We start from the raw sequence: 144,179 nt of genomic DNA, 5'->3' as shown, positions 1-144,179 counted from the left end.
CGTAAATACATCAATTTAATTTTTGATCAGTAATATGCATTACTAAGAACTTTATTTGGACAACTTTAAAAGTGATTTTTTTTTCAATATTTTTTTTGCACCTTCAGATTCTAGATTTTCAAATAGCTGTATCTCAGCCAAATTAGGGCTGCATGATAAATAGAAATGAAATCGCGATCATGCATGCATGTCTTTCAGTGAAGCGCGGTTCTGTGATCAGTAGTAAATCTCCATCCGAAGGCCAGAGGGTGCTTTCGCCCATCACATGCATGTCTTTCAGTGAAGCGCGGTTCTGTGATCAGTAGTAAATCTCCATCCGAAGGCCAGAGGGTGCTTTCGCCCATCACATGCATGTCTTTCAGTGAAGCGCGGTTCTGTGATCAGTAGTAAATCTCCATCCGAAGGCCAGAGGGTGCTTTCGCGTGGAAACTATAAATACGCCCCCCAGAAAAAACCCATGAAATGCCTATAGCAGTTGCTAAATAAACAGAAGATTTAACTGTTTTCATTGATTCAACGTGACTAATAAACACACGACTACGACAATATATGGTTTATCTGAGTTCTTATTATTATAATTTTCATTTTAATAAAGTATATTTATAATGCAATGCCTTTATCACTGCTTAGAATACTATGAAAGATGTTGCATGCCTTAAGAAGCCACGTCATCTCACAGAAGGATTTATTTCAAACACTCGACTGACGTAATGAAGTGAGTTTGGAGTAAATGCATGCTCTTAAATATGGTATTTTCACATGCTTTCAGATAGAGCAGCATTTACTACACAGAGCCTCACAGAGTTCACTGAGAAGCTACGCAAACAGCTGTCATTATTGCAAATGATTTATTCGATTTGATAATCGTGCAATAATATCGTCTGCGATTATTTATTTATTTTGTGTAACCTGTTAGTGAACTACGACTCTGTGTAGTAAATGCTGCTCCAACTGAAAGCATGTGATGGAGATTTACTGCTGATTACAGAACTGGTTTTACTGACAAAATGCGCATGGATTTGATTTAATTGTGCAGCCCTAAGCCAAATATTGTCCTAACCCAGGGGTCTGCAACCGTCAACATCTAAAGAGCCATTTTGGCCCCTTTCCCACTGAATAAATTTCATGTGGAGCCACAAAACCTATTTGATCCCTAAAAGGAAGATAACACTGCATATAGCTTAAGTTTTATATTCAGTTATGTTTATGTTATGTTATGTTATGTTTTTATTCAGCTTAGCTACAGTGATAGCGGGATGCCTTTGTCCATATTAGGGGTTTCCATGTCAAAAGTTATTATTACTCCTCATATGAGTCTGCGCGAGAGCACCCTCCGGCTTCAAGTATGAATGAAACATACACCGCAAGAGTGTTCAGCGCTCCATGACGTTCACATCGATTTGGACACGAATAAAGCGTATCCAAAAAGATGTGACACTCTTGTCTCTTTCAATTTAAATCTAGATTTATTCACACTGGCCCTTAAAAAAACTCTGTGAACATACTTGCCCGAAAAAAGTGTAGGGGAAGTGTTAATGTTTTATTAAAGGTGCTGTATGTAGGATTGAACTTGGTATTGCAGTCCAAATTCAAAATATTGGAGATGTTTTTTTTCACTCTGCCCCTCCTCCTCAGACTTGAGGCACACGCAGGTTGCCAGATTAACGACACCAACAGGAACGAGTGCACATGACGATGAACGAAATTAAATGCACTTCGTTTCCCGCCAACTGGCAACTCGGGGTGCCGAAATACAATTGGGTAAACTGGCAGTGGGTGGGTTTCACAAACACAGACATTCCGGGCCGGAACACACATTTTCAAAGGAGAATAACTGAATGTAGCATTGTTTTTCAGATAAACAAGTATGTTAACTTAGCATGTTTCTTAAATATCTGCAAACATGTTATGGTATTTTTATGCTTTAGTAGAGAAATCCTACATACAGCACCTTTAAATGTCGAGAGGACACATCCTCCGCATTTTCTACGACCACGCTGCAGGGAGCCACCGCAAAGGGATGAAAGAGCCCCATGCGGCTCCTATCCTAACAAACATACATCAGTGGAGAGCTTATTTATTCAGCTTTTAGATGATGTATACATTTCAGTTTCAAAAAATTTACCCTTATGACTGGTTTTGTGGTCCAGGGTCACATATTTGTAGTTTCCATCACTGTATTCTTCAGACAGAGCTTTATCTGGCTCATTTCCTGGTGTTTTCCAGCTGTGGTGGACGTGGTGCAGGACGCTCTGAGCCGCTGTCGCAGACTGCTGCTGCTCTACACGGCGTCGTCGCTTTGCAGCCCGGAGGCGCAGGAGTGGGCCGAGCAGCAGACGGGTCTGTACCGTGCGCTGGTGGAGAACTCCATGAGCGTGGTACTGCTGGAGCTGGAGGAGATCCGCGAACCGCTACGCCTGCCTCACTCCGTGAGCCTCCTCAAGGACAAACAGGGAGCTTTGCAGGCCTGGAAGAGAAGGAAGAGGTGGGCGTTCTGGGACAGGAAGTCAGAGGAGCGTGTGACCTCTCTGAAGCCCTCGGCACGCTTCTGGAGGGAGGTGCGCTACCATATGCCCATCAGAGGCAAAGCTAAACAGAGAAACTGGTTTAGTTTCTAAATTAACACTAAATGTGAGTACTCAGGGTCAAGTTGTAAAGTTCCCGGATAAATCATAACAATGCAGTCTTTAAAATTAGACCAGACCATGCCAAAAAAGAAAGAAATTAATACTTTTATTCATCAAGGATGCATTAAATTGTTCAAAAGTGACAGTAAAGACATTTATAATGTGACAAATTATTTGTATTTCAAAAAATTATATTCCTTTGACCAACATTTCTATTATGTATTATGTTATGTTATAATGTTTTCAACATATTTCACAATTTTTACAGTTTTTAGAGTATTTTTTATCAAACAAATGCATCCTTGGTGAGCAGAAGAGTCAACTTTCAAAAAAAAAAAGAAAGAAACATTTAATATAATTAATTTTATATATTTGTTTGTTTTTTGTTTTTTTTGAGAAAATGAATTGGATTTTTATTTCTGGAACTCAACTGTTTCTCTGATTGCAACTTCAAAATATCAACCAGAAAAATCTTCACGAGGCCCCAGAGATGAATCCTAAGGCCTGTTTGTGGCTTGAACATTTTTAATTCGTTACATTTATATAGTGCTTTTCTAGGCACTCAAAGCGCTTCACATAGAAGGGGGGAATCTCCTCAACCACCACCAATGTGTAGCATCCACCTGGATGATGCGATGGCAGCCATAGTGCGCCAGAACGCCCAACACGCACCAGTTTACTGGTGGAGAGGAGACAGAGTGATGAAGCCAATCAGTGTATGGGAATGATTAGGAGGCCATGATGGTCAGGTAACACCCCTACTCTTTTTCGAAGGGCATCCTGGGATTTTTTTTTTAATGACCACAGAGAGTCAGGACCTCAGTTTAACGTCTCATCTGAAGGACGGTGCATTTTACAGGATAGTGTCCCTGTCACTATACTGGGGTGTTAGGACCCACACAGACTACAGGGTGAGCACCCCCTGCTGGCCTCACTAACACCTCTTCCAGCAGCAACCTAGTTTTCCCAGGAGGTCTCCCATCCAGGTACTGACCAGGCTCAACCCTGCTTAGCTTCAGTGGGCAACCGGTCTTGGGCTACAGGGTGATATGGCTGCTGGCTGAACATGAAACCAGAACTGATGTAGTTCATGATATTTTCTGGTTTACACGAGAGGTACGTCAGAGTGTGCTGAGAATGAGATAAAGCACATCAACCATTCTGTGGGCAGAAAAAAGCAACTGTAAATAAAATATGAAAAAATAGCATTAATTATGTATATAAAAAAAATTCTTATGATTTTGTTGTGGGATACATACTATGCATTTGTCATTTATATAATGCAAAACTGGATTGTCACACATTCTGTTGAGCAGTCCGGTGTTAATTTTTAAGATTTTAGCTCCTAACATTACCATATGGTTTTATGTCAGTATGGATTACATTTTTACTGTAAATAGGAAGAGAGAAAATTATTTGTTAAAATACTGTCTCACTCTAAAAGTAATCTGTTTGTAGTTTGACTTCCTGCAAGTGTAACTCTGACATTGTTTAACACATTGCTCTGTTTGTTTGAGCATGCCGTTTGTTAGCCGAAACTATCCGTTTATCCCAATCAATGCAGATGAAACCTGTCTGAGGACCGTCATTCTGCTGTACTGTTTGACCGCTAAAAGTACAGAAGTGACACGCTTCTTTTCATCTAAGAAAAAGCACCAACCTCAAACACCGACCCAGATTCTGCTCCACGGGTTTCCGTTCAATGCTGCCAGTTTCTGTGACCACAACTTCAGTCAGATCATACACGTGTATGAGTTAGGGGTTTGATCAGTTTAAACATGTAAAATAAACTGAAATGAAACATCAAACTTTGAGCAATCTGTCTTATTCCACACACACACACACTCACACGTTGGTTTATGTGGTTTATGGGGACTCTCCATAGGCGTAATGGTTTTTATACTGAACAAACTGTGTGTGCTATTGTCCTACACCAACCCTACACCTAAACTTAGCCCTCACAGGAGACTTTGTGCATTTTTAGATTTAAAAAAAAACACCATTTAGTATGTTTTTTAAGCCTTTTGAATTACGGGGACATAGGCAGTGTCCTCATAAACCACCTTCATATTGTAATACCTCTGTCATACCCATGTCATTATACAAATTTGTGTCCTCATAAACCACATAAACATGCACACACACACACACACATAAACATGCACACACACGCATTGTGTTTTAAGTGAGTGCATGACAGTAATGGGTCCAACTTAAATATGTACATAAATTTCAGAATGTGGTGCATTCAAAACTGCTTTCAAAATATGTCTCCTGGCTCAGGATCCATCTCCTTTGACCCTATAAAGACTACATGGTTTGGATAATGGAATGAATGGATGGACGACTTCTTAAAAGTTTAAGTCCGAAATGTTTAATTATTAAACATTTCGGAACAAAAATAAAATTCAAACTGAAGAAGAAAAAACCTTTGCAGGGAGTTTGATGACAGGCAATCTGACCAATCATAATGCCAGATCTGCCATTTCTGTAAAAATGGTGTGTATTGATGTCTTTCCGTGATTGAAACAAGATACCTTCTGATGTTCATTCATGTTTATTTCATGCTATAACTAGTAAGAGGAAGAGACAATCGGGTTACGTGCCGCTTGAAATGAGGTGAGGATTGAATTTCTTAAGAAATGACTCAATTTGAAAGCTGAGACTTTGTTTCATACCAAAAGTAACCTGCTCTGCCTTGTCTGTCATTTATTTTTCACTGCGTGAGAACACAATGTGTGGTGTGAGAACAGCATGGCTTGTTAGATTTAGCAACAGTAATTAAGGCAGGCGGGTCTTTGCGAAGGGTCATCCCACTTATAAATGTTGCAGGGTAATAAAAGGTCATAACTTCAATGGCCATTGTTGTCAACAAGGCCTATTTAAAATGAACTCTTCAAATATTTGTGGTCATATCACCAAATGTGTATATGGCTGCCTTGCCTAGAAAAAAAGGGGTGGCTCAACTTCCCCACAGGTTCAACCCTGCTCTCTCCGCTACTGCATTTACCCTTTTGATTAGAAATTATTTGATATTTAAAATTACACATACACCAAAAATTACACTTGTTGCCCAACAGATATTACAAAAATATGATTCATTTTAGTTGAAAGACTGAATTTACAAAAAAAATAAAAATAAATACAATTTCAGAAAGTTTTGAAATCTACAAACCTTAGTTTGTCCTTTTGTTTCCCAAAAATGTCATTAAGATGAATCTTTTACCAAAGTAAAATAGAAGTGAAATTGAGGACTCAGCCTATAAACTGATAGTCAATTACAAAACAAAGAACAAAATCAAAAATTCTGGTCTAAAATTAATAATGCAATGTAGAATTACAGTAAAATAATACTTTATAAGTAATCATAAGAAAATAATATTTAAGAAATAATTGAAGATGTTTTGAAACCAACATGCAAAACCTTTGTTTGTCCTTTTGTTTTTCACCAAAAATATCATGAAGATGAATATCATTGTTGAAGAGACAAACCAATCAGAATATATATATATATATATATATATATATATATATATATATATATATATTATTTTAAATGGTGATTTTAGTATCTCATCCAGTATATATGCTCAGAAAAAAAAGGTTCAGAAGCTGACTGGCGCAGTATCTTTTCAAAAGATTCTAAAATGCACCCTTAGCATTAACAAAGGTGCACTATATATCAGTGGTACTGTCCCAGTGACAGCTTCTGTACATTCTGATGGGGACATTCATGTATGCTACCTTGTGGATCCACTGATGACAACAGGCTCGTACGTGTTTCTCGTCAGTGGGTGGATGCTGTTCCCTTCAAGAGTGGCATTAAGACGAAACCGCAGTGTTTACAAAAAAGGTAGTGTGTTGTCTTTTAGTCTGTCTTTGCTGAAATTCCGAGAAGGCGCCACAGAAGTGTTGAAATCATACTGCATGACCATCTTCACGAGGTAAGACGACTGCTCTTCTGCTACTGTAGTCACCGCATTTGAGTTATTTTGTTTCATAGTTTATTCCTAGTAAGCAAATATATATAATATTGTTTCTTTAATATTATAACTTCAAACTTGTTCCACACAACCGATCTTCTTTGGGGAAAACCCGTCATTCTTTGCTTGAAGGACCATTAATTAACATCTGCCCACAACATTTTTGTATGGAATACCCGATAATACGTCATTTAAGCATCAATTTGAAGTTTACGATTATTTGCATAACTTCAAAAAGTTTAACTTGCACATAAATTGTTGCTTGCCAAATGATAAGCGACCTTGCTTCGACACGTTTCTCTATGAAAACGGGAAATATGGGTTGTTTTGTTTCGTATCCTAATCTGTCACGAGGAATGAAGTCTGGGTGTGTTTTTGTTTGACGCTCTTTTATAGCTTATGAAGAAAATGATGAGTTCTAGTGTTTCATGTCGTTTCCAGGAAAGCACTTTCAACCTGCCAGACCTGCTGTCACGATCACCCGAGATGATGTTTTATTTTCGATGGATTTTACTGTCAGCACTTTGGATTGCAGGTAAGAGTTCATTTCCACGTCGCTGATTGTTGTCTACACATGTTGTCTATTGTTATGCTGGCGACATGAGTTAATAACTTCATCTGTATACTGTTGTGGAACGTTTATTATGGTTCAAACAATGGGAATAATTAATAAAGATGATGCTTTTTCAAAAGTTTTTTTATCCACTGAGTTCATATCTGTATCACTGTACACTGAACTAACTCCTTGACTGCTGCAGTCTTCCTAAACGTGCAATGCTTTCAACAACACCATATGAAATGCATTGGCTCAAATTAAGTTTTAAAAATAGGCTATGTCAGCTATTATTAGCTAAGATTATGAAGATGTTGAAGTTTCATTTGCAGTTGTTACCTATGTGTTAAAAAAACTTCAAACTTCCCCCGCTTCGCGTGTTCACATGACATTGACCTCGAAAGTGCATTCTCAGCTGAGGTCACGGAACTTTTCAAAACCACCACTTCTGAAGAATATATTCCCAGAAGGCAAGCAGTGTCGGCCCACATCCGGCCCACATCTTGCCCCGCATGGATTTTACACAGGCCAGATGTGGGCCGGATCTGGGCCAACACTATGTTGCTGTGTGGTACTTACATGTGTTAAAAAATAAGGTCAGACGGTATAACATTGTAAATTTCAATCTAAAAACTAAAATAATGCTTTTAAAGCAGAAGTTAAATTTACTAAACTAAAAATTAAAGTAATAAAAAAGCACAGTAAAAAGGCTATTTTGATTACCCCATTACAGTCACTTTACAGTTAGAATATGTTACATTTCTTGTCCAACTACAGATATATCAGCAAAATGTATATTTTATTCAGAGAGATTTTGCGCTCCTATTTCATTGCGCTCTGTCTGTTTGGCGCGCATGATACGAGTGATACAAGTCCTTCAGAATATCAAAATCTCAAATATGCAATTGATAGAGGGTCAAGTGTGTGTGTGTGTATAGACAGATAGATAAAAATAGAATTAGAATAGAGAGTGTTAGAGTTAGAGCTAGGGTCAAATAAATATGGAAGAGATATGTTTTAAGCCATTTCTTGAAGATTGAGTTGGGCAGGTCATTCCACCAGGTGGGAACAGTTAATGAAAAAGTCTGTGAAAGTGATTTTTGAATTAAGTCCAGTTTGAGGACATATCCATAGCAACCGGAGATCGCTCACTCAATCATTCTCGCATGTTGTTAGACCTAATCTGTGCATGTGAATCGCGCATGTTAACGCACTTTATTTTACATTTACAAAACACAACAACGTTTAGTCTTTTATTTAAAATGCGTCCGAAATGACATAGGCCTACAGTACATTCATTATACTTTCATCTGAACTGTGTTTTTAAACAATTTAGAAGCTACAAATCAGAGTTTGCTTAGACACTTGCGAGCCGCGGTCACCCAGGATGTAACCATAGTAACTGGAGATCATTCGCTGCGTATTATTGGACATAATTGGTGCACATAAATTGCGCATATAAAAGCACTGTTTTATGTATTTACAAAACAGAAACATTTAGTAAAAAAAAAAAAAACTTGTTTAAAGATGCACTGTCTTTTCTGTATCAATAATTGCCGTGTCTGAAATTACATACTTTAAGAGTAGGCCTATTGTATTCAGTGTAGAACCTGAATGTTAAATGTTGAATGCATCATTTAGGTGCATTTGCTTTTACCCTGATTTTGTTTTTGTTTTTTTTTAAATGACAGTTGTCATTAAAAGGGTAAAATTTAATGACAAAGTGTAAAAAAGAAACTTGGTTCATGCATTGAAACAGTATTAGTTCCATACTAGCAAAATTTATTTACATTTTTCCTCTTCAAGGGAGTGAGATCACAAATCTCAGATCATATACCATCAGTGCTGGTCTTGCATTTAAGCTTGAGTGCAATGAAGACAGTGAAATGCAGAATGTGAGTGTGAGCTGGAGTCTTGTTCCTGGTCAGAGTCTGGAAAACATCAGCGGAGTAAACATTCATGGAAACGCGCTATGGTTTCTACCTGCTGACCTCTCCCACAGCGCAGCCTACTCCTGTCTCAGCAGGTATGATGCAGTTCACAAAGTTGTTTAGTTTTGACACATATGTTCAAGTTCATATATTCAAATCATGTTCAAGTATCTTTGTTTTGTCCCGCTATGGTCCACTTTGAATGTTGAAAATGTAATACTGTAATACTATTCGGTACACATGCGTACCGACCGAAAGACCCATACCAGATATTTTCGGTACAAATAAATGTACCGTTACATGCCTAGAGAACAAGCTGTTTATGCAGTTTAGTTTTCACCAGGATGGAAGTTCTGAAGCTTTAGTATGATTCATTGTACAATGATGTTTTATTTCTAAAGGAAATTTAATTTCTGAAATCTTACTGAAATATTGGATACTTATTGTGAAAAAATTTTGTGAAATGCAAGCTACTTCAGATCAAAATATGCAAAATGAGGTATAGAGTATACGGATACAAATATAAATTAAAATCACGGTAACACTGTTGTTCTTTATATGTAATGCACAATAAAATAAAATATTTTTAATGCATTAGTTTTGCATTGTAGTTGTAATACATTGCATGATCTCATTGCTAGTTGTAACCACAATTATAATACTTATCTATTCATTATTGCACTTTCAGAAAATATAATGCATTAAAACATGTAACAAGAACGCCTCAAATATTTGAATGAATTTCATATTTGGTTACAATTATTTATGGAAATATCTAATGCATTACAACATACATAAATACCTTTATAAAGATAAAGGCTTCAAGAAAAATGTTATGAAAAGTACCTTTGTATTGTATGTTTTGTGGTCAGTGTTCCCTCATTGCCGGTCTTTCATCCCAATTGTTGTTCTATATGGCAGAAAAGGTAATGCAACCTGGGAAACAGTATTTGACGTCTCCGTTGAGAATAAAACATGCCCCAGTGTGAACAGAAAAGACGAAGTAAAGCGCACAAAGGAAATCACTTGTTTGCTTCCTCACATCTTTGAGGTAGACCCTCAGGCTCAAGTGACCTGGAGAAATGTAAGACACAATCGTAAACAGAACTGAATTCAAGAACTAATGCACAAGACCAACATGCTAAAAATGACTAAAAATCGACTGACTTTAAAGGAATAGTTCATGCAAAACAATGAAAATTTGCTGGAAATGTGCTCACCCTCAGACCATCCAAGATGTAAATGAGTTTGTTTCTTCATCACGTTTGTTGAAATTCAGCATCACATCACTTGCTCACCGGATGGGTGCCGTCAGAATGAGAGTCCAAACAGCTGATAAAAACATCACAATGATCCACAAGTAATCCACACCACTCCAGTCCATCAATTAACATCTTGAGAAGACAAAAGCTGCATGTTTGTAAGAAACAAATCCACCATTAAGACGTCTTTAACTTCAAACCATTGCTTCTGGTTAAACTATGAGTCCATAATCCATAATAATGCGTCCTCCAGTGAAAAAATTAATCTTAATCAGGAGAGAAATGCACCGATCAAGCACTGTTTACAAGCCAAAACAGCTCTAAACTAATATATGGGTGGATTTTGATGTGAAAGACAACAGGAGCTGGAAGTGACAGTTTAAAGTTAAAAGCATCTTAATTGGGGCCCTAGCACCGGTGGTGCGAGGACCCTATTGGAATTGCTCAGTTTCTTCTTCTTCTCCAAAGTGAATTGCATTTTGAGGGCCTAGACATGCTCAAAAGCTCCTGAAACTTTGCACACGTGCCAGAAGTGGTGAAAATTTACATCTGATATGGGTTTCAGAAGTGGGTGTGGCAAAATGGCTCAATAGCGCCACCTATAAAATTTCAACGAAGTGCGCCTCAAGCTATGCTTTACATACATGTACAAAATTCGGTAGACACATGTAACACACCAATACCTACAAAAAGTCCCCCAGTACGAAGTCCAAAACCCAACAGGAAGTCTGTTAATTTGAATTTTCTCAGTAAGTTTTGTGCCATTTTCAGGCGTTGTATTTAAACAAACTCCTCCTAGAGATTTATTTAGATCTTTAGAGAGCGCTGTCTTGCAGTGTTGCCATGTTCTCATATTTACAAGCACTTTTAGGCATGTTGTTCGGTCTTAGTTCATAAAGATAGGCTTTTTATGGAGTTAATAAAGTGGTCTGCTGCGGATATGATAAAATATATTTAATTTTATTTTTTGGGGGGGTGTTATAAAATATAAAGCATTTTGGTGTTTTAGTGTTTTTTTGTGCTTGTTCTTGTTTAATTTTTTTTTTCTATGAAGATCTGGCAACACTGACACTACTGCAGGGCTCGAGAACGCAACTAGTCCCGTGTCAAAATGTGCTAAGGTTAAGATGTATTTCACTGTTATTTTCTTGCATCTCACATACAGACGAAAACTCTATGCTGATGCACATTCAAATACGTCATTAACAACTAGTTGTTCAGTTCAGTTCAGTACACACTGCATAGAATTTCTGTAAATGCGGTTGTCACTACCTGTATTTTTCGGGAGTTAATGCTGTTGTCACTCCTGTATTTTAGTGAATTATGTGTGTACAGAACGCGATTAAGGAGTAAAGTGAACTGACAAACGAATTTAGCTGCAGTGTCAAGTCACCTTTATTTATATAGCGCTTTTAACAATACAGATTGTGTCAAAGCACTTAACAGTATCAAATTGGAGGATAGAGTGTCAGTAATGTATAATAATAAGATTAAACACTCAATTTTCAGTTAAAGGCATTTCATTATTGAATTCAGAGATGTCATTGTCTAGCTCAGTTTAGTTTAAATAGTATCTGTGAAATCAAATTGACGATAATCGCTAAACAATTAAGTGTCCCCAACTGAGAATGCCAGAGGTGACAGCGGCAAGGAACCAAAACTCCCTCTGTGACAGAATGGAGAAAAAAACCTTGGGAGAAACCAGGCTCAGTCGGGGGGCCAGTTCTCCTCTGGCCAGGATATTATTGTTTATTTATTGTTTAATTATTGATTTAATTAAAATTTCAAATGTATAAATGTATTATATTTCTATTTTTATATTGTTTATTATTACAATTTCTAACAATAATAGTAGTATATAGTTAGGTATTTTATTATATTTTTAGTTATTTTGTTTTATTTTTAGTTTTATTGTATTGTAAGTCGAGGTTTTCACTGGGGATATGTCCCCGGGGCTAATCCAGGTGTCCGGCCTCCGCCGACGATCAGGGCCGCAGACATCATCTCCCGGCGCCAGAAACAGACAAATATTAGCGTAGATTCCATTCTTCTTACGATGTAACGAGTACATCATGTGTTATGGGGAGTGTTCCCGGTTCCGGTTGATCTAATTAATGCAGCCTAACAATCCTTTAATGGATTTGAATAATAGAAGTGTATTAGTGTGTTATGTGTAAACCAGAAATGTGTCTTTAATCTAGATTTAAACTGACAGAGTGTGTCTGCCTCCCGAACAGTGTTAGGTAGATTGTTCTGAGATATCATCGCTTTGCTGCTGAATTTCAACACCACTAACATCAATTCCATGTGACAGTATTAAACCTAGAGTATGATTTCGACAATGAGTAGGTCCGAAAACATGTTGTCTAACCCCAATAGAGTTCAGAATGTCTATGAATGCAGATCCTAATGCATCTTTTTCATTATCGACATGGATATTGACAAACTTCGATGTTTCGCCATGAAACAGGAAGTTGTTATAATTCAGGCAGACAATGTCTGATCTTCCCCAAACTTAACATGATTTATAAGAGTCATGTCCTGAACACATGCCCATGCCCATATTCAGTTATAGTCATAGCACCACCAGCTGGCAACAGGAAGTGGCATGTTTTACACTCCTCCTAGAGATTTAATGACATAAATATCAGGCTATATTTGGTCAGTCTACTCTAAAGGCCTTTGCAATGTTAAATTGCGAAGATCTTGAGTTTTCGTTAAAGGGTGTGTCCGTGGCAGCGTGACACAGTTCCATGTTTCGCCATGGAAAAGGAAGTTGTTGGATCTGCCCCAAACTTCACACGTTTGATAAGAGTCCTGGCCTGAAGACATCTACATATCAATATTCAGTTATAGTCATAGTGCCACCAGCTGGCAGCAGGAAGTTTGGCACATATAAATGACTTTGACATATTCCTCCTATATTTACCACTTTAAATGCATATTGCTGACCGTTCGCTGTTTTCCTAAATCCATCACGTGGCAGTGAGCCCGGGTGCGAGGGCCCTTTGAACGCTACTTGCAACACACACAGCTTTTGGCTTCAGTAGATGTTAACTGATGGACTGGAGTGGTGTGGATTGTTGTTAGGTTTTTATCAGCTGTTTGGACTCTCATTCTGACGGCACCCATTCACTGCAGAGGATTCACTGGTGAGCAAGTGATGCTACATTTCTCCAAAAATAACGAACAAACAAAATCACATCTTGGATGACCTGAGAACGAGTATTAGCATAAGTTTTAATTTATGGGTAAACTCTTCCTTTAATGCTTATCCTGTGGTTAACATTACTTTCATAAAAATGGCAAACATCAGACAAGTTTTTTTCTTCTGCAAGACACCTAAACATTGCTAAAGTCATCAATATGTCAAGCATTATGGGTTTTGGAGTTCCTTACATACATGCAATTATAACTTAAAGCATTCACTTTCACATTTAAACATTGTTACTCCTAAATCTGTGCATGTCTGTACGTGTACTCTGTAATTGTTTTGTCTGCTAAACGGTTTGTTTCTCTCTCTTTAGAACTGCCACCCACTCAATGTGACAAACAGTAAGGTTTTCCCGATAAACAGATCCCGAGACATGGTTGGAAAGTATACGTGCTTCGTGAGCTTTACTTTTAGAGGGCAAAATTACTCTGCTGCCCAGACTACAGAAATCTACAGTCACTCTGAGGATTACGGTAAATGACTATTCAAAATCTGGAAGGACTCCAGAGGCTGTTTCAAAACCTATAGAGCTGCATAACTACTATTACTGTCCATTATTATTATTATACTCTAGGGGAACAAAAAGTACAAGGCCATCATTCGGGCAGTACCCTATGGCACAAAAGCTAAAAGATACATCTTTGTACGTTACTTACATTATTTACCCCTAAATGTTGTGTATAAAGTAGTCAACATTTGAAGTAGATCAAAAAGTTAATCAAAGTTGTCCTAAGACAAGAATGCATTTTGGTTTTAGGTTTTAGGACCACTTTGATTAAAGGTTTTGATCCACTTCAAATGTTGAATAGTGTATATAAACAAACTTATTTTATTTCCGCTTTTCCTATTTTCATTTAGTTTAACTTGGTGTTCTAAATAAAACTGGAAAAATAAATAAATGACAGACATGTTCAAAAAAAAAAACTAATAAAAAATAACAAAACCACACCACATTATTATTTTAACTTTCACTGAAATGAAAAAAACTATTTCTAAATATTAATAAAACTATAATAGTGTCTCACTTATACTAAAATAACACTGGAATCCATTGAGGATCCAACATCTAGTGAACTACATTTTAGCACTATAAAGACAATTCAGTTTTGCAAGTCTGTCCTATAAAGAAATTAACTAATATAATTTTGCAATAAAGATATGGTTTTTAAAAAGAAATAAATGCTTTAGAAAATAAACAAATCCACTTTGGACCAAGAGATGGCAGTATAGAGCTAAAGTGAAAATGTTCAGAGTTTCTGTGGTTTGATCAATATTGTGATAAATGTGTTTCGTTAACAGTGGTGACAAAGCCTGAAATCATCTATCCAAAAGACAAAATACAAGAAGTAATACTTGGTGAGTGATAATGAGGATATTTGAACTCCTGTCATCCAAGCTCTTCTGCTGCTTTATAGTGTTAGTTAGTGTTTTATAGGAATAGTTCACCCAAAAATGAAAATTTGCCAACATTCTCCTTATCCTCAGAATATCAAAGATGTAGATGAGTTTGTTTGTGTACGTGTGTGTGTGTGTGTGTGTGTGTGGTTTGAGGACACAAATGTGTATAATGACATGGGTATGACAGAGGTATTACAATATGAAGGTGGTTTATGAGGACACTGCCTATGTCCCCGTAATTCAAAAGGCTTAAAAAACATACTAAATGGTGTTTTTTTGAAAATCTAAAAATGCACAAAGTCTCCTGTGAGGGCTAAGTTTAGGTGTAGGGTTGGTGTAGGGCAATAACACACACAGTTTGTTCAGTATAAAAACCATTACGCCTATGGAGAGTCCCCATAAACCACAAAAACCAACATGTGTGTGTGTGTGTGTGTGTGTGTGTGTGTGTGTGTGTGTGTGTGTGTGTACATATACAGCTATGCGTACCCACACTGTATTCTTACACTTTGAGCAAATTGACGACCTTTGCGGATTGATTTGGTTAAGAATATATGGGGTGCAATGCAAGGGAAGGACAATTTTTATACTGTTTCTCTTGCTTTGCCTCATTTCTTGAAATCTTTTGACTGAACTGTCCGTTAAGCTCAAGAAATGAATTGGAATTTCAATTCTGATCTAGCCTGGTGTAGGCCTACATAAGTATGTGTTTGATAAGTGTAATAACGTTCATGTCACCGCAGGGGAAAGTTACACACTGAACTGCAAAGCTCTTCTTGGGAAGAACAACAAAGACGAAACTTTTATGTACTGGATTAGAGACTCGGAATATCTTGATCTGAAAGGCGACTCGCGCTTGTAAGGACAAAATAAATACATGAATATTTTATTTATATTATATATATATATATATGCTATAATAGAAAGAGAGAGAGTGTTTAATAAATGATGTGACTAACCACTTTGCTTTTGCGTGTTTCCTTTTATCAGTGTGAATGAGGGTGACCAGAAGTACTTGCTGTCTGCTTTATACATCCCAGAAGTCACAAAAGAATATTTATACAGTAATTTCACCTGTTGGGTTATACACGCAGCAGGTTCAGATTTTGGGAAAGTCTTTCTTATTCCAGGTGGGCTGTAGTTCATCTTTTACTCTTGTACATGATTAGTTAAAGTCTCCTCTTTTCTAACCTGCTTTCTCATCTTTCTCTCTCCAGCGAGTCAGAATGAGCGTTATTACTGGATCGGTCTTGGTCTGGTGGCTCTGCTCCTATTACTGTGTGCTGTTGCGTTTCTCTTTAGAGTCGATCTGGTTCTGGCTTACAGGGCTGTTTGCTCGTCTGCTGCCATAAGCAGTGGTACGTTATTTTATTGACTGTTCTCTGTAGAATGCTTTCAAGTAGATTGACTTCAATGACCATGTCAGTGGTTTACTTTTAAGTGAACAGATTTCATTATAAGTGCCTACTTATCCTTTCTCAAAACAATTTAAATTTCACAAAACATCCCATTTAAAATGCAATAATATTAAATATCTTTATAATATTTACATATATATATATATATATATATATATATATATATATGTATAATTTATGTATTTATTTATATTAAATTAAATCAAATTAAATTAAATTTATCAATTTCCGTGATAGTAAGGTATCTGAATGTTTTTTTTATTTGTAATTTGAACTTTAATTCAGTAGTTTTGTTTTAAGTCTGCCAAAATTAAACATAGTACGAAAAAATACTACCATAATGTATGTTACAATTTCAATTAATTATGAGGTTTTATATATATTATGAGAATAAAATGAACTGAAAATAATGTTGCAATGCAAAAAATTTATTTTTTATAGAATATGACTCGACATGTTTGGGTAATGTTTCCCAGCTTTAATAGATATTTGTAATTCTTTACAAAATCAACACATTAAAGGAGATTATTTTAGAGTATAATATTGACTGCAAACCTGCCTCATTTTATGAGACAAACATGTATCGGCTATTCCAGTAATGTGATGTTTTTCAAGAAACCAATTACAAATATGTATCAATGCTGGGAAACACTACCTAAACACGTCCGAGTCTAATTTTACCTTAAAATACAATAAATAAATAAATAAACCAGTGCACCAAACAGCATAGCTTGATTATCAGTATTTGGGCAGTTGACAAATCAAAATTGGACTGTGTCCTATGGTGTGACATAGCAAACATTAACATACAAATAACATGAGAAAAATGTATCTTCTTTCTTAGAGTTACAAATAGCATGAGAGAGTTTTATCTTCTTTGTTAGAGGTTTTTTTTTTTACATTTTTCCGTCACACCATAGGACACATTGATACATCAACTACCCATTTATTTTCATGATTACATAAAATATTTTTTTATTTACTTGTATTTATTATTTAATTAAAAATATTTAAATTGTGATCATTCTTGTTATATTTTTATTGTTATTTTATTTTTGTAAGTGTCGATTATTCTCATGCTTTATTTAAGATGGCAAGTCGTACGATGCGTATGTGAGTTACCTGCATGGTGATCAGCACAGCTCAACTTCTGCGATGACATTTGCATTGGATTTCCTTCCTGAGGTGCTGGAGGATCTTTATGGTTATAAACTCTTCATCAGTGGTCGTGATGAACTTCCTGGGGAAGGTAAACATCCTGTCACATGATCACACCAACACAGCTGTAATGACACAGACTAAAAACCTGTTAAAATAATGTTTGAATTAAATCACTGAAAAATCTTAATTTTAAAAATTGATATTGCCTATGCAACATAACTCTCCAAAAATATTTACATTTGAGATTAATATGTATTTGAATTTCAGTTGGATTACACATTTTTAACATAAACTAATAAACTTAATGTGATGCATATTTGTGATTAGATGTAACAGGTCAGGTTTCTGTAGTAGTACTAATAAACTCAATGTTTTTTAAATACACAATAACCAGCTTTATATATTTATATCAATAAACCCATTTGTTTCAATGTCAAACATTTTAACTAATTAAATAGTTTGTTTCACAACTAGCAATATTTTCATACTTTTTAACTGAATAAATGTTTGTTTTTTTCCACCGTGAACAAATGTATGATGAGTTTAAGCAATTTAAATGAATGCATTTTGAAAATGATTATTTAAATAAAATCAAATAGATGCTAATAATAAGAAACTATGCCATGATTTCAAATGAAAGAAATATTACATCTGTTTTCGATAAATATGCATCGTATTAGTTTGTTAAAACTCTGTAATCCAGTGTTATTTTAGTATCTGTGAGGTACTCTAATAGTTTTTATTAATATTTAGAATCAGTTTTTATATTTTATATTTTCAGTGTAATTTTAAAGTTTTTTTGTTTTTCATTTTTAGTATTTTTTGTTTTATATATATATATATCAAAGATTTTGTCATTGAATTTCATTGTAAAATAATAAATTACATTTCAGTTTTAGTTAACTATAATTACCCTGGTCTAATCCAAATGGATGGACATTTTAAATGCAAATAAAATACCTAAATCTTCAGGCCTAAATATTTCCTTGGCTGTTTATTGTAGCACAATCATACTTAAAAACAAGCGTTTTACATTAATCGACTCTCTTTTTCAGCGGTGCATGAAGTCATTGCTGACAGAATGAGCCGAAGCAGAAGGCTGATCATTGTTCTTACATCACAGAGCTGTGTGTCGCCTCATACTGACGCCACCAAGAGCCTTTTACCTGATAAACTCCCCATATCAGAACGTGATGTGCAACTGAAAGCAACAAATACTTCCTCTGACCAAATATGGGCCGCTTACGAGCAGCGGGTGGGTCTGTATAATGCTTTAGTGAAGCAGGGTCTGAAAGTCATCCTGGTGCAGGTGGAGGACGGGGTTGAAGAGGCTTTGCTGCCCGAATCATTGCGTTACATCAGCCGCACCAAAGGCATCCTCAAATGGAGGCAGAGCGCCAGTAATCGGGGGAACAGAAGCTTCTGGAAACACATGCGCTATCAAATGCCTCCAGCGAAGCGGCGTAAGAGCCAAGAGCTGACGGTGCTTTGAGATCTCTTTGACCCCAGAAACACTCTACACAAGTACATCAAATCGTTATGAAGTGTGTATAGATTACAGTGGCCTTAGCCCAAGCTGTGATATAAGTGAATGCTATTGGCTATTTAAAAAAAGGGGCGGGTCTACTTTATATATCCTGCCCTGTCTTCCTGTGTCAGTTAAAATGATTTAGAATAACACTCCGCGTTTCAAAGCACTTCAGTGGACCTTTAAACCCATTCCTGAGCACTGAGTCTTGCGTTTTTAGATGCAAAGACGCATTCTGTGTGAACGACCCACTGTGTATTATTTGTGTAGAGAAGGATTGTTGCTTTGTGTGAAGAAACTTTGCCAAGTATCTTGTAACTGTGATGAAAAACTACAGAAGAAAGACAGGTGATGCAAGTTAGCAATACAAATTAAATAAATGTATACAGAAGGGTTTTTTTCAATAGAATTCTATTTTTTTTATAAATTTCCTCAATTATTTTTATATTATTTTGTTAATGCAGCATGTTGAACTAGTGCATATACAGTTATGTATTTTGTGTTTACAGTTGAGCCAGGAGTTTCTACTTTTTTATTTGTTATGAATTATTATTATTACTATTTTTTCCAGAATTATTTAATATATAAAAAATACTTAAAGCTTTTAGAAGTGGCATTGTGACAACAGTTCATGTCTACGGAAGCGTATTGCATTCACTTGAGGAAAAAAAATCTACTCTGTTTTTCTGAATTAACGACTTAATTATCTCAGAATTACGAGATAATTAAGTCATTCAGAAAAACAGAGCAAAAACGTTTTTTTCTTTAAAAATTATCTCGTAATTCTGAGATAATTAAGTCGTTAATTCAGAAAAACAGAGCAAAAACTTTTTTCATGAAAAATTATCTCGTAATTCTGAGATAATTAAGTCGTTAATTCAGAAAAACAGAGCAAAAACTTTTTTTTCTTTAAAAATTATCTCGTAATTCTGAGATAATGAAGTCATTAATTCAGAAAAACAGAGCAAAAACTTTTTTTTCTTTAAAAATTATCTCGTAATTCTAAGATAATTAAGTCGTTAATTCAGAAAAACAGAGCAAAAACTTTTTTCATGAAAAATTATCTCGTAATTCTGAGATAATTAACTCGTTAATTCAGAAAAACAGAGCAAAAACTTTTTTCATGAAAAATTATCTCGTAATTCTGAGATAATTAAGTCATTAATTCAGAAAAACAGAGCAAAAACTTTTTTCATGAAAAATTATCTCGTAATTCTGAGATAATTAACTCGTTAATTCAGAAAAACGGAGTAGATTTTTTTTCCTCAAGTGAATGCAATACGCTTCCGTACATGTCAGATCAAATATTGTTAATGCTTTTTTTTAGAAGAAACAAATAAAAAATAAATAATCTTGTGCAGTGATTTGTATTTTTTGTTTGTTTGTTTGCTTGTGAGGTGACCTTGGGTGTTTTGAAAGGCAACATAAAATAAAATGCATCATTATTATAAAAACATTCACTGATGTTTCACTGATTCATGTCGTAGCCTATAAAATAATGATTTATTACAGTGCATCTAATAAATATTTGTCAAATATGTCATTCTCATAAATAATCAATATTTACACTGAAAAAAGATCATTTTCACTCAGAAATTGCGAGTAAAGTACAAAGAAACTGGCAAAACAACACATTTGCGTATTTAAGCTGTCTATGGCCAGCAAAGCTTAATGACTATAGTGTGCTTAATCATGTAAGCAATGTATTAAATCATGCTAGTGATGTGCTAAATCATACTAGCAACATGTTAATATGTACTAAATCAAGCTAGCAACATGCTAATTCATGTTAGCAACATGTTAAATCATGTTAGCAATGTGCTAATTACGATAACATGTAAAAACATGCTAGCAAAGTCTTAATTCATGTTAGCAACTTGTTAAAACACTAACAATGTGACGAATCATGTTAGAGCAATGTTAATTAATGTTAATGTCAACAACATATTAAAACATGAGCTACAAGTTAAATAATGCAAGCAACATGTTATACTCGCAATGTATTAAAATATGCTAGCAAAGTGTTAAAATATGGTAGCAATACACCAATTCATGTTAACAATGTGTTAGCAACATGCTAAATCAAGTTAGCACATGTGTTAGAACATTTTATTGACTTCAAGTAAAATCTTCAACCTTAAAGCTTTAAGTTATTTTTCCAGCCAACATCAACGTTTGTTTACAAAGTTTTTTCATCTATATCAGTCAACATCAAAACCTTTCATCAAAACCAAAATGCATTATTGTTAAAAGTCATTAACTTTTTTTTATCCACTTCAGATGTTGACTAGGCTACTGTGGCCTATGTTATCTATATATGGTTGCTTTCAACTTAAATGGTAAAAGAATAAGGTGAACAGGTTATTATTTTTGATAAATGTTACTATTTCATGTTTTGAGAGCAGTATAGGCTAAGGCAGATTTTAGTGATTTTCATCATTTAGGGGATTTCCTCTGCCCATCAAAGATCATGAACTCGCTGTAGATGACTTTACTCAGCACTGAAGAGAAAACAGGATGTTCTTGCTCTGCTTGTGGTTTATAGGCTACTGTATGTTGGTGGATTTTTCATCTTGCTTCATTTCCACATAAGTTCATACATCCGTGAGCTCCTCTGACCATGTCATCATGGCTGCGGTCGGCCACCTGAACTCAAACTATGAATGCTAATGACACATACATCTAATAGAAAGTGTTTTCTAGAATGTGTCTAATCGGTCTGATTTCAGTGAAAATAACTAAATTTTATGGTGCTAGGACATGACCCGTTTTCATTCAGCACATGTAAATTTTGCTCTAAATGCGTCACTTAGCCTGCGTCCCAGTCCATCCTAAATTCTATGTAATAGTAGTAATTTTCAATACTATTAAGGGCAGATAGGGTGGATAGTATGCACATTGGGACGCAGGGTCAGTCTAATAACAACACACTCTCCTCGTGTGATTTGAGTCATTCTTGTCAGTGGAGCTAATATTTTGTGATAAATTATGCTGAAGTTAAGGTTATGGGTTTGTTTTGACCACTAACCTTGTAATTATGAGCGATAACATTACAGTGATGCTCTCATTATTTATTCAATACATTTATGTATTTATTTATTTTGATTTAAAAAAAGGTTCTGCTTATTTTTGTTTATCAATATTTTTTTTATTTATACATTATTTACTTATTTCATATATTTATATGTTTGCATTAATTAAAAAATATATTTTTATTTAAACATTTATGTTTTTTCATTAAATACATTTTTATTTGTATTTATTTATTCTATTGAGGGATTATTGAATTTGAAGCCTGTATGCAATGCTATCTTGGATAAAAGCATCTGCCACAGATATTAATGTAATGAAAAGTGTTTATTGATCTTGCTCCAAAAGGCTTTTTAACATTTTATGAACTTTAAACCAGTTAAAACTGGTTTGGTCCCTTTAATCTCTTCTCATGATATCCTGTTTTCTAAGGTAAAAGGTCAAGAATGAGAGATAAAGTGGAGAATATCTGATTAAAGAGTTGGTTAAATTGCAATACATCCTCTTTCATTTGCTCAACACTAGTTGAAAATAAGTTAAATATTTTCAGTCGTCAGCTTCACTTTAACACATCCGGAGCCCGTTACACATGCTGGCATATCGGTACCTCTCTTTCTTTTCTTTTACAGTCACTAACGTGGTGCTGAATTATGGTAAAATAGTTATAAACTGAAGTTTTACTGAAGATGAATTGCTTTACAGGGATGAAGATGATGAAGATGATGATGTTACAAATAATTTTGCTCCTGACTAAATCTGTTCTGGTCTCTTCATATGGATTAAACTCCACAGGTATCTTCATACGAGCATATTTGTTATAAAAATGTTAAGACTGATTGATCAGTTTCATTTGTTTAAAAAATAGATATTTGTGTTGTTGACAAATTGACAGATTTTAAGTTAAAACGACATGCTTGCATGTTGTTGGTCGGCAAAGAAAATTTATTTTCTCAAAAAATAAACTGGTTGACCTCTTTATTTATTTATTTACACTTTTTTTAATAGATATTAGGGTTGTTGACAAGTGGACAGATTTTTCAGTAAAATTCTGAAATGCTTTTCAACAATGTAAAATACTTTTGTCCAAAAACATTTTTTTTTTTTACAGATTTTTGGTTAAGAGTAGATTCTGAGATACTTTTTAGTTTTTCAAAATATTTATTTATTTGATGGGATTACTGAACTGAATATTCATAAGCATTCAGATCATCTTGCTCCTGACTGAATCTGTTGGTCTTTTCATATGCATTAAACTTTACTGGAAATTTTATTTTTGGCATGTTTGGTTATAATTTGGTCCATAACCACTTGCAAGTCATTCAGACATCAACACAACAGCTGGATTGAAACCCATGTGTCTCTTTTTTTCTCAGTTCGGTGTAAAAGAGTTGATGCGAGGAAGACACAGGCAGTGAGAGCTGGAGAATCTTTATATCTGCCCTGTCCGAATCTCCAATGCTTTGAAGAGACTGTAAACAGCTCGTATGTTTGGTTCAGAAACCTCAACACAACAAAGCAGGTCGAGCGGATCGGGACAGAGGAGAGCGAGCGCGTCCATTACCATCAGTCTGTCCTATACATCCTCTGGTTAAACCGGAACGACACGGGACGATACATCACACACTGGTGATCACACACATCCATTCGCTCTCAATGCACTTCCAAACCTGTCTGACATGCATTTGTTAAATATGGTATTATTTTGAAAACACAACTTTCTATGCATCAAAAATGCAAATAACCAGCATGAAGTAATGCATATGACTTAAGCACTATATTTCAAGTCTTTTGAAGTCACATAATAGCCTATAAGAACAACCCCAAATTTAAAGTTTATTATTTTGTGTTTTGCTGAAGAAAGAAAGTCATACATTTGAGGATTTAAATTATTTGGTGTACTGTCCCTTTAAATTACTATAAACAATTAGAAAACTAGTCACACCTTTTAGAATAGAATGAATTTAGACATTAAAATTAGTTTTTACTTCATTCATGTGGAATAGCATTCAAAAATTTGGGGTTGGTTAATTTTATGTTTTTGAAAAAAGTCTCTTCTGCTTACCAATGGTGTGTTTATTTGATGAAACATAAATTTTCTATGTGAATATATTGTAAAATGTAAATTATTCCTGTGATGCAAAGCTGTATTTTCAGCATCATTACTCCAGTCTTCAGTGTCACATGATCTTCAGAAATCATAATAATATACTGATTTACTGCTCAACAAACATTTCTGATTATTATCAATGTTGAAAACAGCTATTCTGCCCAATATTTTTTGTGGAAACTGTGATATATTTTATTTTTTAGAGTTGTTGATGAATAGAAAGTTCAAAAGAACAGTATTTATTTGAAATATAAATCTTCTGTAACATTAGTTACTGTCACTTTTGAATAATTTAATGCATCCTTACTGAATTTAAAAAAAAAATAATCTTGACCCCAAACTTTTGAAGAGCAGGCTAGTGATTTTGTGTGGTAATATCAGTGGAGCCTGATATGAATGTGTGTGTTGTCCTGTAGGTGGTATGAAGAAGGTCAATGTGCTGAATATGAAACAGACGTTGTGGTTTATGAGGAGTTCAGCTCGGATCTCCTGTACTATATATTGCCAGAGCAGATGGCGTCAAGAATCCAATGTCCTGTGTGTGAAGATGTGCAGGGCTCGGTCGTCTGGTATAAGGTCTGTTTGGGTGGATGTTTGCAGTGTGTGAGTCAGAAAAGAGAGTGAGAGACACTCTTCATTTGATCTGATCAGTGATGTTACACAAGAAGAATATTCTGTTTACTTGGAAACATGAAGTAGAATTTTACATTGACTAAAGCAAATGGACAATGTATCAAATATAGATATGTGTGTGTGTGTATATATATATATATATACATACACACATATATATATATATATATATATATATATATACAGTCCCCTCCAAAAGTACTGGACCAGTAAAGACAAAATTGCTCTGTTGGCTGTGGAGTCAAGACATTTGCAAATATGATTAAAAGATGAATATGAGACAAAACTACAGAATGTCACATTTTATTATTAGCCGTTTCAACACATACATGTTTTACCAAATAAAAAGAACAGCACTTTTAGAGTTCATCCCACTCATTGATGTGAGCATAAGTATTGGGACAGTTGATCATAAGGCAGATATAAAAGATTAAAAGCTATTATTTAGTTGCAGATCCCTTGCACACAATCACAGCAGTGAGTCTGTGACCCATAGACATCACCAGACTCTTTGAAATGCTTTTCTCAGCCTCTAATGCAGCCAATTCCAATTGTTGTTTGTTTTGGGGAGTTTCTGCCTTTACTCTCCTCTTCAGCTGCTGAAATTCATGTTCAATCAGATTTAAATCTGGAGATTGACTTGGGCAATCTAACACTTTCCATTTCTTTGCTCTTATAAACTCCTTGACTGAACTGGCAGGTGTTTTGGGTCATTGTCCTGATGCAATATGAAGCACTTCCCAATGAATCTGGTGGCATTTTCTTGAATATTGGTAGGCAAGATGGTTTTGTACCCTTCCAAATTCATTCTGCTACTGTCATCATACATTAAGTCATCAGTAAAGTTGAGAGAGCCTGTTCCAGAGACAGCCATGCATGCCCATGCCATGACACCACCTCACCATGCTTTACAGATGAGGCTGTATGCTTGGGATCATTGCAGTTCCCTTTTCTTCTCCACATTTTTGCTTTCCCATCACTTAGATAAAGGTTCATCTTTGTCTCATCGGTCCATAAACACAGTTCCAAAACTCTTCTGGCTCACCTTTGTGCTTTTTTGCAAACTCTACTCTTGCCTTTCTATTTTTGGTGCTGGTCAGAGGTTTGCATCTTGCTGTGTAGCATCTGTAATTCTGTGTCAAAGTCTCCTGAGGACAGTAGATTGTCAGAGCATCACCCCAGCTTTCTGGAAGTTGTTGGTGATTTTAGAGACACGTCTTTTAGGGTTTATTTTCACAGCTTTTATGATTTGTCTGTCATCAACTACTGTTGTTTTCTCAGCCGATCAGGTCGTTGTTGGTTGCTGGTGGTTTCCAAACTCTTGATTTCTCCATGCCCTTTGTTTTTGCTAGAGCTCTAACTGACTTCCTCTTTTCTTTTAGCATCCAAATCACTTGCTTTTCTCTCAAAGTCAGCTCCCTCATCTTCATCCTGGTTTGTGTGTGTCATCATCGAATGCAAGATTCAGAATACAGAAGTAATGGATATAACTGATACGACACATTCCCTGCTTTTAATATCTGAAGAATTAATGCAACAGGACACAGCTGATCACTTAGAAAGACCTGTGAGGCAACTGCTCCAATACTTATGCTCACATCAGATAGAGGGATGAACTCTAAAACTTCTTAGCTGCTAAAACATCTATGTGTTGAATCAGAAATAAATAAAGCAATTTATGACCCTTTTAAATACATTAGGGAAAAATGTGGTGTAGGATTTAATTTAAAACTTTTTCACAACTTTTTTTTGGCTAGTAGAAGTTATGAATGGCCGGTAACTTAAACATTTAGTAGCCAAATTGGCTGGTGAGTGAAAAAGTTAATTTCAATCCCTGTATGTATGTATATGTATTTCCTCATTTGTATGGAAGCTATGCCATGGGATAAACAATACAAAAGGTAATTGGAATTTTAACTCATAATTCATTTTTTTTTCTTCACACGATTTTGAGTTTATGCCTCATAATTCTGAGTAAAGAAATTAATAATTGCTAGAGAAACACAAACTAAAAATAACAAACAAAAAACCTGAATTGCATATAAACACAATTATAATAAAAAAGTTGCATATAGCCTATATTTATTTTTTATTCAGGTGGGGGGGGGGCAGAATTGTGAGATATACACTTGCAAATTGCAAGAAAAAACTCAGAATTAAAAAGTCAAAAATACCTATTTTGTTTTTTATTCAATGAAAAAAAAAACAAAAAAAAAAACGAATTGATATATTGTGAAAAAAAAAAAAAACTCTTTTATCAGGTATTTTATTCCATGGTGAAAAAAACAGAACAAGGACAATAAAAACTCTAAAAAGTTGTAGCTAATTTCAGTTGTAGCCTTGTGCAGAAACGACCTTCCATATTTGCTATAGTCTACAAATAATGCTGATAAGATTTTATACATGAAAATCAGCCATAATTTAGCTATTTTTATTATTTAGCCAATTTAGCCATTTTCTACCCTGTTTTTGATCTGTTTAAAGGGGTTTGTCTCCTTTAAGACATGAATGTAAACACCCACTGCTGTGATTGTCTAACATCTTTGCTTATGAAATAAGCATTATTCATGTGGAAGTACTGAAACGCAATTGTTTACATACACTGTTTAAGTGTGGATTGCACTGTGATGTTTACATCTGCTCATCAAAGGTTGCTTTCTTTTGTGGCAGAATTTCTCTCTTATTCCAAACCAAGAGCCAGGTTATGTTTTACGAATTCGTAACTCTTCAAAAGAAAGCGAAGGCATTTACACCTGCGTGTGCACCTGGGAGCATCACGGGATAAAGCACAACTCCTCTGGATCCCACCGCCTGAGCATCAAACCACAGACCATCAGCAGTCCTCCAAAGTTTCTGCTGCCCATCAATAACTCCATTGTGATCGCTGATGTGGGTGAGGAAACTCATTCAGATCAATTACCATCATAACGCTGCTTTATCTTTCTCTCTTAACCCTGCTATGTTAAAATTATGTGTACCACCTGTATTGGATTTGTACAGTTTACCAAACAATAACTATAAAAATCAGTCAAACAAAAAAAAAAACTAATTAATACTTAAAATTAATACTTCTCACGTTTAAAAAATATAACTTGAACATGATTTTATGTTTTATGTTCTACACAAAATGTGAATATTATAAACAGTAAATGTAGATTTTTTTTTTTTTTTTTTTATGCTTTTATTATTTATTTATTTTTTTGCTATTAATACAGTTCACAAAAATAACACCATTAAAAACGGAATAAATCATTTAAAAACAGTAAACCTTTAACATTAATGCTTCTCACACATTTCTAAAAAATGAGTATGATTTTGAAAACTATTTTACTGTTTTTAAAACAATTGTTTGTTTTTTCACAAAATGGGAAAATTATAAGTAGAATTTCAAATACTATTGAATTATTTAAAAAAAATACATATAAAAAAATGTGTGTACTTTCCTGAAGCCTGCACGGTAATACAACCAAGATCATGGGTTCAATTCCCAGCCAAATCCACATTTTATAAAAATGTACAGTTAAAAACAGTAAACATGTAACATTAATATTTATGACACATTACAAATAAAAGCAGAAATGAGAATGTAATTAAAAATAATAATAATTGACACTTTTATTTTTTCATTTTTTTAAATTATATATATTTATTTATTTATTTTTACATTTTTTATTTTTGTGTACTTTCCTGAAGCTCAAACAACAGAGTATGGCGCTCGCAACACCAAGACTATTAGTAAAATTAGCATGCATTATTTGCAGCATACATTTCTTCAAATAAAAGCATCTACCAATTGCATAAATCAAAATTGTAAATACCCTCGTGCCCACAACACTTCAGAGTGTCAAAACTTTGCAAGCATGGAAATAGACATCCTAGGTTAATCAGTTTTGTTGTTGTTGCAGGTCAATGTTGGTGCTGTTTTTTATGCATCAAAATTACAGCATGTGTACAGTGAAAGATTTAATGTCTGAAAGCCTTGATTGCTCTTGTTTCTCAGGTTCAGAAGTGATCCTCAGTTGTTCGGTCTTCTTTGGACTGACTGTGTGTGATCAGTGCTCTATTCACTGGGAGAGGAATGGGATCAAGCTGGATGGGTTGTTTGGATACAGGTGGAAATCTCCTTCTACAAACTACAACTATATATAATTATAGGGCACAAAATCATTTTTTACACTAAACACAGCTGACCTTCTGCATTAGCACTTGTAGTATCACTAATATAAATAGAAACGCTGTGATGAAGATCTAGGTACTCAGTCCTGTTTTCCACCAGAGACACAGATGGCACCATTAAGTCGGTTTTGACCATCAATGAAGTTTCTGAGTCGGACCTCCATTCAGAGTTTCGCTGCAAGGCTAAAGACTCAATTAAAGTGATTTTTGTGTCAGTCACTTTGAACAGTCGAGGTGAGATCTTTTGATCTTTTCTATGAATATAGTTCAGTTGGATTACAAATGCATTACTTTACTCAAAATATGTGCTATGTATTTTTAAGCATATTGAATGCTCTATAATGTGAGTAATGTATCTTGCATAGTATGCAAAGTTAATAGTTGAATAAAATACTGCTAAGTGCTTCAATTTCCATTATATTATTAATATTCTATTAACATTGTATGTTTTATTACATCTTATCATTGTAATATTTTAATAATACATTTTGTAATGCATAAACATTAATATTCTTTAGTCTTTATATATATATATATATATATATATATATATATATATATATATATATATATATATTAGTTGTGCTCAAAATTATTCATACCCATGGTAAATATGATCAAAGGCGGCTGTGAAATTAATCTGTATCATTAATCCTTTTGATCTTTTATTAAAGAAAATTACAAAAATCTAACCTTTCATTGGAGAACAAGAATTTAAAATGGGAGAGAAATCTCATTATGAAATAAATATTTTTCTCTAATACACATTGGCCACAATCATACCTTTTTATTCAATACCTTTTGAAACCTCCATTTGCCAGTTTAACAGCTCTAAATCTTCTCCTATAATGCCTGATGAGGTTAGAGAACACCTGACAAGAGATCAGAGACCATTCCTTCATCCAGAATCACTCCAGATCCTTCAGATTCCCAGCTCCATGACGGTGCTTCTTCTCTTCTGTTCACCTCACTCATTTTCTACAGGGTTCAGGTCAGAGGGCTGGAATGGCCGCAGAAGCTTGGTTTTGTGCTCAGTGACCCATTTTTGTTTTGGTTTTGATGTTTGTTTGTGGATCATTGTCCTGTTGGAAGATCCAACCACGGCCCATTATAAGATTTCTAACAGAGTCAATCACTTATTGATTTTTTATCTGTTGGTATTTGATAGAATCCATGATGCCATGTGTCTAAACAAGATGTCCAGGACCTCCAGCAGAAATATAGACCCACAACATCACAAATACAGCAGTATATTTCATTGTACACATGGGGTACTTTTTATCCCTGTGTTCACCAAACCCATCTTGAGTGTTTGCTGCTAAAAAGCTCATTTTTTTTTATTTCATCTCACCACCAAATATGAATGGGAATATATTTCATATTAGATATTTTAATCATAATAATTTCTAGAGGTACCAATGATTGTGTAAAAATATTTCTTTCCTTAATGTGATCAATTAAAGGTTAAATTTAAAAAAAAAAAAATTAAATGAAAGATCAAATGTATAAACAATGCAGACTTATTTTCACATATTTAACAAGGGTATGAATAATTTTGAGCACAACTGTATATATATATAAACATTTATTCAGAATAAGTCATAAGATGCAAGAAGTCAAAGCTTTATTTTGTTGTGCTGTTTTACTCTCTGATCGTATTTCTTTGTTTTATTTTAGCGTCAGTGCTCCCTGTGATTCTGGCATGCATTTGCACAGTTCTTGTTTTCCTGCTGATCGGTGGACTACTGAAGTGGTTTTCATTGGATCTAGTGCTGTTCTTCAGGGAAATTTTCGTCAAGCTCTACAGTAAAGAGGGTAAAGAATAATAATTTATAAATATTTTAATACATTTTAATAAATAATATATACAATTTAAAAAAATATATATATACATCAGTTTTTCCTTAAAACAATAACAAATATTTACCAGTGAGACAAGAAAAATAAAATTGTTTTTTAAGTTTTTTTTTTTTTTACCTTATTGGCAGATATTTTTATTCATGTTTTAAGCATAAACTCATACATTTTTATATATTTCCCCCCCAAAATAAGTCATTTTGCTTTTCAAGTAAACGTACGTTGATTTTAAGAAATGATAGATATTTGTACTGGAAAAAAAGTCGGAGTAAGAAAATCTTTTTTTTTGTATTTTGTATTGCATTTTTTTGTGTGCATATTTTTTCCTTTATATATACTGTTTACTGCGTTTCTCATTTGGACAGATGGGAAAATGTATGACGCTTATGTGAGTTACCAAAGAAACAACTTTGATGAGATGACAAGCAAAACTGTAAGCGACTTTGTCAATGGATCTCTGCTGACAGTGCTGGAGAGCTACTACGGCTTTAAACTGTTTATTCACGGCAGAGATGATCTGCCTGGGGAAGGTACGCTTCTATACATTTAAACATTGATTTTTAATATGTAGCGTGATTTTTCTCACTCTGTTCCTCACCATCGTCTCCATGGAAGCAGAATAATGACAATATTTTTTTAAACAAAGCATGCTGAATTCCACAAATCGAAAAAAAAAATTAATTGCAATTAACTTTGCTTGCATTTTAATGCCTTGTATTAGTAATGTGAGTATTACAGCTCAGCGTCACACAAGCCATGATACAAAGTTACAGAAACTAAGCAACCGAAAGCAATATGTCTTCCTCAGATGTAATGTTATTCCTGTACTTCAGCGTTGGGTAAAAGAGCATTATAATCTCCTTTGTGGTAGAGAAAGCTGCTTACATGTAGGCTACGGGAAACAGCAAAGATGTTGAATTAAACATACACACAATCAGCTTTTTTTAAACATACATCCGATAATAAAAACTTGTACTTAGCGCTTGCTCCATTTCTACAAATCAGTTTTTGTAAATGAATGACTTGATCCACATATGGCCTTCATCAACAGCCGTGTTAATTGCAATGCATCTTCTTCTTTTTTTTTGTGGAATTCAGCATGCTTTGTTTCAAAAACTATTGTCATTATTCTGCTTCCATACGTCTCTTCCTGTATCTTCACCAGACTGCATGAACCTGATCCAGACTAAGATCCAGCTCAGCCGCAGACTTATCATCATTTTAACCCCAGGAGCAAGTGCAGAGAAAAGCAGCGATTCTCCTGAAACGTATGATCTGCAGGTAGGGCTCCATCAGGCTCTGGTCCAGGGAGAAATCGGTGTGATTCTCATCCAGCTGGGACACATGCAGGACTACACACACCTGCCTCTCGGACTGCAGCATCTGCTCTGTAAGAATTCACCCCTGCTGTGGAGAGATGATGAATCCTCACCAAACTCCAGGTTCTGGAAACAAGTGCGATATCGAATGCCGGCTATGTCATCCTATCAGAGGAGTCGTGTGAAGAGTAGATCGCTGACAGCATCGTGTCAGGGTTTACTCGTTTGATGCAAGAGATGCATCTCAGGTCCAGGGTCCAGATTCACAAGAAGCATCTGAAAGAAGTTAAGAAATTTCTGCGATTCTTGACCGGGTCATGAACTGAGAAATCAAAATTCCCTTGATCTTTTGACATATAAGAGGTTATTGTTCTATAAAAACATCCTGTAAGTTTGAGAATTCAAAACTTTGTCATTAGTCTAAAAACAGCTAAAAGCAGTGCCAAAACAACAGCTTGTGGAATGATCTTCTCTGTGATGTAATAGTGTGTATAAGGACCGCCTCCACAGAAGAAGATCAACGCCTGCTTCAACATCACTGCTTGGTTAGCCCCGCCCACTGATTCTACATTAGACTCGTTTGAGATGAGTAAAATTTGCACAGAACCGATCACCGGTGATCACTGCACGATGCATGCTGCTTAGAAATGTTTCTGAGGGCAGTCTGCCTTGCTCTGATGTCATGCTGGCGTATGGCAAAAATCTCTCGCGACAGCGAGTTAGCCGTGCATTCGAGCGTAGTTGCTCTCCCTCAGCTGCGCTGACCAAAAGCATGATGGGAAACGACTTGCTGACGACACAGCTTAATTCTCATGTTAGTTCAAACAAACATGATGCTGCATTCTCTTCTAAAATGTTTAATTTTTATATCTGATGCCATGTGATTGTGTTAAGATTATGCATGAATATTCCTAAACACTATGACAGTGCAATCTCAAAGTGAGATATGCGATTGTCATATTTAAAAAAAAAAAAAAAAATTGTATTACAGTAAAAATTTATGATTTTTTTGATTGGAATTAAGTAGCAAATATTTTAAAGGGTTACTCCACACCAAAATGAAAATTTTGTCATTAATCACTTACCCCCATGTCGTTCTAGACCCGTAAAAGCTTTGTTCGTCTTCGGAACACACTTTAAGATATTTTAGATGAAACCCCGGAGGCTTGTGGCTGTCCCATTGACTGCATAGTAAATAAATACCACTGTCAAGGTCCAGAAAAGTATGAAAAGCATCGTCAGAATAGTCCATCTGCCATCAGTGGTTCAATCTGAATTTAATGAAGCGACGAGAACACTTTTTCTGTGCAAAGAAAACAAAACAACGACTTTATTCAACAATTCGTCTCCTCTGATTCAGCGTAGCGCACAAGAGTGTACGCTGCTTGCGTCCAGCGGATATTCTGCAGTTAATAGAAATGTCCATACAATAAATGGATATTGTCCTGTGTAATAATCTGCCTGTACCTTTTCTGTTATGTTACAGATTTATTTTTTACAGTTTGGTTAATTTTAATATTTTTTAAATAAGTCTTTTGAAACTGTTTATTTTTTTGAGAAAGGTGAATGCATCAGTTTTGTGTTAGTTGTATGTAGATCTAAATGTATGTGATTTTGGCATGCATGTTGTTTTTAATGCTACTATAATTGAATAAAAAAAATTTTTCTGAATTTATTAAGCTACACTACTTTTCACAACAACAATAATAATAAATTCACACATTTGCTCAAGTTGTTCCACACCTGTATAATTTAAAATGACATGAGGGTGAATATAAATAATACAATTTAATAGTGAGGTGAACTATCGTTTCCATGACGACTAAATCAGTCACACCCAACTGCATCTCAGCTAGCGGTTATTGTGAACTCAATGGCAAAATAAAACACTTCTTTCATGTTTTCACTCTTACAAGGAGCAATGTAAGTTGTCGTGTGATTTATAAACATGTTTTTACTTAACTAGTACTGTACTTCAGATTCATTATTCATTTTCATGTGCGTTTCTAAACTACCAACAGCATGCGACAGTTTACGACAATGAAGCAGGACGTTAGTTCAACCACAAATTGTGATCATTTACTTACCCTCATGTTTTATTCTATATTATGTTATTAAAAAATATTATGATTTTATCATTTTAGTTTGGAGGACAGAATTAACAAAAATCATATTTTAAGATACTATATGATACTATATTAAAATAATATTTTAATACTATATGATACTATATTAAAATAATATATATTTTTTTACTATGGTTAATTGAATTAGTTTTTATATTTTATTTATTTTTTGTGTTTTCATTTTAAATGTATTTAAAGTTTTAGTATTTTTTTTTATATATATGTGCATTTAACACTTTTTATATCTTACACATACATGCATAAATAAGTAAATATATAGGCTATGTAAGATTTTAGTTTGACAGACAGAATTGACAAAAATTCTACTTTAAGATACTGTAATCAGTATTTATACACAAACACAGGTTATTTGAATTAGTTTTTAGATTTTAATCATAATTAAAGTTTTAATAATTTAGTTTTTATATTTGTTAATTTTTTATATCTTGTAACCATTAATAGAAATAGACATATTGTCTAATAAACTAATACAACTAATAAAAAATAAAAATTATAAAAACAAACAAAATTGCTAAAATAAAATGTTTAGCTTTATTTATGTATAAATATATATTATTTTTTTTAAATAAAAATTATGCTTTAAAAAAAGATTTTTGTATTTCATGTTACTACAGTGGATCAGTAAGTAATTAGCAAAAAGGCTTCAGAGGTGAGGAAAAAATAAACAGCTATGAGATCAAATATGGGATGTTATTTGTCCCGCAGTGCGTCATGTACACTAAAAAAAGTAATGAAAATGAAAATTTTCTGTAAATGTACTCACCCTCAGTCCATCCAAGATGTAGATAAGTGTGTTTCTTCATCAGATTTGGAGAAATTAATCTTTGAAGGAATTTTTCTATATTTATTTTTTTACAGGTGTTTTACCAGAATTTTTACGCTTCATTGCATTGCGTTTTAGAGTTAACACAAATGTCCATAAAATTAATGGATGATGTCATATGTAATGAGCTGCCAGCACTTTTTCTGTTGTTTTATGGATTTTTTTTTTTTTACAGTGTATGTTGAATATAATTAGAGTTTTTGAGAGTATAAAGTCCCCCCCATGCAAATGCATTTAAAGTTTTGAAGCTTTGAAAAGGACAAAAGTACCATAAAAATACAACCTATATGGTATAATTCAACTGTAAAGAATACCACACAGAGAGAGTGTGTGTCAGCCCATTAAAGCAGAATGCTTTTCTCAATGATAATGTAATCTGATCATCCATGTAAAGAATTGCATTTCTGCCACTTAAGAGTTGCACTTGGTGACCATTACTGTGGCAACCTGTTTTGGTGGCTATACATCTGTGTGGGGAAAAAAGCAAACAGCAAAACCATCAAGCTTTCAGAGTTTTGCTTTCTTCTGTTTCTGTTTGTAAAACCCCAGTCAGATCATAATGTTGATTATGAAGCTGAGAAATAAGAGAACTTTACCAATCACAGTCCAAGGAGAGAAGTGAAAAAGTCCTTTAAGGTAAAAGTATCTGAAAAAGCAAGCAGCTAAAGTCGTTCTGTAATATTGTTTTATATATTATTTAAAAAATATCTTCAAAAAGTGTCTTTCTTAGTATGTGTAACAGTTTTTCTATGAATTTTTGTGTATTTTATACAGGAAGAGGCTACTTATTTTTCTTTTTTCATTTGTTAGTCTGTGTGAAGATGTCTTTGACCCATTGCATTCAGTTTCAGTGTGCTTAAATGGAAGAACACATCCTTAAATTAATGAGTTTTATTAGCAAATGTGCGTTTTATGCAAAAAAGTAATGTTTGTTTGCAGAAATGCTGTGTGCACAAGAAGAAAAAAGTCCACCCAAAGGATATCAGCAACATCCAGTTAGGAAATCTGAAAACTGTATTCTTAAACATCGAAAAGGTGAGACATAGTGACAAAAAAAAAAAAGTGTTACAAAAATATCAAGCCATTTTGGCCAACAGTAATAATTAATCGCATGTATAAAATTACAACATAGAAAATGTGTGAAAACCTGCCCCAGCCTGACATTTAGGTTTTGTGTTGTTTATCAAGCAAGCAGAAATATTATGATTTTATTTAGTTTGGATGACAGAATTCACTAAATTGATTCTATTTTATACTGTATTTAATTTTTTTTAAACCATGGTTACCTGAAATCAGTGTTATTTTAGTATCATTGACATAATATCCTAGTTTTTAAATTGGGTTTTATTTTTATATTTACCTTTTCATTTCAAATGTACTTTTTAAAAATAATTGTGTTTGTCATTACTACATTTTTATTGTACTTATTAATTTTTATATAATTTTAAAATGATAAATGATAACTTTGCAACTAGCTGGAATGAAATAAGCTTTTTATATTTTATTTCAGTTAATATTTATTTAGTACAATTTTTTAATGGGTTTAATTTTAATTAACGCTACTTGAAATATTAATAAACCTAAACTATAATAAACTTTGAAAATAAACTTTAACTGAAATTAAATCTTATTTTATGCTCTTATGTTTTGCCGATCACATAAAAAAACTAATAAAAATGACAAAAACACAGCAAAACTACTAAAACTTTCAAATGAAAATGAAAACAGAAAATATAAACATAAGAATAAGAATATAAATGAAATAAATAAATGTAAAATATGAATAAAAACTATAGTAGTATCAGTTATAGTAAAAAAACACAGGTGTTCAGTGAAGTTGCAGTATGTTTTTATAGCACAACTCATGATTTGAGCTCTTTAAATGAGGCTCAGTCTCTGCTCCATATTCCCGTAATGCTTCCGTCTCTGTGTCTGACATCAGCACTGCAGCAGTGCAGTTTTTCAGCGCAGCAGCAAATGCATTGTAGCCCCCCCCCCCCCCCCCCCCCCCCGTCCCAGGCATCTGCCCTTCTCATTCTCGCTCACTGTCTCTGACACGAGCATGGATGAGGCAGCGCTGGAGCCAACCCTGGTGCAAACGCTCGCTGTGAGCACCGTTAAAGGCCGATATCTGACTCTGTCCCCCTCCTTCCAGCGCTGCTCGCTCGCCTCCTGGATTAAAGAAAACATCAAGAAGAAAGAGTGCTGCTTCTATGTGGAGGATGGCAGGTATGAGGAGCATTTTTTGAATGAGCTTGTCTTATAATGTTTACTCTATCATACTGGGGAATTACCCCTTTAAAGCCTACTGTATCATATTTGATATGATCAGCATGATCAAACTTTGCTGAAAACGTCACAATCTACTACATGCCTTCTGTGGTCTGATAGATAGTTTAGCAGCCTTTTAGTGTAACTGTACAAACATCAACCTTCAGCTCGTGCTTCATGTCTTTTTGCTGTCAAATCTTTACTGAGTTTTTGATGTTCTTCATATTCTGTGATGGTCAGTTCACACTGATAGAAATTATAATCTTTTCCAATAAGTTACCTTTATAAAGCCATTTTTCTAAAAGTGGCCATTATCTTTTGAGTCAAATTCCTAGATTTAATCAGTGAATTAGAAAAAGACATGTGGGTTATTAAAGTCCCCCCCATGCAATTGCATTTAAAGTTTTGAAGCTTTGAAAAGGACAAAAGTACCATAAAAATACAAGCTATATGGTATAATTCAACTGTAAAGAATACCACACAGAGAGAGTGTGGGTTGATTAACTATATGATATTATATAAATGTATACATTTTCTGTCCCCATATCTAGAATCTCATTCTAAATGTGTTTTATTAGATTGAATCATGCAGTCTCACTAGACTTCACATAATGTTAATGTTAATATTATTCTCCATCAACCATTTTCTAGATAAATCAGTGCGTCTCAAATCTGATCATCAGGATCTTTTGAGGAGCGTTTGTTTCCAGAAGCTTCACTTTCAGTGTTCCTCAGCAGAGGAATGATCTTCACAAGCCTCCAAAACATCTCACATCTTCTGAGGAGCGTTTAGCTACTTGTTCATCTCTCAATCATCATTGGATTGCATTGCATTATTTAAATAACATCTTACTAAAACATTTACATTACAAGCCTCAGAATTTCATCCCTTTTTGGCCATAGAAATATCAGCATCTGCACCAAATTGCATATTTTAGCTCAGTTTGGAATAATAAAAAAATGTCATCCTTGAGTTTGAGCTCCATATTCACAGTATATCTCATTATATGAGCCATAAAAACCTGGTGTATCAAATATAATACCACATTGAAAAAAAAAAATAGTCTCATCTCTGCTTGATGTTACAACACACTCTCTTCACCCCTGTGTACCCTCTTATTAACCTCTGTGGTTGATTACAAAACATCAAACTCATGAACCTCACTTTCACAACTGTTGCTTATTCATCCTAACTAAGCAAGTAGCAAGCATTTTTATATCAGTGTATATAGTGTTAGCATGAAAACAAGCAAATAACATAACACAGAAACAGGTACATAGCAATATCTATACCCATATCCAAAAACAAAGGGTTTAATTTAGTGTTGAATTAACAGAAACTTTTTTAAATCATAATTTACTTATCTAAACCTATATGACTTTAACACAAAAGATGTTTTGCAGAATATCTGAGCTGCTGTTTTCCATCCAATGAAAGCGAAAGGTGATTTTTATAGCTGCAAATTTAAAAACAATGTGACTTGCGCATTGTATATTTAGCTGAACTATTCTTTTAAAAGTTATTCTGTGTATTTCAAATATGAAGTATAATTAATGATGTCTGATACTGTAAAGAAATTGATTGAAGTACAGCTAACAAGAAAATGCTGTTTCAGTCTTTCTGCTTAAAAATGTAATGTTTAATTCAGTGTGTTGCTTCTCATCCCATTGTAATTATTTGTGAAATTTACTAGCAATTTCTCAGTCATCAAATAACATCAAATAACATAAAATTTTAATGCAACTTCACTTTACATCAATATAACTTGTCCTGTTGACAAGCGGTCAACCAAAGATCATGGCTATACACTCCTGTTGGATTCTGTGTGTAGTTCAGCAACATTCGGACAATATGTGCGCTGCACGTGTTGGGCTGTAACTCATGTGTGGATAACATGGATTACTGTTGACAGGGAGGGGATTTGTAAGTGTGGTTACCCAAAGATCCAGCACTGCGATGAGGCCATCAAACCGGAGGACTATATGGGGGAGCAGTGGGACAAACACAGACACGTCAGAGAGGTGCCCACCGATGCCTTTGGAGATATCAGCTTTGGAGGACTTGGACAGAAAACTGGGAAGGTAAAATTAAGAAGAAATTATTAAAAGAAAGGTTGTTTTTTTGTTTGTTTTTTAAGAAAATGAGTAGATGAACTATAGAAAAAAGAAACCTAGTGTTGTTGTTTTTTTGTTATTTTATAAGAAACAAGTAGATAGAATAGAAAAAAGAAAGCGAGTGTTAGTTTTACAAGAAAAGCTAGCAGTTAGAGAATAAATATGCAGTTGATAGAGGGTCAAATGTGTGTGTGTGTTTTTTTTTAATAAAAAGAAGACAGAGAGATCAAATAAAATTAGAATAGAGCGTGCTAGAGTTAGAGGGTCAAATAAAGATGTGTTTTTAGCCGTTTCTTGAAGATGGATTACTTGTGGATTACTGTGATGTTTTTATCAGCTGTTTGGACTCTCATTCTGACGGCACCCATTCACTGCAGAGGATCCAGAGTTATGTATGTGAACTCACAGAGGGGCTTCTGTGGTGTGTTTAGTATGTTCGAGTGTCGTCGGACACGTCCTGTGAGAGTCTGTACCAGCTGATGACCGAGCACTGGAAACTGCGTTCGCCGAATCTGCTGATATCAGTGACCGGCGGAGCCAAAAACTTTTACATAAAGACTCACCTGAAGGACAAGTTCCGCCGAGGCCTCATCAAAGTCGCCCAGACCACAGGTACAGCAGCCTGCGTAAGGGCCGGGAATGTCATGTTATCACAAAGCTCTCTGTATAAAGTTATAGAAGCATGTTCAAATTTAGTCTCATATATTCAGCATACTCACACAGGGCAATATGTACTATATAGCACATCTCAACTGCCTGATTGTTTGTATCAGGAACGTATCAAGGTTTCCTCAAAACTATGAAGCAGCTAATCAGTATATTAGAATGATTTCTGAAGGATTGTGTGACACTGAAGACTGGAGTAATGATGCTGAAAATACAGCTTTGATCACTGAAATAAATTACATTTTAAAATATATTCACATAGAAAACTATTTTAAATTGTAATAATCACAATATTACTGTTTTTACTGTAGTTTTGATCAAATAAATGCAGTCTTGGTGAACAGAAGAGAAAAAATCTGAATTATTTAAAAATGTATTCTTTTTATATATTTATATTCTTTTTATTTTAATTCAAGTTTTAGTAGTTTTTCTTGTTTGTATAACTTTATTAGTTTTTGTGTTTATACAGTTTTTTTTTTTTTTTTTTTTTTTAGTCTTTAGTTTTAGCTTATTTAGTTTTGGTCATTTTAGTACTTCAACAAACTAAATGAAAGTGATAAATGTTGCTTTGGCGACTCACTGAAATCATTTATTTCATATATTATATTTAGTTCAATTTATTTTTCCAGAGGAAAGTGATGCATTTATTTTTACTAATAAAACACATAAATTAAACACAAAAAAACCCATAAAAAACACATGCAGTAATTAGACAACATCCCCAAAAATGATAGAAAATGCTTGTCTATGATGCCTTAAATACTAAATGTAGGTAACTTGCCAGGTTTTCTCTATGGCTGAAAATTAGAGAATTAGGGCATGTGTGTGCAAGCGTCACAAACCGGTCTAGCACAAGCTGCAGAATCAAGTTTTTGATGGTTTGTGTTGACATGCTTTTTAAGGTGCATTAAACGAGTTAGACTAATCTACAGTGCTTTCCGTGTGGCAGGTGCGTGGATCCTGACAGGAGGGACACACGCCGGTGTGATGAAGCACGTGGGCATGGCCGTGCGAGATTACACACTCAGCAGCGGTTTGATGGAGGGACAGATCGTCGTCATTGGTGTGGCACCCTGGGGAGTCATTCACAACCGACACACACTCGTCCATCCTGAGGTCAGAAGATTTCCTAATGATTTGGTCAGCCAAAACCTACTTGAAGTTCATATTTCAATAATTTAACAACATATTTGTTTTCTTTTTCTTTATATAATATAAATTATAGTATAATTTTTTTTAGAAGCTGTTTTATTTTGAAATAACTCTGTATTTATTTTAATTTAACTTTTTATCATTTAATTATTAGCTTTTCATCAACTCACAAACCCCTTGTAGTTTCTGTTATGCTGACTTTATAACAACAGAGTTTTCTGGGATCTCATCTTCTGTCTTTTCTAGGGTTGTTTCCCTGCGTACTATGCTCTGGACGAGCAGGGTCAGGACTGTCTCTCCTGCCTCGATATCAATCACACTCACTTCATGCTGGTGGATGATGGTACTCACGGACATTATGGAGTTGAGATTGAGCTGCGGGCCCGTCTGGAGAAACTCATCTCTCAGCAATCGCTGGGAAACAGAGGTGCGGAGTTGAGGAAGCTTTACAAGATTTACTCATCATTTAAATGAGCTTGTTTTCATATTTTAATATTGTACAATAGCCGTCAATATCAGTTTACAAGTTAGGGGTCGGTAAGATTTTGTGATGTTTATGAATGAAGCCTCCCCTGCTTACCAAGTCTATATTTATTTGACTAAAAATACAGTAAAAAACGAAATATTGTGAAATATTTCAATTTAAAAAAAAAATTCTGTTGTAATATTTTTTTAAATGTAGTTTATTCCTGTGATCAAAGCTGAATTTTCTGAATTTATATTACTCCAGTCTTCAGTGTCACATGATCCTTCAGAAATAATTCTAATATAATGATTTACTGCTCAAGAAACATGTTGAAAACAGTTGTGCTTCACAATATTTTTGTGGAAACTGAGATACATTTTAATTTTCAGGACTCACAGATGAATAGAAAATTTAAAAGAACAGCATTTATTTAAAACAGAAATCCTTTTTAACATTATAAATGTCTCTACTGTCATTTTTTCATTAATTAACACATCCTTTCTGATTAAAAGTATAAAGGTTTTTCAGAAAGAAACATCTTACTGACCCCAAATAGTCGTGAATTTTGTAGAAATGTATGCAACCGTATGCATATGATCATAGAAAAGTCTTGATAATTAACAAAGCTTTTATACATTTTATGTTTATGCACAACAGTAAGAAATAGTTTGAACCGAATACAATTAATGCATGAGGTAATTCTGTCACTTTTAATTGTCATGTTTATTTATAGGCCTCTCTTGCCTCCTCTGATGGATCAACACTGAATATTTCAATACAAAAAAGAGATGCAAATGAATCTTTTTTTTCTCCATTGGAATGAACGATTCATTAAATGAATCAGACTTTCTAGCTGTACTATAATGCTGTCACACAACTTTAGTTAGTTACTCCGAAGCACTGTAGAGATGAATAGTAAACAGACAGACAAAGGTCAGAGGTCAGCAGACGACCTTTGCCTGACCTTTCAGACCGGCAGTGGCTTTCATACACACAAAGGAACGTGTGATTGCGTGATGTATTTCCTGTTGAAACAGGAAGTTTAGGCAGGACATATCAAACACATCATACTTTAAAAAAATTGCCTTTGATTTGGACAAAAATCTGCATAGTGCCACAAAAGTAGTATTTACAGTACACAAGCATACACATGACCTCAAAATGATGAATAAAAGCCACAGAATGTTTTGTCTTTCCATCAGAGAGTGGAGTGACAATACCAGTGGTCTGTGTGGTGTTGGACGGCGGTCCAGGAACACTAAACGTGAGATTTTAAAGTCATCAGCTTCATAGATCGCAGTAAAATGTTCTTCCATTAGGCTTAATTGACGTGTTTATTCACAGACCATCTACAATGCGATGCTGAAACACACGCCGTGTGTGGTGCTGGAGGGTTCTGGACGCCTGGCGGACGTCATCGCTCAGGTGGCGGCTCTGCCCGTGTCAAAGGTCACCCTGGTGCTTATCAACCAGCTCATGAAGAAGTCTTTTGGACAAGAGTACAAAAGCTTCACCGAGGTGCAGGTCATTGAGTGGACCAAGAAGGTAACGGACAAAAACATACATTTCATAACAGTTTCAGACTCAATATGACAAAATATGAGAAATGTGTCTAATTCCATAACAAAGTTTGAGTGTTTTGAGTCTTGCTCACCAAGGCTGAATTTATTTTATTAAAAATACAGTAAAAACAGTAATATTGTGAAATTTTATTACAATTTAAAATAACCGTTTTCTGTGTGAATATACATTAAAATGTAATTTATTCCTGTGATCAAATCTGTATTTTCAGCATCATTACTCCAGTCTTCAGTGTCACATGATCTTCAGAAATCATAATAATATACTGATTTACTGCTCAACAAATATTTCTGATTATTATCAATGTTGAAAACAGTTGTGCTGCTCAAAAGTTTTTTGTGGAAACTGTGATACATTTTATTTTTCAGGATTCACAGATGACTAGAAAGTTCAAATGAACAACTTGATTTTGTAACATTATAAATGTTTTTACTGTCACTTTTGATCAATTTAATGTGTCCTTGTTGAATAGAAGTATTAATTTAATTACCGACCCCAAACTTTTGAATGATATTGTATTCTGGTTCATAAACCAATGAGGCAATTATTTTAATGGATATTATTCATGAATCAATCTGAAAGTATTTGTATTTTTTTTTGTAAATATTGTGTAAAATAAGTGGTGTTCAAGTAAACTTAAGATTTATTTACTTAAGATTTTTATTTATTAGTGCTGTCAATCGATTACAAAAATTAACTAATTAATAATCACGGATAATCCCACCTAACAACAGTTTTTAAATATTCTTTTATATTGCAATAATTTCACATTCAATCTTCAAATTCATGTGGAAGCAACATAAAGATAGCATATTTTTAATATTTGTTTAATGGCATCTTTTTTATTACTGAAGGCAAGTATCACTGATATCTCTGGGAAATTGTTATTTTTTCCCCCAATATTTAAGCATTGATTATATAGTCATTCAACATTGTAGTATAATTGAGAGCTATCAATTTGAACATTTATTAGACTTTAAAAAATAACTTAAAACAATCTTCACATAAACCCATTATATTTACCTGTGCCCTTCAGCAAGTAGGAAATATACAAATATACAGATATTGAATAAAGTCATCAAACATTAAATTCTAAATTAAATAAAAATGAATCCTTAAAGCTACAAAAGTAATTTTCTCTTTTTGTCTTTGGTTCTTTGATGAACAGACATCACAGCAGCTGGGTTATTAGGTTATTAGGTCTGACATGCATGCTCGTAGTTTCATTCGCCCTTTAATATCAAATGATACAGGCTACCGTACAATAACTATATTATATGAAATATGAGTGCTCTCAGAAGTGTCATATTAAACATGTATCTTAAGTAATGAATATTTGTATTTATTTTTGTCTTTCTTTAGATTCAGGACATCATCCGAATGCCTCATTTGCTCACTGTGTTTCGTATTGACGAGGATAAAAACTACGATGTTGACGTTGCCATTCTACAGGCTCTGCTGAAAGGTACGAGTCCATATCACGTTTCAAAGGCTCCAGTCTGCATTTCTTAATCTGGAAATTGATGTCTTAAACTCATTTTTCCGGGCAGCACGTAACTGGATTATGCTGGTAATGGATGGGTAACTGATGGCAGCAGTGAAGGGGTTGAATCTTCAGCTTTTATCTTCACAGTGATCCAAAACCCCTTCAACATTATTCTTCATGTTATTTAAAAAGACTTAAGCTAAATGCTGTGTGGTAAACATGCCTGATGGTTTCTAGAAAGAGTATATCACGTTCTTGCAGGAAAAAACACAAGGGGTTTGTATTGTGCAGCTCAGTCTGGCTTGAGCACATTAATCCTCTCTGGAGAGTCTGGAAGCATCTCTGATAGAGGAAGCTATTAGTGCTCGAGCTATAGTGATGGATGGCACAGCTCTGAAATGCTTCTAGGGAATTGTGTGCTTCTAATTTTATAGCAAGAGTTTGGACAGGACCCTTTTCTATTCTAACATGACAGTGCCTCTGTGTATAAGGCACGGTTCAAAAAGACATGATTGATTGAGTCAGTGTGGAAGAACTTGACTGGTCTGCAGAAAGCCAAGTCCTGATCCCAGCTGAACTCCTCTGGTGTGACTTTATATACAGACCTTGAGCCAAAAACTCATCACCAAACACCAATGACTTGTAATCTGAGGAAGGGTATCATATCTGAATTTTACGATTTGCTGACAACTCACTCATCTGAGAATTCACAGTATAAGTTGAATGCATGGAAGGAAGATTTGCAATTTGAAGTTTCAGATGAGGATTGGAAAGAAGCTTATACTAGTGTTCACACCATGTCAATAAATACACGCCTTAAACTCATACAGTATAAATGGATAATGCGGACGTAACACCGGTGGAATTAAATAGATATAATAAAAACATACCAGACACATGCACAAAATGTATGGAAGCTAGAGGAACTTTGTTTCACTGTATTTGGCAATGCAGAAAGATTATTTTGGGAAGATGTAATAATCATAATTGAAAAGATAATTTCAAAACAAATTTTACTGGACCCAAGTTTTTTCTGTTGGGCTTATACCCAGAGAAACAAAATTATATTAGAAGTGAACAAGCAGGTTTTTGACAGGCTTTGTCGTCAATAAATATATTTAATTTAGTTGTCAAGAGACCATTGCTAATTTCTTTAAGCTTACATTTTCATCTAATATTTATATTTTATTTCAGCACTATTTCAATTATCAAAAACTTTTAACAATAGCAACACTATCCTGTAGCAGTTTATAAAGCTCTAAACCTTCATATAGAAAACCTTTACCAAAAATGATTGGTGTCTTGACTTCAGACCTAAACTTGACCTTGAAACACTTGAGGCATTTTTCCATTACAAACTGGTAAGAACTGTTAAACCTCAACTAAAGACGTGTCGTTGCTCTTCAGCATCCAGAAGCGATGAGCATGCGGGCCGACGGTCATGGGAGAGACAGCTGGAGCTCGCCGTGGCCTGGAACCGAGTGGACATCGCCGAGAGCGAGATCTTCACTGAGGAGAGCCAGTGGACGGTGGGTTAAAATAACGCTCATTAACATTTGCTGAAAGACACACGTTTGTGCACTGCAAATGTTGGTTTAACTTCTTTTCAAACTGTAATCCAAGCTTAGAAGCATTTTTGTATCATTGTAATTATATTTAACAAATGAGAAAGGTTGCCTTGGCAATAATATAATATTCTATTTTATTTCATTTAATGTTCATTTTATTTCAAGTAATTATTCTTTTGGTATTTAAGTTTTAGTTAATGTTTTTGTCATTTTGTTATGATCCAGATGGGGATTGAACTTGGGTCTGCGGTGTGTATATCCTTGGTACTTACAGTACTGCTGCTGCTCCACTACAGGTCAAACAGAGGAAATAACCAAGAGGCTCAGAGTCTGACTTTCAGAGTTCTTTACTCAATGCGAAAAAAGTTTCAAAGAACCAGAATACAGTCTTAGAGGCATTTAACAGGTATTTGCCACAGAGGTACTCAAATAAGCACTCCTTGGTAGAAAGTACAAAAATAGGTTATCCAAACAGAAAAGCTGTCCTTAAAAACACAGCAGAAGAGAGGAAAATCTCTAACCACAAATCCTTGGCAGCATCATACTCAAGCAGACGTCAGGACTGAACCAGAACACTAGGCAGTGAGGCGTTTAAATAAGGCTGGCCATTAGGAGTGATTCAAAACAGGTGTGCTGAAGGTCTCTAACAAGAAGGTGATCTGGGGCTGAATTTGTGTCATCTAGTGGTGAACCCAGGGAATCTCAGGCAGAACATTACAGTTGTGTGTTTTTGTTATTTTATTTGTTTTTTTACAATATGTCTATATAGCTTTTATAATTTTTATTTATTTATTTAGTTTTAGTTATTACTTCAACTTAAATTAAATGAAAATGAGAAATGTTGTCTTGGCAACCAGATATAAAACTGTTTATTGTATTTTATTTTATATCAGGTAATGTTTATTTTATTTAATTGAAGGAAGTTGTTTTTTATGGTTTTAGTTTTAGTTACCAATTTAATTATTTTGTTGTGTGTTTTCATTGTTATTATTAACATGTTTTTATTAATTTTTCATTTTTAGTTTTAGTTTATTTAATTATAGTGTTTTAGAATTTAAATGAGAAATGTTGCTTTGGCAAATAGATATAAAATATACTTTTTTTTAAATATTCAACTCAGTTCAGTTAGTGTTTATTTTGAATATTACACTTTTTTTTTAAGTTTTATTAACAATAATGACCCTGCTTAGAATCATTATTACACTATCTAGTTGAGTTGTGGTGATGTTTTTTTCCATATGTTTCCCGTCTCAGTCGTGTGATCTGCATCCAGCCATGTTTTCTGCGCTGGTGGGGGACAAACCTGAGTTTGTGCGGCTCCTGCTGGAGAATGGAGTGTGTGTGAGGAAGTTTCTGGAACATGAAGACACGCTCTGTGAGCTTTACGCCCACCTTCCCGCCTGCTTCTTCCTGCGTAAACTCGCCAAACGAGTCCAGGGTGGAAACATCCGCAGGGGTCAAGAACCGCGGCCTGGAATCACAAAGATCTCCTTGAGTTACGTGGCTGAAGAAGTCCGTCACCTGCTGGGGAGTTTCACACAACCATTATACGTCCCGTCGCACTACAGGATGACCAAAGATGATGTCTGTTTAGTGGCAAGTTTAAGAACACACATCAGAAACCCCTCATATTAATATATTTAAACAATAAAGTATTTATTATTAATTCCTATTAATATTATTAATATAATGTTAATTATTTTATTTTAAAATTTCCATTTTCATTATAGTTTTAGTTAAGTTTTATTAATCTAAGTGTTAGTAAGTTAGTATTAGGTTTTTTTTATATTTCTATTTAGCTTTATTTTTTATAGTTTTCGTAATTTTAGTACTTCAACTTAACCTTAAGTTCATTTAGTTGCCAAGGCAACATTTCAGGTTTGTCAGCTAATATTTATATTTTCTTTTATTTCAACTTCATCTCAATTAACAAAAACAATTTGTAATAGTTTTAGTTGACATTAACATTAAAACACTGATGAGGGTGAAAATATCTTAACATTTCTTCCTGAATTTCCTGCTTTTTAAGGATGTTATTTTTACTGTAAAACAAGACAAAAATAATTAAATTGAACTGATAATAAGAAAGTGGGTTATTAATTTACATTTATGCATTATAATGTTATTATACTATTTATTTTCTGTTTTTCTATTTTAGTTCAGATAAAAAAAAAAAAACATTTTTTAGTTTAAGTTTTTATGCACATTTTTTAAAAATAAATAATTTAATATTTAGATTTTATTTTATTTCAGCTTTAGCTTAAATATTTCTATTTTATTTTTAATAGTTTTAGTTTTCATTAACAATAACAATGCCGGGAATTTTTTTTGCATCAGTGCAAAAAAAAAAAATAATAATAATAATTTTCCCCCTGGTTTCTCACATAAATTGAGGGTTTTTTTTTTTCTTTTTTTTTTTTTTTTTAGAATGGAAAACAAGACTGAAAAAAGATTGAATTGATAATGATAAGAAATTAGGTTATTAATTGCCATGAAAATAATGACAAAATGCCAAAAATCTCAAAGATCCTAAAGGAGGCAGCTTTTCTTTTTACAAAATATAATTTAATTTTGACATTATTATTTTTGACAGGCTTTGTGAGAATCATTCACCTCTCATTCTACTTTGGCTGTCGGTGTGTTTTCTTCGTCTCTCAGGTGCCACCCAAAGGTCTGGTGGATCTGCCGTGTTCGGGTGAAGAGTGGACCCCAGACACGGTTTGGGACCCAGGACGGGATCTGTTCCTCTGGGCCGTCGTACAGAATAACAGAGAACTGGCAGAGATTGGCTGGGAGCAGGTACAGCATCAGTCATGAACGCTTCGGTTTATCATCAATAACAATCGAAACGGTTCCAGCGTAAATGACTCACTCAAATGTTTGTCTTTTCCTCCTTTTGTGTCTTCAGCCATGTTTACACGACTCTGTCAGTACTACACTCCATTAATATGACGAGCTGCAGCTCAAAATACATGTTAGATGGAAACACTGTGCATTCTGATCGAGTTTGTAGCTTAATTCACTATATTTGAAATAGTTTGAGCTGCAGTTCAGTTGCTGAGAGTTTAATAGGAGATCAGTTGAAAGCATTCAGTCATCATGAATTATATTAGTCTTTATTTTTATATTATTATATAAATATAATTATTAGAATTGTATAAGTCTATTCAGTAAGTCTGTACAGAAACAAAACCAAGTTGAACGTCCTTCAAGAACAGCGCATCCCTGCTTTAGAGGCAGACCTCTAAAGTGTAACAATGCCATCAGGTTTTCTGTAAGGGGTAGGTTTAGGGGATAGAAATGTTTGGACAGTATAAAAGTAATAGAAGTCTATGGAAAGTCCCCACAATTCACAGAAACAAGCCTGTGTGTGTGTGTGTTGTGTTTGCAGTGCAGAGACTGTATCGCAGCCGCTCTGGCAGCCAGTAAGATCTTGAGGAAACTGGCGCAGGAAAGCGGAGAGGACGACAGCGAAGAGGCAAAGGAAATGAGAGAAGTGGCCAGCCACTACGAGAAACAAGCCATCGGTGCGAGCCGACACACATCACCTCGTGTCCTCTGAGCAGAGCTGTGACCTTTAACCCTGTGCTGGTGTCTTCCTGTCCCAGGTGTGTTCAGCGAGTGTCATAGCTGGGATGCGCAGCGGGCGCAGAGGCTGCTGATCCGTGTCTCTCCATCGTGGGGCAGAAGCACCTGTCTGTGGCTCGCGCTCGAGGCCGACGCTATGAGCTTCATCGCTCACTCAGGAGTCCAGGTGAACAAACCAGTCCTTTGTTTGCTTACTGATAAATATTTATTTAAAAAAATAGTGCCAAATATATATATATATATATATATATATATATATATATATACACTGAACAAAATGATAAACGCAACACTTTTGTTTTTGCCCCCATTTTTCATGAGCTGAACTCAAAGATCTAAGACTTTTTCTATGTACACAAAAGGCCTATTTCTCTCAAATATTGTTCACAAATCTATCTAAATCTTAGACAGTGAGCACTTCTCTTTTGCCGAGATAATCCATCCACCTCACAGGTGTGGCATATCAAGATGCTGATTAGACAGCATGATTATTGCACAGGTGTGCCTTAGGCTGGCCACAATAAAAGGCCACTATAAAATGTGCAGTTTTACTGTATTGGGGGGGTCCGGGGGGTCCGAAAACCAGTCAGTATCTGGTGTGACCACCATTTTCCTCACACAGTGCAGCACCTCTCCTTCGCATAGAGCTGATTAGGTTGTCCACTTCTCTTCAATGGCTGTGCGAAGTTGCTGGATATTGGCAGGAACTGGAACACGCTGTCGTATACGCCGATCCAGAGCATCCCAAATATGCTCAATGGGTGACATTTCCGGTGAGTATGCTGGCCATGCAAGAACTGGGATGTTTTCAGCTTCCAGGAATTGTGTACAGATGCTTGCAACAGGGGGCCGTGCATTATCATGCTGCAACATGAGGTGAAGGTCGCGGATGAATGGCACAACAATGGACCTCAGGATCTCGTCACGGTATCTCTGTGCATTCAAAATGCCATCAATAAAATGCACCTGTGTTCGTTGTCCATAACATATGCCTGGCCATACCATAAGTGAAAACCGGGATTCATCTGTGAAGAGAACACCTCTCCAAAGTGCCAGACGCCATCGAATGTGAGCATTTGCCCACTCAAGTCGGTTACGATGACAAACTGCAGTCAGGTCGAGACCCCGATGAGGACGACGAGCATGCAGATGAGCTTCCCTGAGACCGTTTCTGACAGTTTGTGCAGAAATTCTTTGGTTATGCAAACCGTTTGTTGCGGCAACTGTCCGGGTGACTGATATCAGACAATCTTGGAGGTGAAGATGCTGGATGTGGATATTACTAATTTTTGATTAGCAATATGCATTGCTAAGAACTTAATTTGGACAACTTTAAAGGCGATTTTCTCAATATTTAGATTTTTTTTGCACCTTCAGATTCCAGATTTTTAAATAGTTGTATCTCAGCCAAATATTGTCCGATCATAACAAATGTACATCAATGGAAAGATTATTTATTCAGCTTTCAGATGATCTATAAACCCTTATGACTGGTTTTGTGCTCCAGGGTCACAAATTATTTAACATATCCAGTATTTCACTGAATTATTAACACTGAAAATATATCACCTTAAAGATAATGCAATGCATCTTTACACAAATCTTAAAGAGCAAATATTCATTTTTAATGTAATATAAAGATATTATTAGTAGCAGTATTAATTCTTATTATTTATTCATAAGGATTATTATATGATGATGATTATAACCAGTATGAACTAATTGTATTTTTTATGTCTGTTTTTGTCACAATAATAAATATAAAAGAATATTTGAGAACAAATATTTATTATAAATATTACATAAAGATGTTATCATGTAATCATATTATTATTATTATTATTATATTGAATAGATAAAACAAAAATAGCTAGCTATTATTATTATACACATTATTTTTTGTTAAATTTGTTTGCATATTTATTTATTTATTGTTTTAATGGTACTATTATTCATTTTATTATGATGATTTACTTTTTTATACAAATGATTGCTTTTGTTATTGAAGGAATTTTATTTATGTATTATTAAAAGTTGTTTTGTGGGCTAAAAGATTGCATATATATCCTTTTTTTGGAGTTTGTAAAAGGGTAGGTAAGCAATCATTGCAAACCATACACTCAAAATATTACCTGTGAATGCTGTTATTACGGCTCAGGCTCTGCTGACTCAGATCTGGTGTGGAGAGCTGTCCGTGGATAATCCACACTGGAAAGTGCTGCTCTGCATGATCTTCTTTCCTCTCATATACACCGGCTTCCTGACATTCAGGTAAAAACACTTGTTTTCATGAAATACTTTATTAAAGGGGAAAACAAAGCTGAAATCATGTCTTTAAGTCATTACATGCACACACCATCAGCACTACACTGAATAATTTAGCTGCAAATGGCAATTTTCCCACAAAACCATGACTTTTGATGGTTCACAGTGGTTCTTATAAGTGGTGTTTTGACCCTTGATGTTACATTGAACTCTCGCAGACGAGATGAAGACATCCAGAGACAGGTGGAGAGGACGGAGCAGCAGAAACTGGCCATGAACTCAGTCTTTTCTGGAAGCTCAGATGCCAAAATCAAACGGCATTACCGGTTAGTTGAGTTACAGCCGCAAACTCTAAACATCTCCAGCACATTCACACCAGTGCATTTAAATGCATGAGTCAATCTCTTATGTTATTGAATCAAACTAATGTTAACATCATACCCTTTATTTTTTATGTTTGAAGTGATCAGTAACCGCTTACATTTCACTGCTGGTTATACTCTGTATAATTGTGTGTGTGACGAATAAGAAAAATCTTGAATCTTAACCAATGATGAACATGCCGAATCATTTAAAAAAAAAAAATTAGTTTTTTTTAAACACAATAATGCATAATCTTTAGACTAATAAAGAACAATTATTTATTATGAATATTACACAAAGAATTATTATTATTATTATTATTACATAACCAATATGCACAACCAATTTTAATTATTCATTAAAAGATTATTATTGTTGTTGTTGTCTTTATGCACTATTCATAATGAGTTATTATTAGTAATATTATTATTACATAACCAATATGCACAACCATAGTCTTTGGGCTATTAAAGAACAATTATTCATTATGAATATTACATAAAGATATTATTATTATTGTTGTTGTTATTATAAATGAATGTATCTACAGTAATGTATGAAACTTATGTTACCGTCTAGAAACATACTAAAATATTTCTGTATATGTATATTATGTGTCTGAATAATGAGTGATTGTTGTTGTGTCTCAGCGGCTCGTTGCAGAAGTCTGAGCTGAAGCCTCTGAACTGTTCGTCTCGTCTGATGAGTCTGTTCACGTCGCCTCAAGTCAAGTTTTACTGGAACATCGCCTCGTATTTTGGCTTCCTGTGGCTGTTTGCCGTGGTGCTCATGATTGATTTCCAGGCCTATCCGTCATGGAGGGAACTTCTGCTGTACGTGTGGCTCACCTCGCTGGTGTGTGAGGAGGTTAGACAGGTGAGACACACACACACACACACACACACACACACGCACACACAATATAGTCTGTATTAATTGTATTGCTTGATAAAGCTGGTATACTGCTATTATATCTGTCTGTCTGTTTTTTCCCTCCAAACTTTCAGGAAAGCTTTATATACAGTGCCCTCCAAAAGTATTGGAACAGTAAAGACAAAATCGCTCTGTTAATTATTTTGTATAATAATTATAATCTTATTCATTCTAATTATTTATACTATTTATTTACATATTTGTATTACTATTTTATTTTAATAAAAAATAAAATAAAATAAATATTATATTTTTAAATGTCACTCCTAGTCCTTAATAATATTCCTAATCCTCTATATTTATCAAGCTAACCTCAATTTAACACAGTTTCTCTTAATAATGAACTTTCGTTTTCTAGTTCATTTTGTGGAAATATATGCCTTTGGTGTGAAATGTTGTAATTATTTGTTATTTTGTTCGTTGAAATACTCCACAGTTGTATCATGACTTCGACGGCTCTGGTTTCCGGAGGAAAGCGAAGATGTACATCAGTGATCTGTGGAACATTCTGGATGTGCTGTCAATCATGCTGTTCAGTGTTGGTCTGGTCTGCAGGTAAATGCAATTTCTGTTTCACGCAATACAGTTCAGACATGATTAATATTAATTCAGTACAGTTCATATTTGCTTTCAGTAAATTGAGATTAGACCGAGATTATCCTCATACTTAGAGCTGCATAAGAAAGTTTATGTAGAAAATTGACATATTTATGTATTTCCTCTGAAATCACTTAGGCTTTTTACAGTAAAAATCTAGTTAAAATAATCATTTTCATTTAAGGTACCGTAAACTGAAACTTTATTATTCTGATAAGAAATTATTCGTTTATTGAAAATTTATTTTCTCTAGAACAGATTAATGAATTACAAAAGTTAATCAGAACTTGTATAATTCAAACATTTGTTTTTAGAGGAAATAGTTGCAAACAGTTGTTACAGATTTGCATAATGTTTGGGTAATAAATAGCAATATATACAGATGTTTACTAAAACATTCTAATGCATTAAAAATTTCATGTGGAAATCCAAGTTATGAATCTGTTCGTTGAAACTATTAAAATGTTTTCACTGAAAAATGTAATGCAATATGCAAATTAAATATGCTGTTAAATTGTTAATGATATTATATTGAATATGCAAACAATTAATGTGTTATTATAAAATTGCATATGGAATTATTATATATGGATATGTGCAAAAATATGTTGTTTTGTATACTTATCAGTGACTGTTAGTCAGTAGTTGAAGTCAGTTGTAGACTTAAATATGGAATAAAGTTTAACACAAAATGCAATTTAAATATGCACTTTCATTTCACTGAAATAAATCAAACTTTTCTCATTCATAGACTATCTTGTAGGCCATTTAAAGGAATCGTATTTAAAGTTTTTGTTCCTTGTGTGTTCATTTCAATTCAGTTGAGTTGCACAATGACTCCGAAAATGAGTTTTTGTGTTTGTCTCACAGACTTCAGGCCTCCGGTACTGTGTTCTACGTGGGTAAAGTTGTTCTCTGCATCGACTTCATCATATTCTGTCTCCGATTAATGGCCATCTTCACCATCAGCCGAACCCTGGGCCCGAAGATAATCATCGTCAGGAGAATGGTGGGTTTGTGTGTTCATAATGCTCATTTATTCAGTGCAAATGTGTTATGTAATAATTCTACACAGCCTTAGTAGTGAGAGACTCACAAGGAATCAAATATTTCCTGAGCTTATGAAATAGAAGAGTTCATTGTAATTTGAAACATTCTGGACCTCAGGGGCAGAAAAGATTCGTATGAGCCTCTCATAATGCAACATATTTTTGCATAACAGCAAATGCAGACAGACCGAGCTATGAATGCTGTCTCTTCTCTTTGCAGATGATGGATTTGTTCTTCTTCATGTTTCTGCTCAGTATCTGGGTGGTTGCGTACGGCGTGGCCAAGCAGGGCATTTTGATTCACAATGAAGACAGACTGAACTGGATCATCCGCGGAGCCGTCTATGAGCCCTACCTCATCATATTCGGCAACGTCCCCACTAATATAGACAGTGAGCAGCTTACTAACTTTACACATAAAATCACTCGAAGGGCACTTAAGGAAGAGATCACAGCAGTAGGGTCCTGATATATAAATCTCATTCATTTTCTCTCTAAAGAAATAGATTTTTAGCAATAATGTGTGAACATGTTAAGACACACCTGCTATGAGCTCCAAATTTGGTTTGATTTATACTTTAACAAGAATATTTAAATGTGCTATAAATTTACTGCAAAAGTTTGTTTTACTATAAAATATTGCATTTGCAAATATTAAATATGTAATTTTGTATTTAAATATGCAATCAAATTTAATGCAGCTATGTAGATATGCAATAAAATTATATTTGTTATAATATTATATTCTATTAAACTGTTTATATTATTTGTAATACAATAATAATTGGCATATGTAAATTTTATATGCAAAACAAATGTTTTTTATTCTTGAAGTCAATGATTAAAATATTGCATATGCAAATTATTATTGTTTGCTATTTTAGTAAAAATATTGCATATGAAAATATATAATATAAATATGCAAAAATGTTGTCAGTAGATGAAGTCAGTTTAAATCAGTTGTAAAACATTTTTTTTATATGCAATAAACTTTAACACAAAATGCAATTTAAATATAGTATAAAATATGATTGTTTTAATGTTGTATTATCAAATATTACATATGCATATTAATGTTTAAGTGATTGCATATGCAAATATTAACTATTATATGCAAATATCATATGTAAATATTTATTGTAACAAAAGTTTTGTATGCTACTACTCAATAACTGAGACTAAATCAGCAGCTGAAGTTATCATTCAGTGGCAGAACATTTTTTATTTAAATATGCAGTAACATTGAATGAAAAATGCAATTGAAATATGCAATAAAACTGTTATATTACTATGAAATATTGCATATATTAAATATTATATGTTAATATGCAAAAAAAAATTGTATACTTAAAATCAAAGACTAAAGTCAGTCACAAGTCAGTTTAGGAACATTCAGAAATACTAAGATTTAGTCCAAATAAAGACCTGTCTGAATGCTAATGTTTCTGTATTCTGTGATCCAGACACTCAGTTTGATATGGGCAGCTGTAGTGTGAACGGCTCCGATCCTCTGAAGCCCAAATGTCCCGTGCTGAACGATGAGAACATGCCGGCCTTCCCAGAATGGCTGACCATCATCATGCTGTGTGTCTATCTGCTGTTCGCCAACATCCTTCTGCTCAACCTCCTCATCGCCATCTTCAAGTGAGTAAACCGACAGAGACGGGTGACCACGAACACTTACCTGCTCGATTTGCACAGCGGCTCTGTTTCCAAAACCTAGTGAGCTGTCTTGATGTCTCCTGTATCTGCACAATGTCTGCAGCAGCTCTGTGCATCAAACAAATAGTGCTTTATTGAAAGACAAGACTTGACATTGACATCTGATTTCAATAGATTTTGCCATTTATATGTTGTAAAACTAACAATGTGGTACAATAACTAACACACAACACAAATAAATACTTTAGGGCTGTTAAAAAAAAATCCTTTCCGCCGTTTGATCCGTTTTATGTAGTTCTATTTAAACATGTGTATAAATATATAATATAAAAGTGTGTTTTCTCTCTTTTTTTATTAGACAGTTAAATAGTCAGTTTGAACAAGTATTTATTTATTCATATTTGTTTATTTATGCATGCAAATATCTGGTTCTTTGATACAAGCATGTCTGGATATATGTGTACAATATATCTGGATATATTTTTATTTTCTAAAACAAATGCAATTACACAATTATTTATTTATTTATCCCATACATATGCTGATTTTTACTGTATGTATGCATATAAAATTATTAGAACGCTAGCAGCTAAAAATGGTTTTAAGTCAGTTATTTCTATCTTTAGCTGTAGTGTGTCAGTAGGAAATATCAGTTTACATTTCCAAACATTAATTTAGCCATTAATTCTAATAATCCAGTGAGATTATTGTCTGACAACAGCCAGAGATCTGATCTGATCATCATCAGTCTGTCTGGAAGGACATGAAGAAACAGAACAAACTGAAACAGACTAAATCCAGAAGAACTGTGGCACCGTCTCCAAGATGCTTCAAGAAACCTACCTGCAAAGCTTGTGTAAAAATGCTGTAAAATGAGGATACTGTCAAAAATAATGTCATAAATCGATTTTCTTTATCAATTAACTTCTATTAACTAAATTAAATCAACATTTGGTGTGAGCATGCTTTGTGATTAAAGCAGCTTTTGCCCTTGGTGCACTTAGTTTTTCAGGGAGCTTATATATATATATATAAAACCTTGCTTACGTGTACTTAGACTTGTCATAGCACTAAACAATATTATTATTTGCATATTATTGCTCTTTTGTTGATTTTGATTGCTTCTATTGTCATCATTTGTAAGTCGCATTAGATAAAAGCGGCTGTTAAATGATTAAATGCAAATGTATTATGCCTTAAAATGCAGGCTCTGTAAGCAGCTTACTTGGTTTTGAAAATTCGTGAAGCGTTTCCTGTATAGAACTGTAGAAGTTGCATTATAAAACATTGCAGTGAATTTCAATCTCATTGTGCATCACAGCTACACCTTCCAGGAGGTTCAAGACAACACGGACACCATCTGGAAGTTCCAGCGCTACGAGCTGATTAAGGAGTACCACAGTCGACCCGCTCTTCCTCCACCCTTCATCCTCCTCAGTCACCTCATCCTCTTCATCAGAGGAGTGCTGCTGCACTACACTCCACAGAGACACAAACACTTCAGTGAGCCTAAACACACATCGTGATAGATTACTGATCTCCATTAGTCAACAGCATGAAGTCTAGTCCCGTTTATACTGGCCTATAAGCGCCAACTTAGACAGGACCAGTCTGTCTGATCAACATAAAAAGCAAGAAAAATTATTCATTTTGTTTATTTATCTGCTGCATGTTTACAGTATCTGAAATAGCTGATATTACACTAATGCTAAAATATAAATATTGGATTACCCAACAAACTGAAATAAATGTTCTAAAATTAAAATTCTAAAATATATTATATATATTGGAAAATACATATAAATTAAAGTTACATGGAAATATGTGCAAATAAATTATAATAAAAATGATCAAAATGGATATTAAATAAAAGGGAAAAATTATTTAAAATGTAAAAATAATAAGATAAAAAATATATATAATATAATAAAATTCATTCAAATGAAAACTAGTATATAAATAATACTAAAATAACATTGGTGTGTGTTAATCTGCATTTTAACAACTCTGAACGAATCCAATCAGAATCTAGAGACCATTTTAAATGATATATTTTTTTATACAAATTTTTTATTTTAATTTATTACATTTTTTTAGAACTGCCTGTTTTTGTATGAATTTGACATTTACATGTATGTTTTCGGCAGATGCTTTTATCCAAAGTGACTTACATTGCATTCAGTGTTTACATTTTATCAATTCATGCATTTCCTGGGAATCAAACCCAAAGAATTTGGTGGTGCTAAAAGTGTACTTTCAAGTTTTATGTTTTCGTTAGATCAAAACAACTGTTGAGTGTCTCAATCTCTGGTTTAAGTGCATGATTCTTCACAGGACAGGAACTGGAGCAGACGGAGGAAGAGGAGCTGTTGTCATGGGAGGCCTACATGAAGGACAACTATCTGGCATCGTCTCGACAGGACGCGAGCCAGAGCGTGGAGCATCGTATCCAGGACACCGCAGAGAAGTAACCAAGAGATGAACAACACCGAAATATAACATCAAACGGAGCGGCTCATGTGTTTCAGTACCGACTGTGATCTGAATTCAGAGGAAGACACGTTTAAATCTACTCTAGAATATGGGGAGGAGCATAGCAGTGATCTGAATATGTAGGGGAGGAGCTTAATATTCATGAGCTTAAAATTCTCACATTCATGAATATTATTTACATGGCATGATGTTCCTAACTGATTTACATTCTGAGTAATATTACTGTTTGCACATTTTGACTTGTTCTCACTGTAAAAAAAAAAATAATTAATCTGCTTTAACTTAAATAAACTATTAAATAATTAAAATTTTCAACTGACTTTAAAAAATTTAGTTGAATCTTGTATAACTTAAAAATAAATGAAGTTGAAATTGGTTAAATTTCAACTCTTAAAATATATAAGTTTCAACTATTAAAATATATGTTAATTACTCAAAATCTGTGCCTAACTTTTTTTGCTACGATTATGCCTTCAGATTTATTTTTAAATGTATCACAGAACAATATAAATTAAAGCTATAGAAATATTTACAAAAAATAAATAAAAAAGCAAAAAACTTTTTAAAAAATATTAGTGCACATAATAAAATGACAAAAACTTGAAAACTGAACATCTAAAAAGATAATTTTAAATATTAATAAATTCTATAATAATATAAATATATTACAACGGTATATAGTACATAAATGCTATTATTGTGTACATTTATGCGTATTAATTGTATATAATTATACATATATACACTACATGTACACGCACACACACACACACACACACACATATATTAGTGCTGTCAAACGATTAATCGTGATAAATCACATCCAAAATGTATGTGTGCTGTGTATATTTATTATGTATATATAAATACACACACATGCATGTATTTCAGAAAATTCTTAAAAAAAAATATATTGAATACCTTTATTTATAATATAAATTATATGAATATAAACATGTAAATACATGTAAATATTTTCAAAATATATACTGTATGTGTGTGTATTTATATATATATATACATAATAAATATACACAGAACACACAAATACTGTACATTATGCAAAAACAAATCCTTTATTTTGTATGCAATTAATCGCGATTAATCGTTTGACAGCACAAATATATATATATATATATGTGTGTGTGTGTATACAAGTAGTATGTCATTAATGCACAATCATAAGGCAATCAAATGGCATTGTCTATTGTGTCTAAAATGTCTATTTCCTCTCAGGGTTGGTGTGATGTCAGAACTTCTGGAGCGCGAGCAGGAGATGGTTTCTGCCACCATCTCCAAACGACTGTCCAAGCTTGAAGAGCAGGTGTCGTTCTGCCACAAACACTCACAAATACCACAGAATCTGTGTTTTACAGTCGGTTTGGTCTCTTCATGTTTTCAGGCAGCGTGTCAAAGCAAATGTGAGTGTCAGATGGTGAATGTCTTGTCTTCTGGCAGGTCTCGGAGTCCACCAAAGCTTTACGATGGATTATAGATGCACTGAAATCTCAGGGATGCAAATCCAAAATGCAGCCTCCATTAACGAGTGAGCTGAGTGTTTTTATATCAGCTCTTATGCATCCTTCTGGATCATGATATGTATGTTTAAGCACATTCATTTTCATTTCTTAAATGTCTTTGTTGTCACATTTTAATGCATCATTTCTGAATTAAAATCTTAATTTCTTTTATTAAAAAAATAATCTTGACCTCTGACCTCAAAACCGAACTGTAGAGTATTTTAGATTACCTATTATTTATCGTCACTTATCTTTGCACCCTGTTGTGCCTAAATTCAAGACAATAGCAGTCTGCTGCTGTTGTGAATGAACTCTTGTGTCTGTCCAGCAGGTAAAAGCTCTGACAGGGATGACGGTGAATCCAGTGGACAGGAGACAGATGAAGAAACGGCTCCTCACACGTTTGCACGTCAGCTTCAGTATCCCAGCAGCACCGTCAAACGCTTCCCCGTGCCTGAGGAGAAGGTGCCCTGGGAGGTGCCTGATATTAATTATATAACATATTTTACCAAATGAAGCAACATTATGTTGGATTGTTTATCTTATGTGACTCATGTTTTGCTTTTTTAGGTAAACTTCACTCCATATCTTCCTCCAGTTTACAATCAACAGGACAGCAGCGAGTGAGTTTCATTCTGACAAATAGAGCGGCGCAATTAAACAAACTGATCAGGGATATAATATATTGAATTAAATATATTGTCTCCATACTTCAAAGTGAAGTCTCTGTTCTAATGCATTCAACTCATGTTGGAAAGTTGAACACATATGAATGAAAACATGTCGAATGCAATAAATGCAGTGTCTATATTAATGGCAAATTTGTTTAAAACAGGGTTATTATAGTTATTTGAAATAGAATAAATGTTAACGGAAATAAAATGTAATTTTTAAAAACTGAATGAATAAATAAATTATATATTATGTAATTATATATAAAGGAAAACAAATTCAGCTAGATTCCAAGGCAACATTTCTGTTTTTGTTTAGTTTAACTGGATGGATTAAAATACCTAAAACTAAAATAAAAATTAAGAAAAAACACAACAAAATTACTAAAACTTTAATTAAAATTACAATGAAAATTTAGTTTTTCAGCTAGATGCCAAGGCAACATTTCTATTTTTAAAAAATACTAAAATTAACTAAAGTTCAAATAAAAACTGTTATTCCAGCTAGTTGCTAGGCAACACTTCTATTTTTATTTCGTTTAACTTGACATTAAACTAAAACTGCAACTACACCTACACATAAAAAACTAATAAAAATGACAAAACACAACAAAATACTAAAACATAAACTAAAAAGAAACTGGGAAACATAAAAATTAAGACTAATTGAAAAATAAAAGTGAAAAAACCCCATCTTTATTCATTTTGTATGCAGCGTTCTTAAAAATCTAGTTTCCACATTTTATGCAGAGAATGCACATTGTCAAGTTTAATAGAAATGATGGAAACATGCAATCACTGAATTGCAAATTTGAAGACTTATTATAAATCTTAAAATGCATTTGTTTTGTAAATAAAAACACCTTTTTCTCTGTACAGCTCTGACACTTCAGTCTTGGACAAGCACAGGTATGCTGTGTCTTTATTCTCCTACCGGATTTTGCATTTAATTAGTTTGAGTGCTAAATTCTATTCTCATGAATGGATTTGACAGGAATCCAGGAGGAAGGACTGGGATTCGGGGAAAAGGGGCTCTGAAATCCCTCGGTCCGAATCACATTCTCCACCCAGTCCTCACCAGGTGAAATAAAATCCCCTTCATGTCCTGATCTCCACCGGAATTAAACTCTAATCTCATATCAGATTGAAGTTTACAACCGACCACACAAAAAACAACACAGTCCCACAGCGTTTATGAGATTATAGCAGATTAGAGATGGCATTCATCCGTGTCCTTAGTTCATCCCGCTGTAAGTGTGAGAGGAATCAGAGAGCTTTCTGTCTATTTTTAAAGGTGGCGTGATGCTGAGCACAAGGTGCTGGAGTTTCTCGCCGTTTGGGAGGAAGCAGAGAAACACTGGGCTCTTCCTGGGGTGAGAACACAGAAAATATCATATATATATATATATACACTACAGGGCAGAAGACTTTATGTTTTAGAAGTCTCTTCTTCTCACCAAGGCTGCATTTATTTGATTTAAAATACAGTAAAAAAAAAGTAATATTGCGAAATATTACTGCAATTTTTAATGTGAATATATTGTAAAATATAATTGATTCCTGTAATCAATTCTGAATTTTCAGCATCATTACTCAAGTCTTGAGTGTCACATGATTATTCAGTAATCATGTGACATATACCAATTTGCTGCTCAGGTATTATTATTTATTATTGGTTGAAAACAGTTTTTGCTGCTTAATATTTTTGTGGAAATCATACTTTTTAAATGATTCTTTGATCAATTCTTTATTGCATCATTGCTGAATACAAGTATACTTCCTTTTTTTCGTACTTACCCCAAACTTTTGAATGGCAGCGTATCACCGTTCTCACAAAAATATTAAGCAAAAAAAAGTTTTCAACATTGACAATAATCAGAAATGTTTCTATGGCAGCAAATCTTTCAAAAACATGACAATAATCTTAATTATTCCAAACTTTTGACTGTTAGTCATGGAAATCATTATAATTACTGTTTTTCTGGAACGAAGATTAACTAGTTATACTCAAACACAACACAAACTGGCTTTAGAGATATGCTAAGCATGACTCAATCTTAAATTTTTATTCCTAAACATTTTTTCTTGCAGTGCTCAGCTAAACCTGATGAGCCTCTAGCCCAGGCACTGGAGAGGATTCTGGGTGAAAAGTTACATGACAAGACCGAGTCTAAACTAGAGGCTGGAGAAGAGGTGAGAATGACTTCACTGATTAAAAGACATTAAGATTAGTTTTCATATATTAACTATGGGCTACTTAGCTAGTAAGTTTAACTTTTATTTTGCAGATATTACCTGTTGCATGGAAAAAATACAGCATGTAATAAATAATTACAAAATTTAGATTTTTTTAATGAATTATACCTTGCATGCACTGTATGATTACATTTTATTGCTTATATTTTTCTGTATTTTTAGTTCAAACATAATCACCTGGTGCAACTGCTGTAGCCGAAATTGCAAAAATCCAGTTAGTAACACATGCGGCTACACAGGATGTGTGTTTTCTCTGTGATGCAGGTGTATAAGGGTTATGTAGATGACAGCAGGAACACTGATAATGCCTGGATAGAGACCAACATCATCACACTTCACTGTGACAAACACACTCCGCTCATGGCAGATCTGAACCGCATTGTGAGTAGAAAATATCACTTCTGCACCTATTGCAGTGATTTCTGTACAATTTAAATGTAGGAGTATTGGCCAAAATGAATGCAAAGTGTTTTTTTGGTTTACAAATAGACTAAAAATGCTGCTAAAGTGCCAAATGCAAGTAAAAACTGGCAAGTAAAATCCATGATATGGTATAAATCAGACCCTGATGCAAGTCAAACACATACAAACCATCTGCTATTTTGACTCATGCATCTGCTAACAACATGCGTTTCCTTCTCAACGGAGACTGACTCATCTCGCTTTTCATGTTGACCTGTGCTGTTTCACACAAATATGCAAGGAAAACTATCCAAAGCATCTGTTTATGTGTAATATTTATGTATATATAATTTTATAAAAAATAATGCAAAATCTAATTGCATGTCCTGTAAGACATATTTGTCCATTAGGTCTTGTGATGAAGTATATACACGTGTATAAAATAAGGTTACGTAACAGATTATTTATATTAATTGTGAGATTTCCCAATTTAAAAATTACAGTGCGCCACTTACAGTATCATTTTTAATTGTATAAAAATATATGTGACCCTGGAGCACAAAAGCAGTCTTAAGTCGCTGGGGTATATGTAGCAATAGCCAAAAATACATTGTATGGCTCAAAATTATAAATTTTTCTTTTATGCCAAAAATCATTAGGATATTAAGTAAATATCATGTTCCATGAAGATATTTAGTCAATTTCCTACTGTAAATATATCAAAACTCAATTTTTGATCAGTAAAATGCATAGCTAAGAACTTAATTTGGACAACTTTAAACGTGATTTTTTTGCTCCCTCAGGTTCCAGATTTTCATAGTTGTATCTCGACCAAATATTGTCCTATCCTAACAAATCATACATCAATGGAAAGCTTATTTATTCAGCTTTCGGATGATGTAGAAATCTCAATTTCGAACAATTTACACTTATGACTGGTTTTGTGCTCCAGGGTCACATATATAAAAATATTTTAAAAATATGCACTTTCATAAAAATTATGCGAAATGCAATTGCATGGCTAGTAAGAAATATTTATGTCCATTAGTTGGTGTGATAAAGCACACTGTATATACTCTATATCAGGGATGGGCAACTTCAGTCCTGGAGCGCCGGTGTCCTGCAGAGTTTAGCTCCAACCCTCATCAAACACGCCTGCCTGTAACTTTCTAGTGATCTTGAAGACATTGATTAGCTTCTTCAGGTGTGTTTGATTAGGGTTGGAGCTAAACTCTGCAGGACACCGGCCCTCCAGGACTGAAGTTGCCCATCCCTGCTCTATATGTTTATATATAAGGGGAAAGTAACAGATGCTATGAACTGGGATGGCAAAGTTGCAGTGCTCCACTTACAGTGCATCTGCATATATAATATTTATAAAATATCTATGCTTTGTATAAGATGTGGGATTTCACAGTTTTTAAAAAATTAATCATTTACTATATATATAATGTTTTATATTTGTAATTTTATAAAAAATAGAAAAAAACTAATGTAAACTGCAAGGTAAGAAATATTAGTGTACATTTTGCACACATGTATGTGCAATTTTTCTTTTTATTATTATTTAACATACAGTATATACATGTGTATAAATATACATGTGGGATTTCCTGATGTAAAAATTGTAGCGCTCCACTTAAGTTGTGTTGGGAGCTCATAACACTCTCTGAGGGGCTGATTCTGAAACCTGTCTACAAGATCCCAATTGGATGCCGTCTCGATAGACATAAAACATCATAAGCACATTCAGTTTTATGGCTCTGTGCAGTCATATTCTCAGCGCTCCATAAGTGGCTTTTATTTAGTGAATTAAGCGGCAGTGTTTCAGCTCTTACTGGGTTTACAGAGTAATTCAAGCTGTCTTTGTTTTTGCTGCAGGTCGAGAGCTCGCTGTCATGTCATCAGCCGCTCCAGTGGCAGGAAGTGAGCAGCGCCGCGTGTGTGTGTCCGTACCAACAAGAGGCTCTGTGTCAGATAGCACAGTGTCATAACACACACTTTTGACCCTCAGAAAAACACAAACACACTCTGCACTCCTATGTGTCTTTAAAGGTGTGGCATTTCTGTGCCACAAACTGTGGATGAATGTGGATGAGCCACAGGATGAAAAACTAAAAAAAGGTACTTTTTATCTCACAAGTTGGCCTTAATGACAGAATTGCAAGATATAAACTCAGAATTGTGAGATTTAATCTGATCATCTATTCATATTTACTTAAAGCACAAAAAAACATGAATGAACATCAGAAGCTATTTTAGTTCAACTGCGGAAAGACATCAATACACACATCTTTCAAGTTTAAGTCCACCAACGTTAATCTACTCTCCTGTATCTTTCTTACTGTACTTTCTATCTCGCAATTCTCAGTTTATATCTTGGAATTCTGACTTTTTTTCTTGATATAACAATTCTGAGTAAATACATAATAAATATACACAGAACACACACATACTGTAAGTGATTTACACATACTGTACATCTGAAGTGACTTTACATATAGCTCACAATTTTGACTTTTTTTTTTCTTTATTTTGCCATTCCACGCAATTAAAAAAAAAAGTCATAATAAAAGTCAGAATTGTGAGATAAGTACCTGTTTAACATTTATTATCCTGTAGCAGACATGGGTTTCATAACAAACAGCAGCAAACAAAAGTGTGTTCAAACAAGTTTTTGGATCGCAGTTTTGTTGTATGCTGTTAATGTTGCCAGATATGTCACTCACTTTCATGCAGATTTCTGTACAATCCATAAGCCATACAGTTAGCTTCACACATATGGTGCTTTGAATATATCTTATAATGCATTATTGTATTTATTAGTTATTTTGCACAGAAGTTTCGGTATTTGAGTCAATATGAATTTGAATGTGGTTGTTGAACATGTTAAAATACAAATGCAGGTACCAAAAATCAAGTTTTTAGTTTGCATACGTGCACAGACATACTGTATTTTATGCAAGAAATAAATGTAGAGGTAGCTAGTTGCAGAGTGAAGGACGTTTATTTTGCAATAATGACCAATTGGCTGTACATTATCCTGCATATTACAAGGCTATTTACCAAATAAATAAATTATTATATGCACATTAAATATTTAAACTTTAAACAATAAACTTGAGCCTTATTTATTCATTTGTGAAAAGAGCAAGTTATAGAAAAGAAATGAACCAAAGGTGCATAAATGCATATTCTGTACATATTTCAACTCATGTAGCAATAATGCAGATGCCTTTGATTCATGTACAGTGCTGACAGGGTTTAATGGCCAGATGGCAGATTAGGCAGCATTGCATTATGGGATGTCAACAGGCAGATACATTTGATGATATTATTTCAAATTGAACATCAACCTGCATTTTGCAAGCAATCATGCAATGCCTTTAATATCAAAGCGAATGCAGAAATGTGAACAATGAAGTGTCCTGAATATAAGTTTTAAGTTAGTGTGAGTCAGGTTTAAAATAAAAATCTGCATTGTTAAAAAGTATTAAGACATGAGAGCGGAATAAAAAAGTACTGAAAGCAAACTAGCCTATTTAATCAATGAATAACATAAAGTGCATAAAGGTGTAAGAATCGTGTGAATTTACATTGCAATGTTTTTTTACAGTTCTAGTTTAATGGTTTGCTGTAATCTTCAAAAAAAGTGATATAGGAACTTTTTTGCCATTCATGAACAATTAAATATGTTGTCCAACCTGTGAAGATTACATACATTTCTTTTTATTTTATTTTTTATTATTATTTAATAATAGGTCTGAACGAATCTTTCATGAATGAGACTGAAACTGGTTCATGTGTCTGATTCTTTTGGATTTTGATGCTGGGACGAACAGTAATACTTTGGTTAATATAAAAAAAATCTTGCTGGTTAATGCTTTGATGTTTTCTCAACAAACATATGAAACAGTTCCCAGATTTAGTTTTCCATAACTTTATTTGATTCCCCTCAAAAAACTAAATAAATAAAATAATAAACACACAAATAAATGGTTTGCTGGGTTGGTTTTAATAAACAGGATTTTATTATTAAATAATAGCAGTAACTTAAAACTGTTTGTTTATTTAAATGCAATATATTTACATTCTAATTATCTTCGTTCTCATGGGTCTAATGAAGTGGAAAACTGATAAACCTTAATATCTGTCTACATTTGGCTTTTGGGATAACGTGATGACGTAAAAGAATCACTGAATCGGTCCTTGGGAAGGAACTGTTCAAACGAGTCGGTTCGCTCAAACGAATCAGACTTCCCATCCTTAAACACAATCCAACGCGTCGCGCACAGTACAGATCGAGTGAAGTGTGTGCATTGTAACTGTAGTAAGCACAGTAATTAAAGTAGACAGTCAATTGATTAAATACGCGTTCATAGATATTCAGCATCCTCGAGGACGCGACTCTGAATGAATGGGAACTCGCTGTGATCTATTTTTATCCCGCACGCTGGTGCAGGTGCACGCGGAAGTGACGTGTGCGCTCACGAGACTCGCATTAAACCGTCGGGATTAGATCGAGAGGAGCGCCGCCGAGTTAAACGGTAGGATTTCACTCCTTTCCTTCATTTGTTAAATTACTCACATTTTGTGATTTCCCATCGTCGTGAATTATTGTAGAATAAACGCTGGCACATGCCGTGGGTTTGTTTATGTTTTATGTTTGTGAGAGACGTAGGAGATGCTCGCTGCTGATCTGAGGAGAAATATCTCCACAGTTGTTTTACAAACACCAGTTCGTGTTTTAAATCGCTGTTACAAGACTTTAAACGCCTTTAATGCACATTTCTGCATTTTATACCCGTGTTTGACGTTATACACTGATTTAATGTCGCGGATTGAAGCGCTATTAGTCAAATTCAGAGCTGTCAATCGCGTATTTCTGTATAATCTGCAGCTCTGGGTCTCAATAGGCCATTGAACACAGAGGCTCCTAGTTAGATGCAGAGTATTTGTTTCTCTGCCAAGAATGTGACTTGTCCCAACAAAGCGGAGCACATCACAAACACACCAGCCTCACTGTTCTTATAGGATACGAACAAATCTTTCCATTCCTGTCTGCTTAAACACCAAACTGGGATGCAGATAAATAGACCGAATCTGTTTTTGTTTTGCTTTTAACTTGTTTTTTGCATAAATGCATTGAGAGAGTTGTCACAAGGGTTATACTTTAGTATCTGTGATGTCAAAAGTGTATAAAATCTTTTTTGCCTTATAATAGGTTAATGACAGGTTCTTATTGTGACAACTTGCCCCACTCTCATGTTGTTAGACTAATAATAATAACACATGCTGATCAGGTCATAGTCCTCCATAACTGAAACAAATGTACAACAGTCAGCAGTTATTTTGGCTTTTTGCACAGTCTGTTATATCAATAAAGAAGCTAGTGTGTTGCTCAAAGCTTTGAAGTTTGCTTTAGTTTAATATTATTTAACTTAAAACATTTTATTGAACCTTTAGACAAAATATAAAACATGCATGTGTTTTTGTTGAGTATCATATTTGATACGTCAGGCTTTTATGACTCATATAGTGAGAATATGAACACCTGAATTTTATTCAGAGGCCCAAACTGAGTAAAACTATGCAATTTGGTGCAGATGCTGATATTTATATGGATAAAAACTGATGAAATTCTGATGCTTGTAATGTAAATTAATGAGATCTTAATAACAGTATAGCAGACACTTGAAAATTATAAAAATATTATTAGTGGTCACTCTATATTTCCAATAAGATGCCTTAGCAAGATGGGATTTAAATGATGCAATGCAATCCAATGATGATTAAGAGTTGAATTAATAAACGCTCCTCAGAAGATGTGAGATGTTTTGGAGGCTTGTGAAGATCATTTCTCTGCTGAGGAACAGTGAAAGTAAAGCTTCTGGAAACACACGCTCCTCAAAAGATCCTGATGATCAGATTTGAGACGCACTAATTGAAAAAATTACTGATAGAGAATCAAGTAAGGCAGAGCTGCTTCAGTCCAGTAAGTGTTCATCTGAATATCAATTAAAAATTAAATTAAATTTTAAAATTAAACTAAAAATTATGTCAGAATTATTACACTATTACACTAAAAGTATGTTTGGTAAAGCAATGCGAGTGTTAAGTGTGTAGAACGGGGCTCGTGCGATTGCATTTGTTTCCAGTATATCAGTGAATGTCCACGTGTGTCAGTAATGAGACGCTGCCATCAATCTGAGACTGAGACGGGTGCAGTTACAGGTCACTCTCTCCAATTTAGCAAATGTGGGTGTTCTCCTCTGCACCTCTAATTAAGCAAATGCAGCCTCTCGCACTCGAGACGTCTCTCGGCTCAAGCTCAACCTGTTATCTTTGTTTTTTATGTGTAATGGAAGGAAAGTGGATCGTTGGCACTCGTGAGCAAACGTGAGGGATTTTTGCAAGGACAAATTTACATATAGTCTGCATTTAAAGGGAAACCTCACCCAAAAAGACCATGAAGTAGTCCGTATGACCTGTGCGCTGTATTCTGAAGGCGTACGATGGAGTTCAGATGTCCTGAAGAATTAGATTTGAGAGCTATTTGGCTGAGCTCTTCTTGTAATGGCTGAGCAAGCTGCATGTTCCAGCAGCTAAATGGCAATTCATTACAGGCTCTATAGAATATCAGATGTATTTCCTTGTAATAATCGAGAAGATTATCTGTCAGCTTCATAGTAAAATGTGAATGCAAAAAGACCTTATTGGAAGCAGGCTGAGAGCGAGATGCTCTCGTGTGCTCATATGAATCAGCATCTGATTTCTTATATAATCTCACCACTGAATCATATGCAAATAGGACACTGAGGGTCTCCTGCACGCTACACTAGAGTTGCGCAATATACATGAACAAAACAACATATTTAGCATTTTTTCTATGCACATACACACAGACACATAAAAATAAGTAAAAATTGTGTTTATTAATATTTTATTTTCAGGCATTGTAATCACCCATAGTAATCACTGTAACTGTAATAATAACTATATATATATATATATATATTACATACATATATATACACACAGTTTACAGTTTATTCTCAAAATATATATGTACACGCATACAAAATATAATATTTCAATATGTAAATGTATTTATGCATAATACACACTTATAAAAATATACTTTTTAACTTTTTCAATTCCTTGCAATCAGCCCTTGTAATCATTGTAGTTTAATCATTAATGATTAATATTAATATTCAGCAAAGCAGTTATAAAACTAAAGATATCAACAGTATTAATGCCTATTTATATATGTGTGTGTGTGTGTGTGTGTGTGTGTAGTATACACACACATAATATAAAAACATTTATTAATTGATTCATTCATTCCAGAGTAGATTCAAAATGTTTAATGTTTGAAATAAGAATTACATATACAAGCAAAATCTAGTTCAGATAATCAAGGCATGTTTTCACATTTTTAGGCACCAGTAAAACAGTATGTAGCCATAAACAGCTATATTTACCTACATATGTGTTTATTAAAACATAAATACGTAAACATTACCATGTAAAAAGCATCTTCTGATTGAAGCCGTTCATGATGTGTGGTTTCCCACAAGTGACGTCACAGAGGGAGGTGCGGGACCAGAACGGGACACAGTATTTATGTAATTGACGTGGGACGCGTCTCTGTAATCCTGGACAGAAAGCTCTCCTTCTGCTTCTTCATTTTCATAAGCTTACAGCCATGCAGGAGTGCGTTATAAGACAGAGACCTTGATGTGTGTGTTTTGTCCTGTTGAAATAATAGCTTCTGCCGTTCTCTTTTATTAGTGCTTGACTGATAAGGTTTTAATAGCATATGCTGTTAGTGATATCCAGAGAATGTCTTTTTATACGTTGAAATGTTGGGGTTTGTATTTTTGATTTGATCATTTGCATTTAAGCAGAAGATACTAAACAGGTGAATCCCTGACTGAGACCAGCTTTATTTCATCTCTTTCTCTTTCAGCACTTGCTTAGTTTATCCATTTGATCATCTGCTTGTTTCATTTTCCAGTTCTGAAACAACAACAAGAAAAAACAAAGTGGTGTTGGATTTAATCAAATTTCAAGCAAATAATTACAAAAAATGAAGACTGAAATAGTGCTTTCTTGCAAAACGTACTTGAATAACTTTTGTTTTGTAGTATTGTAGTAACTTTGAAAAATCTTTTTTTTTTTCTTTGCATTTGGATGCATGCAAAAATGACAATGCAGGTGTTGAGGAAGGAATTTGATTATATTTTTTAATAATTTTATAACGCATTTATATATTATACTCTGTAAATATATTTATGTAAATAAAATATAATGTATTTATATATTTTTTTAAATTAAATATATAATTTTAGTAAGTTATTTTTTATTATTATTGTTTTTATTTACAATTATTTGCTTATTTCAATTTTATATTTTTAAGATTTAATTAATTTTTAGACTTTAATCAACTCAAAAGCCCCAGTTTAGAATGTTGTTTGCTGTTTGTAATGCAAACTAAATGTTATTGGATGAACCTTTGGATATGTTTTTAATAGGAAATAGCCTATATCAGCATAAGAAAGAAACAGTGTATGAGGTATTAAAGGGTCTTTGTGCCTCGTTCAGTCATCAAACTAAATCAGTTTTAGTTCATGTCGGGCTCCCAGAAGGCCAGCCTATCAATCGCTCCATCTTCCCACTCTCTTTCTCGTCATCTCACCTCATGTGCCGCCTCCTCCTCCTCCTCCTCCTCCACTTCCACTCCTCCTCCGCTCAGCTCAGCGTGTGTTTTCTCCTGTGGAGTGACATTTCAGTAATGAAGCGGTCTCTCAGTTAAGAGTCCCTCAGAAACTCAAACACTGACATCGAACCGCGCACACTTCACTGCCTGCCCTTCAGCCACTGCTTGATTTGAAGATCCATGAATGATTCAATTATGGTTGATAATAGGTTATATTATTATATTGCAGTTATATTATTTTTATATTTAAAATATTAATATTATACATCAACATTTTATTAATGTGTAAAAAATAATACTAATATTTAACATTTTTCCTATTCCATTTAATAATTTATATTTTTTCAAATAAAAAGACCTTATTAATATATTAAAATATTAATATACATTTGTAATATTGTTAAAATAAATAAATACAAATATTAATATTATTAATATTAATATCTTAATATTTTATTAATGTTAATATTAAAACATTATTATTATTGTTATTAATGATATACTTATATAGTATTAGTTTTATATATATATATATATATAGAGAGAGTGAGAGTAACTTTTTTTTTTTTTTTTTAGAAATTTGTATATAGAGATGAACTTTCTTTAAGAGAAGAGAGAGAAAAAATGTCACCCATCTTTAAATCTAGGGTTGGGTTTGTGTGAGTGGAGTCCAGTGAGTCTGCAAAACCCACAATCCAGCCTTGTACTTGAATGTATTTCTTCTTGTTGTGATTGTGTGTGTGTGTGTGTGTTTAAAGCAGAGAGAAGTGCACTAAGCAAACAGCCGTTCTGACTGAGCACTTCTCCTCAAGGGGAAGACTGATTCTGCTTTAGAGTGTGAGTGTGAGTGTGTGTCCTCCCAGATTTGTGTGCTACTATAATTATGAGTGCCTGCAGCGTCTCATGGGGAGCACATTAACACACATGAGTGGAGGAATAAAAGTCACTGCGCACACACTTACTCCTCTTTTCCTCTTGTTTCTCCCATCACTGCTCTCCACTTCTCTCTTTCCGGGCCGATATACAGTAATGGCAATCATTGATAAGTACATTGGTGTAAGATAGGCAATAAAATGTTGATACTGACTGAACGTCAATTAAAAATTCTAAAAAAATAAATAAATATAAAAAATGATATAGCAAATAATATATATTAACAGCTAAATAGATTTTAAAATTGATGTCACAGCAAAAATTCTATAATGTTTTTTTCCACAGTTAAATAATTTTGAATCTTGTCTGTGCCAATATAAAAAAAATTATATAAAAATAAAATATTTTAAAAATCTTGGTTAAATATTATAAAATGGATATGAGTTGCTAACAGAAACCTAATATAAGGTCCTTTCTCAAATAGATCAACAAAATTTTTTTTTTGTACTGATCTCTCTTTAGTATTCATCCCATCATCCTCTCTGTTCTCTCTGGTCTTCCCCTTGTTTTCCCTGCTGTTGAAATCTTTTTGCTTGTACTGAGGTGATTGGATGATGTCCAGGCCTGTGTTTTTCTGCATTTTTTTTGTGTGTGTGTGTGCTGGGCTGGCAAAATGAGTTATTTTTTTTTATCTTCAAAGACCTTCAAAATGATGTATGATTTGTTGGAATCAGACAAAAAATTACTGACCTGTTTGAAGTCAATGAAATCAGCAAAGTCGGTTCTGATAAAAATCAAGTTTTCTGAAGGTTTTCAAGTTCAAGTTCAAGTTGAGCTTTATTGTCATTCCGCTACATGTGGGGACATACAGTGGAACGAAATGTCGCGTCTCGCAGGACCACGGTGCTACATAAATTTTTCTGCGTGTGCTTCATTTCAGATTGTTCCTCACCAGCATCTGTTTTGGAGTATTGTGATTCAGTAGATTTGTATTGTGAAAAGTGCTATACAAATAAACTGAATTGAATTGAATAGATTCAGTGTGACTGGCTGATATATTGAATAACTGGTGATATAAAATTAAGCGACATCTTGATGGTTATGTGGTCTATGAATTAGGGCTGGGCAAAAAATCGATTTAATCGATTTATCGATTTTGTAGTTTAAAACGATTTTTATTTTGCAAACTCAAGTTTTTTGCCACAATAGTTTTTTCGGACTTTTCCGCGTTTCGTCCTTGTGTGTTACCGTAGCGCGATATGAGCCAGCTCCCGCCCCGCGTAACACAGTCAAAACAACATGGCAGCGTGTAGTAGAGAACGGCTCCTCTAGCACACCTGCTAAAAAGCAAACTACACTTCCTGAGAGCTTTACAAACTGTGTGCCTTATGATAAGAACGGAGCGCGATGGAAAGCGATTACAGAGGCGATCACGTTTTATATTGCCACAGACATGCTGCCAATTTATTCTGTCGAAAAGCGAGGCTTTAATCACATGCTGAAAGTATTAGATGCGAGGTACGTTGTCCCCAGTTGCAAGTATTTCGCCGATGTAGCGCTGCCTCACCTGTACAATACAACTCGGGAAAAGATCCGCAGTGAGCTGGAGGAGATGCAGTTTTACTCAGCCACAACGGACAATGCAGCCATATCTGAGTCTGACGGTTCACTACATCAACACTAGTTGGACTCTGCGCAGCATCTTTCAGAGATCTAACAAGCACGTGTTTTGTTGTTATAGATAAAAGTTTACATTTGTTCACTCTTTGAGCAGGCTATATGTCTGCCACAGGCATATTTTATTTTTTATATTCACACTATACTGAGAAGAGTTTATTTTTTTAATTGTAATGTTATATGTTACAAAATTTGTAATTATCTGATTTCTTGAACAGAGAATTGAAGCTACTGTGAAGTTGTTGCACTTTTGCTTAAACCTGGGTTAAAGCTTGAAATTGTTGAATGACAGAGCCTCATTTACTTTTTGTTTTGGGATTCTACGCATTTTAACTCTTGAGGACAATCATAGCAATAAAGTTGCACTTTTGACACTATATCTGATGCCTGCAGTCATTTTTAAGTGCATTGGGAAAAAAAAATCGAAAATCGAATCGAAACTCGAATTTTTCTTTAAAAATCGAAGATTTTTTTTTTAGGCAAAATCGCCCAGCCCTACTATGAATATGGATTGTTATATTGGTGATATGCATTAAAAAAAGAATTACTATAATTCCGTTGTACATTTTATTAGTGTGAAAAACATACTTTGATTATTTTAGTTTTTTACTGTATTTTCTTGCTTTAACTATTTTGAATCAGTTGAGTTTGGTTTAAATGATCCTTCTGTCAGAGCAAATACATTATTAAGGAGATATTTTTAAGTCTTTTGTAGTATATTCAGTATATGTTGAAGTAATAGTTGTGCATTCAGCGCTGTGGTCATCAATACACTGGTGAACGTGCTGATGAAGGTTTGCGTGACTCCGTCTATAACAGAGTTGCTGTTACATAACTCACCTGCATGAGGCCGGAGATGTCGAGGCCATTGGCGAGCGCATGCATGTCTGAGGAGGACGTGATGCACACCCTGAACCCACTATCATCTGATCTGTAATACACCATGTGTGTGTGTGTTGGCAATTCCGCTATTGACTTTGAACAAGGCATTAACCTCTCGTACAGGATTAGGGCTGTAAACCATAACTTCATGTGTCCTTTTGCGTTTATTATTTGTGCCACGTTTATTATTTGTGGCTAAAGTAACAAATTACTTTCTTACAGTGCATTACTTTTTTCATTTTATATCTAAACAAAAGCATTCAAGTAAAAAAAACAAAATCAAGACCTACTTTACTGCACGGATCTAATATAATGTTACACATCAGATGTTTTTTCCAGCAATTCTCCAAACAGTTCTCCCCCGCCCCCCGAGTACTCATTTTTGAAACTTATCAACGATCGAAATGAGAAATTGCCAAAACTGCCCATCCCTTAATTCATATAGGCTATCAGTCTATGGTAGCACAAGAAGAGAAAAAATTACTCCGTACAAAACGTACCAATAAAGATCATTTTAGATGTAAACTACTATTTGGAGCATTGGGATTGCGAGACAAGGGCTCGCGCAGCGCCGATCCATCCCGGACAAGCCTAAACAAACTATCAGCAATGGCGGACGTTGCATTGCTATTGATGTTCATGGCTTTGCGAACCTACATCGGCATCCAAACAAGGCGAATCAAACATGTTAGTGTTTAGCTGCTATTTCAAATATGGCGGTCCAAGTTTCTGTTTGTCTTGTTGGTCACGGTAACCCCGCCCCCAACTCCTGACGCAAGCGGTTCATCCTTCTAGCCCAGCAATGTTTTGGTGCTACTTACGAACCACTTTTACTGGTTCGGAGCTGGTGCTTTGGGTGTCGAAAAACAAAGAACTGGTTTGAAACTAGGCTCTGGCTCCGAACCAGCACTGGAACTGCCTTGGTGGAAAAGGGGTATTTGTGAACAAAAGCCAGAACCATTGCCGTAAAGGCTGATGACGTGCGTTATCATGCGACTCTTTTACCGGATTTCTTTTACCAAAGTTCACATGACGAAAAATGTGTAAACTGGAATGAAGCAGCGATCAGGGAGCTCCTCACTATCCGCGCTGAAGCTGAAATCGTTCGCCAGTTTAGTGAAATGGTGCGCGGCACATTCACGTCACATGAAATGTCACATGTCTTTACAGGATCTTTACGGGTTGTGTGTGAACGCACGCACAGATTCCGGAAAATCACTGGTAGTGTGAATGAACCAAAATCAAACGATCCCGGAATGATTCCCGGAACACATTATCCGTGTATTTTCCAGGATCTCTGTGTGAAAGAGGCTTAGTAGAGACTTTAAGACCTGAAGTGGGTCAAAATGGCTAAAGAGATGTGAGAAAACAGTCAGATCCGTATTACGTTCATCAGCGATGGCTCTTAAACAGCCAAAAAGCCTAATATCCCAGCTGATGTCTGTTCATCAAAGAACAAAAGTGGAAATCAATAACTTTTGTAGCTTTAAGGATTCATCTACAGTATATTTAATATAAAATGGTGTTTGGTAACTCTTGATAGCTCTCAATTATACTGTAATGTTGAATGGCTAGTCAATGGGTAAATATTACATTTACATTAAAATTAGGGGAAAAAACTATTTCATAGAGACATTGTTGTCAGTGATGCTGGCCTTCAGTCATAATAAAGATTCCATTATACAAATATTAAAAATAGACTGTCTGTATGTTGTTTCTACATTAATTTAAGGATTGAATATGAAATTATTGCAAAACAAAAATCAATATAAACATTTTAATGTTAGGTGGAATTTCAGAAAAAAATGTGATCAATTAGTAAAAAAAATTTAATCAATTGACAGCACTAATATATTTATAACAATGTATTATAATATAATAATATAAATTAATTATAATTCTAATTTAAATTCTAATTTATTATTTATATTAACTATATTATTTTTATTATAATTATTTTTAATTGATATAATAATTTATTTTATTTTAAGCATCATTACTCCAGTCTTCAGTGTCACATGATCCTTCAGAAATAATTCTAAATATGCTGATTTGCTGCTCAAGAAACATTTCTGATTATTATCAATGTTGAAAACGGTTGTGCCGCTTCATATGTCTGTGTAATATGTGTGCGCAGTGATTGGTGTGTATGTGAGCCACTGGTTTACTGGAACAGCTGAATTCATTCCCGTCTTCAGAGTCTGTGGTTCTCTTATTCATGTTAAGGACACAAGAGCTGTCAGTGTGTGTGTTCCGACGCATCTCAATAATTAATGAGAGATTGTAACGGAGCCGAAGCAGTGCTGGATCCTTTACAGGCCACTGAGGCTTCAGATGGATTTCAGACTGTATGTTTGTCCTCAACAAAGATCCTCGGAGGTAGTATGCATGTGAATTATGACTAATTTATCTACTCAACTTTAAATCAGAGACCGTTTGGGTTTCTTTTTATTTCTAGACCTTAACTAGCCTTGGTTTAGTGGCAGCGAATCATCTGGGGTTTTAATTGCAGCTTAGTTTGGACGAAATAAAAGCGCTAAAAGCCCGTTTGTGTTTTCACTCTTGCCATGTGATGGTGAATATCTTCAGTTGTTCGGTCTGTGTTATTGATTGTGCTGAATATGCGATCGGATGGCATGAACTTTGGAATGCGCTCGGATGTGTCGAACAGGACTAGCTTGCTAAGCAAACATGCCTGACACTCCTGTATGTCAATGTAGTCGGTTTAGTCAATGTTCAACAACACACCTGACCCGCTTTGACATTAATACTCTGTTCACATATACTGTTGCGTTTTATTGTTATATAATTATTAATCCATAGCATTGTTTTAAATACACAGTTAGTGACCTTCATAAAGTAACCTTTACAAACACATACCACCATAGTTTATGCTAAAATACCATTGTTGAAACGTTTTACTATGGTGAAACTGATGACTTGAATTAGCCATCTGTCATTAAATACAAATGTCAAAAAATTATTTCATTTTACTTTGTTTAATAATTATTTTATTTTATATACATTTTTATTTTACTTTAGTAGAATTTAGTTTAGTAATATTAGTTTTTTTTATATACACTATATTGCCAAAAGTATTGGCACCCCCTTCTAATGAACATGTTTGACTACTTTAGTAATTTCTATGAGTACAAATCTTAATATTTAAGCATATAAAGATATTGTAGGGAATTGTGTGCTTCTAATTTTATAGCAACAGTTTGGCCAGAACCCTTTTCTATTCTAACATGACAGTGTCTCTGTGTATAAGACACGGCTCAAAAAGATATGATTGATTGAGTCAATGTGGAAGAACTTGACTGGTCTGCAGAAAGCCAAGTCCTGATCCCAGCTGAACTCCTCTGGTGTGACTTTAAATGCAGACCTTGAGCCAAAAACTCATCACCAAACACCAATGACTTGTACATAAGGGTACTGTCATTTTAGACACGTCCAAAACTGTTGCAACAGAGATGGAAATACAATTTTTAAATGCATGAATTATGTTTCCGTCTTTGTTGCCACAGTTTTGTTGAGTTTTGTTAGTGCCTTTTTCTGTTCTAAAGAAGGGGGTGTCCTAACACTTTTGTCTTTATATAGTGTCTACTCAAGTCATTGGTGTTTGGTGATGAGTTTTCGGCTCAAGGTCAATCAAAAATCAAATGCTGATCATTGTCTAAAAATCCAATCAGTGTGCGTTTTGTTTGGCTGCTGTTGGTATTTTCAGTTGTTTTTGTGTGGCTGCTGTTATTTACATTTTACATTTACATTTATTCATTTAGCTGACGCTTTTATCCAAAGCGACTTACAATTGCTATATATGTCAGAGGTCGCACGCCTCTGGAGCAACTAGGGGTTAAGTGTCTTGCTCAGGGACACATTGGTGTCTCACAGTGGATTCGAACCCGGGTCTCTCACACCAAAGCCATGCGTCTTATCCACTGCGCCATGTTATGTTGTGTTATTTTTTTCATCAGAGGGAAACTAATGAAGCAAGGACTGTTAAATTACGATTAACTGACTTCATCTCACTTTATTAGAAAATCACAATTAAGCCTCTTCTACCAGCATCATTAGTGAATCCTCAGAAGTAGTTATGCATGCGTTTATGAAGTCATTAATATAAGGTTTATGATTAATTTATGAACAGGACCCGCCGTTAGCAGAGCTGTAAATGACAGAAATATAAATTAGTTTTTTGTGTCAGAATATTGGGAGGAAACTGAAGAATATTTTTACATAGTTCACATGAAACGTAATGAACAGAATTCTTGCAAAAAATTAATGTGTGAATGTTTCATATAAATGTACAGGGAAAGGATTTCCTCTGTATTACTTTTTTAATAATTAAATATCTTTTTTCCCAAGTTTCATGCAATAGAAATATTTAATTTAAAAGTTAATTAGGCCTTCTTGACCTCAATGCATTATTTACTCATATATTTTTGCTTAACAGTTTACACAATTTAGCTTAAACTCAAAATAATGTTAAAAATGTCATATTGCAAAAATCATAATTGTCTTAAAATGAGTCTGTTTTCTTTATATTTTTAGATTTCTTTGGATTTTAGGGTGAAACAAGAATTATATAAAATCTTAATTTTGCTTAATGTTGTATTGACAAAATCCGAACAAAGAAATATATGTAATGTTTTATTAATATTTTATTTATTTGTTTTTTTTTACTTTGCTTTAGTAGTATTTGGATATTTTAATATTTTATTTTACTTCATTGTGTTTTTTTTATTTATTTTTTATTGTACTTAATATTTAATTTTACTTGTATTATTTTATTCAATAGTTAATTTTTGGGATCAATGTCATCAAAAAAAATTGCTTAAAACATCAAAATAATGTGCTTAAAAATGTCACATTGCAAAAATCCTAATTGTCCTAAAACAAGGGTCTATTTTCTTTAACCTAAATATAATTTCTGATTTCTTTCTTTCGATTTGGGCGTGAAAGACGAGACATTGCTTCATTAGTCACATTTCAGAGCAGATGTGAGTGAGAGTCTGTATCACACCAGCTGATCCTTTGTTTTGTTTTTTTATTTAACAAAATGTTTATAATCTTCATTTACAATTCCTCTGATAATATGTGAGTCTGGCCTCAGTCGTGTGTGAAGTGTGTCTTTTTCTGAGCTGTCACACTTTAATTGGGCAGGCTGGGGTGTAAATGAGACGGGTCTTTGTCCCCATGTGGGGCGTATGAAACAGGACGAGACAGGATGCCCGCGGGTGTGTGTGAGGAGGTGGGACTCATTTGACATGCAGCATCCCCCTCTTTCATGATCACACACACACACACACACACTCGGCAAAGGTCTGACGGTTAATGATCCGGGCGTGAGCAGCTGTTCATTAGTTTGTCTCTTTAGTGTCCCGACACCCATCAAATATTCCCCCTTCGTGTTCATGCGTTCACCACCCGAACCTCCGTCAAACAGGCCGGTTAATGTGAAGAGAAAACACAGTTCATAATGTCAAGAGCAAATCCTCCCCTAACAATCACAATCATATCAAATCTCAGTGTTGCTTAATGTTTACAAAATTTAGAAGAAAGAAATTGTAAATATTTAATTGGGACTCACTTATATCAAGTGTTTTTAACTATGTACTTAAATTTAAATTAACCATATATACATTGCACTTTAATGCAATTTAATATAAACACAACAGGTGCATTTTACCTAACCATTTTTTGGACATAAATACTTAGTGTTTGAAGACACCTAATATTGTATTTTTATTGTATTTATTTAATATTGTATTTTGCTTTGTTTTGCTAATATTTTATTTAATATTTTATTTTACTGTATTGTTTTAATAATTGATTCATTCATATTTTATAATTTTATTTAATTGTATTGATTTACTAATATTTTATTTTTTCATATTTTATTTTATTTTATTTTATTGTTATAGCAGTATAATTTTATTTTTACTTTGTTTTAGTACTGTACTTTATTATTTCTGTAATTTTAATTTATTTAATATTTTACTTCAATGTTTTAGTCACTTTTTTATTTTATTAATATTTGATTATTTTGTTTAGTATTTTATTTTACTTTATTGTTTTCATAATATTTTATTATTTTATATAATGTTTGTTTTATATAGTATTTTATGTTACTTTGTTGTTTTGGAAATATTAGATTTTTTTTTTTTAGTAGTAGTTTTTTAGTATTTTACTTTACTTTATTATTTACTTTATATTATTTTATTATTTTATTACAAATGTGACCCTGGACCACAAAACCAGTCTTAAGTGTCAGTTTTTTTTTTTATTGAGATTTCTACATCATCTAAAAGCTGTATTTTTGGCTATTTCTACAAATATACCCCAGCGACTTAAGACTGCTTTTGTGCTCCAGGGTCACAAATATTGTACTGTCAATTTAATGTTGTATTTTTTTTAACAGTAACATTACAGCACAGAGTGAAAATATCCAATACATCTTTTCAGTCTTAAATCTTTAACAGGCCACATTTTCCATCTGTTTAACCCTGATCATCATGAGCTGTGCAAAAGATTGTTCTCAGATTGTTCTCTAATTTGCTGGAATGCCTCTCGTCCGTCTTGTTTTGGAAGAGGGATTTGGAGCCGTGCTGAATTTTTAAATGGGTTTGCGGGGACAGAGGAGATTTTCACACGTTCCCCTCTAAATAAATAAGTGACTGTGCAGGAGAGATTGTGTTTGTGTGTATGAATGCTTGTGTGTTTGGGGATCTCCAGAGTTTTTCATTCTACTTTGGATGGCATTCATGGTATTTCAATCTCTGCTAAACTTTAACCCATATTTCATTCTGGGATTCCCCAGCAGACGCTCAGTTTGGCATGTTAACACGTTCAGAAATCCTCACACACTCACTCTGGCTCAGCTTTTGCTTTTTCCTTTGGAAAGTGCGATCAGAGTCTGATTACTGACCTTGTGACCTCTGAACTCTGGCCTTTCTGTATTTATTATTTACAGGTGCGAAGAGAAGAGGAGATACTTTGCGGTTGGCAGTAGAAGCATCTCGGGAAATGAGCGTCAACTTCTCTGGAGGTACAAACTGTAAGGTTATTATTATTATTATTAATGTGCAGGATATGGCATACACGACATGAAGATGCTGAATTCTACCATACATTGGCTGAAATGAAATGAAATAAAATAAAATGAAATAAATATGCTGAGTAAACTGAAAATGAGTAAACGGTTTCTATGCACAGAGAAAGCCCTTTCAATTAATAATTATTAATTTGGGTTGATTTGTCTTAGTTTGATACTAAACTGAACTTTTATATTATTTTTTTATGTAATATGATACTGTAAAAAATGGATATTAAAATCAGTTATCTACTTATAACTTATGGTGATTACTTTTTTTTTACACCTATTTTTAACATGCTGGCTTTAATAAATAATAAAAAATAAAATATGAAGATAAAATAATCATTATTATTAATGTGCAGGACATGTTATACACGTTCACATGTATGACTTTTCTGTTCCTTTTATGTGATGTGATACTGTAAAAAATTATTTTTGAAAGTTAAAGATAATTGGTCTGTTTTTCTACTTTAAAATGAGAAAGAAATATATATAATTTAAAGATAATCAAATTTTTGCATACATATTAGATGATTTTACATAGGCCTAGTTCAGTTTCCAGAAATGTACAAGCTGTTTTGTGGTTGTGCTGCGTTTGTTTGCCCAGCATGCTGGGAGTTTTTGTGTACCTAGCATGCTTTGCTGTAGGACAGACTGAAGTCAATGAAAGGAAAGGCTTCAGCAAGTGGAAGTTTCTATTGTTCTGCTACTTCTATGTTGTGGTTAAGCACAAACGGGAAAGAGTGTTTCAGTTTAGAGCACATGCATGCTGGTTAACCGGTGGATAGTTGCGTTTTACTCTCTTACTATATAACAAGAACAGATGAAATTTGAATCTTTTTGTATGTCTGTGTTGTTTAATGTCCTATACTCATGTCATAAACTTAGTGCTAGTTTGTGTTTTGAACTGAAAACAAATGCAAAAGCTTATTCTGTTTATCTAAAAGCCAAACATTGCACTGCAATGTTATTATATTTAAAGTAAGAGGTTTTGTTTTTTTACCAGATGTTAGCTCTTTTAAGTGCTTATTTTAATAAAATAACATTTTTAATTTCATAATTTTTTTTTTAGTTTAGTGTAGAATTTTATTATAATGAAATCAACATTTTACCATGTTCAATTTATTTTATTTATTTTTTTGTTAAAATAAATCAATACCAGGGCTCGCAAAATTTCTAAATCCCTGGTAGCCCTTCGGGCAGGTATTCTTCTAAATAATAGTGAAATATTATTGCAATTTAAAAAATGTTTTCTGTTTTAATATACTTTAAAATTTAATTAATTCCTGTGAAGCAAAGCAGTATTTTCATTGTCACATGATCCTTTAGAAGTCATTCTAATATACTGATTTGTAATCAATGTTGGAAACTGTTGTACTGCTTTTTTATTTTATTTTTTATGCTGGATTTTTTTGCCCGAGCATTGCTATTCTTTCCCTTTTACTGGCGGCATTCAATCAAATGGCATCCCAACTCATTTTTGTGTGCGTGAGGCACATTATTTCTCCTGCGCGCTCGCGCTCAGTTTAGGTGGAACACTGTGTGGGAGCCCTGTATTTAAGGTAGCCCGTCGGGCAGGCCAGTGATGCATTTTGGTAGCCCGACTGGAAAACACAATAGCCCCGGGACGTCGGGCTAGCGATTTTGCGAGCCCTGAATACAATAGTTGTTTTTTTTATTTTTATTTTATTTTATTTATTATTAAAAAATGTGTATAGTATGACACATGACAAATGGATGACTTTTGCAGTGACAGACCTAACGGGGCACCAGTTTTAAATTAATTGTTTTAAAGTAATTAATTAAAAATAAATTATTTTAATAATAAATTAGAATAATTACAATAAACAGTAACAATTTTGTATTTTTAATTTAGTATTTTAAATTAGCATTTTATTATAGTAAAAGTGAGACAATTTTTGGCCTGTTACCAAATATGATATCTTGTTAGGGTTTTTTTGGGGAAAATTTAGTATAGTACTAAAGTAAATTACATAAATGGTGAGACGATGATAAACAGCACTTTATTATAGTTAATATTAAAGTTATAAAATTTCTGACTTTTTACTGCTTGTTTTTTTTTTTATTAATTAAATTAAAAACAATTATAATAAATAAGAATAATTATTATAAACGATAACAAAAACTTTTAATAAAAAAAATTGTATTTTAAATTAGCATTTTATTATAGTAAAATTGAGACAAGTTTTGGCCTTTTTTAATTTTTTTTTATATATAAATAAATTGAAAAAGTTATTGTTTATCATTATTTTTTATTTTTAAAAATGTAGTATAGTACTAAAGTAAATGAGACAAATGTATGTAAATATAACACAATATTAACTTCTTATTTACTGAACTGTTGTATAAAATCACAATGGGATATATCGCTTATCTGATATAAATATGAGACAGGGACATTTTTGACCCAATATCCTAAATTTTAGGGCATAACTATATTTATGGAGTCGTTGCCCTGCATAATATTTGTCAGCAGTCAACTGTATGAAATGTAAGATGATGTACAGGTCTGGGGGCAGGGCCAGTGCGATAACTGCGTTAAAATATTTTAATCACGTTATTTTTTTCCATAACTAATTAAGTTAACACATTAAGCTGACAGCCCTAATTGTAATATAGTGTATTATAGTAGTATAATCTAATCTAAGATAGTATAATCTTATTTAACTATTATTAGCATTAAAAAATGCTAATTTAAAAAACACTTTAACATTTTTTTTAACAATTGTATTTAACTATGTGGGAAAAAATATAAAACACATTTTAAAAAATTATCTTTTTTTCTTTTTTTGTGGATGCTTTTAATACTGAATTTATGATTTAAATATTTTAATATTTATAAATGTATTTAAAAATTAAATATGTTTTTATTAATTGAATATATGAAGTTGACACTGGACTTACTGAAGGGCTTTTTTTGTATTTTACGTTTTTAATTCACAAGTTGACCTTTGGGAGGGTCATTCTCATTCTAGAGAACATTTGATTGGACAAAAAAATTAGAATACTCCCATGAGTGCGTGATGTCATCAGCATTCCTTCTCTGTTTACCTGGAAGAGAGAGTGTAAGTCAGCTGACTTTTAGAAATATAATATCATCGAGATGATGAGCTCAAAGATACTGGAATAAAACCACTAATGTTGGCTTTCTAACAAATAAACCAATGCATGATGTGACCTCTTTGATTTAGGACACGGCCCAAACGCCGCATGCATTAGTGTTTTGAAATCATTCCCTTGTCTGTTCCGCTTCCGTGTGTGTGAGAGATTAGGCTCGCTGCACCGTGTCTGCGTCATCCAGCCCTTTCATTCATGAAAAGTGTGACGTGAGAAGTCTCAGCTCTACTGCCGCCCACTCAGACGATCTGCAGCTCTCTCTCTGTCTCTTGGCCGGCTGCTTTCAGCTGTTCCTCGGCTGAAGGAGGATCATGCATGGCAGCGACATCAGCTGTGAGTAATTCACTGCAGTGTAGTGTGTCGTGCTTCAACATTCCTCTCTCTTTCGTCCTTCCTGTGTATATGTATTTGTGCTTTTATACATGCTTTCTGATAACCGTTTGGGGTTGAAGATGCCTAAGTTGCGTGAATGTGTGTTCGGTGCGCATATGAGCTATATTTGTCTTATGTTCGATGCGGTGCTTCTCCTCTCACTGCCCTCTGCTGAAGGACAGATGGAGCAGCCAACAGGAATACACCGCTTCACACACACACACTCAAACACACACGCATACGGAACTTAATGTCTCTTCTCAGGGGAATCGCATGTCATGCATTTTAACAATGCGTCTCTTTCCCATTTCTTTTGTGTTGTCTAATTCATCGAGATGAGTCATTTTAGATCACCGTGTCTGTGTTTATATCACAATATAGTCATTGTTGCTTAAATTCAGCTAAAAATCATATAACCATATGATAGTGCCTGCCTGTTCAAATGCTTCGTAGATTCAATTCTCTCTTTTTATTTCGAGCTTGATGGATGCGAGCCAAAAACTAAATTATAAAACGCATCGTTCTGACTCTCAATTCTGATTGGATGAGCCTCATTTGTAAAATAATCAACATATATGCACACCTTCTCTATTAGTGCTTTAAATTGTGATGGTCATGCTTGAAAACTGTAAATAATGTAATAACTTCATCCTCATTTTGACCGTCACAATAGCAATATTTCAGTAGTCGGTACCAATACCAGTAAAATTTCATGGTTTGGGTGGCATAGCAAAAACTGTTGGAACTATTTAACAAGTATAAACTTTGTGAAAATAAAAAATAATAACGATAATTAAGTTAATTATTAATGTTAAAACTATTATTACTTAGAATACTTCAGAAGACCAATAAAAAAAAAAACATTTGTTAATTGTTGGCCTTATATAATATTGTCTTGTATTATATTGCGTAATGTGTTATATATTGTGTTATATTCTAACTTATTTATGTGAAATAAACAATTATTAAATAAATTATTTATTAATGTTAATAATAGTTATAATAGTATTATTATTGCATTATATTATATAATAAGTTATATCGTAAGTTATATATGTTTTATTTAAATGTTAAAATAAGAATAATAAATAAATGAAGAGTTCATTATTAATGCTAATAATAATTAGATCTAACTTTGTGTAACGTTTTATAAATAAATGTTATTTATCTGAAAATAAAAATGAATAACTATTCGATTTAGTTTTTTCAGCTAATCATTAATTGTACGAAAATTTTTTATATTCTCTCTCACACACACACGCGCGCGTGTATGTATATATTCATGAACTGAATTTGTTTTTAAACTGGAAATTGCACAAATAAAAGAAACAAAGAAAGCAAGCTACACATTAAATTAAACATGCAGTTTTGTAGTAGAAAAACGTAGTATTTTGTAGAGTATACTTAGTAGAAAAAGGCTTTTTTTTTTTTTTTTACAGTTGCTATATTTATTTATTTATTTTCTATTGTTTCGGTGATGTTTTTCTGTTATGTTGTCAAATGTCGTCCATCTGTTTTCCAGCTGGAATAGAGGAGAGCAGCTCTATTTGTTTCTAAGCGCGTTTATATAAGCTCATGCTGGCCGCCAGAGCTTTAAAACAACAGAGACAGAAAGAGAAAGGGAAAGAGAGGCTCTTGGGAGCTGCTCATGTAGAGGAATACAAGAGCTTCTTCAGACGGTTGTAAAGAAGGAATATATATATGTGTGTGTGTGTGTGTGTGTTGAGTCCGCAGCAGCTAATGGAAGTGCCAATGTAAAGTATGGATTATGTGTCAGAACTGTAAAAGCTTGGGGGAAGACGAGAGAAAAGAGCTGGAAGAGCCTGTAATGTTGAGTCGTGTCATTGTAGTGTGTGTGTGTGTGCTGTAAAGTGCATCATCATCATCATCTTCCTGTGTGTGTGGTGCTGAAGAGGGGCAGCAGCTGGTCAAATGGAGTCGCTCCTCTCATGTCCTTTGTTGTCGCTCTGGGATCTTTTCTTGTCAGAAGTGAGCTGAAGCATTTTCTTGCTCCTCTTTTTTCCCTCTTAATTCTTTTGATGTTTCTTCTGTGTGTTTGTAAAGTGTTAGAGTGCAGCATTCACTCCAGAAGTAAAAATCCCATTCATTTTTGTCCATGTAGGGAAACTAGTTTTGAACATTAAACCAAAGACATACTGTGAGCTACAAGGTTGTTAATGGCTGTAATATTAAAAAATTTTAAAACATTTTTTCCAAAGTTTGCCCCATTGGACACATGAATACCAACTGATGATAATGAGTAGGCAAAGATAAGTATTTGTGAAACATGTATATGGTATACTATGTTTTTTGTTCATTTATTTAACTTTTTATTTATTTGTAAAATAATATTAAATACAATAATATTAAATATAAATATATGTAAAGATAAAGATTTTCAAAACTTAATTACTCAATATTTAACTCAAATAATCTATTTATTTTTAATAAAGTATATAAATATAAGCATTTATTTATAAATTAATATTTTTAAATATAAAAAAATTGTAAAACGCTTTTATTTTTAATATATTTTTTAAATAATATATTAAAATAATGTGTAGTTAAAGATAAACATTTGCTATATATACAGGTGCATCTCAATAAATGAGAATGTTGTGAAAAAGTTCATTTTTTGTTCATTTGTGATTTCAAAAAGTGAAACTTTCATATATTTTAGAGTCATTGCATGTAAAGTAAAACATTTCAAAAGTTTTTTGTTTTAATTTTGATGATTAGAGCTTACAGCTCATGAAAGTCAAAAATCAGTATCTCAAAATATTAGAATATTTACATTTGAGTTTCAATTAATGACCATCTCTACAGTATAAATTCCGGGTATCTCTTGTTCTTTGAAACCACAATAATGGAGAAGACTGCTGACTTGGCAATGATCCAGAAGACGGACATTGAGGCCCTCCACAAAGAGGGTAAGTCACAGAAGGTCATTACTGAAAGCTGTGGCTGTTTACAGAGTGCTGTATCAAAGCATATTAAATGCAAAGTTGACTGGAAGGAAGAATTTGGGTAGGAAAAGGTGCACAAGCAACAGGGATAACCGCAAGCTTGAGAATACTGTCAAGCAAAGCTGATTCAAACACTTGGGAGAGCTTCACAAGGAGTGGACTGTAGCTGGAGTGCATCAAGAGTCTCCACGCTCAGACGTCTTCAGGAAAAGGGCTACCAAGCCACTTCTGAACCAGAGACAACGTCAGCAGCGTCTTACCTGGGCTGTGGAGAAAAAGAACTGGACTGTTGCTCAGTGGTCCAAAGTCCTCTTTTCAGATGAAAGTAAATTTTGCATTTCATTTGGAAATCAAGGTCCCAGAGTCTGGAGGAAGAGTGGAGAGCCACAGAATCCATGTTGCTTGAAGTCCAGTGTGAAGTTTCCACAGTCAGTGATGATTTGGGCTGCCATGTCATCTGCTGGTGTTGGTCCACTGTGTTTTCTGAAGTCTACAGTCAATGCAGCCATCTACCAGGAAATTTTAGAGCACTTCATGCTTCCTTCTGCTGACAAGCTTTATGGAGATGCTGATTTCATTTTCCAGCAGGACTCGGCACCTGCCCACACTGCCAAAGGTACCAAAAGCTGGTTCAATGACCATGGTGTTACTGTGCTTGATTGGCCAGCAAACTCGCCTGACCTGAACCCCACAGAGAATCAATGGGGTATTGTCAAGAGGAAGATGAGAGGCACCAGACCCAACAATGCAGATGACCTGAAGGCCGCTATCAAAGCAACCTGGGCTTCCATTACACCTCAGCAGTGCCACAAACTGATCACCTCCATGCCACGCCGAATTGAGGCAGTAATTAAAGCAAAAGGAGCCCCTACCAAGTATTGAGTGCATATACAGTAAATTAAGATACTTCCCAGAAGGCCAACAATTAACTAAATTTTTTTTTTACTGGTCTTCTGAAGTATTCTAATTTGTTGAGATTAGATGTTAAATGTGAGCCTAAATCATCACAATTATAAAAACCAAAGACTTAAACTACTTCAGTCTGTGTGCACTGAATTTATTTAATACACGAGTTTCACAATTTGAGTTGAATTACTGAAATTAACTTTTCAACGACATTCTAGTTTGAGATGCACTTGTGTGTGTGTGTGTGTGTGTATAAATAATGATTAATTTATAAAATAATATTTATGTAATAATGCAGAATAATTTTTGGGTGTGTGTAGGTGTATGTTTAATGTCTGAAGTGTACTGTATATATAATGTATAGTTATCAAAAAGTTCACAGTCTTGTGCCTTTTGACTTTTCTGATTTTCAATTTTCGTTTTTTTTGGCATCAAATATAAATTAAATATTTTGTAACCTTTTGTTCCCGGCTTATAACTCTTTAACAAAGATGTTTTAAAATCCCTATGGGAAAATTAGCGGGAAATAGACTTGCTGCTGAAAAAGTGGGCGGGGACTGTTGCACACTGCAGTGATGTCAGATCATTCTGACTTCGTGGTTGGCTGATGTCAGGCTCAGCGCCTGTCTGTCAAACCTGTATGGAACGAGGCTGCATGATGCTGGGTCCCTGGGGCTCCGTGTCTCCCGAGAGCCGATGGGATGGGGATGGCGTGAGCGGCTGAGTGACGTCGCATTGATGCACAGTGTGTGTTGTCCTCCGTCTCTGCAGTCTGTTTTTAGCCGGCTGCTGCATCAGTGTTAATATGACTCACCTCACACTCCCACAATCCTCCAGCTGTATTTGCTGTGATTTACACTCGCTGCTCTTAATAATCGCTCGTCTGCAGGTGAATGAGTGTGTGTGTGTGAGTGTGTAGGAGGAAAGAGCTGCTGTTTGCCTACGGGTTTCTGATAAGAACCGAACCGCATTAACTGTGACCATCACACTGATCAGCCTTACAGATGATGTGGACGGTGTAGTTTGTACTACGGTATTTCCATTTTGTTTTTTGTTTTTTTGTTTGTTTTTTTGTTTTTTTGTTTTAAACAAGCATACTGTGAGACCAGTGTAGTACGATTAATAATGAGTGAATTGAAAACATATAGCGTGAGCAGTGCAGTCCCGATTCTTATGAACCAGTTCTTTTAATGAATCATTCTGAATCTTTGAACTGAATCGGTTACAGCTGTTACTGAATCACTTTCTGAACTAAGTGAACTTACTAGCAGTGATGTCGGTCTTGAAATAAAGCAAGTTTTATGTATATGCATTTTGTGAATATAAAAAAAAACTGTTGTTACTAACTGTTAATGTGTAGTTAAAAATAAACATTTGCAAAACATTATACTATATTTATTTTGTATTTATATATTTAAATTTTTTGTAAAACATTAAAATGAACAATATGTAGTTAAACATTTACAAATCATTGTGTATAATGCATTATTTATTTATTTAATTTTTATCTATTTATAAAATAATACTAAAATGTAAGATGTGTAGTTAAACATTTGAAAACATTATGTATATACTATATTATTTGTTTATTTATTTGTAACATTAAAAATAAAATTTAGTTAAAGAAACGTGCAGATTATGTATATACTATATTTATTCATTTATTTAAAGTAATATTAAAAATAAGTCTAGTTAAAGATAAACATTTGAAAACTTTACACACACACACATTTATACATACTCACACACTATATTTTTTATTAATTTATTATTTATTTGTTAAATAATGTTAAACATAACTAAAAATAATAATAAATACCAAATAATACTAAATAAAAAAAATATTTATATAATAATATAGAATAATTATAAAGTATGTGTATATATGGAATGAAGGGTGTGTACAGAGCAAAAGTTTTCATTGAACTTCCAGGTAAAAGAAAACTATATTATGATGTACAGTGTTATCGTGACATCAAATGATTCATACCCTGATGAAAGCTTGTGTTCATCTCATCCAGCCCTGCTCCCGCTGAAGCTCCTGCGGCTGCGTTTCATTTGACGTCAGACTGCAGTGACTGCACTAAAGCAGATGTATTTAGGCCATTCGTGTCCCTGCACTCTTATGATTTCAGCGTTAATAAACAGCAGCATTAGGATCCCAAAGCAGGAATAACTGCAGCCTCTGATCCGAACCCGGAATAAACCCAAAGCAGGATCAGCACTAGTTATCGTGTGCTTATGTGTTAGACGTATTTGCATGTCAATGACCTCAATTTGAGCCCAAAATCATTATATTTTTATGAACAGTGAAATTTGAATTGACTGACATTACTAATATATAACAGTATTAATAATATTTTATATATAAAAACAACAACACATGATTTAAAAGCACTGTTTATTTGAGCATTAGGTTTCCTGAAGGACATGTCATTGTAGTAGTTTTGGTATCCTGTTTTTTGCTAGTGAATAAATAATGTTCATGTTGTTTTTGTGAAAATTTTCCTGGTTAAAATGCACAGAAATTGACATAATTGCAGCTTCATATTACTTTCTTAACACTGGTTCTAAATCATGAGATTAATTATAACAAATATTTATTATTTCTTAAAACAAGACACATTTACTTAAAGCAAAATTGCATAAAATTAAAACTCAAATTTTCATAGAATATATTCTCAAATACATTGACTTGTCTATTTGATTATTAGAAATTTGTCATTTCATTTGTAAGTGTTATGCCCCGTCTAGGAAAGATAAATCTAGTATATTTATTATTAAAACAAGACATATTTGTCAATGGGAAAGGAAAACATAGCTTTAAAATGTAATAAATGAAATCTATTAAAATAAAATGTAATTTATTTTGCTTTAATAACATTATAAATGTCATATACTGCAAGTAATTATACAGAAATTGAAAACTAAAAGCACATTAGAAGCAAAACAATAAAAATACATTTCAATGCGAAAAGAAAAAATCATTTTGCTTTCAAATGTATTAAAATGTAACTATTTTGCATTAATAACATTACAAAGTTCATATAATGTAATTATTCAGCAAACAAAGCACAATTGAAGCTAAACAAAAATATTTGTAGCTTATTTGCAAAAATAACATTATAAAGTTAATATATTGTAAGCAATTATTCATAAACTAAATACTAAAGAAAATTAAATGCATGCATGAAAATTTGACTGTAGCTTTGTATTATATTGCGTACAGCAGCATAATCCATTTCAAAGAGATTTTTGTTATTTGAATTGCTACAACAACTCCATTAGAGAGATCAATGCTGAAGCGATGATCTCTGTCCCGTGGGATCCTGATGCTCAGGTGCCGCTCTCATTGTTCCTGTGATTGATTGGTCTCTCGCAGCTGTCAGTCACGAGCTTCCAGCGTGTGATTGGAGGAGGGTGTGGGCGGTTTTCAGCTCAGACTAATTGCCTCTTTGTTGTAGCGGCAGCTGTGGATTCACCCTCGACCCCGACATGCATGATAAAACACTGTGTGTTTGGGCTTTGCTTTGGCAGGGACCCTGAAAAATCATGATTACTTGTTACAGCACATTGGTATATTATGTTTAGAGCAAGAGTTTTCAAAAAGGTTAAAATACACAGATATTGCCATTTTATTTTGCATTCTAAACACTGGCTGGAAGTCATAAGATTTATCACAAATTAAATATAAAAAGTGTTATTATAAATAAAAAATAAAATGATAAATATAAATTATTATTATTAATTTCTTCTATTTCGTTCTGCTTTCTACGCACTGGTTGCAAATCACAAGATTAATTACAATGTTTTTTTTATTCTATCGACATAATTCTCCAGATTTTTAAATGAAATAATAATTCTCCAGATTTTTACTGTAATAATATTACAGTAAATTTATAGGGTTTTTTTCCAACATTTTCCATACCATATTGTTTACTCATAAATATATTTTTCTTTTTTAGACTGTGTAAATGAGCCTTTATACTTGGAAAATTCATATTTGGGGACTGTGGCATTAAAAAGATTGAAGACCCCTGCTTTGAAGTGCTTTTAGTTCCCATTTTGAGCATTGACTAAAATGTCCAAACTGAAGTTGAAATAAGAAAATCCTGCTTTTTTATGAGAACAAATTATTTTTTTAACATGTTGAACGCAATGTTATTTCATTAAAATGATTTTAAAAGATATAGACATATTACATGACAGGTTTGTGAGATTTAGCCTCACACACAACATCTGTGAACCCATAATTCCTGTCCTGAGGGGCATTGTAAAGGGTGTGTGTGTGTGTGTGAATCTCTGCACTCTACACATTCTTTGTCTAGTATGTATACCTGTTTGTATTAGGCCTGTTGATGGATGTTATTTTCATAAGAGTTCACAATGGTGCGGTGCAAGGGAACATAAGCATGCCTATGCTTTAAGCCTCTGTGTGTGTGTGTGTGTGTGTGTGTGTGTGTCAGTCAGAGCAGATTGTTCATCCTCTTGTATGAGTGGGATTATTTGTTCATGTCAGATGTGGGGGTTTGGGTGTGTCTCTGTCCTCCATCGACAGGAACCTGATCCTCCCATCAACCCCACCAGCTGTCCCGTCCTCTGTGTGTGTGTGTGTGTGTGTGACCTATTAATTTCTTTTCATCCTACTGAGGACGTTTTCTTTTCCTGCAGTAGGAATGGGGGTTGTAAGGACAATTTTTGATAACATATGGAATTTAAATTATTATTAATAGTATTATTGTTGTTGTTTTATTTTATATTATTAAATATTATTTTATGCTTAATTTAAATTATACAATACTAAAGCATATTATTTTTATTAGTATTATTATTGTTGTTTGATTTTAGCATTTTTTTATTATTATTATTGAATATATTATTAAATTGTATTTTATACTTACAATACTAAACATATATATTTGTATTATTTTTGGTAATATGGAATTTCATTGTTTATTATTATACTGGTATTTTATTTAATATTTTTAAATAAACGTTTTGTACCTAATACTGTACAATACTAAACAGAATTATTATTATTATTGAATATATCATTAAATTGTATTTTTATACTTAACACTAAGCAAGAATATTTGTCTTTTTTTAAATGTGAAATATAATGTTTGTTTTTGTTATTTTATTTAATATTAAATAATACTTTTACACAGATTAAAATTATATTATTATTGCTAACATATTTTAATCTTTTTCTTGATGTCTGTGTGAAATCAAAATGTATAGTTATGTTTATTTAATTAACTATTTAATTTAATTCTACAATTTCAAAGAAGAAATGTTTGTCTTCATAGAAATCTTTTAGCAAAATTCAGTATCCTGCTTTAGAAAAGTCAACATTGCCTTTCAGTGTTATTTTACGAACTGTGTTTTTAGTTAAATACTGTGCCACTAATTAGAGGCATTAATCAGCATATGGATATTTAAAGACAATCACAGTTTTCTGTCCTGTTGACTTATTTCCTATTGAAACAGGACGTTGAAGTGTGGATTTAGAGGATTAAAGGTCTTGATAAATCTCTTTGTCTCTCTCTCTCTCTCTCTCTCTCTCTCTCTCTCTCTCTCTCTCTCTCTCTCTCTCTCTCTCTCTCTCTCTCTCTCTCTCTCTCTCTCTCTCTCTCTCTCTCTCTCTCTCTCTCTCTCTCTCTCTCTCTCTCTGTCTGTCTGTCTCTCTGTCTCTGTCTCTCTCTCATTTTCTGAATCTGAATCAGCTGCTCTCAGCATTACACTTGTAGGTCCAGAAACATACTTCATAACATTATTTCTATTAATACTACGCTCATTAGTGACAGTAGGCGGCTCGTTTTCCAGTTGGACAGGAATTGCATTGATAAAGCCCAGATATTATTTATAGCAGCGCTGCCACCCAAACCAATGAATAATTCACTGCCTTCAGATTGACGTCGACTCACGAGTGACACGACAGAACCCAGCCAGACTGATCTGGACTGAACTGGACTCCGCAGGACCAGATGTACAACCAGAGCTAAACTGTTGTCATGATGGGTGGGTGTGTGTGTGTGTGTGCGTGTCCATGGATTTTGGCAGGACTGGTGTTTTTTTTCCCCTTCAGACTGTAACTCGGCGTGGAATTACACACACACACACACACACGTTTGTTTGCCGGTCACCTGAGCGACGGTCTCTGGTTTCTTGCTGCACTCTCAGCAGAGTTCTGTGAGACACATGTGATGCATTATTGATGCGCTGCTGCTGCAGCAGTTCTATCACACCCACTCACCAGATCACTTTACCACACAGAAATACCCCACTGTATATATCGGCACCATGTTGCCCATTGTTTCTTTGTTTATTTTTGTTTTTATTGTATTATAATTGTAATTATCATATTATTTATTTGTCTGTATTTGTGTTTATTTTTATCTATTTGTTATTTTTTTGTTTATTTATTTTCTATTTTTAGTTATTGTTTTTATTTATAGTAATTCATAACTTATTTGTTTATTTTTAATTGTATTAGTAGTAGTTTTATTTATCTGTATATATTTTGTATTATAATATTATTTATCTGTTTATTTATTTATCTGTTTGTATATCTATTTGTTTTTGTTCTTGTATTTATATTTATCTATTTGTTATTTATTTGTCTTTTTTCATTCATTTATTATTTATGCATTTAATTTTAGTTTAGTTATTTAGCTGTTTGTTTTTGTTTATTTTTCATTGGTATCAGTCTTCATTGGTGTTTTATAGATATTGTTTATTAAAGATTTCCATTACTTTTACCATCATATACTGTAGCACTGAGGCATTGTGATATATTATGCCAATTCTCACTATTAACAAACTATTTACAGCTTTTGCCTCAATAAACTCTTAATTTGCTGCTTATTAATAGTGAGGTAGTTGTTAATAATGTTAATCTGAAGCTGCTGTGGGGTGCTGCAGGGTTGGGATGTAGTAATGAATTGTAATTAGCTGAATGTTAGAAGAGCAGCTGGTCAGATGTGTTCAGGTTTGTGTGTGAGCTGCTGTTTCTCCTGTTTCTCATTAAGTCTAATCAGAAGTGGAAAAGTGCAGCTCGGGTCCTGATCCAGTCAGCCAAATCTCTCCTCTTTCGTGTGTGTGTGTGTGTGTGTGTGTGTGGGGAGAGACAAACATTTTGCCTAGATTTTATAAGGCTGTTTGTAGGATTATTAAAATTTTAAATAAAAAGACTTATAAATGATACGTTTTTAGTCTTTTTATAAATGATAGTCTTTTTTTATTCTATTTGTAGAATTATTAATATTTTTGCACAGTGGTATTTTCAAGACAAATATGAAATATTCATATGTGATGAGTTCACAGCAGTTAGTTTTCATTCCTTAATGATTCTTTTATTAATTTTGAGCAAACAACGTAGCTTAACAAAAATGTTTTGGCTAAAAAAATAATATTTTTATTGGTAAGATTTTTAACTTTAAAATTCCATTTATTAAATTAAAAATAAATCTGTTCATAAGAATCATTTGAATTAGACTTTGCTAATTCATGCTTGCTTTATTTATTTAATTTGTATTGTTTTTTATTTTTTCGCAGGCAACAAGTGAGAGCATTGCAATAGAATGATTACATTTGAGGTTTTTTTTTAGGTTTGTTCTGAAAAATTATTCCTACGGTATATCTAATATGCTGTATATACTGTACTTGTGCTTTGGTTTTGTAAGGATATGACTTGATAAACAGAGTCATGTGTCTGTCGGTCTGTTTTATTTGAGTTTTGATTTGGTAACTGGTTGGTTTGTTTGGTCATGATGATCAATAGTGACTGAGAATACAGCAGCTGTTAGAGGTGTATCAGTATGTGTGTTACCCACAATCCTCAGCCAAAACCTCTTGTTCTGTCCAACCTTTTGTCAGTCTGTTTATTTTGACCAGGAGTCACAGTACAGGACATTTTATTGGGCTCTTTGTTTAGCATGGTTTCTATGTCTCCCGTGTCACGTGATCATTGGCTGTGATCGTGTCGAGTAGCATTTTCACTTTCAGTTTCAACAAATAACAGTGCAACTAATGCAGTAAACTATGAGCACAATCTGCATGGTTTAGTCATGCTACAATGCATGATGGGAAACAGTACATACACTACCAGTCAAAGTTTGGATACATTTGACTGAACATCTTGCTCATCATGTTTAAAAAAAGGTTTTGTTTTAAAAACTTCTGTTTAAATGCTTGAAAGTAATTATGCAGACTAATATAAATTTTATTATATATTATTTGTTATATTTTTTATATATAATTGTGTTTGCAATAAATTGTGTAATATCATTTTAGATAATTATTATATATAAAATATAAAATGCATATAAATAGAATAGAAATAATATATCAATAACATGATATCGTTTGCTGGTGTGGACGCTAATATCTTTATTGTTCTCTTCCTTGGTGTGAACGGGGCTTTATTCTGACATGAGAAAAATATAAACTTCAGACTGCTGGTCTGTATATATTTTGTGATTAAGTCACATAAAGGTTGCCGACCTTTGGTTCAGACACTAATGCAGGAAAAATGATTGCTGTTTTGGGAGAGTCGGTCTTGCGTAACTACAGCAGCAGATTATGGGATGTTCGTCCTCCCTGACCATGTGAGCGTGAGCGATGTGTGCCAGATGTTTGGCTCTCAGAGCTTCTAATACTCGTTGTGCTTTAATCTCAAAGCAGCACTAACACAGTCGATCAACAGAGACCACATCACAACGACGGCTTCCCAGAATATATGTATTCTCTCTCTCTCTCTCTGTCTCTCTCTTTCTCTTTCTCTCTCTCTCTCTCTCTCTCTCTCTCTCTCTAAAGAGATAATCATCATTAATGCAAATGCCTCCAATCACTCTCCTGCTGTGTTGGAATGAGATTGGAAATTAAAATGATCAACCATTTCAGTCTTTATTTAGCAGTTAGAGCTGTAGTTGCTGTTTGAAACGAGTGTTTGTATTTCTCAAATTCATTACACAGGGATAATTTACGCACACTGTTCTGAAACCTAGTGATCTGCCTATGTAGGCAGCATTTTAAGGCATCACACATGCATGTGTATTTCAAATACATGTTGTTTAAATGTATAAAAACAAGTCTTTTAACTTGTAATATTGTAATCATCTGTAATGGTTTACAATATTTAATAATATTTTTAATACATATTTCATATGCATATAAATATCATATTCATATAAATGTATTTATAATACCTTTTTATAATATAATTACATATAAAAAAATAAATATATAACTATTAAAATATAAAAATTGCATTATTCATTAATACTAAAAAAACACCAAAGTTCAAATTAAATGGCCTCTTTCATATTTATTCATATAAATGTATTTATAATTTACTTTTACAATAAATTAAATATACATTTCTATTATAAATATAAAAAACACTTTATCTATTGCTAAAATATAAAGTCAAAAAGTTCTATTGAATTAGAGTGCCTTTTTTATTTATTATGTAAATATATTTAGAATTTATATTTATAATTGAGTATAAAACATTTAATTATTATAAAAAAGTACATAATACAGTAATTGCTAAAAAAAGGATACACTCAAAAGTTGAAACTAATTAAGTTGCCTCTCTTACTCTATATTTGTGAGTTTTGTGTAATGTTATTTATATTAGAGTAATTTATTAGAATAACTTTGCAACATGCAAACACCAAATTTTTTAAATCAACAATCTTTGTCATGCCTTGTTTTTTCTTCAGCATCTTGCTTCATGTTTGAATTTTAAAAAATTGTTTCCAAAAAAACATTGGTGAAAAATAAAAAGTTCTGTTCCAAACTTTTAAAGCCCCTTTCACACTGCACGTTGGCCCGGAACGAGCGCTGTGTGAACAAAAGCCAGAACCAGTGCCGTAAAGGCTGATGACGCGCGTTATCATGCGTCTCTTTTACCGGGTGTTTTGAAGGCAGATCAACATTCACACAACGAAAAATGTGTAAACTGGAATGAAGCAGCGATCGGAGCTACTCCCTATCCGCGCTGAAGCTGAAATCGTTCGCCAGTTTAGTGAAATGGTGCGTGGCTCATTATACACGTCACATGAAATGTCACGTGTCTTTACGGGATCTTTACGGGTTGTGCGTGAACGCACGCACAGATTCTGGAAAATCACTGGCAGTATGAATGAAACAAAATCAAACGATCCCGGGATGATTCCCAGAACATATTACCCGTGTATTTTCCGGAATCTCTGTGTGAAAGAGGCTTATGCTGCACCCATCTGCCTGTTTTTAAATGCATATCTGTCTTTCTCCTGCAGGTGTGTCATAAACTCAGACAGAATTCATCTGTAAAGCCTGGCTGCTCATTTCCCGTCAGGTGAGGAGGGCGTCTGCCCATGCACACACACGGCACCATGGGAAGCTCCCCAGAGGTGCTGTCCTGGACGTCCTGTCCCAGCCTGCTGGTGGGGAAGCTGAAGGAGGAGCTGAAGCTCACGGTCGTCGGTGACTCCATGAAGAAAACTAACAGTAACATTTCTCCTCAAGCGCTGCTTCCTCCGGTGCCTCCTCCACCGCAGATCATTGCAGACCTGGCTCCGCCCACCACCCTTCCCATGCCGCTGCAGCAGCTTCAGCTTCCCTGCAGGGGCGACGAGCCAGGCGGCACCAGTCCGCCATGCACCGCCCTCAGCGAGGACTTGACGCGCGAGCAGGGACACTTCGAAAACAGCGTTCTACAGCTGCAGGAACACGAGGAGGTCGAGACGCCGGGATCCTGCGGTCAGGGAGGCTGCGGAAGTGGCGGGGAGGAGAAAAATGAGGAGGGCGGGTGTCCGATGGACAACAGCGGAGACGGCACGCACCACCATCCGCATGACGACATCAAACTGCACTTTCATAGAGCTGGGACGGGCAGCGGCGGATTTCTGGAGGGGCTGTTCGGATGTTTGAGACCTGTGTGGAATATTATCGGGAAAACATACTCGACCGAGTACAAACTTCAGCAGCAAGGTTAGTGACGAGTATTCAATTTTAGTCCATTACTGATTGCACATTACAAAACACAAACTGGGTTACTTTATTTTAAGGTGTCCTTGTTACAGTGTAATTATTAGAGTTTTACCGATATTTTTCCTGATAATTAAACATTTTTCCGTAATTGTATATTGGTTTTGTATTATTGAATCCACCGATATGTTGTTATCATTGTGTTAAAAACAGAGCTAAAACAAATATTTGTTCTGCATATGTTTTCGGCACATAAACGCATTGAAATCGTATCGGTTATAAAAAAATGTATCTGTAACAATTATACATTTAAGTAATGTAAGTAATAGTAATTATGCATAAATTACAGTTTTTTTTGTCAATTGTAGTTAGTAATGTAATCTATAAAATTACACATTTTAGGTAATATATTCTGATTTACTTTTTGATTACTTTTCAATTACATTTGACCTAACTTTATCACATTGATTTGAATAGGATTATTTTGTACCATATTGATAAAAATATGAAGAGAAAGAAAACCAAGATTTAATTTTTTGTTATAAACAACATGAAGTGCATTAAACATTACTTTAAAGGGGGGATACAATGCTGTTTCATGCATTCAGAGTTGTTTACACTGTTAAAGAGTTGGATTCTCCTGTTTCAAAAAACAATTTGGACGTATAACAGAGTATTTCTGTGCCAAAAATCTTACTTCCGGGTTCGTACAAGTTTCAGAGTTTTTTTTCTATCGTGGCTCTTCATGACGTAAACGAGGGTGGAACTCCTTATATGGGCATTTCTCCCGGAAGAACACGCCCGTGCACGCATCGACCAGAGAGAGAGAGAGCGCTCCCATCAACGTACTTCATCCGGCAGCACTCCATGGGACTCGCTCGGGAAGAATGTCTCTAAAGAAGTGTGTTTTTGGTTGTGAGGGAAAGATAACCTTGTTCAGCTTCCCGAAGAACCCAGCGTTACGTGAAAAGTGGATGCAGTTTGTTTTTCGGGGAGTTTCTCAAGTGTGTTTGTTGACGAACGTTTTATAAACAAGGCCCAGTTCGACCCTGGATTTGCATATCGTTTGATACTGAAAGATGGATCAGTCCCAGCTATAAAAGATCCCGGTCATGATTTGGAACTGCAGATGGTAAGTGAAATGGCATCAAGTGTCTCTGTTTTGTTGGACGATCGGCGCAAGTGCTCGTCATTCTTTAGCTCCGCCCCCGGCACGCCTCCAGGAGCTCGGCTTTTTTCTGAGAGGATCGTAAAGCTGTAACTTTCTTTTATTAATATGATAAAACTAAAGACTTTTTTGGCGATATGAAGGATGCAGTACTACTCTATAGGTACTCAAGATTAACATGAGATTGGGTGAAACTGTGTGTGTTATGCCTCCTTTAAGTCAGGGTTTCCCAAACTGGAGTTTGTGAGTTTATAAAAAGCTAATACTTAATTAAATCATAAAAATTAAAGAAACAAAATGCTTTTAAAATTAAGACAATCAAAATAAAACACTTTGGGTGAACTCTCCCTTTAAGTTGATCTTTGCTGTGGTTTTGATGGTATGGTATGTTGAGGGTGTGTTCTGATTGGTCAGTAGACATGTGGGAGGTACCGTTTGAGGAGATCTCTGAGCTGCAGTGGCTGGGCAGCGGAGCTCAGGGCGCCGTGTTCCTCGGGAAGTTCCGCTCCGAAGAGGTCGCCATCAAGAAAGTCAGAGAGCAGAAGGAGACGGATATCAAACCCCTGCGCAAGCTGAAGCACCCCAACATCATCAGCTTCAAGTAGGTCTCAATGAATGACCGGCTAGTGGCAGTCAATATGCAGTTACGAGTTGAAACTAAAGCGTGCTGTTTGTTTCAGGGGTGTTTGCACGCAGGCACCGTGTTACTGCATCATCATGGAGTACTGTGCTCAAGGGCAGCTGTACGAGGTCCTCAGGGCCGGTCGTAAGATCACGCCGCGGCTGCTGGTGGACTGGGCCTCAGGGATCGCCAGCGGCATGAGCTACCTGCACCTCCACAAGATCATCCACAGAGACCTCAAGTCACCAAAGTAAGACCTGTGGGATTTTAGGGTTATTTATTTACTCTTATAGTATTTTTTATATAATATTTTGAATTAGCTTTTATCTTTATATTTTTTGTAATTTAGTTATGTAATTTTGTAATTTTTTATATTTAATATTATTTAAATTTTTATATTTGTAATATTTTAATGTTAATATTAATATTTTTATATTATTTAAATTTTCATATTAATTTTATTATTTAAGATTTCATATTATTTAACATTTATTTAATATTTACCTTTAATTCATTTTTTATTTCAGTACTAGTTGTAGTAATTTTCTTACAATACTAATATTTAATATACAAAAAAAATAATGGGGTCAATTTGTCATAACAATTATACCCAGATTTTTAATACAATACGAGGGTTAGGTTTTTCACCTAAGGTTTCACCTAATTTTTATTTGAGCTTTATTTCAATCAACAAAAATGCATACTTTATCAGATGCATAAAACGCTCAAATTGACTTAAAAGCCCTCAAATCACATACGGTATATATGGAAATACTGAAAATGGGCAATGGCCAATGTGTTCTGCTTCTCTGAATGTGTGTGCTTTCTTTTGCAGTGTGCTAGTCACTCAAAATGACAACATTAAGATCTCAGACTTTGGAACATCTAAAGAGCTCAGTGACAAGAGTACGAAGATGTCATTTGCGGGTACGGTGGCCTGGATGGCTCCCGAAGTGATCCGGAATGAGCCGGTGTCAGAGAAAGTAGACATCTGGTGAGTGTGAACTAATGCAGTGACATTGATCAAAATCACAATTGTTTCTTGAGCAACAAATCAGCACATTAGAATGATTTCTGAAGGATCATGTGACACTGAAGACTGGAGTAATGATGCTGAAAATATTGATCACAGAAATAAATTACATTTTAAAATGTATTCACATAGAAAAGAGTTATTTTAAATTGTAATAATATTGCACTGTTTTTACGATATTTTTGATCAAATAAATGCAGCCTTGATGAGCAGAAGAGACTACATTCAAAAGCATTAAAAACTCTGACCGACCTCAAGCGTTTGAGCAGTGGTAGAAGCAGTGAATGCTAATTGTTGTGTGTTTGTAGGTCGTTCGGGGTGGTATTGTGGGAGCTGCTGACCGGTGAGATCCCCTATAAGGACGTGGACTCGTCTGCTATTATTTGGGGTGTGGGCAGTAACAGCCTCCATCTGCCTGTGCCGTCCACCTGTCCCGATGGCTTCAAGATCCTCATGAAACAAACCTGGTGAGACTCAATGCCATCTACAACCAGTGCTGGGTAGTTACATGCAATTTGGATTACATAATCAGATTCCAAAAATTATGTACTTGTAATTAGAGTATATTACATCTTAAAATGCTCTTAATCTGATTACAGTTACTTTTTCATTACGATTACATAGTATTCACACAAGTAATCTAAAGTAGTCAGAATACAGTACCTATATTACATTACGAACTACAGTTTTCATCATGTAATCTGTAATCAGTAGTGGACTACAATTTGTTAGTAATCTACCCAGCGCTGTCTACAACAATTACATCCACACATGCTTTTGTGCTGTATTTATAATGGAAGAACATTGTTATTGTTTGTGGAATAAAGCTACACATATGAAAGGAATAATGTACAAGAAATATTGATTTGAATTTATTTTTATACTTTGTGAGGGAAAACACAAAAAGAGCATGAAGTGATTCAAATGATTCAAGTCTATTTTAATGCTAGATTAAAAAATGTTTGGTTTGAGAAAGTAGCTGAAAACACTTGAAATGTAAAATTGAAAATAGTTCTAAAATCTCAAAGGTTTTAAGGGCATTCAGTGTCTTTGGTTGGATGTTTTTGGTAGTTTCCAGGTAGTTGTAGAGAGATTTTTGCCCGCAGAATGCTGTGATTGGCCTATCAGAATCCAGGATTTCCAAGAGTTCTCTAAAACAGGGTTTTATTGGTCGATTGAGATGGTGTTCTTCTTGTACCTGCAGGCAAGGTAAACCCAGAAACCGGCCGTCCTTCAGGCAGATCCTTCTCCATCTGGATATTGCCTCGGCTGATGTGCTCGGGACGCCCCAGGAGACCTACTTCAAATCTCAGGTGAGCAAATGTTGACTTCTACACTGACTTCTGCTGAGTTTCATCCAGAAAGAGTCACGGTGTCGTCCAGCGGCATCACCACAGAGAGAAAGAAATGCAAAAGCAACATGAACCACTTATCCAATTGTTTCTCAGTTCTCTAATAGTTCTATAAATAAGAACTACACCGCTAAAATTAAATAGCAAATTGCATTCAACAAACATGCAGCATGGGAACTGTAGTGTGATTCATGAACAAATAACTCTTTTGGCTCAGTTCTGTAATGAATCTGAAAACAGAGTTACTTGTTTGATTCATCTAAAAGAGTTGTTAATTAAACCATTATAGGATATTACTTGTTGAAAGTATAACCAGAGTTGTTTGATTTTAATTATTTCCATCCATTGATTTCATGTGTATGGTTGGGTGACCAGTGTTATATTAGGATTATTTAAATACTATTTTGAAATATTTAGAATTATTTTATTATTTAGAATTATTTTTTTATCAATTTTTTTGTCATTTTTACCAGTTTTGCTTTTTTTAAAATATTTCTATTCAACTTGAATTTATATTTCAGTTTTAGCTGTAGTAATTTTTTTGTTAGAATTTAATTTCAGTTAATTTAAGTTTTTCATCTAATGTTTATATTTTATTTTATTTCAGCTTTATTGCAATTACCAATTTATTGCAAAAAACAATTAATAGATAATTTTTCAATAACCGTATTGTATGTGGCAATTAGCTTTTATCTTAAATGTTGTCATTTTTATTTTAACTTTTAGTTTTTGTCATTATAATTTGTTTTTGCTTTTTAATATTTATATTTAGCTTGAGTTTATTTTTATTTCATTTTTATTTAGAATTGTATATCAGCTAGTTGCTAAGTCGATATTTCTAATTTAATATTTATATGTCAATTTAATTCAGCTTTTTTCAATTACCAACAACATTAATATTTTTAATGATCACACTTTAGTTCAGGGACCAATTCTCACTATTACCTAACTATTAACTACAACTTTTGCCTCAATAAATTCCTAATTTGCTGCTTATTAATAGTTAATAAGGTAGTTATTAAGTTTAGGATTAAGGGTCTAAAATATGGTCATGCAGAATAAGGCATTAATATGTGCTTTATAAGTACTAATAAACTGCCAGTATGCTAATATTAATGCTAATTGGTCCCCAATCTAAACTGTTACCATTTTAATTAACCCTAACAATCTTGTCTGTGGCAGACGGAGTGGAGAGAGGAAGTGAAGAAGCATTTCGAGAAGATCAAGAGCGAAGGCACCTGCATCCATCGACTGGACGAGGAGCTGATTCGCCGCAGAAGAGACGAGCTCAGGTGAGAGCAGACGAATCGCACACAACAGCAGAAGCTTTAGCTGGAGGTGACTGTCTGTTATGTGCTGTCTCACTGTCTCGTGCGTTTCAGACACGCTCTGGATATCCGAGAGCATTACGAGAGGAAACTGGAGAGAGCCAATAACCTGTACATGGAGCTCAGCGCTATCATGCTGCAGCTGGAGGTGCGAGAGAAAGAGCTGCTCAAGTAAGTCCTTCATGCTTTGCTTTTCTTTTTTCAGTCAATAAAAGCATAATTTCAAGTATGGAAACTTGTTGCTGCAACTGGGTAAAATAATCAAAAAGGTTATTGTAAACGTCTATCCAACAATTCTGCCTTTTTTTTTTTTTTTTCTCGCAACTCTGAGAAGAAAAGTCTGAATTGTGAGATAAAGAATCTAAATTACCTTCTTTTCTTTTTATTCAATAGCAGAACAAAAAACAAGTGATTTAAAAAATAAATAATATTAAAATTAAAATGACCACCTTTTCTTTTTGTTCAGTAACAGAACAAAAAAAAAAAGATTATTTAAAAAATAAAGAATATTAGCATTATTAATTTAAAAATTAAAACTAATAATGAATTTAAACTGAAATAGTTAAAAAATAATATATATATAAAAATATAATTATTGACAAAATAATAAACATTATTGTAAATTGAAAAGGGAAAATTAAGGGAAATAATAAAGTCAGTAGTAATAAAGTAACCATTTTAAAATGAAAATCAAGTAATTAATTAATTAATTAAATTTGTAAATAAGTAAATAAATATTGATAATAAAAAATATTTTTACATGATAATAATAGTAATTCTAAAATAAAAACACTAAATAAAATAAAACGCCAAACAAAAAAAATCTTAAAAATTATAAATGATTGAAATATTTACTTAAAATCTCAGCGTGAGAACAGAATGGGGAGATATAAACTCAGAATTGGGTAAAATATCACAATTACTTTAATTTCTTTTCATTCTGTGGCAGAAACAATATTCCATATCAAACCAACTGATCATTGTAGTCAAGTTTGTTCAAAATGTCTGAAATAAAATACAATAGTACATGTTTTTCTCTAAGGAACAATCATAGTTAATCATTTTCACGATTATAAACAGCAATATTTACCTATAGATATTTGATTAATGTTGAAAAGTGCTGTATTTGAGTGATTTTTATTAATTTCAAACTGATTCAAAACAAACTGAACTGATTCACAAAAATGAATCAAATAGTCTAATCAAATAATGAGTCAAGTAAGAGATTTTAAAAGAGTACTTTCAGTTCATTCATTACACTGGAAATGTAGGAGGTTAGCTGGGTATTTAATGCATACTGTGCACAGTAATCATCCTTTATACTGCAGAAATTGCTTTTCTGATGCCGATTATGCTGTGTGCGTCTCTCTCTCTCTCTCTCTCTCTCTCTCTCTCTCTCTCTCTCTCTCTCTCTCTCTCTCTCTCTCTCTCTCTCTCTCTCTCTCTCTCTCTCTCTCTCTCTCTCTCTCTCTCGAGGTTGTCTGTTTATTGGCATGAAATTACTCATGAAAGGATGTAATGAGTCTGAACTCTGACCCCGTCTGCGTCTGAGTGCAGTAGTCTCTCTGAAACTCTAATTAAATGTAATCTGCTTAAAGCTCAACCCGGCTCGTGCCGTTTGCATGACCCACATTCTCACTGAATGAGCTCACAATGATCATTCAGTCAAATCTCACTTCTGCTTTTACTGAATCTGAACGTTTGCCATGATTTATTACAGGAGGGAGCAGGCTGTGGAGAAGAAGTATCCCGGCACGTATAAACGCCACCTGGTTCGGCCCATTGTGCGGCCCAACGCTGTTGAGAAGCTGATTAAAAAAAAGAGCAGCATGAACCATAAGCCCGGGACACAGCAGCCAAAGAGGTGAGCGATCCGTGAAGATACAGCCTATGTGCTGTTTGTGGTGTCTATATCATAATATATTTAATAGTTTAACCAAGGGATTCACAAAATGAGGTGTGCGCCCCCAGGGGGTTCATGAGGGAACTGCAGGGGTTTGTGAGTTGATGAAAGACTAGCAATTAATAAAAATTGTATTACATTTAAAACAAATTAATAATTAATTAAAATAATAAATCATATAAATAATAACAAAATAATTTCAAAAAGAAATTATTTTATTAAAAGAAGTTAAGTTATTAAAATTATTACAATTAATTATTTAATGTATTAAAAATAATAAATTTCAGTAATAAACATAATTATTAAAATACATAAACTGTTAAAATAAAAGGCATATAATTAAAAAATGAAAGTTATTTTAAATGAATTAATATTAATATTAATTAATGAACGTTAATTTAAAAAGAAAAAATAAGTTTTAGAATTAAAGAATTAAAATAAGTAAACTAATAATTTATTAAAAATAACAAATATCAAGAATAAACCGTTATTAAAATATAACATTAAAATTATTTTAAAATGAAAAGCAAATAAGTCAAGTATAAATTAATTAAAACAAAAATAATAAATAATATAAATAATAAAAAGTTTTATTGAAAAAATAAATAACAATTACTTTAAAATTAAAGATTTTAAAAATGAGTTGATTAAATTCACTAATGTAATAAATGTTTATCATTTGTCCAGAAAAAGGGTTTTACTGAACAACGTGATGAACGTAATGTTCTACAAACTTTCTATTATTGTCTTTTTATTGTTTTTAGCAGTATTACAGTATCTTGATGTAATTTTTTGTCAATGTGTGATTATTTTTTCACGAATATGGAAACACAGATGGATAATTTGTAGTTAAAGTCAGTGATACTGTGCCGAATGAAATCGTATCCGTGATGAATTCTTCATGAGGTCATTAACCCATGTGATCTCCTGCAGGCCGGATCTGCTGCGCTCCGATGGCATTCCCAGCATCGAGCCTCTTCCCGCTCCGTCCCCATTGTCAGGAAGCCCAAAAGTGTCCACCCCACCTGGGAAAACCCGGTACCGCAGTAAACCCCGCCACCGGAGGGCCAACAGCAAAGGCAGTCACAACGAGTTCCCAGGAGCCCTCAAACCCAACTCGGCCCCGTCGGAGGAACAGCAGCCCCTACAGGACAAGGTTCGTACAGTCATGAAACACCTGAAAAAGTTGCATTTTAAAACAGCAATTTCCATGCCTGTCTCTGTATAACAGAATATGTTTAATCAGGTCCTGAATTTTGGTGCGGGATTGCGCATATATTGCGTAGTTTTACTCATTCCCGCAGCTTTCGAGTTTAAAACGAGGGAAATTCCTGCACACATTTATTCAAGTGTAGGTTAGATGAGTAATTTAATCCACAGATTAAATCAATCATTTGAAAACCACGTGAGTGATGTAGCTGTCAGGGCAGTCAAACAATTTTAGAATTTCGAATAATCGTCAAATTTGAAATAAAAATCCACATTCAAATGCAAAAACGTTGCATCAGGTAGCCTTATCAGTGGCACACAAGATGCGATGACGATGTAAGTGTCGTTGCATTTTAATGCTTCTTTTTTTTAGGCTATCCAGTTGAAACCATCGGATGTGATGCTGCTGCGTTATTCAAAATATTGTGGAAAAATAGAACATCAATGCAGAAAATATCTTGTTTACGGCAGAACTGAAACCAAGCCTTTCACACAGAATGCATATTTATCGCTTTTTCTATACGGACATCTATCACTGTTACACTCCCATCTTCACACAGGAGCATGTTTAGGAAGCCATGTAAAATTAATGTAAGTTCAACTTTTAAAAAAACACGTCTCGAATATATGGCGGTTTTTCTGCATCTCATGTTTTTAAATAGAAAAAATACTCTTTATTGCTTTGAAGAAATGTGCATTATTAATATTTCGCTTGATGCACCCTCTTGTGACCTCAGGAGAGAAGCCAAAAGCTTTTTTTCCCCCCTAACTGAAATTATGCCATTTAATTTAGAATATAATTCGAATATTGATAATATTTAAGTAAAAAAATCAAATTGAGCTTTTCAGGCGTTTTGACAGCCCTACAACCGCGTCTTCACGAGTATCATATATTGGGTTATTTTTCGCAGTTTGTTGCACTTAAGCAGCCAAATACTCACAAAATGACTTCAAAATGGCCGTTCTGGTGAGTATCCTCGTAAACACTGACGGTTTTGTCTTAAGTGAATGTAAACAGTTGTGAAAGAAAACGAATAAGTATTGGATCCATACATTGTCTTGTAACAGCAGCCTAAAGCTGTGCCGTCTGTCGTTAAATCTGTTTTTAATTTATAGTTTATTCCATTTTATAAAAGTTTTGTACCTGAATACTATAGACAGAAACGGTTTCCGAAACGAAATTCAGGTCTGGAGTTTAACTGATAATGTTGGTTAAACAAATTACAATATTCAGTGATGTGATGATATGTGTCCCTGGAGCCCAAAAGCAGTCATCAGTAGCACAGGTATATTTGTAGCAATAGCCAAAAATACATTGGCTGTTGGGTCAAAATTATAAATTTTTCTTTTATGCCAAAAATCATTAGGATATTAAGTAAAAATCATGTTCCATGAAGATATTCTGTAAATTTCCTACCATAAATATATACACAGTATACACACATATATTATGTAAACAAAAACTTTTATTTTGGATGTGATTAATCGCGATTAATCATTTGACAGCACTACTCAAAAGTCAATATAATATAAATTTATTGGTAAAAATTTGTACAAACCCTGCAGGAGCAAAGCTACCATCACCATCATCCCCCTCCGCCCGAGGGTCCACTGTTACCTGTGAAGAACCGCGAAAACGCCGTAGCCACCTGCGCTAACAACCTGCGCTACTTCGGCCCGGCCGCCGCTCTCCGCAGCCCACAGACTGACCACCTGCAGCGGAGGCTGTCCGGCTCCAGTCCCGACCTCATTTCCACCACCGTGGATGCCGATTCACGCCACCGCAGGTCCTCTGTTCCTCCGTCCGCGGGCTCCGGGGCCTGCTGCCAGGCACATCCGTTCCCCGGCTGCCTGCACTGTCAGGAGACGCCTGCCGCTCCCAGCCACCCCGAGCTCCCGCATTACTCACTGCTGAGCACGCGTGAAGAGACGCCGCCCGCCGTCAAGAGAGCCATGGAGCCCATGGCCGAGGGAGAAGCAGCGGGAGAGCAGCCGGAGCAAAGATCCAGCGGCCTGCTGCACTCGCTCAGACCCCTGAGAAACGTGAGTCTGAATGACTCTTGCATTAAAAGTGACAGTTAAGACATTTATAATGTTACGAAATATTTATTTTTCAAATAAATTCTGTTCTTTTTAACTTTGTTCATCAAAGAATCTTAAAAAATAAAAAGTATCTCCGTTTCCACAAAGATATGATGCAGCACAGCTGTTTTCAACATTGATAATCAGAAATGTTTCTTGAGCAGTAAATCAGTATATTATAATGATTTCTGAAGGATCATGTGACACTGAAGACTGGAGTAATGATGCTGAAAATACAGCTTTGCATCACAAAAATAAATTACGTTTCATAATATATTCACATAGAAAATTGTTATTTTAATTTGTAATATTTCACTATTTTTACTTTAAAAATTGTGGCATCTTTATGAGGGGAAAATCACTTTATAAAAAATAAAACATTAATTAAGGTTATTAAAATAAATCAATTAATGATCTTTAAAAAAAAAATATATATATATATATATATATATATATATATATATATATATATATATATATATATATTAAAAAAGTATAATAAAAGAATTAATGAAAAGCAGATAATTAACAATAAATAAATAAAAACATAAATCATAAAAATATCATTTGAAAAAATAATACACAATTTTAAAATGATAAATAAAAGTTAAAAATAAATTAAAAAGAAAAAAGATTACAAAAACACTAAAACTTTGAATTATTTTAATTGTTTGCCTGCATGTCATGTGAACATTAAAAACTCCCAAACTTTTGATTGGTAAGTGTATGTGCTTTGAACTCTGTAATGAATTTTTTTTCTGTCATTTAATTAAGTATTTCTATTAACAGATATCAGACTTATGGATCGAGACTCACGGTCAAGCTTATAGACTCTTCAGCTTTACTAATTATAAATTGATTATTTATATAAACAGGATATTTGTAATTCAGTGATAAAATCTTTCTAATATACTGAATTGCTGCTCGAGAAACATTTCTGATTATTATCAATGTTGAAAACAGTTGTGTTGCCCAATATTCTTGTGGAAACTGAGATACATTTTAATTTTCAGGATTCTTTGATGAATAAAAAGTTCAAAAGAACAGCATTTATTTGAAATGGAAGTCTTTTGTACCATAAATGTCACTTTTGACCAGTTGAATGCATTCTTGCTGAATAAAAGTGATCATTATATAAAAAAAATAGTTTAGTAATTTATTCAAAATAATCAGACACATATGACGGGGATATGAAACTGTTCTGCATATGATCCAAGTGTTTTATTAGTGTATGTGATTTTAACATATGATCTGTTGTATGTGTCCGTCAGGGGGGAGACGAGTCGTCTGAGGAAGAGGAAGGAGAGGTTGACAGCGAGGTGGAGTTTCCACGCAGGCAGCGGTGAGTCAGCTTTGATGATTGATAATTAATCATTTCTGTCACGATTCCCCTGAAGCCTCGAATGAATCATGTGATCTTTAAACCTGTGTGTGTCTGTACATTTAGCCACAGAATAAGTTGTTTTTAAATCTTGTTTTCCTCCTGCTCTGTTTCCAGGCCTCATCGCTGCATGAGCAGCTTTCAGTCGTACTCCACCTTCAGCTCGGAGAACCTGTCGGTGTCTGACGGCGAGGAGGGAAACACCAGCGATCACTCGCTCAGCGGCCCGCTGGAGCAGCTCAGCGCCAGTCAGGAGGAGCATCTGGACGAGCTCCTGTCCCACACGCCAGAGATCCCCATCGACATCTCCACGCAGTCCGACGGCCTGTCCGATAAAGAGTGCGCCGTGCGCCGGGTCAAGACCCAGATCTCTCTGGGCAAACTGTGTGCTGATGAGCACAGCTATGAGGTAAACGCGCTCTCTTATTTCATCCAAACTCATTCATGTGAATCATTTAAATTGGGAACAGCAGGGGGTTCATGAGGATGTGAAACGCTAATAATTTGAAGTAGATACATAATTAAAAAATAAAAACAATCAAAACAATCGCTAATATAAGTTCAAATAAAATAAATAATTTTAAAACAATCAAAATTAAATGCTCGATGATATATAAATACATAATTTTAAAAACACTCAAAATAAAAGTATATGAAATATTTGGAATAATTTTTAAATAAAATATATCATTTTAAAATCAGAATAAAATAAAACGCTTACTAACATATTGTGTATTTTGTATATCTGTGAAGAAAACATACAATTCAAGATTATTATTAAATATTTGACAAATTAAAATAAACAACAATTAATTAATTTCTTAAATGGTTACAATTACATAAGCAATTACTAAAATATATTTGGGATAGTTTTAAATAAAATAAACAAAATAAAACAGTTTTTTATGTATTTGAAGTAAATTTAAATAAATACACAATTTATTTTTAAATAAAATGATCAAAATAATACAACTGAAAATATGAAATATTAGACAAATTAGAAATAATTTTAAAATAAAATCAATCAAAATAAAACAAGATTATACATTTTATCTATAATAAATAAAAATAAATGTGTTATATTAAAATGAAAACAATCAAATTGAATTGATTACCAAAAAATATTAAATATTTTAAATAAATTAAAATAAAATTAATCATTTTAAAATGGAAAACAAAATATAATGCATTGTCTTTTTCTTTTTTATACAATACATTGAAATAACTACAAAATTAAGATAAAGACTGAATAAAAGAATAAAGCTATTACTAAAACTATGAAATATTTTAAATAAATTTAATCTAAATCTTAAAATAATATTTTATATTAAATAAATTAAACTCAAATAGCTAAAAGCGGCGCCTAGTGGCAAAGAATGAATTTGCATTTTCATTCAGACCAATGTGAAAATCGACTGATAGGTTTACGCATCAAACATGGCGAGCTGTAAATGTGAACCGGTATATATATATCCCATGCCTCGCCACACATATGGCGCTTTTCCACTGCATGGTACAGCACGGTACGGTTCAGTATGTCTCACTTTTGGGGGGTTTTCCACTAGGTACAGTTCCTGGGTACTGGTACTTTTCTTAGTACCACCTCGGCCGAGGTTCCAAGCGAACCGTCCCGTTATGACGTGTAAACTCTGCTGATCACTGATTGCCCGGAGAAACTCGTCACTGCCTCCGTTATTGAGCTTGCGGCACGAGACACAGAAGAGACCCGCTAGATTTAAATCAGCACAGCCAGCGAAGGATCGAATGCAACAGTTTTGAATGAGCGCACCTTTCTTTTAACAACCAAAAAATGGCTGTTTCGTTGTCTGTTGAGGAAGTACAGACGTTCCTCTCGTTGATAGCTGAGGAGCGGATCCAGCGAGAGCGTGATGGAGCGACGTGGAATGAAAAAGTTTTTAAGGAGTCACGGCAGTAGAGGCGGTGCAACTATAACGACACGTGAATAATCCCACCCACCCTAAAGCGCTACTAAACTGCAGTGGAAACGCAAACCGAGCCGTGCCGTGCCGTTCTGAACCGTGCCGAGCAGAGTTGTACCACGCAGTGAAAAAAGCTCCAATAGAGTGTTAGTCTGTGGGAAACACTGCAGCAGTCTTCAGTAAAATGATGGGGACACACCACAAGGTTTGGGCTATACTGCTATGGTATTGCTGTAAAAATTAACTTTAATCAGTGATTCTTCACAGCCTTGTCCTTTTGGCAGTGAAAAAAAAAAAAAAGGGATTCACCCTCACAGTGCAGAGCACAGCATCTTCTCGACATGACGGTGTCCACAGGAATCCGGCCGCTACGGTGTTTGAGGAAGGGGGGGGTTCATGTTTTCTTGTTTCTGCGCGGGCAACAAGTGGGCGGGCAATATGCTAATGTTTCATGTTGACGTCAACATGAAACGACTTGGGATTCGTTTTAAAAACTACTCATTTCAATGATTCAAAGTCGACTCATAACCCAGACACGGTGCACTTTCAGATTTAAAACTTTGCATGATGTTTTCATTCACTTAGAGCTGTTACACACTGCATGAAAGCTCATTTTATGTTGGTATAGCATGCAGCCCTATAACTGTGAGTGTGTGTGTGTCACTTAAAAGCAAATTTAGCTGCAGTCAAGTGACTTTGTGCGACCCACTGGTCTCACCTCTGCCTTAATATAATGAACTTCCTGTCTGTTCATCTCTCTCTCTCTCTCAGAATCCACTGCATTTCAGAGACTCCGACTGCGACACGTCAGATGCAGAATGTTCCGACGCAACCATCAGGAACAAACAGCCCTGCGCACCTTCAACCTGGTGAGCGCCAGCCTTCGGAGGAAACACGGCAATAATCCACGCCTGACCCGTCTGATCAGCCCTTCCCATAATCCACCCCTCTCTCTCTCTCTCTGAGCATCTCAGGCAGATTCCTCTGAAGTGATCATGTAGCTAGAGTAACATGCATAATTTATTTTATTACGAGCTGGAGGAAACGCAAAACGAAATCAGGAACTCAAATAACAACGACAACAGCGCATAAATTCAAAGTGTTAGCGCTCAAGTGTTCAAGGCAACTCGATTTTAACCAGTTAGTGAGAAGACTGCAAGAATGTGTGTATATATATGTCTGTAGGAACGTGAGCAAAAGTGTTAAGGATCCATTCCATGATGGGACCTGCCAGACCTGTGTCTCTGGCCACCTGCTACTTCCTGAGTTTACAGAAACGAAGCCCTTTAGGGTAACTTTAGTTTGAGCACCAGCAGGAACGATGTCCTTGTTTCTTTTGCCCTTTTTGACTTCCAAGACATGTGGAAATATCCCAGCATGCCTGCTTGGTCGGCATTTGATCAGCCAATCAGACTGCTGCTGCTGCTGCTACTCGCCTCTACAGACGAACAGGAAGTCAAAGAACAACTGCTCTAGCAGAACAACATATTTAACGATCAAATCAGTGTTTGATGCGAACCTGAGCAGATTTTTTCCTCATCTCAGGACTGTTTGAAGAGACGCTGCGGACGGAGAGTGGGACGCTCGGCGTGTGAAAGTAGGACATCAACCACAAAGAGTTTATTTTTTTCCGTCGTCTTTATGTTGACGTGAAAAATGACGGTGCGCACTGCTGGTCAAAAGATTGAAATGATCAACTTTTTCTTATTTTGCTCAAAAATGCTGTAAAATGGTGAAATATTTTTACTATTTCAAAGAACAGTTTTCTATGTGAATATATTGTAAAATGTAATTTATTTCTGTGATCAAAGCTGTATTTTCAGCATCATTACTCCAGTCTTCAGCGTCACATGATCCTTCAGAAATCATTCTAATATACTGATTTACTGCTCAATTATTATTGGTGCTCAATTATTAATAATGGCTGTTATTTTTATCAATATTGAAAACAATTTTCTCTGGTATTTTTGAGAAAACAAGCTTTTTTCAGGATTCTTTGATGAATAGAAAGTTCAAAAGAACAGCATTTATCTTTTATAACATTATAAATGTCTTAACTGTCAATATTGATCAATTGAATGCATCTTTGCTGAATAAAAGTAATAATTTCTTCTTTTTATCTTATGGTTTCAACAAAAATATGAAGCAGCACAGCTGTTTTCAACATTGATAATAATCAGAAATGTTTCTTGAGCAGCCAATCAGAATATTAGAATGATTTCTGAAGGATTATGTAATGATGCTGAAATTTCAGCTTTGTTCACAGCAATAAATTACATTTTAACATATATAGAAAACAGTTATTTTTAATTGTTATAATATTTCACTATTTGTACTGTATTTTTGATCAAATAAATGCAGCCTTGGTGAGCAGAAGAAAACAAACGTAATTATTCCAGTCTTTTGAGCGGCAGTGATGATGTTCTGGAGATGCAGTGTCCCTGTAGAGTTAAAGGGATTGTTTACCCAAAAAGCTAGTGTAAAATTCATGTTGTTCCAAACCGGTTTGACTTTCGATCTTCCATGCAGCCTGTCAAGCTCCAAAATGACCAAAAAAGGACCATAAAAGTATCATAATATTACGTCTGTGTTCCATGCAAGAAAGTCACATGGGTTTGGAACAACACAAATGATGACAGAATTGTGATTTTTGGTTAAAGTGTCCCTCTGGAGCGTCTGTAACGTGTCTGTGTGTGTTTATAGCGTGCCGTTCAAGGAGACCGCAGAAGCACAGGCCTCGTTTGTTTAAGGTGAATCAGCAATAACGTCGGTTTTGCGCTCAGGCTATTGAGAATCATTCGCTCAGGATGACTGTCTAGCAGGCTGGACAGACGCGAGGCGTAAGGCGAGTCGGAAATAAAGACCTCTATTTTTGCAGACTTGAGTTCATTATTTTTACACGTCGAGTTTTTTTGAGTAAAAAAGAAAAAGGCAAGAAAAAGAAATGGAAGAACTCCCGTGCTTTTTGCTGGTTTATGCTCAGGTTCAATGCTTTATAGTGCAAACGAGTCTCCACTAGGGAAAAGCGGTTTGTCTTGTTTCGGTTGTTTGGAAAAAAAATTCACTGCATTTAAATCCATTCATTTTTGTGAACAAAACAAAAACTGGATTAAATTGCAGTGTGAACACTGTAGTCCGTGTGTAAATTCTCCCTCGCTAATGTGTTTGTATTTGTCGTTTCCTTATAAAAGGGACACTGCATCGTCCGGCATGTCAATTATATTTAATGTTGCATTCATATTTACCCTGTGTTTAGATATAGATGTTATAGTACTAGTTAAAATGCCTCATTCATGGTCAGTAAATGCAGCCAGATGCGTTTCTGAACCGGATACGGCATGTGAAATAAACTGTGAATGGTATTATTATTGTTATTTTCTGTCATCTTACTAAAAGAAGCCTTGCAAGACGTAATTCCACATTAAAACAACAGTATCATGGAGTTTATGAGAAATGCTGTGAGTTTGCAGCAAGTGAACAAAGCGAAGGCCACTGGAAACAAACTTTAGGTCAACATGAAATCAAAACTTTTTTTGGTTTTCATTTTTAACCCCTCTTGTTTAACTCCATTCTGGTACGTAACGCCCATTTTTAACTATTCAATCAATTTCTGATGATATAAATCCAGTTACAGAAGCAAAATGGGTTGTGAACAGCTTTTCATGTTGACTTCATGTCTACGAGGGGCACAATAAGCCATTATTACTGTACACTTTTTGTCATTTCTCTTCAGTGTGAAGGTAATGTGCTAAAAACGCAAGATGTGTTTAGATGAAGTGAACTCACTGTAACGAAGGCAACCCGAAAACACGCACTAACCTCATTCTCTCCGTTTAAAGATCAGGCCTGGGTTTTTAGAGAGTGATGTATGAAGTATGATGTATGAAGTCTTTCCGGCCACAGCGCCACCACAAATCCTGTAAATTATGATTTTAATTTAATTTAATTTAAAAAAAGTGTCTTTTTTTTTTTTTTTTTGTAGCTGGTCTACACGATCATTAATTTATTTTGAAGCACTAGCTGTTAATTTCTGTTTCTTCATCTCATGTATGTTAGAATTGTCTTCAGAAGTATTGCTGATGAGGTGAGATGGCATCTTAAAGGAATAATTATCTCAGAAATGGACATTTGGTCATTTTCTTATGGAAGCCCATTTCTGCCATGAATATAAAAAAGATAAACACGGTCACAAATACATTTTTTATTTTACTCATTTTATAATTAATTGCGAGATATAAACAAAGAATTGAGCAAATAAAGTGAAAAATAAATGTGAGAGATAAACTAAGAATTCCAAGATATAAACTTGTAATTCAGAAAAGAATTAATAATTTTATGATTTGAAAAAAAAAAAAAAAAAAGTCAGAATAGCAAGATATAAAAGAGTTTCTCTTGCTATTCTAACTTTTTTCTCAGAATTGAATTTATATATTGCAATTTTTTTTCAATTTTGAGAAAAGTCCAAATTGTTAGATTAGTTAATTCAATATTGTGAAGTAAAAAAAAAAACTATTTTTCATGTGGCAGAAACAAGCTTCCATATTTTCCTCACCTGTATGTTATTTTATACCTAAAACGAAGGTGGAAAATATCTGGGCATTTATTACATCTGATGTCATTCTCATAGACCATTGTTTCTAGCAAGAGATAATTGGCCCACATTTAATCACTCTAATAAAATGACACACGTGTTGTAAAGATAATTCCAGTTCTTTGGCTGTATCACAGAGAATTGAAAGTATAAACCGTACCATCTTCTGTCCTTATTCACGTTAACCATTTTTAATTGCTTTGTCAAATACTACATATACAGGTATTTAAAAATGAACTATTTTTGTGCAGAATATCTTCAGCTCTGGGCTCATCAGTTTGTTTCTTACTCATGTCTGGGCCCTTTTCCTTCCTTATCTTGAATGGTGTTATGATCAACCAATCCTAATGATTTCCTGTAATAGCCTGTGTGCAGTACGACAGAAGTGACTTGTAAAATCAAGGCAGAGCAACTGCATGGAATAAACACTGATGTACTGTACCAAACTCTGCCGCCTCTGCTCATTCTCTTCTGATCTGATGATTAGTTTAGCTCTAGAGCTTTGTTGGGCTTTTCAAATGTGCTGTATATCCATTATAGCCAGAAATACAGTCTTTCATATCCTTTCACTTATACCAGGTATGAAGTATGAAGCAGAACAGAGTTTAAGTGCCAGATAACATATCTAAAATAGAGTTGCATGTTCAAAGTTCACAAATTTTATTGCATTTGCAGTTTACAGAGGATGAGATAAACAGAATACTGTAGCCAATGAGAAAAAAATCTATTGTATTTTCCTAATTTGCTTGAAATATTGACAAAGTTAGCTTTTTTATTATGCAATTGATTTGAAAGTATTTTAATGTGTCTTTATCAGGTGTAAAACAAACACTTCTCAATCCCAGCAAGTTGTGTTGCATTTCAGTCAGGGTTAAGATAAGTATTTAGATTTTAAAAAAAATACAGCACTGTTATATGTTTGGCGACAGGTGAAAATATGCACTAAAAATGTGTTCTCTAAAGACCCCGCCCACTTTTTTTTTACACAATCTTATGTTTTGGCAGACCAGCGGCATGAAATACACGTTTTATGTTAAAAGCCTAATACATTGCGTGTTATGTACGTCGGGTAAAAGCATTTTGGCAACATTTTCACGGCAAAGGAAAAGGTTTTACATTGCAGTCATGCCAACTGGAGAATTCTTCACTAACAGGGAACGTTATCAGAATGTTCTGGCAAGTTTCTCTCAAAGTTATGAGCAAATGTTCTTCCGGTAACATAAGAACATTCATGGAGTGTTTTCTTTTTAAACATTTTAGTTGAACTTTCATCTCATGTATTTATTCTTTTCAGAACTTTTCAAAAGACGTTCACTTAATGTTTGCACAATAATAAAATGGAACATTCTGAAACGTAAAGAAAACATTTAAATGTTACGATTGTTTCAGAACGTTCACAAAACATTCAAAAGTAATGGAATATAACAGAAAAACAGAACATTAAATAATAATAATAATGCACTATATGAATGATCAGAAATGTTATTTACAAGTGTGCAGGTGTAATATATAAAATATATGAGAATGTAATTTTTGATTAGTAATATGCATTGCTAAGAACTTCATTTGAACAACTTTAAAGGAGATTTTCTCAATATTTAGATTTTTTTGCACCCTCAGATTCCAGATTTTCAAATAGTTGTATTTCAGCCAAATATTGTCAGATCCTAACAAACCATACATCAATGGAAATATTATTTAGGGGAGAGTGGGGCCGGTTGCAACAAAGAGCAGTTGCAACATGGGTTATTTCCTCAAGCAGGAATAAGCTACAGTGATGATATTCATACTGCACATGCTTTATTAGCCCCTCACCCTTCCTGGAAGAAATCAGACACGTGACCATTCCTTCTACAAATAAAAAAAAAAAAAAACATTTTCATGGTAAAAAAATGTTTTTTTTGATCAGATTTTTTTGTCATAGTGTCCAAGTTGTTTGCGTGACGCTAATAGCTAATAAGTTTTATCGCGGCTATCAGTGCAAGCATCCCAACATGTCCTTACCACATTTATTTAAAAGCTTGCCATAACATTACATAATTGTAATTTAATGGATTAATAAAGAACCCCTTTCAAAAAAAAAGATACAAATTTTTTTTAAAGTAAGTGGTTGCAAGCTATTTATTTTAACTACATTTAAATTTTTTAAAAATGTTGAAAGTTAGTCAACTAAATTTGTTTATTTAAATGTAGCTAAAATAAATTGATTGCAACCACTTACCTTAAAAAAATTACTAAATTCAATTAATAATTTTTTTCCAGTGTATCTCTACTTTTTAAGTAAATAGGTTAAAAATCTAATTTGTTTGTTGAGAATGTTTTTTCATTCACTGTTGTTTGGTTTTATACAGCAAACTGACCTTATTGAAGACCCGGTGCACAAATAAAATAATTGCAAAATGATATTTAAGAATGATTTAATTATATTTTAATGAATGTTGCAACCGTCCCCTATTGTGGGGTAAGTTGCAACATTTCACGTTGTCTATTCAAGAGTAAATTGTACGTATATTATCATATGTACACATGTTGCAGCAAAGCTGACAGATGTGGCTTTATTGTATTAAAAGTTTGGCTGTCTAATACAAACAGTCTCTGAGAAACTAAAGGAAATGTCAAAAGTTTTGCAACTGTCCCCACTCTCAAAAATGGACCCTTATGACTGGTTTTGTGGTCCAGGGTCACATACATGTATGACATATTTAGGAGACCTAAGGACATGTTTTTGTCAGCTGGGCTGTGGCTGCTGAGGAATTAAGGAAATTGCAGTGCAGTGAAGGAGCGCGCACGTAGTGTATACAGAAGGCGTGGACGTCAGCGCGGGTACTCGGCGTCCTTCCGTGAACGCGGAAGGTCAGTCAACGCAACAGACGCGGTGTTACCGATCCTGTCCCCGCGGATCACTACAGCGACACGGTAACCGTACAGTGCTGTTTCTCAGAAGCAGTTCGTCAGAATGAGTTCTGGGCTGGAGAAGCTGCGGATGACGGGCGCGGGCACAGCCATCGCCGCGCTCACGAGCGGAGGAGACGCGCAAGGTCAAGCTGCAGCTGATGCACTCAAATAAAACATTAGACACTGCGACACTGTTTGAAATTCAGTTATATATCTATGCATATACTTTTCTAGTAAATTACTATATTTCAGACTAGTTATTGGCCGTGTAGGCTCAAACTAAAACGTTGAATACATGTTATAATAAGAGAAAGTCTACAGACAGTGAGTTCATTTCTGTGTTAATCATGTTTACTGCGAAGCGCGTGCATATGGCAACAATTCATTTCTACTTATTAAAAAACCAACAAAGCTATTTATTGCAATTAACAGGCCAGGCCTTAAGGTAGTCAGTGATGTGATGTTTTTAAGTAAAATGACATTTCACTCTTCCCCTCTGTCACCCCTGATGAAGTGCTCCAGAAATTGCTCTGTTAACCTTATTTCTTCTTAAAGTGCCCCTATTATGGGTTATGAAAGGTTCATGTTTTGGGAGACCCCAACAACAGGTTGACATGCATGCAAGGTCAAAAAACACTTTTATTGTCTTCTAATATGCATGTATTTATTGTTTGGAGTGTCTGTTTACACTAAGTGGCTTGTTTGCGAAGGCTATTTACGCTGTGTCTGCTCAGCAACGAGAGATTGGGATATCAACACTGAACAAACACGCTTGCTTTATGTCAGTTCCAGTGGATGGTAATTCGCGTGATCGACCCGAGTTCGAATCCGCCTTTTTTCTCCCTTTTCAAATCTCGTATCGCATCGGAAAGGTATTTATTTTCAATAAAAATGAAGGAGATAATCAAAAAGTTCAAAATAAAGTATCGGGTAGGTGTAGGGAGGGCTTTATTGTCCCAATAAGGTGGCATCCATTTAATAATTTGAATTAAAACTATAATTTACACTCAATATGTTATTATTGCGTACTGTTTTATAATGTACTACAATACTGAGGTGCAGATAATTGCCACTATTTGCAATAAGTAGTATATAAATAGCAGAATTTTAACATTTATTGCTGCCTTTATTTTTACCTTATTTGCTCAACGACTCCCGAACGATTCGTTTAAACATTAATTTTTCCAAACCCCTCCTAATCTGCGGTGATTGGTCCATTGGTCTCATTATCATCTCATCTTGGCATATGGCAACACAACCGTAGTGAAATTGACGTAATGTATTTCTCCGTTGGGATTTAAAAAAAAATTATATATTATAAAATAAAATAAAAATCATTACTTGAAATAAAATGCACTGTAACTAAATTATTTAAAAAAACTTAAACTCATTATTTAAATATATAAAATAAAAACTAATTCAAAATATTAGCAAAAACGTTAATATCCCAATGAAATATGACCTGGACATTTTCTTTTCATTCCATCAGATTGTGAATATGCACTATATTAAAAGCTATAAACTGAATATGCAGCATTCATTACTTTGTGAGCATGCTGGGAAGCGATCATTTATTTAAACCTCTGAATCGTGTCGATTACTTCAAATGCAGTGTTATCTGTCTGTAGGGATGAATGCAGCGATCCGCGCCGTGACCCGGATGGGTATCTATGTGGGTGCCAAGGTGTATCTGGTTTATGAGGTACGCTCATCTATCATCATTCATGTTTTCCACTGATCTGTGCTAATGTATGGATCATAATGATGTGGCATTAAATGTGTTGACATGATATATATGAGTATTAATGAGTGTATTTGGACTGATTTCAGGGTTATCAGGGGCTGGTAGACGGAGGAGACAACATTAAACTGGCCAACTGGCAAAGTGTCACCAATATAATTCAGCTGGTAAGAGATTGAGTCAGATCTCAACAGAGCTGCAGTTTAGATCGAGTCAGCAGTGCTACAACTCTTTAATGTGTTTGTGTCTGAGAGCACTACAGCTGCAAAAAGATTTCAACATCTGTTACAAGCTCTTCCTTCATGGAAACATTGGTTAAACAACCTACTGCACAGGGTTATTATAATTAATTAAAACTAAAATTAGAACTGTTAAAAAATTGTGTTACTTGAAATAAAATAAACATTAACTGAAATTAAATGTATATATATGAAATAAAAAATATTTAATTTCTCATTTTCATTTAATTTGACTAAAGTGTACTAAAATAACTAAAACTGATTTTTTTTTTTTATTCAAATAAAATTTTTTTTTTTTTTTTCAATTTTCATAGTTTAGTTTAATGTTTAGAATTTGTTCTGCTTTTGTGATTTTTATTAGTTTTTAGTTCTGTTTTAGACATTTTAGTAACCTAAACCAAGGCAACATTTCCCCAAAAATGTTTTATTTTAAAATCTAATATTTCGATTTGATTTCAGCTCTTTTTCAATGAATGAAAATGTTTTTGAATAGTGCTAGTTTTGTTAACGCATTGGTTTTCATTGAGCCGAATGTCTCTGAGCCCTGGTTGAGTTTCTGAGGTTGACCTGCAGCTCTTTCTCTTCTGTCTGTCTGTGTTCTTCAGTTAAACTGGTAAGCTGTCCTGCTGCATGTGCTCTTAAACAAAGACTTTACAATAACAGAGATGCTACATTAAAATCATTATTTTGGTCTTATGGTATACTGTATGCACTTGTCCTGTAAGCAGCGAGTTCAGTCTGAATTGAGTATCAAATTATTACCAACTTGTCCAGCAGACAGAGATCTTAATATTAAGATTTCTATGATTCTGTGATGAAATGCAGTTTTTAACATATAATCCTGTTTGAAAAACTTTCAAAGGAGCAGTTCACCCAAAAATGAAGATATGTCATTATTTATTCACCCTCATGTAATTTCAAACTCATTTGCCATTATAGTTTCATTCAAATTGTGAAACGATAAACCTCTGCTCTCAAATCTCATTTGCAATCATTGTATTGCATCAAGTTTGATGTCAAACCACTGAGTGTTGAAACTGAATGTGATGCATCATTGCAACAATTTTTAATCTGAAAGGAAAAGATTAACGCTCTGTTTCTCACACAGAATAACTTTGAATATTTCATTTATTTACTTATTTAACCAGGAAGGTCCCGTTGAGTTACAATATCTCTGCTACCAGGGAGTCCTGGTCAAGATAGGCAGCAAAGGACAAAGTTACAAAGAAATACATAGCTATGAACAAACACAAAACACAATTTTCTAAAAACAATACAAATCCTAGTCCGTTATTAAAGCATGTACACTGTTCTATATAAACAGACTATTTTTAAACATATGCTACAAATTCCGTATTAAAGCTTGATTGTGAATCCCTGATTTGGAGAGTTTGTGCTTGTATGTCTGCGCTGACTGCTGTGCTTACTTTTCTTTTGAATGCTTGATGCATGTGTGCACCGTTCGGCCGCAGCGCTGACATGCATTTGAGCCTTTTCCTCTTGCTGAAGCATTGCAATAAACGCCTCTCCATGATTAAAAACACTGATCACTAATGCATGATCTGCAGCAGTGCATGTGTTGTTTACTCAGGGGGGAACCGTGATCGGCAGCGCTCGCTGTAAGGCCTTCACCACACGAGAGGGCCGTTTAGCTGCTGCCTTTAACCTGGTCAAACGAGGCATCTCTAACCTGTGTGTGTGTGGAGGAGACGGCAGCCTCACCGGGGCCAACATCTTCCGCTCTGAGTGGAGCGGACTCCTCCAAGAGCTGCTGGAGAAAGGTACTGAAGTACTATTTTTTTCAAATTAGAATGAAGTATTTTTACTCTGCTGTAAAAGTACTTTTCAAGTGTCTGAACTTTATCAGCGTTTTTCTTTAGAAAACCTTTACTTCATAATATTGCACTTTTTACTGCACTGTGTTTCATATTAAATGGCATTATGAAATCTAGTGCTTTCTTACTTTTACTCAAGTAAAAGTAATTCAAAGATTTACTCGAGTACAAGAAATGGCCACATTTGAAGTGTTCTTAAGCTTTAAAGGTAAAAAACAACAACTTTTATAAATGTAGTGCAGTAAAAAGTATGACATTATGCTTTGGAATGAAGTAAAACACTCTAAAGTACAGATGCTTTTTAAATAAAATACTTCACTATTGTCCACCTCTGTTTTGTTCCCAAATTCTGTGTTTTCCATTTTCATTTGTTCCATTTTAATTACATTTTAATAATTAAAAAGAATGTCTAAGCAACTGAATTCATTAAACATTAACAGTTTAATAAGTTACTAAAACTTTAATAATAATAATGCTCATTGAAAAAAGTGTTTTTAGCCTTTTTTTTCGGGCTATTGACATAATTTCCATGAAAATTAAGCACATTTTACCCTCTTCTGCTCATTATAATTATAGGGTGATATAAATGCTAGACAGGGTTATTATATTTAACTGAAGCCATAAAGAAATACTTCCTTCATTACTTGACATAAAATAAACATTAACTGAAATAAAATCTATATTAAGAGCTTATTTTATTTCGGCTAGTTTCCAAGGCAACATTTCTCATTTGCATTTAGTTTAACTTGATATAACTAAATTGAATTAAAATGAATAAACTATATGCAGATATTGTCACACACTATTAGGAGGCTATGAAATCAGATTTTTCCCAAATTCAAGTTTTCCATTTTAATTAGATTGTAATAATCAAAAATGATGTTTAAGCAATTGAATTAATAAAACATTAACAATTTATTTAAAGCTTAACTATATTAGTACTCTTTGGGAAAAAAAAAAAGTGTTTTATTTTTTACTAAATTCTGTGATAATACAGATTTATTATCAAAACTGGTGGCAATCAAATCAATGCATGAAACTGTAATTAATCTTTTAAAATGTAATTTATAATTTATTGCAAACAAAGGGCAGGACAATAGAGGTTTGCTCTTTAAATTAAAACACGTTTACTGCCAAAGAACGTTATTTGAAAGTCTGACTCAAGCTCATGAATGATGACTCCGGCAAGAAAGCCTCTTCAGGATAAGATCCTCATCAATCTTTATGAAGGCCATATCAAAGTCCATTCAGGGCACGTCTGTTACTCAGCTACAGTGTTCAGGAAACCATTTTGAAACTGTAGTTTCCCAAGATACAAGCTACTCATAATTTAAAGTTCAACTGCAGTCAGCTAGTTACCAGCAAAAAGTATTTCACTTCTATTGAAGTTGTTCCACTGAAGGGCCACATTATTTTAATTATGTAATGCATATTTCTGTTGTTTATTTTACATCTGTTGATGTATTTATTTTATTTACATTTAAATGATTGCTTTTAATATTAATAATTATTTTATTTATTCATTATTATTATTTATATTCTTCCCATTCCCCAATTCATTTTAATTTGTAATAAATATTTCTCATTTTTATTTTAAATATATGGATTTATTAGATTTTATTTAATTTTAGATAAACGTATTTATTCAATTAGTTAGTTAATATCATTTATTTTTATATTTTTATTCATTTGATAAATTTTTATTTAATATTATTAACTTATTTGTTTTGTTTTTTTGTCTGAATTTGACAGCTTTAAAATTAATACAAATGGATACAATAACACTAAATGCTACAAATTTAAAACACCTTAATTTATATACCAATATGTTGAAGATATGGATGAAAAGCAGCATTTAACTAAATATTTCACCACAAAAAAAAAAAAATTTAATTAAATTATTTATTAAATTAGTTCGTTTATATAATTTTTTATTTAATATTAATATATATATATATATTTTTTTTTTTTTTTTTTTGTCTGAATTTGACAGCTTTAAAATTAATACAAATGGATACAATAACACTAAATGCTACAAATTTAAAACACCTTAATTTATATACCAATATGTTGAAGATATGGGTGAAAAGCAGCATTTAACTAAATATTTCAGCACAAAAAGTAAGTCAGTGGATTGTTTTTGATCAGCATGAGCTGGTCATGTAACACATCTTCTTCTTCTTGGCAGGTCGAATCACGGCAGATACGGCCAAGAAGCACGGGCACCTGAACATCGTGGGTCTGGTGGGCTCCATCGATAATGATTTCTGTGGAACGGACATGACCATCGGCGCTGATTCGGCCCTCAACCGCATCACAGAGATCATCGACGCCATCACCACCACGGCCACCAGGTCTGAGACACTCCAGCGGAACAGATCAGTATCTCACACTGAAATAAAATATAGAAAAATTTACAAACACTACTAAACATGGCTAACACTTTAACTAGACTTTAACTTCATGACTTGAAATAAAATATAAAAAACTTCAAATAAGCTAAAGAATTAAATAATTATTAAAAAAGACATTTAAAAACAAAACTACTAAATATGACAAAACAACAGAATTACTCAAACGTAGAAATTAAAATGGAAATAGAAAATATAAAAAGAAATGTTAACTGAAATAAAAAAAGATAAAAACTGTATAGACAAATTTATAAAAACTTTTAAAAATGACAAAAACATAACAAAATTGCTAAAACTAAACTAAAGCTTAACTACATGTTAACAGAAGTAAATTGAAATAAAAAACTTTTTTTAATAAGTTAATTTGGTTTAACTTGATTTAAAATTAACAAAAACTATATAGACAAATTTACAAAAAAGTGCTAAAAATATTAAAAAAACAACAAAATTACTAAAAACGTAACTTTAACTTCAACTATTGAAATCAAAGAAATGTTAACTGAAAAAACATCATATAAACAATACTTTTTATTATTTTAATTAGTGTAACATAAGATGAATAAAAAAAACTAATAATATTATTCAAAACTAATTTAAAAATGAACTACTGAATATGACATAAACAACAGAATTACTAAAACTAATTAAATTGAAAATAAAAATGGATAATATAAAATAAATGTTAACTGAAATAAAATAATATAAACTTTTTATATTTTATTCTTTTAATTTAGTTTAACTTTATATGCTAAAATCTTAAATAAAATTACTAAAACTTTATCTGAAATGAAAATGGAAAATATAAAAATAAGAAGTAATTCAAAATATTGATATTGTATAATATTATCTCATTGTATCAAGACACAAGTGGCCTTGGGAAGCAGGCCGTGCCGAGCGTGATATCCTGTTGTTGATCAGGGTGTTTTTCCTGCTTTGTTCAGGAATGTGCTGCACTCTTGTCTCAGCCCCTCTCTTCACTCTTCACACACACAGGGAATGTGTTATGTATTATGTAATCAGTATTATGTAATCAGATTGAGTCGACAGTATGTTTGGCCCATTTATCCTCTGCTCACAGTGTTCTATTGCCTGTGTTTTTCAGTCATCAGCGCACATTCGTGCTGGAGGTCATGGGCCGACACTGCGGGTGAGTTTCTGTCATGAGAAAATAACAATCAGATAAACATGCTGAGCTCTGACAATTCCCTAGCGACCACTCAGAACATTCTTACAGTGCCCTAGCAACTAACCCAGCCCCCCCCCCCCCCCCCCCCCCCCCCCCCCCGTTAGCTTCACTTCAGCTTTATACTATTGTAGTATATTAAAATCAGTTCAGTTGAAATTGTAAAGTACTTCACTACATGATTGTCTGCCATATGGACATCAGCTTGAGATCGTCACCACTGATTAGCTATTACTAAATATGATGTAGAAACTTTAATTTTCTGTAAAGCTGCTCTGCAACAGTTTGCATTGTAAAAAGCGCTATACAAATAAACTTGAATTTAATTGAATATTACAATTTTTTTATTTTAAATTTGAGTCATTATTTATATTGGTTTCTTTTTTATATTTATGTGTAGCTTTCGTTTTATTTCATTTTTACTCATTTTAGTAGTGCAACATTTTATGATTTAAGGTGTTCATTCAATATTTATAGCTGAAATTGAAGTCATTTTATAACAGATGAATTTTTAAGCCGATTTGTATGAAAGCTAACTGATTTCAGCTTGATTTTAATTAATGAAAACTATTTTTAATAGTTTTGGTTTTAGTTAACAATAACAACACTGCTTAAATATTAATTGATATTTTATTGATTGATATAATTAATAATAATATGTATTTATTCATTTGGATATTTTCCCTATTCCCCAAATTTGAATATGTAATAAATATTTATATATTTTTTATTTATTTTACATTTACTTATTTAATAATGTAATGTTAATTTAAATATTAATTTGTTTATATTAATGTCAAATAAATGTATTAATATTGATACTAAAATATACAAATTATTATTTACAATATTATTTATAATTTTTTGGTCGTTTTTTTATATTTCTATATAGCATTAATTCTTTTTTATTTCAGTTTTAGCACAGTTTCAGTTTGGTGCCAAGTCAACATTTCTCATTTTTGTTTAAGTTCATCTAATATGTACATTTTATTTGATTTCAGCTTTATTTCAATTAACAAAAAAAGATTTGAATAGTTTTAGTTTTAGCTATCGATAACAGCACTGCTTGGCAACCACCTAAACAAAAGCAGCTCTGACTGTAGTGTGTTCTGCTGCAGGTATCTGGCGCTGGTTTCAGCTCTGGCGTCTGGAGCCGATTGGCTCTTCATCCCAGAAGCCCCTCCTGAGGACGGCTGGGAGGAGCTCATGTGTGCTCGGCTGGGAGAGGTGAGACAGAAACATGGGACATCAGCAGATTTATCAGTGTCATCAGACAGTTAGCATGCAATTAAATGGTCATTGGTTATCAGAGCACTATTATTTTGCTACTTTTTATGTACTTAGTACTTATCAGTATTTTGAATTAGCTTTTATTTTCATGTTTTAAGTTTTCATTTTAAATTTAGTTTGAGCTTTTATCATTTTTGTTAGTTTTTTATGTAAGTATTAGTAATTTCGTATCTTAAACTTTTTTTTATTTCAGTTAATTTTTTGTAATCAGTCAATTTTTTTCATCAAAATTTTTTACTTTATTTTATTTCTGCTTTATCTTAAAATGATTTTTAGAGGGGGTGAGTCTTCATAGCCTTTAAACTCTTTCTTTCTTTCTTTTTTCTGTCTTTATTTTTATTTTACTTTATTTTTATATATGTATTTTATATCATGGAAGTTTTGTGCTTTTGTCATTTATATTAGTTTTTTATGTATATTTCTATTTAGTTTTAATTTATTTTAATTCCATTTTAGTATTTTAGTACTGTATCAAACTTTTTTTATTGAAGTTCATTTTTAATCAAATGTTCATGGTTACATAAAATATTTATATTTTATTTTATTTCAGCTTTATTTCAATTCATGAAAATGACTTAATTCTAAAGCAAAACCTTAATGAATTAACCTGACTGCATTAGGCTGCACAAAAAAGTCTTGTTTAAAGGTCAGATCAGGTAGAAATAACAAAAAAAGATAAAAACAGCCCAGTTTCATTTAGAAATAATTGTAGTAACTGAATGCCGGGTGTGTTTCAGAGCCGCAGCAAAGGATCCAGACTGAACATCATCATCATCGCTGAAGGAGCCATCAACAAAAGCGGTCAACCCATCACCTCCAACTACGTCAAAGATGTGAGTTTACATCAGTGTTTTCATATGATTTACCATCAGTTCACACTTATTAAATATTAAGCATTTGTGTTCTAGAAGTGATATTAAGTTTCCTGATACAAAGTTATATTAAATTGCCTTCTGTAGAGCTGCTTTATAGCTGAAATTTAAGTCATTTTATAATGGATGAATTTTGAAACAGTTATTTTTCTGATAATTTTTTAAGCTGATTTGTATGAAAACTTATTGGAACAAAAAAAAATGTAATTGGGACTTTAATCTTACAATTCTGACTTTTTCTTCTGAATTTTGAGTTCATGTTTCACAATTGTTTTTTCTCAGGGTTCTAAGTTCAAAACTGATCATTTTACTTTTTTCTCTGAATTCTTAGTTTAAATCTCACAATTTTGCCTTTTCTCGGAATTCTGAGTTTAAATCTCGCAATTTTGCCTTTTCTCAGAATTCTGAGTTTAAATCTCGCAATTTTGCCTTTTCTCAGAATTCTGAGTTTAAATCTCGCAATTTTGCCTTTTCTCAGAATTCTGAGTTTAAATCTCACAATTTTGCCTTTTCTTGGAATTCTGAGTTTAAATCTTGCAATTGTACTTTTTTCTCGGAATTCTTGGTTTAAATCTCACAATTTTGCCTTTTCTCGAAATTCCGATTTTAAAACTCGCTATTTTACCTTTTCTCGGAATTCTGAGTTTACATCGTCATTTTGACCTTTTTTTTCAACCCTGAGTTAAAAATGCAATTAAAAACTAAACTAACTAAAAAATCAAAAAGCATTTGCTCTTTAATTAGGTAGCTTGATCAGTCACATTAGACGAGTGTAGCTCATGTGTATGAATGAACGTGATCTGTAATTGGTGCAGCTGGTGGTGTCGCGGCTGGGATATGACACGCGGGTCACTGTTCTGGGTCACGTTCAACGGGGCGGGACGCCGTCAGCCTTTGACAGAGTGCTGGTAAATAAAGCATTTGAGTTAAATCCACAGAATCATTTTCAGTTTTCATGATGTTGAAGAAAGCTTGTGGATGTTTTGTCCTGTAGAGCAGTAAGATGGGCGTGGAGGCCGTGGTGGCCCTGCTGGAGGCGGGGCCAGCCGTTCCCGCCTGTGTGATCGGCCTATCAGGAAACCAGGCTGTGCGTCTCCCGCTAATAGAGGCGGTAGAGATGGTGAGTGAGATTTGATTTGACTTTATTTATTTTTCTAGTTTTATTGCTTTTTTAAACTTGAACTCTTACAATGTATCTCCCGCCAAACACTAAAGGAAAATCAATTATTTCTGGTGGTTTTCTGCTTATTATTGTTATTTTTCTGCTATTGTTATTACAGAACTTCACCATTGGTGGGTCAAATAATCTTCAAAAATTGTATCAAAAGTCTTTTTATATGTGGCCCTGGACCACAAAACCAGTCATAAGGGTCATCTTTTTAAAATTGAGATTCATACATCACCTGAAAGCTGAATAAATGAGCTCTCATTATAAAGAGAATCCTTTTACTCTGTTTCTGTTAAAGACTAAAGAGGTTCAGAGGGCCATGAATGAAAAGCGTTCTGAAGAGGCCATCCAGCTACGGGGCAGGTGAGATTCACATTATCATTATCTGTGTTCGTTAGCAGATAAACCTGCAGAGGTCAACGTTTCAGCTGATTGTTTTCCACATAAATGAGTAATAATGAATCAAATGATGTTGTTTACAGGAGTTTTGAGAACAACTGGAACATTTATAAGTTGCTGGCCTATCAGAAACCCGCTGTGGTCCCGGTAATACATCAACACTACAGCGTCACGGCTTTAACCCTCATTTTACAGCTGCATATACACAAAAGTTTATTAAAATTAATATAGGGCCCTAAGGTCCATGTACTTTTGCGTCCATTCATTTTCCATTTTTTCGAACGGTTATAGTAGTTTTAACTGCTATGCTGAAAACCTACATTTTAATTAGAACTGCACACACAATTCTTCACGAAAAGGTAAAATATTGACTTTTCAGATTTTTGTTTATGAATTTTTGTACTTTTAATAAACATTTGAAAAATGCACAAATTAATATAGAAAAATTATGATTTTAACAGGTTTTCTTTGGTCAAATTTAGTAACTAGAGTCTTTGGAACAATGCAGAGACTTAATAAAAATATGTTTTTTAAAATAGACATAGGCATGTCGTCATGAAATTATATACAGGGATATAATTTTGTCAATTTTGTGTGCTATCTGGGTCACGGTATCGAAGAGGACCATGCATGGCATGTACCGTACATCGTGTTCGAGCGCTACACACGGTTTAATATATGGGGTAAAAATAGAAATATATAAAGTTGTAATCTGATACAGGCAGTCCTGAATCACTGAGGGTGCTTCTGAAATCAGTGACGGTACGCTAGCCTCAATATACATGTTGACATATTTTTGCCGTTAATTAATGCCGCATTTATATGCAGATGTCACTTACGAAACATTGCAGCGTGCAGCTGTCACTGGTCCAACAGCATCATGAAAAACAACACTTATTCTGAATGGATTAGCCAAGAAATAATAATATAATAATTATAAAACTGTCATTAATTTCAGTTTATCAAGATCTCACAAAAATCTGTTATAATCAATGAAGATCTACACTGCACAATGAATCTCTTATTTACATCATGTTACACTTTGTTTGTTATAATGAGAGACTCCTGGGGCCTGTTTCATAAAACAGGTTTACCAAATAAACCAGGCTTATTTCAGTTAGTTATTTTGAACCAAATCAGCTGACAATAAGTCAGACTAACTGAAATAATCCTGGCTTATTTGGTAAACTTGTTTTATGAAACAGGACCCCGATTGTGCAGCACTGAACAAACTGTGTCTTGGAGTTGATTCTAACTTAAAAGCCTGGCCACTCAGGAAATCAACAGAAAATGTCAGTCATCCTATTTCTAGCTTTAACCAGAGTCCCTTTGCTTTAACTGACCTTCTCTTTCATTCCTCTAGCACTCCCGTAGAACTTGCCCAGGATACAGTTATGTGCAAATAAAATGTTTTTAGACGTGAAAAATTATGATCATAAAAATATCAAAGCTAAAGGTTTTCATAAAGCAGTTATGGTAGTGTCTGTATAGAGACGCTAAAAAAAGGAAGAAATTAAACTTAGCTTTCACCTATATACATTAAAAAACAAACTTCATATAATATTTATGATTTTTAATGAAATCTGAATTTTGAATAATGAAAATATGTTTGTGCCGGCTTATTCTATTCATCAGTGTTTGAACCATTAAAGAAGAAACCGCATTTTCCGTATTTCATTTCTGGGTTAAAAAACAAAAAATGAATGGACGCAAAAGTACACGGACCCCCTAAGAAATGTGTTTTAGTTTTCTGGATTCTGTTTTAATGGTTTAATTAAAAAGCTTAACTAAAAAGATTTCAAAATTGTATTTTATTTGTTACATTTTAAATATCAAAAGCATGTCTAATAACAATTTAATGATTTATTACCATTTTTACAATAATAGGGCCCAATGAAATGTATTATATTTTTCAGAAAATAATTTGTCAAATTTTTGTAAATTTGCTATGTGCTTTTGTCATTTTTAGTCGTTTTAGTTTTTTTATATATATATATATATATATATATATATATATATATATATATATATATATATATATATATATATATAATTATTTCAGTTTTAGTTATTTTAGTACATAAAGTAAAACTAAATAAAATGAGAATGGCAACTAGCTGAAATGTTTTTTATTTATATATAATATATATAACATTTTGTTTGTTACATTTTTTTTTAAAATATCAAAAAGTATGTATAATCAGTTGAATTCATAAAACCATAAAAATGTACTAATTTATTAACATTTTTACAATAATAGGGCCCTATGAAATGTATTATATTTTTCAGAAATTCAGTTGTTTACTGTATTTATGATTTAATACATATTTATTATCAAAAACAGTGGTAATCAAATGAATGGTGTCATTAACAATTTAATTAATATTTTCAAAATGTAATCAAATGAATTGGACTATGGTACTGTGAACTCTGTTGTTGTTTTGACACGCTTTAGTTAGTTTTGCAACTACAGTGGTTTGAGAATGAAAGCATATATAAAGGTTAAATACTGAATATATATTCACACTGAGTGTCTATTTCAAATGCACAGATCCTCACAGACTGTCAGTAGAAACGAGTGAATGTTTGGTGAGGGTCTGGTTGGTTAGCTGTTAATCCGTTATATCTGACTGGTTTGTGTCTGTCCTCAGAGCCAGAACTCCATTGCCATCCTGAATGTTGGCGCTCCGGCCGCGGGCATGAACGCTGCGGTGCGGTCAGCCGTGAGGGTCGGTCTGGCCACAGGACACCGCGTTTACATCGTTAACGATGGCTTCGAGGGTCTGGCCAACGGAGCGGTAATGACCGACGCATTCGAATGATTTCTTGAGTTATTTTGTGTCAGTTTATTAGTGCCGAGAGACTGAGCTATGACTGAAACTGTTACTTTAGATATGATTAGTTATGATTATAGTTTTTAGAAATATTTTTATTTTTATATTTCCCATTTTCATTTTAGTTAAACTTTTAGTCATTTAGTTTTGTGTTTTTGTCACTTTTAGTAGAATTGCATGTCTTTAGCCTATTTTATACAAAAATAAATAAATAAAAATTACCAAAAAATATAAGTAGGGCCTATAAAATCCATTTGATTTTTTTCCCAAATTCTGTTTAAATTTTTCTGGATTACATTTTTACATTAGTTTTTGGCAAACAAAGTTTAACAACTGTTAAAATTAAAAGCTTTACTCTTAAAATTAAAACATGAAAGAAACATTATGATATTAAACAATAAATATTATTATTATTATTATTATTACCCCTACTACTACTTTGAGAAGTAGATTCTACTCAATAGCAATATATTTCTGTCACAATTCACTTCAAGTTGACCCAGAATTTTATTTTGAAGGGTTCTGGTTCTGCATTGCAAGGCTTTAAATAAGAATGAACTAGGCCTGTTTTAGCCCATCTCTTTCTGTTTTTCATAAAGATCAATGATAGTAATGCTTATATTAATATGAATGAAATAGCAGCATGATGTTACAGGTGAATGAAGTGTCATGGAATCAGGTGGCCGGCTGGACGGGTCAGGGCGGCTCTCTGCTGGGAACTAAACGGTTAGTCCCTTTACTAATCAATGCATTTTCACACACTTTTTCATCTTTCATCTTTGAAACTGAGCTCTTGTTCCCTCAATATTGTCCAGAACCCTCCCAAGCACCTGCATGGAGAAACTAGTGGAAAATCTCAACAAGTTCAGCATCCAGTCACTGCTCGTCGTTGGTGGTTTTGAGGTATAGAGAAAAACTTGACTGTGTTTTGATGAAATACAATGCAGTTTGATGCACTTAAATAAGCAGTTCACCCACAAATGACGGTTTTGTCATCATTTCCAACCTGTATGAGATATCAGACGATGTCCGAGCCGCTCTTTATGATATCTGACTGTATTTTCCATCACGTCCAGGCGTATGAGGGCATCCTGGAGTTGGTTGAAGCGAGAGGACGCTATGATGAATTATGTATTCCCATGTGCATCATTCCTGCCACCATCAGCAACAACGTGCCGGGAACAGACTTCAGTCTGGGCAGCGATACCGCGGTTAATGCAGCGATGGCCGTGAGTACAGGACACACGACACTCATCATCACTCTTATATTCTCTTCTACTCGTTTGCTCTAACTGAAGTGTTACTAAATCTAAATGTGGCTGGAAGTCACTGGAAAAGACTAATGAGTCGCCTACAGTGTTATTTTAGTTTAATTGAAATACTATTATAGCTTTATAAAAATTTTGAATTAGTTTAATTTTTATATTTTTCATTTTCAGTTAAATTTAAGTAATTTTGTTGTGTGTTGTCATGTCTATTTTTTTTTTTTATATGTCTGTAGTTTTTTATTATTATTTATATTTCAGTTATTTAGTACATCAAGTTAAACTGAATGAAAATAAATGTTTTTTTAGTAACTAGCTGAAATAAAGTAAATTTACATTTTCTTATATTTTATTTCAGTTAACATTTATTTAGTTTAAAATATTTTTTTTTATGTTTTTAGTTTTACTTAACTATAATTACCCTGCTATATATTCAGGGCATGTTTAAGGCATCATAGATGCACCAACGCAAATATGTTTTATCAATATTTTGAATTAGTTTTTATTTTTATATTTAGTTTTCATTTTACTTTCATTTAAATTTTTTATTGATTTTATGTTTTTTAATGTGTATATCTATGTAGTTTTTAAATCATTTTTATTTCAGTTTTAGTTATTTTATTATATCAAGTTAAATGAAAATGAGAAAAGTTGCATTGGCAACTAGCTGAAATAAAATACGTTTATATAAGTGTTTTTTAATATTTAGTTTTATTTTGTTAACGTTTATTTTCTTTCAAATAACTTTTTTTGTGTTTTAGTTAACTGTAATAATCCTGCAACATAGGCAGCATTTTAGGAAACACAAATTCTCTTCCAGAAAAATAAGTGTATATACATTAAGTAATAATAAATATGATTTTAAGATGCCATCGTTTACCTTATGCTAAGATAGCATTGCATGCATCATTTGCAGACAAGGCAATCCCATAAAAATACATCCAAAATAGCAAAGTCAGAGAAATGACAATTATAAATGCAAAAACAATTAAAAAAACAGACAATCTGACCTAATATTTATGTGCCCTGTGTATTTTATCAAATATCAGTTTGAAAGATTGTATATCATTTTTAGTTTTTGTTTGTATTGCTAAATTATTGTATTCAGTTAATTTAAGCATTGTTATTTAGGCCCGTTTTGAATTTAATTATTCTCGAGTTTGCCATGAATATATGCAGATATGGTGTAAAATGATAAATAAATGATATGTTTCCCGTGTATTTTATCCTGGCTTGCAATGCCAAGGTCATGAGTGCGATTTCCAGGAAATGCATGAACTTTTAAAATGTATGAAAGTCGCTTTGTATGAAAGCATCTGATAAATTAAACATTTTAATTTACTTTATGCTTACTAGAGTACTAGGTTTTGAAACTGCTTGTATCTGAATCACCAGCCTAATCTTACTCCCTTCATTGCATGAGCTTTAAATAAAGATGCAGTTTGTGTTATTGATTCACTGCATCCAGTGTCCGGTTATTGATCTGAAGTGTGTATTTGTTTTATGAAGAGCTGTGATAAGATCAAACAGTCGGCCACAGGGACCAAGAGGAGGGTCTTTGTGGTGGAGACTATGGGGGGATACTGCGGTTATCTGGCAACCACCACAGGCATCGCTGTCGGTGCGGACGCCGCTTATATTTTTGAAGAACCATTCAATATTCATGACCTCAAGGTGAGTAACACTCCTAACATCTGCTCATTCTAGAAGAATAAATGCTGTTTTTTTGTAAACGAAGAATGTTTTGCTGTTGGTGTGACACTTTTTTTAGACCAATGTGGAACATTTGACAGAGAAAATGAAGAAGGACATTCAGAGAGGTCTGGTGCTGAGGTAAATCTGTCCAGCTTTTGGTCTGCAACACATTTTTAGATTCCTAAATGATTGCATCCACGTCACAGAATCAATATGTATGCTTAAGGATCTCAGTCAAAAAAACTAGGAATAGATATGGGATAATGTTTTTGAAAGAAGTATTTTCTGCTCATCAAGAATGCTTTTAATTGATCTAAAAAATGTAAAAATTATGAAATATTATTACAACTTAAAATAACTCTTTTCTATGTGAATATATTGTAAATTGTAATTTATATCTGTGAGTGAATGCTGAATTTTCAGCATCATTACTCCAGTCCTTAGTGTCACATGATCTGTTCAACCAATTCTATTGACGAGCTGTAACTGTTGCATTGCTGCAATTCACACACTGTTTTAATCACAAGACGATTGCATATTTATATACAGGTCTAGACAAAAAATTATTATTTAAAAAACTGTTTATCAAAACGAAACTATTAAATACTGTAAAATAAGATGCAGTAGCTCCCATTAATCTCCCTGATCTCTGGCGAACTCATGTGGGTTGAGTTGGAATTTAAACCTTTACATTTACATTTTTTATCCAAAGCGACTTCTAGGAAAGGAACAAAAGAAATTTGTCAAAGCAGTTTTTGTAATACACAGGTTTACTGATGTAAAAGGCTTTCAGTTATGAATGACTCATGTTTACCTCTGTAATTAAATTTAGTATCTAATAATAGCTTATTGAATGTATGAATAATGATTTAATTATTTTTAAAGGAATAGTTCACCCAAAAATGAAAATGTGCTGAATGAGTTTGTTTCTTCATCAGGTTTGTACAAATGTAGCATTGCATCAGTGTCTCAGCAATGGATGCTCTGCAGTGAATGGGTGCCGTCAGAATGAGAGTCCAAACACCTGATAAAACATCACAATAATCCACACCACTCCAGTCCATCAGTTAACATCTGGAGAAGACAAAAGCTGAAACAAATCAATCAAGATGTTTTTAACTTCAATCTGTTGCTTTCAGCTAAAATATGAGTCCATAATCCATAATAACACTTCCTGCAGTGAAAAAGTGGTCTGGTCTGAATCAGGAGAGAACTCTGCACAGAACAAGCACCGTTTACAAACCAAAACAGCTCTAAACAAATATGTGGCTGGATTTTGATGTGAGAAACAACAGGATATGGACTTTTTCTCTGGAGAGATGGAATACAGACTTGTATTTTAGCCAGAAACAACAGTTTGAAGTAAAAAATGTCTTGATGATGGATTTGTTTCTTACAGACACACAGCTTTTGTCTTCTCCAGATGTTAACTGATAGACCGGAGTGTTTTTATCAGCTGTTTGGACTCTCATTCTGACGGCACCCATTCACTGCAGAGCATCCATTGCTGAGACACTGATGCAGAGACACATTTCTCCAAACCTGATGAAGAAACAAACTCATCTACATCTTGGATGATAATTGTTGGGTGAACTACTTCCTTTATTTTGTGCCATTATCTTTGAGATTTAACTTAATGAGACTGTAAATGTGAAACTGCTCTGTTTTCAGGAATGAGAAGTGTCATGAGCACTACACCACTGATTTCATCCATAAGCTGTACTCCGCTGAGGGGAAAGGTGTCTTCGACTGCAGGGTGAATGTCCTGGGACACCTGCAGCAGGTACAGACTCATGCTTTATCACTGAAATAATTTTCAACAACAACTCTGATCCAAAACTAGGGGTAATAGTCAATTTATGATTTGCTTCAATATATTTTATTTCTTGCAACTACACCACTATTCATAAAATATTCAAAAACTTTAGTGCATCAAATGCATTAAAGTTTTTCAATTTCTAAACATGCATTGATTATAATAGTGTAAAATTTGATCCAAACATTTTTCATGGGGAAAAAAACCATAAAAGTACAATTATGGTGCATTATTAAAAGATTTAGGAGAGAACAACATTGCGATTTCACTCTGAAAGAAATAGAGATGCAGCATTTGAATTTTTGAAAGTTTTCTGATGTTGTTTCTCTGATATCAATAGGGTGGAGTGCCAACACCCTTTGACAGAAACTATGGCACTAAATTGGGCGTTCGAGCCGTGCAGTGGCTGACAGAGAAAATGACTGACAGTTTTAGACAAGGTGAGAGGACGCTTGCATGCTTAAAACTCAATGAAACATCTGTGTTATCCAGATTCAATTCCCTGTAATTGAGCAGCAGCAGCAGCTGAGACAGTGCTGTGAAGCCTGAACCCCAGAAGTGTGTGTTTGTGTCTGTAGGTCGTGTGTTTGTGAACACCCCTGACACGGCCTGTGTGGTCGGCCTGTATAAGAAGGTTCTGACCTTCACTCCTGTCACTGAGCTGAAGGAGCTGACGGACTTTAAGTGAGCGACTCTGACAATTACATACAGCACAGTTCTTTATTTCCCACATACTGTACATATTATATACAACTAAGGACAAACACACACTTAATACAAATTAGAATATTAAAAAATCAAGAAACATGATGTGAAAATAAAATATAATAGAGAAAAAGAATAAAGACATGCAAAACTGTGTAATATAGTTTTTACTGTGCATACTACATATTACTTAATGGTCGATTTAAGCAAAGATATTTAGATGCTTAAAGAAAGATAAATAACTAAACTAAATAATAAAGGTAATTGTGACTATTTTCTCTCATAATTCTGACACTGTTTCTTGTAATTAGGAGTTTACATCTCACAATCTTTTTTTGTCTCACTTTTATCTCACAATTCTGACTTTTTTTTCAGAATTGTGAGAATAAAAGCTGAATTATGAGATATAAGCTCTAAGTGCTGGTAAAAAGTAAGAATTGTAAGATAAAAAGTTATTTTTAGGCTTCCATAAGAACGACACTGATTTGAAATCCTAAAAAAAATTATTGTAATAATGAACCAGGTATAAGAGTGTGGATCTAAATAAAACATATCATTTTTTTAAATGTCTATATAGTAGACATAGTAGACAATATAGACATCTATATGTCTATTTTTTTATTATTATTAGATTTATTGATTTTAAGCAAAGATATACTCAAAATACTTTTTCCTTATTTAAAGAATGTTATTTTAGTATATACAGTATTATAGCAGTATTTTTGTTAATAATATGAATTAGATTTTTATTTTTATATTTTCTGCTTTCACTTTACTTTTAGTTAAGGCTTTAGTAATTGTGATTTTCTCAATATTTAGATTTTTTTGCACCCTCAGATTCCAGATTTTCTAATAGTTGTATCTCAGCTAAATATTGTCCGATCATAACAAACCATACATCAATGGAAAGATGATTTATTCAGCTTCAGATGATGTAGAAATCTCAATTTCAGAAAAACTGACCCTTAAGACTGGTTTTGTGGTCCAGGCCAGGGTCACACACACATACACACATACATACATACATACATATATATATATATTAGTTTTTATTTATATATATATATATATATATATATTTGTTTTAATTTAATGTTTATTATTACAAGTATAAAACTACAGTTTTAGATTTAGTTTACTATAATAACCCTGGAAATTAATACTAATTGAGAAAAATGCTTAAAAATGATGCAAATTCTCATATAATGAAGGAAAAGCTGTTTTATTCTGTTTGGATAAGTGTCTTGCAATTCTATCAAGTTGCTACTACCACACATTCTAACACTTTGTAACACTGCAGACACCGGATGCCCAAGACGCAGTGGTGGCTGAACCT

The 144,179-nt window shown here is 33.9% G+C and overlaps 6 protein-coding genes across 8 annotated transcripts in view; all 6 read left to right on the top strand.

Annotated features, from left to right (window-relative positions):
* Positions 1-4,432, top strand: part of LOC306876389 (interleukin-1 receptor type 1-like) — a 20,793-nt gene extending 16,361 nt beyond the window's left edge. For both annotated transcript variants that reach the window (XM_079427502.1, XM_079427503.1), the window contains exon 11: positions 2,227-4,432. In XM_079427502.1, coding sequence (XP_079283628.1) covers positions 2,227-2,618 — 392 coding nt within the window. In that variant the 3' untranslated portion in view covers positions 2,619-4,432. The remainder of the gene's footprint in view (positions 1-2,226) is intronic.
* A 1,867-nt stretch (positions 4,433-6,299) lies between these two features.
* Positions 6,300-20,435, top strand: LOC306875768 (interleukin-1 receptor type 1-like). Of its 2 annotated transcripts, XM_079426494.1 has the most exons (11): positions 6,300-6,571; positions 7,052-7,145; positions 8,970-9,189; positions 10,016-10,178; positions 13,884-14,043; positions 14,870-14,926; positions 15,712-15,826; positions 15,959-16,098; positions 16,186-16,326; positions 17,477-17,635; positions 18,603-20,435. In XM_079426494.1, the coding sequence occupies exons 2-11, from the start codon at positions 7,097-7,099 to the stop codon at positions 19,037-19,039; spliced, it is 1,641 nt and encodes a 546-aa protein (XP_079282620.1). In that variant the 5' UTR covers positions 6,300-6,571; positions 7,052-7,096; the 3' UTR covers positions 19,040-20,435. The 2 variants fall into 2 exon arrangements, with proteins under 2 accessions (XP_079282620.1, XP_079282619.1); XM_079426493.1 differs by lacking the exon at positions 6,300-6,571 and having other exon boundaries at positions 6,962-7,145.
* A 1,531-nt stretch (positions 20,436-21,966) lies between these two features.
* On the top strand, positions 21,967-33,855 carry LOC306875664 (interleukin-1 receptor-like 1; the record flags this gene model as incomplete). The annotated part of the gene is made up of 9 exons (XM_079426343.1): positions 21,967-21,985; positions 23,479-23,731; positions 24,629-24,788; positions 27,516-27,738; positions 28,846-28,957; positions 29,122-29,255; positions 30,699-30,836; positions 31,244-31,408; positions 32,044-33,855. 9 exons carry the CDS (start codon positions 21,967-21,969, stop codon positions 32,424-32,426), a joined length of 1,587 nt encoding a protein of 528 aa, XP_079282469.1. The 3' UTR covers positions 32,427-33,855.
* Positions 33,856-37,229: 3,374 nt separating this feature from the next.
* LOC306875663 (transient receptor potential cation channel subfamily M member 2-like) lies at positions 37,230-66,278 on the top strand (the record flags this gene model as incomplete). The annotated part of the gene is made up of 32 exons (XM_079426342.1): positions 37,230-37,396; positions 39,352-39,520; positions 39,985-40,165; positions 41,169-41,335; positions 41,618-41,798; positions 43,040-43,101; positions 43,182-43,382; positions 44,781-44,883; positions 46,312-46,433; positions 47,727-48,056; positions 49,131-49,271; positions 49,864-49,999; positions 50,081-50,226; positions 52,219-52,331; positions 52,544-52,651; positions 53,339-53,564; positions 54,058-54,176; positions 55,089-55,227; positions 55,488-55,659; positions 56,731-56,911; positions 58,251-58,432; positions 59,264-59,396; positions 60,659-60,746; positions 60,881-60,968; positions 61,271-61,419; positions 61,513-61,565; positions 62,493-62,522; positions 62,608-62,694; positions 62,908-62,986; positions 63,705-63,806; positions 64,134-64,250; positions 66,153-66,278. 32 exons carry the CDS (start codon positions 37,230-37,232, stop codon positions 66,276-66,278), a joined length of 4,398 nt encoding a protein of 1,465 aa, XP_079282468.1.
* A 2,480-nt stretch (positions 66,279-68,758) lies between these two features.
* Positions 68,759-120,247, top strand: LOC306876489 (mitogen-activated protein kinase kinase kinase 13-like). Its single transcript, XM_079427700.1, has 16 exons — positions 68,759-68,818; positions 83,405-83,479; positions 101,196-101,889; positions 103,472-103,655; positions 103,735-103,926; positions 104,512-104,670; positions 105,018-105,176; positions 105,914-106,022; positions 107,244-107,353; positions 107,444-107,560; positions 109,110-109,253; positions 110,226-110,448; positions 112,068-112,544; positions 113,855-113,925; positions 114,082-114,373; positions 116,676-120,247. The coding sequence occupies exons 3-16, from the start codon at positions 101,274-101,276 to the stop codon at positions 116,775-116,777; spliced, it is 2,955 nt and encodes a 984-aa protein (XP_079283826.1). The 5' UTR covers positions 68,759-68,818; positions 83,405-83,479; positions 101,196-101,273; the 3' UTR covers positions 116,778-120,247.
* Positions 120,248-123,289: 3,042 nt separating this feature from the next.
* Positions 123,290-144,179, top strand: part of LOC306876492 (ATP-dependent 6-phosphofructokinase, liver type-like) — a 23,170-nt gene continuing 2,280 nt past the window's right edge. Inside the window, exons 1-22 of the mRNA XM_079427708.1 lie at positions 123,290-123,533; positions 125,019-125,092; positions 125,221-125,298; positions 126,962-127,151; positions 129,394-129,559; positions 130,719-130,763; positions 131,918-132,026; positions 132,827-132,922; positions 133,777-133,869; positions 133,956-134,081; positions 134,428-134,492; positions 134,612-134,675; positions 137,180-137,326; positions 138,018-138,088; positions 138,178-138,265; positions 138,439-138,591; positions 140,137-140,301; positions 140,399-140,460; positions 141,994-142,105; positions 142,479-142,578; positions 142,717-142,822; positions 144,144-144,179. The exon at positions 144,144-144,179 is cut by the window's right edge and continues 2,280 nt beyond it. Coding sequence (XP_079283834.1) covers positions 123,452-123,533; positions 125,019-125,092; positions 125,221-125,298; positions 126,962-127,151; positions 129,394-129,559; positions 130,719-130,763; positions 131,918-132,026; positions 132,827-132,922; positions 133,777-133,869; positions 133,956-134,081; positions 134,428-134,492; positions 134,612-134,675; positions 137,180-137,326; positions 138,018-138,088; positions 138,178-138,265; positions 138,439-138,591; positions 140,137-140,301; positions 140,399-140,460; positions 141,994-142,105; positions 142,479-142,578; positions 142,717-142,822; positions 144,144-144,179 — 2,228 coding nt within the window. The 5' untranslated portion in view covers positions 123,290-123,451. The remainder of the gene's footprint in view (positions 123,534-125,018; positions 125,093-125,220; positions 125,299-126,961; positions 127,152-129,393; positions 129,560-130,718; positions 130,764-131,917; positions 132,027-132,826; positions 132,923-133,776; positions 133,870-133,955; positions 134,082-134,427; positions 134,493-134,611; positions 134,676-137,179; positions 137,327-138,017; positions 138,089-138,177; positions 138,266-138,438; positions 138,592-140,136; positions 140,302-140,398; positions 140,461-141,993; positions 142,106-142,478; positions 142,579-142,716; positions 142,823-144,143) is intronic.

This window comes from Barbus barbus (assembly GCF_936440315.1).
Source record: "Barbus barbus genome assembly, chromosome: 10".
NCBI classification, from domain to species: domain Eukaryota; kingdom Metazoa; phylum Chordata; class Actinopteri; order Cypriniformes; family Cyprinidae; genus Barbus; species Barbus barbus.
The sequence above is the reverse complement of the archived record's forward strand: the minus strand, read 5'-3'. Positions and strand labels throughout refer to the sequence as shown.

Excerpts from the sequence above, each read along its gene's own strand:
- LOC306875768 (XM_079426493.1), top strand. The coding sequence starts at position 7,010 with ATGAAGAAAATGATGAGTTCTAGTGTTTCATGTCGTTTCCAGGAAAGC. Across the intron at positions 10,179-13,883 it reads CTCAAGTGACCTGGAGAAAT|AACTGCCACCCACTCAATGT; the intron begins GTAAGACACAAT and ends CTCTCTCTTTAG. Across the intron at positions 16,327-17,476 it reads GTCTGCTGCCATAAGCAGTG|ATGGCAAGTCGTACGATGCG; the intron begins GTACGTTATTTT and ends GCTTTATTTAAG.
- LOC306876489 (XM_079427700.1), top strand. The coding sequence starts at position 101,274 with ATGCACACACACGGCACCATGGGAAGCTCCCCAGAGGTGCTGTCCTGG. Across the intron at positions 110,449-112,067 it reads AGCAGCCCCTACAGGACAAG|GAGCAAAGCTACCATCACCA; the intron begins GTTCGTACAGTC and ends CAAACCCTGCAG. Across the intron at positions 114,374-116,675 it reads CTGATGAGCACAGCTATGAG|AATCCACTGCATTTCAGAGA; the intron begins GTAAACGCGCTC and ends TCTCTCTCTCAG.